The sequence below is a fragment of the Coregonus lavaretus genome, assembly GCF_964263955.1.
Source record: "Coregonus lavaretus genome assembly, chromosome: 11".
Lineage (NCBI taxonomy): Eukaryota > Metazoa > Chordata > Actinopteri > Salmoniformes > Salmonidae > Coregonus > Coregonus lavaretus.
Window position 1 is genome coordinate 42174917 of NC_139998.1, and position 144179 is coordinate 42319095.

At 44.2% G+C, this 144179-nt stretch overlaps 7 protein-coding genes across 11 annotated transcripts; 4 read left to right on the forward strand and 3 right to left on the reverse strand.

Moving 5' to 3' along the window:
• The first annotated feature begins 6388 nt into the window (after positions 1 to 6388).
• Positions 6389 to 25793, forward strand: LOC311137676 (transmembrane protein 161A-like). Its single transcript, XM_084172204.1, has 12 exons — positions 6389 to 6485; positions 7129 to 7232; positions 7449 to 7535; positions 7655 to 7746; positions 7864 to 8020; positions 8710 to 8861; positions 9520 to 9583; positions 9749 to 9892; positions 9998 to 10111; positions 14611 to 14785; positions 16954 to 17050; positions 24241 to 25793. The coding sequence occupies exons 1-12, from the start codon at positions 6483 to 6485 to the stop codon at positions 24537 to 24539; spliced, it is 1488 nt and encodes a 495-aa protein (XP_084028330.1). The 5' UTR covers positions 6389 to 6482; the 3' UTR covers positions 24540 to 25793.
• Positions 25794 to 29786: 3993 nt separating this feature from the next.
• LOC311136940 (myocyte-specific enhancer factor 2B-like) lies at positions 29787 to 52627 on the reverse strand (the record flags this gene model as incomplete). The annotated part of the gene is made up of 9 exons (XM_084171265.1): positions 52449 to 52627; positions 42557 to 42648; positions 42239 to 42442; positions 41783 to 41917; positions 41349 to 41538; positions 39804 to 39949; positions 30665 to 30779; positions 30474 to 30582; positions 29787 to 30114 (listed from the first exon to the last, which is right to left on the reverse strand). The coding sequence occupies exons 2-9, from the start codon at positions 42608 to 42610 to the stop codon at positions 29787 to 29789; spliced, it is 1281 nt and encodes a 426-aa protein (XP_084027391.1). The 5' UTR covers positions 42611 to 42648; positions 52449 to 52627.
• Positions 52628 to 56076: 3449 nt separating this feature from the next.
• LOC311137547 (ribonuclease kappa-B-like) lies at positions 56077 to 58193 on the forward strand (the record flags this gene model as incomplete). The annotated part of the gene is made up of 2 exons (XM_084172068.1): positions 56077 to 56085; positions 57843 to 58193. 2 exons carry the CDS (start codon positions 56077 to 56079, stop codon positions 58164 to 58166), a joined length of 333 nt encoding a protein of 110 aa, XP_084028194.1. The 3' UTR covers positions 58167 to 58193.
• A 2452-nt stretch (positions 58194 to 60645) lies between these two features.
• LOC311136941 (transmembrane protein 221-like) lies at positions 60646 to 65762 on the forward strand (the record flags this gene model as incomplete). The annotated part of the gene is made up of 3 exons (XM_084171266.1): positions 60646 to 60941; positions 61502 to 61587; positions 64535 to 65762. The coding sequence occupies 3 exons, from the start codon at positions 60646 to 60648 to the stop codon at positions 65065 to 65067; spliced, it is 915 nt and encodes a 304-aa protein (XP_084027392.1). The 3' UTR covers positions 65068 to 65762.
• LOC311136942 (BLOC-1-related complex subunit 8) lies at positions 61398 to 79733 on the reverse strand. 3 transcript variants are annotated; one of them, XM_084171268.1, is made up of 6 exons: positions 79567 to 79733; positions 79288 to 79400; positions 79031 to 79095; positions 66260 to 66367; positions 65789 to 65880; positions 61398 to 64326 (listed from the first exon to the last, which is right to left on the reverse strand). In XM_084171268.1, exons 1-5 carry the CDS (start codon positions 79601 to 79603, stop codon positions 65811 to 65813), a joined length of 393 nt encoding a protein of 130 aa, XP_084027394.1. In that variant the 5' UTR covers positions 79604 to 79733; the 3' UTR covers positions 61398 to 64326; positions 65789 to 65810. The 3 variants fall into 3 exon arrangements, with proteins under 3 accessions (XP_084027394.1, XP_084027393.1, XP_084027395.1); XM_084171267.1 differs by having other exon boundaries at positions 61398 to 64323; positions 79567 to 79723; XM_084171269.1 differs by lacking the exon at positions 65789 to 65880 and having other exon boundaries at positions 61398 to 64323; positions 79567 to 79712.
• Positions 79734 to 79968: 235 nt separating this feature from the next.
• On the forward strand, positions 79969 to 83457 carry LOC311136943 (DNA-binding protein RFXANK-like). Of its 3 annotated transcripts, none has more exons than XM_084171272.1 (9): positions 79969 to 80169; positions 80280 to 80383; positions 80586 to 80708; positions 80983 to 81048; positions 81189 to 81289; positions 81401 to 81526; positions 81629 to 81695; positions 81819 to 81899; positions 81990 to 83457. In XM_084171272.1, exons 3-9 carry the CDS (start codon positions 80591 to 80593, stop codon positions 82040 to 82042), a joined length of 612 nt encoding a protein of 203 aa, XP_084027398.1. In that variant the 5' UTR covers positions 79969 to 80169; positions 80280 to 80383; positions 80586 to 80590; the 3' UTR covers positions 82043 to 83457. The 3 variants fall into 3 exon arrangements, with proteins under 3 accessions (XP_084027398.1, XP_084027397.1, XP_084027396.1); XM_084171271.1 differs by having other exon boundaries at positions 79969 to 80076; positions 80278 to 80383; XM_084171270.1 differs by having other exon boundaries at positions 79988 to 80076; positions 80278 to 80415.
• LOC311136944 (nuclear receptor 2C2-associated protein-like) lies at positions 81727 to 86822 on the reverse strand. The gene is made up of 5 exons (XM_084171273.1): positions 86775 to 86822; positions 84524 to 84614; positions 83544 to 83649; positions 83243 to 83312; positions 81727 to 82919 (listed from the first exon to the last, which is right to left on the reverse strand). The coding sequence occupies exons 1-5, from the start codon at positions 86810 to 86812 to the stop codon at positions 82799 to 82801; spliced, it is 426 nt and encodes a 141-aa protein (XP_084027399.1). The 5' UTR covers positions 86813 to 86822; the 3' UTR covers positions 81727 to 82798.
• Positions 86823 to 144179: the final 57357 nt, after the last annotated feature.

Below are 144179 nucleotides of genomic sequence, written 5' to 3' on the forward strand. Positions count from 1 at the left end.
AGCTTTGTATGCGTCTCTGTGTGTGGAGTAAAGGTGGTCTAAAGTTTTTTCCCCTCTGGTTGCACATTTAACATGCTGGTAGAAATGAGGTAGAACGGATTTAAGTTTCCCTGCATTAAAGTCCCCGGCCACTAGGAGTGCTGCCTCTGGATGAGCGTTTTCCTGTTTACTTATGGCCTTATACAGCTCATTGAGTGCAGTCTTAGTGCCAGCATTGGATTGTGGTGGTATATAGACAGCTACGAAAAATATAGAAGAAAACTCTCTTGGTAAATAGTGTGGTCTACAGATTATCATGAGATATTCTACCTCAGGCGAGCAAAACCTTAGAGACTTCCTTAGTATTAGATTTTTTGCACCAGCTGTTGTTTACAAATATACACAGACCGCCAGCCCTTGTCTTACCGGAGTCAGCCGATCTATCCTGACGATGTAGCGTATATACCGTCAGCTGTATGTTATCAATGTCGTCGTTCAGCCACGACTCTGTGAAACATAAGATATTACCGTTTTTAATGTCCCGTTGGTAGGATAACCGTAATCTTAGGTTGTGTACCTTATTTTCAAATGATTGAACATTGGCTAATAGGATTGATGGAAGAGGCAGTTTACTCGCTCGCCGTCGGATCCTTACAAGGCACCCTGACCTACGTCCATGATATCTCTGTCTCTTTCTCATGCGAATGACAGGGATTTGGGCCTTGTCGGGTGTCTGTAGGATATCCTTCACGTCCGACTCGTTGAAGAAAAAATCTTTGTCCAATACGAGGTGAGTAATCGCTGTCCTGATATCCAGAAGCTCTTTTTGGTCATAACAGACGGTGGCAGAAACATTATGCACAGAATAAATTACAAATAACGCCAAAAAACACACATAATAGTAGAATTGATTAGAGGGCTGTAAAACGGCAGCCATCTTCTCCGGCATCATTTACTAAGTACACAACTCAGTCGTCAAGGGCCCAAGGGTGCATATAAAAAAAACGATCTTCCTCTCCTAACCTCCTTTCCTCTGCCATCCATGACCTGAAATAATAGGTCAAGTGAAAGCAATTTCTTGGTAGAATTCTGTCCTGTTGATTTCACCTGTCAAACCAGTGCAGAGGAGTCAAGGAGAGGAAGATACTATTGTGACGGACCCGAAGTGGAATGCTCACTTCTTCCTGAAACTAAAGCTCATTGGTCAGCATTAACATTTATATTGACCATCCACTCACCTGATCACCAAAGTTCTAATCTGTTCTGGATTACCAGGTTTAGGTGGAATCCAGCACAAACACAGCCTTCCTCAAGTGGTAGAGCTGTTCTGTTCCTGACATGAGGAAACTGTAGACTTGGTACACACACAGTTGAGTCAATATGAAGTCCAACAGGGTAAACATGAAGATTACAGACATGAGATTCCTCCCCCACCTCTCAGAATAGCCTAGATTCCGCCCCTCTATCAGTGAATCTCCTGTCATTGATCAGCTGAGAAGGGTCTGACATCTCTCTGGGAAATCAAAGGTCCAGCTTGCTCTCTGCGGGGTTGAAATGGATGCTAGCTAAGCACCAAACAAATAAAACGTTTCTATCCCATGCATTCTGTAACATTTCTCATCAATGGATGAACATACTAGGCCTATACTAATAACCACTACATACTAACCTCTCAGACGGAGGTAAAATGACCTAACGAGGTCGATAGTGTCCATAGCGCATCAATCTTATGAGAAAAGGTAAGCCTGTCTCTTTCTCATGCGAATGACAGGGATTTGGGCCTTGTCGGGTGTCTGTAGGATATCTTTCGCGTCCGATTCGTTGAAGAAAAAATCTTCGTCCAATACGAGGTGAGTAATCGCTGTCCTGATATCCAGAAGCTCTTTTTGGTCATAAGAGACGGTGGCAGAAACATTATGTACAGAGTATATTACGAATAACGCGAAAAAACACACATAATAGTACAATTTGTTAGAGGGCTGTAAAACGGCAGCCATGTTCTCCGGCGCCATTATCCGCCGCCATTATTGATACCATTCCATTGATTCCATTCCAGACATTATGAGCCGTCCTCCCCTCAGCTGCCTCCACTGACAGCAGCACACTGTGCCCACCAACATATCCAGGTCTACAGACCAGATAGTCTACCCACTTTCTCCACCGATTGTAGAACACTAGTCAATCAAACACAATTTTGCACTGAATTTTCCAGAGGAAATAGTTTGCATTTTCAAACAAACTGGACAGCCCTTTCATGATTTACAGGCGAAGAAGTAGGCTTGGTGGTGCATACTTGCAAAAGCGAGATGTTACCATCGTTCAAAATGCTTCATTTAATTTCACTCACCATTCTGATTGAAATCACACGCTCGTGCACAAATTGTGTGGGCACAACATCCAACACAAATCCAGCTAGAAGGGTGCTGCCAATCAGAAAAATTTGGAAATGTAATCAACTTTTTTTTAAAGATCCCCACCAAGTGAACGTACATGCTAAACTCAGATTTGAATGCCATGATTGGCTTTTTGGCAAAAGATCTGTGAGGTTTTGCTCTGTGTGCTTCAGTGGCAGTATAGAGGCAACTTCTTTATAGAGGATTATCTGTCATTTCTATGCATGGCCTGGACCTGTGTCTGGATGTATCATGTGCGATCAAGCACACCACACTGGATGTTTAAGAGACACGTACAAAGGTCCTTGTTGCCAAAATATTCCCCCAGTACTGTCTTAGACAAGCTCAGACAATATCTTTAAAACCCTACAACTAACATCTAATCAAATCACAGATTCTATACCGATCATCTTTGTCTTTTGGACTGCAATTAATATTTACTGTTTATGTTTAAATGCAGTGGCTAACTTTCAGAAGTTTGTCACTTTTTTGGGTCGTTTTTGTGAACTTGGTCTGCAAGCACTGTAGCACTAGAGCCGTCCTGTGAAAATAGTGTAAATGTGTTCTACTGTAGCCCGTTTTAAACAAGCAAACCTAAATTCATTGAATAAATGTTTTTTTTTTTTTTTTTTATATGCCTCCTGTCTGTTCCCTTTGAGGTTGAATTCAAAACACAAAATACATAACTTAACAAAAACAACATTTTAAATATTGTCAAACTTGAACACTGATATAAATAAACTAAATGTCATAAGATGGAAAAATGTGACAGGTTCTTTGGATCTGGGTTGAGCAGGCAGAGTGACATAGAGGCAGATAACAAGAAGAACAGTTAACAAACATTTAATAAATTAAGGCATGGTTTTACAATTTCACCGTGGCCCATCTCCGGCCCTGGAACACACTCACAAACCAAGCAATTTAAAACATACCAAGGAAACAAAAAGCACAGGAGGTGGTGCAGCCCAGGAGGCAGGCATCAATTTTCCTTCACGTACAAGACTCCATTATCATTGTTTCTATTCACCATTTATTTCAATACATTGAGAAATGTTTAACTTAAAAGTATAAATTCTCCTAAAAGTGACACGGCATTGGTGTGACTCACAGACAAGGGCAGAGAGCGAGACATGCATATTTTAAAGTTTTAATCCTCATGATCTGCATAATAGTTATCTTCAGGCAATCAGATGTAGGACCCACCGTGTCCAAAGCATGCAACAGGGAGATTATCATTAGGCAGATCCTATAAGTGAGGCATTCAGCATCTTCAGAAGGCATGGGGCAGAACTAAGATAGGGATGAAACTAAGCACAGACAAAGAACGTGATGATTAGCCAAGGACAGACAGATAGAAAGACAATTAGAAAGAAACAGGCAGAAAGAGACTGACAGAACTCAAGAATCAGCCAGTTGCATTATTATGCAACATGATTTACCATCCACAACCAAATGTAACAATCAAACTACAGGTTCTAGGCCCATTTTTAGGGAAACAGTCAGGAAGCTAAATAATAATAATAGTTAATAAGAACACTATAGTTTAGGTTTCCTTGTAAAGAATCAGTAAACTGTACAAACCATGGACAAGCTGGAGAATACAGGGTGTTCTCAGTTCTACAGTTTGTGGATGGTTCATCACTGCCAATACAACAGTGCCTTCACAGACTTTAGGCCAAGTCTGAACAAGTCCATAAAACTACTTATAGGACCAAAAACAGTGACATAAAAGCAAGAAAGAGGTGGATTCAAAACACTCTCCAAACACATAAAATAAACTGCTAATAAAATACATAATTTCTGTGGCATAACTTAACACTTGAAATGTCACACTTGAATAAACAAACACATACCTTTGAGTACAATTGACCACACCCCAAATATTGGGGGTCCTCAAATGGCTTTCAAACAAATTACTAGCACAGCAACAACACATCCCTAAAACACACAAATAACCCTTAAGTATACTGAACAAAAATAAAAACGCAACATGCAACAATTTCAAAGATTTTACTGAGTTACAGTTCATATAAGGAAATCAGTCTATTGAAATGAATTAATTTTGTCCTAATCTATTGATTTCACATGACAGGGAATATAGATATGCATTTGTAGGTCACAGATACCTTTAAAAAAAGGTAGGTGCGTGGATCAGAAAACCAGTCAGTATCTGGTGTGACCACCATTTGCCTCATGCAGCGTGACACATCTCCTTCGGATAGAGTTGATCAGGCTGCTGATTGTGGCCTGTGCAAAGTTGTCCCACTCCCCTTCAATGGCTGTGTGAAGTTGCTGGATTGTGGCGGGAACTGGAGCATGCTGTCGTACACATCAGTCCAGAGCATCCCAGACATGCTCAACGGGTGACATGTCTATTGTGTATGCAGGCCATGGAAGAACTGGGAAATGTTCAGCTTCCAGGAATTGTGTACAGATCCTTGTGACATGGGGCCATGCATTATCATGCTGAAACATGAGGCGTCACAGTATCTCTGTGCATTCAAATGGCCATCGATAATGCAATTGTGTTCGTTGTCTGTAGCTTATGCCTGCCTATACCATAACCCCAACGCCACCATGGGGCACTCTGTTCACAACGTTGACATCAGCAAACCGCTCGCCCACACGACACCATACACGTGGTCTGCGGTTGTGAGGCCGGTTGGACGTACTGCCAAATTCTCTAAAACTAAGTTGGAGGTGGCTTATGGTAGAGAAATGAACATTCAATTCTCTGGCAACAGCTCTGGTGGACATTCAGCATGCCAACTGCACGCTCCCTCAAAACTTGAGACATCTGTGGCATTGTGTTGTGTGACAAAACTGCACATTTTAGAGTGACCTTTTATTGTCCCCAGCACAAGGTGCACCTGTGTAATGATCATGCTGTTTAATCAGCTTCTTGATATGCCACACCTGTCAGGTGGATGGATTATCTTGGCAAAGGAGAAATGCTCACTAGCAGGGATGTAAACAAATGTGTGCATTCAATTTGAGAGAAATACACTTTTTGTGTGTATGGAAAATTTCTGGGATCGTTAATTTCAGCGCATGAAACATGTGACCAACAATTTACTTGTTGCGTATATATTTTTGTTCAGTGTACATAAGTCTCAGCTGCAGTACTAGCAAATATGGTTTGGTATGGGTACTAGGTGGTCATGTCTAGAAGAGATACAGCTTTTGTCAAATTGATGTCAAAAGTTGATTATTTTCTTGCATTTTAGCTAACCCTAACCCTTGTCCTAACCTTAATCTAATTCACCTGATACGTTAATTTTCCTAACCTGCTGCGTAAATTCTCCTAAACCTGCTACGAAAAGTCAATTTTGACAAAAGCTGTGTGCTTTCTAGACGAAGCCCTACTAGGTGCATTTAAACATTCTTAATGTTCATCACTAATTAGGGTCCCATGAGAAACACTGACAAACACTTTGGTTCCTGTCACATTAAAACCAAAGTTTGTATATTATCTTTGCTAAAATTGCAAAATATAGCGAACAGATTTAGCATATTGTCACTTTGTATGAGAAACTCCCACAATAATAAGCCCATTTACAGTGTGATTGGTTAGCTTAGCTTTATGATACAGTATCTCTAAAACGAGGCTTTTTATTGATAAGCAGGTGCAACTATTTATTTTATCCATTAGAAAATGCATTATTATTGTGAATGAGGTATATTTTTACTGGGCGTCTTCCACCACTTTTAGCTTCTTTTTCTTTTACGGGATCCAATGAAATCGTGAGCAGGCATCTATTCGAGCCAATGAAAACGCTTGTTTTCTGCGGTTCGTGGAACCCAAATCCAGGCCTGCCTACAGTGGCACATGTAATCAGCTCAGAGATGGAAGAGGAAGCGAGACACCCCACTCACTGTTTTTTTTCTAGTTCAATGAAAGTCAATGAACTAAGAAGACCAAACCCATCTGCTATTGCATTGGTGCCAGTTAAGTAGACCGGAACTTACAACTTCTTTTCAATGGTAAACGGCCTGAGTGAACAATCTTAATTTATCTGCCATCTTTGATCAGCTGTCAAGTCAAGACACTTAAGCTACAAGCGTGTGTCGCTAACACTACGAAAAGAGACTTAAGTTCATTGAAGAGAGATGGTGAGTAGCTAGATGTTTTATGTGTCCACTTGCACCCAGCATGTAAAGCTTCGCTAGCTAAATCAAATGCTTGTAGCTATAGCTTTTAGCCTCCGCTGCAGGTACATTTAGGCTACCAACTAGCTACGTAAGGTAGCTAGTTTAGCAATATCAGCTACCGGTAAAATTGTGCTACGGGTAGTTAGTTAGAGACCAATCACAGTTACTGCTTCACTGCCTTCAGGTTCTCTTCAAGTTGATAACTGGCTAGGTGTCAGTTTGAAGTTAGCAGCATAAATTGCCCTTACATTCATTTTACTAGCCATGGAGACGTTGCACACATAAAGTTAGTTAGCTTACTTGGGCTCCTAGCATCGATGGTTACCTTCAACCTTCACAGCTAGCACTTCCCCCCCCATGCCATGGCTATATTGGGTAATTTCTTTCCTTGGCTTAAGAGGATTTGGTTCCTTCCTTTAAAAGTTGAAACTGACACAGTTGTAGGAGGGCGCCCCCCACTATCGACACGTGTAGTAGCGACTCCTTTGAGATGCACAGCAGTTGATGTGTCAGTTGAAAAAGTTCTCTACAAACGTTGACCCCTTTTTGGACTGTAGCTACATTGATTAACCAGTAGTGTGTGTGTGTGTTTCTCTCTGAACAGGCGCTGATTGGAGTGCAGCTGGTGGTCAGCTTGCTGGCTGCTAGCATCATGCACAGAATGACTCCACACTGTTCCTTTGCCCGCTGGCTTCTGTGCAATGGCAGGTAAAGTCATGTACTCAAATGTCATATACAGAAGTGGCTTTGGCGATTGGGTGTAGCAATGTCCTGATAATGGTTAGGGTCTGGAGTTATTCCTGTCAGATCATGAGGGCAGGAGAAACTCATAGTGAATAGATTTGAGTAAAACAACAGTCATACTACTAGCCAACTACTTGCAATGTATATATGTTTAAAACAAATCTAACTTGATCCTTTCAGTCTATTCCGGTTCAAACACCCCTCTGAAGGAGAGCTGTGTGCCCTGGCAGGCAAACAGATGCCCAGCAAGCCCAGCAGGAGAGACAGGTGTGAGCTGGGGAGGGGGCATGATGATACAGTACAACTGGTGTCTGCTGCCTTTTGTATCACTGTTATGATAGTAGACTGGTTGTTACAGGGAAGGTTTGCTGACTTCTTCTTTGTAGGAGACAGAATGGGGACAGCAAGCCTCTCACAGTGCCGAAGGACATCGACCTTAACTTGGAAAAAGCTCCAATCGGCATCCTTGATGCCCTTGGTAAATAAACAAAAGCACAACCACTACTGCTGACTGAAATGCCCTCCAAGCCTTTGCATTTAGGCCTTATCTTTTCCTTACAATATTTTTGCTTTGTCTCTCCTTTCCCATTCTCAGTACTGCGATTCTTCCTGGAGTACCAGTGGTTGATTGACTTTGCAGTGTATGCGATGGGCATCTACCTTTTCACTGAGGGCTACTTCTGTGTAGTGGACCCTACCAAGGAGGTCCACATTGGGGCCATCTGGTGTGTGCTGACCGTTCTCTGCTGCCTGTATCCTTCAGGTCACCCTCTCTGAAAGCCCATAATTGTATTACCATTTTAAATTGAAAATGGAGTATAACTTATTCCTAAGAAAACAGCTCTAAGTACTATGTTACAATGTCAACTTAGACTGAAGTTGTACTCACTGTACTTGCCAATGTTATCACCATGTAAAAACAGTTAGTGTCAATTTCTGCAAAGTGGGCCCCTCGTATACATCAATACATTAAAGTCCCGCCTACTTCCTGTTGCAAGTCCTGTACTGTTTTTGAATGGGCTTCAAGCTTATATAATCAAATTCATGAAAACATGGTCATTTAAGATATACAGTATGTACAATTATATTAATTTACTTCTACCTAATGCCTTTCATTAATGTTTTAGATTATGAAAAATAATAAACGCAATCAAAAACCTTCATGAAAGACATCAGAAGTAAATTAATCCACAAATATAATTTTACATATCTTAAATGACCAAGTTTTCATGAATTTGATTATATAAGCTTGAAGCCCATTCAAAAACAGTACGGAACTTGCAACAGGAAGTAGGCGGGACTTTCATAGTGTATCACCCAAACATGCACTGTTGCCAGAAAAACACTCCGACGCACCCGTTGTGCTCCTCCTTGATTGGAGTTGTTTGTTGTTAAGGGACTGCCTGGTTGTCCCTGTGTTGCCCTTAACCCTCTCTCACAGGAAAACCCTCCACTCCCTGATGGGCCACTATTTCCGGTCTGACGAGGGGGGCGAGCGCTCGGTGTGCTTGGCCTTTGGTTTCCTATCTCTGCTTGTGGCCATGTTGGTGCTAGTGGTCAGAGAAGACTACCTGGAGTTTGGCCTGGAGCCTGGTATGTTCACTACACTAACCCCTACTACAGTAGTTCCATGGGGATATAAACTGAGTGTACAAAACATTAGAAACACTTTCAAAGTATTGAGTTGCACCCCCTTGTGCCCTCAGAACAGCCTCAATTAGTCAGGGCATGGACTCTACAAGGTGTCAAAAGTGTTCCACACGGATGCTGGCCCATGTTGACTCCAATGCTTCACACAGTTTTGTCAAGTTGGCTGGATGTCCTTTGGGTGTTGGACCATTCTTGATACGCATTGGAAACGTTTGAGCGTGAAAAATCCAGCAGCATTGCCATTCTTGACACACTCAATCCGGTGAGCCTGGCACCTACTACAATAACCCGTTCAAAGGCACTTAAATATTTTGTCTTGCCCCTTCACCCTCTGAATGGCACGCATACACAATCCATGTCTCAAGGCTTAAAAATCCTTCTTAAACCTGTCTCCTCCCCTTCATCTACACTGATTTGAAGTGGAATTGACAAGTGACATAAATAAGGGATCAAAGCTTTCAACTGGATTCACCTGGTCAGTCTGTCATGGAAAGAGCAGGTGTTCCTAATGTTTTGTACACTGTGTTTATGTATTTAACAATTATTTGTTTAGTTAATTTTATCATTTTAGTTTGGAGTTTCTATGCTTTTTGTATTGCAGGTTTTAATAGTCTTTTTGACAACCTTGAGGTTTTCGCAAAACAGCAAGGCTTTGCTGAGTGGTCGTAAGTATCTTTTCATTGGACAGTTGAAATTGATTTAAAAAATAAAGTCACACCTTGGGTCCATAGAATAGTAGCCAGTCATTCATGGACTGACAATATGCTTTTAGTGATCTGTATGTTGGCAAATGTTTCCCCTAATGTTTATTAAATGTGGACTCCCATCAGAGTCCCGGTGACCAAGCTGACTGTGAAGTTGGGTCTTGCTGCCATCTGTGCTTTTATTGGTGCTTTGCTGGCCTTCCCTGGCCTCCGCCTAGCCCAGACCCACCTGGACGCAGTTCAGATGAACTCAGACCGCCCATTCATCCAGTAAGAACACCCAAACACATAGATTTAGCTGTGAAACCAAATAACCAACTGGCTCCACTAGTAATGTCTTCTTGTTCGGGTGTTGTTGTTTTCTGCTTCCCGTAGGATTCTGTTGCACATGAGTTTTCTGGCTCCAGTGGTGGTGATCGTGTTGTGGATCAAACCCATCGCTAGGGACTTCCTGGGGAACGCTCCCATGGGGAAGACCTCAGTCACGCTGTAAGTGTGTGTCTTGGTACACTATATATACAGAAGTACGTGGACACCCCTTCAAATTAGTGGATTCGGCTATTTCAGTCACACCCGTTGCTGACAGGTGTATAAAATCGAGCACATAGCCATGCAATCTCCATAGACAAACATTGACAGTAGAATGGCCTTACTGAAGAGCTCAGTGACTTTCAATGTGGCACCGTCATAGGATGCCACTATTCCAGCAAGTCAGTTCGTCAAATTTCTGCCCTGCTAGAGCTGCCCCGGTCAACTGTAAGTGCTTTTATTGTGAAGTGGAAAGGTCTAGGAGCAACAACGGCTGAGCCGCAAAGTGGTAGGCCACACAAGCTCACAGAACGGGACCACCGAGTGCTGAAGCGCTTAAAAATTGTCTGTCATCGGTTGTAACACTCACTACCGAGTTCCAAACTGCCTCTGGAGCAATGTCAGCACAATAACTGTTCGTCTGGAGCTTCATGGAATTGGTTTCCATGGCCGAGCAGCCGCACACAATCCTAAGATCACAATGCCAAGCGTAGGCTGGAGTGGTGTGGAACAAGCTCCCTCACGACGCTAGGACAGCGGAGTCACTCACCACCTTCCGGAGACACTTGAAACCCCACCTCTTTAAGGAATACCTGGGATAGGATGAAGTAATCCTTTTACCCCCCCCCCCCCCCCCCCCCCCCAAAAAAATACATATTGTAAAGTGGTTATCCCACTGGCTATAAGGTGAATGCACCAATTTGTAAGTCGCTCTGGATAAGAGCGTCTGCTAAATGACGTAAATGTGTAAAGCTCGCCGCCATTGGACTCTGGCGCAGTGGAAATGCGTTCTCTCGAGTGATTAATCATGCTTCACCATCTGGCAGTCTAATGGATGAATCTGGGTTTTGGCGGATGCCAGGAGAACTCTACCTGCCCCAATGCATAGTGCCAACTGTAAAGTTTGGTGGAGGAGGAATAATGGTCTGGGGCTGTTTTTCATGGTTCGGGCTAGTCGCCTTAGTTCCAGTGAAGGGAAATCTTAATGCTACAGCACACAATGGCATTCTAGATGAAACTGTGCTTCCAACTTTGTGGCAACAATTCTACCCTTGTACCATCTCTACCCTTGTTTTTTGTGAACAACTTGTAATTTATAACATCACAGTCAAACACACACACAGATCCTGCATCTCTACCCTTGTAAAGTACAATCAAACTTAGTCACAATATGCAAACTAAAAAATATATATATATATATTATATGACTGGAGACATGCAAAATGTAACAGCAGATGTGTATAAAAAAAAAAATTCTAATATTTGAGTGAAACATGGTAAGAGCATCCGTTTCATTTGGAATGGTCTGTTTTTGAAAGCATATTAAGGAACAATTCTCCTCTCCATTGTGAGCCATATTTACAGTTATCCAATCACCTCAGCCCAAATCTGACTGATTAGTTATTACCTGTATCCAAGTGCATTGCTGGATAATTCTTACTGCATAACCATCACCATGAAAAAGCATAATCCTTGCCTACCCCAGTCACAGTTATTCAAGTCTTAATGTGAACAATGGGTCTGGTCACCTCTCTTGGCAAGGGCATCAAAGTCTGGTGTCATCTTTGATGTAGAGATTCTGAGAACAGCTCACAAGTGGTCATTTGTTAAATTTGACCTGTGACGGGATTTGTTGTAATTCATGACTGAGAACGTTTGTTCACACACATACACTACCAGTCAAAAGTTTGGACACACCTACTCATTCAAGTGTTTTTCTTTATTTTTTTAAAACTATTTTTTACATTGTAGAATAATAGTGAAGACCTCAAAACTATGAAATAAAACATATGGAGTCATGTAGTAACCAAAAAGTGTTAAACAAATCAAAAATAATTTTATATTTGAGATTCTTCAAATAGCCACCCTTTGCCTTAATGAAAGCTTTGCACACTCTTAGCATTCCTTCAAGCAGCTTCATGAGGTAGTCCCCTGGAATACATTTAAATTAACAGGTGTGCCGCCTTAAAAGTTAATTTTAAGTGTATACAGGGGGTGTATACAGAAGATAGCCGTATTTGGTAAAAGACCAAGTCCATATTATGGCAAGAACAGCTCAAATAAGCAAAGAGAAACGGCAGTCAATCATTACTTTAAGACATGAAGGTCAGTCAATATGGAACATTTCAATAACTTTTTAAAGTTTCTTCAAGTGCAGTTGCAAAAACCATCAAGCGCTATGATGAAACTGGCTCTCATGAGGACAACAACAGGAATGGAAGACCCAGAGTTACCTCTGCGGCAGAGGATAAGTGCATTAGAGTTACCAGCCTCAGAAATTGCAGCCCAAATAAATGCTTCACAGAGTTCAAGTAACAGACACATCTCAACATCAACTGTTCAGAGGCGACTGTGTGAATCAGGCCTTCATGGTCGAATTTCTGCAAAGAAACCACCACTAAGGGAAACCAATAAGAAGAAGAGACCTGCTTGGGCCAAGAAACACGAGCAATGGACATTAGACCGGTGGAAATTGGTCCTTTGGTCTGGAGTCCAAATTGGAGATTTTTGGTTCCAACCGCCGTGTCTTTGTGAGACGCAGTGTGGGTGAACGGAAGATCTCCGGATTTGTAGTTCCCACCGTAAAGCATGGAGGAGGAGGTGTTATGTGTGGGGGTGCTTTGCTGGTGACACTGTCTGTGATTTATTTAGAATTCAAGGCACACTTAACCAGCAATGCTACCACAGCATTCTGCAGCAATACGCCATCCCATCTGGTTTGGTCTTAGTGAAACTATCATTTATTTTTCAACAGGACCATGACCCAACACACCTCCAGGCTGTGTAAGGGCTATTTTACCAATAAGGAGAGTGATGGAGTGCTGCATCAGATGACCTGGCCTCCACAATCCCCCGACCTCAACCCAATTGAGATGGTTTGGGATGAGTCGGACTGCAGAGTGAAGGAAAAGCAGCCAACAAGTGCTCCGCATATGTGGGAACTCCTTCAAGACTGTTGGAAAAGCATTACAGGTCAAGCTGGTTGCGAGAATGCCAAGAATGTGCAATGCTGTCATCAAGGCGAAGGGTGGCTATTTGAAGAATCTCAAATATAAAATATATATTTTGATTTTTGTTACTCTTTTTGGGTTACTACATGATTCCATATGTGTTATTTCATAGTTTTGATGTCTTCACTGTTATTCTACAATGTAGAAAATAGTAAAAATAAAGAAAAACCCTGGAATGAGTAGGTGTGTCCAAACTTTTGACTGGTACTGTATGTGGACCCGAGTTAAACAAGCATCCTTTGGGCGTGCTTTTTAATATTTGGAAACTTTGTTTCATTCAGTGAGCCATAGAACTGGTCTGTTGTTGCTGTTTTGTACTTCTCCTTCAAAGCACTGTCACATTGGATGTCGATGAGCTCCAATTGTGTGTCTGGTGGTGCTTTCTCACTGTCGAAAAACAGGGCTTGATACAAGCTTCAGCTCAGTCTCAATCTTCGTGAAGTCTGAGAAGCGGCAGGAAAACTCAGCGTGCAGGTCGATCAAAGTGCAACTATATGTCACAGTGCGGCACTGCAATGTGGGCGCATTCAGTGCGGCCAGTGTCGGAAAATGAGCGAGAGACCGGCTGCTCATTTGTCTGGAGAACAACATAAGTTTGGCCTTGAATGCTTTCACGTTGGAATACAGTTCATGCACAAAAACACAATTTCCCTGCAGTTTCACATTTAGATTGTTCAGATGCCCCAATATGTCCACACCGAAAGCCAAGTCGCCCAGCCAGTCTGTGTCTTTCAACTCAGAGAAGTCTTCAGCTTTTTCAACCGTATCAAGGAACATACCCATCTCACCTCTCAGTTCCCACACATGGCAAAATACTTTTCCCAGCGCACATTTGAATGTGCCTCTGTCATTAAGCAGCTGAATGAACAGACGATGGTTAAGCCCCCTTGTCCGTATAAAGTTGACAAGTTTTACAACCACTTTGACAACATTTTCCAGCTTTAACACACTTTTACACAGGGCTTCCTGATGAATAATACAGTGAATACGTATGCATAAGCTCTAATATGTGTATGGGTGTTTTGAATTAATCATCACCTTAGAAAGCGCTGTCCATTTAATTGTTTGGCTTTGAAACAACATCCACAATGACCATGTTTTCCACTAATTTGCAACCTTTTTATTGAACTTCTTAATTCAAATTGAACGGTCAGTGAGGTGAGTTTTAAAAGCATTATACTGTTTTGATGATAAGTGCTTGATGTGATTTGAGATTCCATTTGCATTGATGTCAGTGGTTAGAGGGACAATAGAGCGCTGACTGACGGTCAATAGCGAGTTGGGTACTACCAACGCATGTCCAGAATGCATAAGAGGAGATTACCGTGACTCAATGGTCATGTGGAATTTGACTGCGGTCATGACTGCCGGTGTGGCGGTAATACAGTCACTGCAACAGCCCTACTCCTTCTCCTAGTGTTGACAGATCTCCTCTGTGCGTTATCCCAGTATGTCAAGCGCGATGTTTGACAGTGTTCGTCTGTGGACGGTCGTGGTGCTCTGCTTCCTGAGGCTGGCCCTGATCCGATACCACATGCAGGCCTACCTCAACCTGTCCCAGAAGTGGGTGGACCAGATGAAGAAGGAGGCAGGACGCATCGCTGCCATCGACATCCAGAGGAAGGTAAGACCTAAACATCTAAACCTCAGCCATTTTGTTTTCATGTCAAATTAATTGTTTTGAGTTAGGCTTGGGTGATATACAGTTTATACCGTATACTGGGGTTTTTCGAAATACCGGCAATATGATTTTCAATACCGAAAAAAAAAATTATATATACAGTGAGGGGAAAAAGGTATTTGATCCCCTGCTGATTTTGTACATTTGTCCACTGACAAAGAAATGATCAGTCTATAATTTTAATGGTAGGTTTATTTGAACAGTGAGAGACAGAATAACAACAAAATAATCCAGAATAACGCATGTCAAAAATGTTATAAATTGATTTGCATTTTAATGAGGGAAATAAGTATTTGACCCCTCTCAATCAGAAAGATTTCTGGCTCAAAGATTTCTGGCTCCCAGGTGTCTTTTATACAGGTAACAAACTGAGATTAGGAGCACACTCTTAAAGGGAGTGCTCCTAATCTCAGTTTGTTACCTGTATAAAAGACACCTGTCCACAGAAGCGATCAATCAATCAGATTCCAAACTCTCCACCATGGCCAAGACCAAAGAGCTCTCCAAGGATGTCAGAGACAAGATAGTAGACCTACACAAGGCTGGAATGGGCTACAAGACCATCGCCAAGCAGCTTGGTGAGAAGGTGACAACAGTTGGTGCGATTATTCGCAGATGGAAGAAACACAAAATAACTGTCAATCTCCCTCGGCCTGGGGCTCCATGCAAGATCTCACCTCGTGGAGTTGCAATGATCATGAGAACGGTGAGGAATCAGCCCAGAACTACACGGGAGGATCTTGTCAATGATCTCAAGGCAGCTGGGACCATAGTCACCAAGAAAACAATTGGTAACACACTACGCCGTGAAGGACTGAAATCCTGCAGCGCCCGCAAGGTCCCCCTGCTCAAGAAAGCACATGTACAGGCCCGTCTGAAGTTTGCCAATGAACATCTGAATGATTCAGAGGAGAACTGGTTGAAAGTGTTGTGGTCAGATGAGACCAAAATCGAGCTCTTTGGCATCAACTCAACTCGCCGTGTTTGGAGGAGGAGGAATGCTGCCTATGACCCCAAGAACACCATCCCCACCGTCAAACATGGAGGTGGAAACATTATGCTTTGGGGGTGTTTTTCTGCTAAGGGGACAGGACAACTTCACCGCATCAAAGGGACGATGGACGGCGCCATGTACCGTCAAATCTTGGGTGAGAACCTCCTTCCCTCAGCCAGGGCATTGAAAATGGGTCGTGGATGGGTATTCCAGCATGACAATGACCCAAAACACACGGCCAAGGCAACAAAGGATTGGCTCAAGAAGAAGCACATTAAGGTCCTGGAGTGGCCTAGCCAGTCTCCAGACCTTAATCCCATAGAAAATCTGTGGAGGGAGCTGAAGGTTCGAGTTGCCAAACATCAGGTTTGAAACCTTAATGACTTGGAGAAGATCTGCAAAGAGGAGTGGGACAAAATCCCTCCTGAGATGTGTGCAAACCTGGTGGCCAACTACAAGAAACGTCTGACCTCTGTGATTGCCAACAAGGGTTTTGCCACCAAGTACTAAGTAATGTTTTGCAGAGGGGTCAAATACTTATTTCCCTCATTTAAAATGCAAATCAATTTATAACATTTTTGACATGCGTTTTTCTGGATATTTTGTTGTTATTCTGTCTCTCACTGTTCAAATAAACCTACCATTAAAATTATAGACTGATCATGTCTTTGTCAGTGGGCAAACGTACAAAATCAGCAGGGGATCAAATACTTTTTTTCCCTCACTGTATGCATACATACACTTTTGGGGGGGGGGGGGGGGTTGGGGTGGTGCGTGCTACGCCACTGCTTAAACCATAAGTTAAGTTTAACTATAAGAAATCTAAGATGTGTTAAATAAATTATATCGATCTCAGGGCTACAGCTATGATTTGGTTTGCTAACTTACTAGCTAAGTGGCTAGATGTCAAGATCAAGCTTCTTGGTTACAGCAGAGACATTCAATCCCCTTCTGGAGCAAGATACCTGTTGCCTAAATTGTTTTAGAAATAGCGCCCCTTGTGTGCACTTCCGGTAATACCTTATACCCCGGTAGTGTACAGAAATCTGGTTACCGCCCAACCGTAGAGGTGACAGAAGAAACCTATATCCATGAGTCTTTGTTGTTGTCCTTCCAGGTGACCCGTGTGTTCTGCTACCTGACCATAGTCACCCTGCAGTACGTAGTCCCTGTTCTGCTCCTCCTCTTCTCCACCCTGGCTCTGAAGGCCCTGGGTAAGACATGTACAGCACCTAACAACAGAAGCAATAACTCTGATCTCAGTGAGGCCTTCAGTGACTGCTGAGAACCTGCATTCTACAATTCAACTATAGGGAGTCATGATCATTTACCAACAGCTTCACCATAATGTCTGATGCTACAGATAACTGCCAAAATAAAGGAAACACTTGTGTAAATGAGGGATAGAAAATGTATTGTAGTGACGTGACTTTCATTAATATGAGTGTTATTTATCGAATCAACTAACTATGTTTAATTGTTACTCGATTTAAATTATGTAACAATTAAGTCATTAGGATTTGGGGCACCACAGAATAAGTTGTTTATGGAGTAACCATCTCCCGAATTAAACTCTATAAGGTATTTTACCTATCACTATGTATAAAAGTCAACGTATTAATCATTACCTCTTATCAGTCGTCATTCTGAATGGTCGAATAATTATTGGATCCGCATGAACCCTAGCTTTACTTATGATTCAGCACTAAACAAATTGGCTTCATTATTTATTTACTAGCTAACTAAATAATAACACAGAATGCATACATACTTAATACATGAGAAAAAGTCCCTAGCAGACTAACAACGGCATGACTGCTTGGTCATCAAAAGAGGGAGGGGTAGATGGGGAGAGACAAAGAGAGAGTCACACTTATCGTTGATACATTTGGAAGCTACCCTCAAAGTAATCATAATACTTTGCTTACGAACCACTGCCCGTTTGGGTAAGAAATCATGAATGTATTTACATGTAGATGTCTTTGTTTGTCGTCTCTCCGTTGAAACCAATCAATCCTTCTATGGGAAGGGGTAGGTTTTAGTGTCCCGTTTCGGTGTATGGCTCTGATTGTCCACCAGAGGTCACAATGTCCTCCTTAGTTGTCCTGGCTTGGAGTGGAGTGTTCAAATAGAACAGATACTCAGATGCATTCTAATGATTGTCTGAGATGGGATTCTCCTTCCCACCTCGTGTAGTTAGTCAAAGTTCTAGACCACTTTACATGGACAGCTGCAGACTGGCAATGCTAGTCTAGTGAGTTTATCTTCTTCTCCTTGTGTTGAGATTCAAAGCTCTAACCATTTCAAACGTGTGGACTACCGTCACCACGCTTTCTGGTCTAACCATTTTAAGCCGTGTAGTCACAGCTCCACACTTTCTTGTCTAATGTAAATTTTGTTACCAAGGCTTTTTATGCACTCTGGTAAAAGGGGCGTTCCTACTTGCTGACACGGTCTCTTATAGCTTATATGAAATCCTATGATCTCGTTAGAAAACTAAAATCACATTCCTATCTTAACAAAAATACTCTCGTAATTCTCCATATTATATACACAACATATTGGATGTAAACTTGACAGATAAAGTGTGTATACTTTTCAAATTACAGTATTTTCGTTATAACCTTTTTAATGACATCATAAAATAGTAAACAATATGACGTGATTAGTCTTTAGATCCTCACTGACCATTCCAAACATTCGGATATTAGGAATATTGTTCCGGTGTTTACTTTTTGGACGTTATAGTTTTCGCGGCAAAAGTCTTCTGGGGGACAAAGCACATTCCTTTCAATACTGAAGAGCAAGGGAGAGATTCCCCTCCTGCCTAATTTACCACCGAGTGTTAAGGTGTCAAAACCGGCCCAGCCGTCTTTCCACACTGATAATTAGATGAGGGGACGCGCTGTACCCAAATGAACGAATGACGGGAATCAACACAATTCCGCATTAGATTAACCATTCTCAAGATGGGTGAGCCTAGTATGTTGATACAGTTGAAGTCGGAAGTTTACATACACCTTAGCCAAATACATTTAAACTCAGTTTTTCACAATTCCTGACATTTAATCCTAGTAAAACTTCCCTGTCTTAGGTCAGTTAGGATCACCACTTTATTTTAAGAATGTGAAATGTCAGAATAATAGTAGAGAGAATTATTTATTTTGGCTTGTATTTCTTTCATCACATTCCCAGTGGGTCAGAAGTTTACATACACTCAATTAGTATAGGGTAGCATTGCCTTTAAATTGTTTGACTTGGGTCAAACGTTTCGGGTAGCCTTCCACAAGCTTCCCACAATAAATTGGGTGAATTTTGGCCCATTCCTCCTGACAGAACTGGTGTAACTGAGTCAGGTTTGTAGGCCTCCTTGCTCGCACACACTTTTTCAGTTCTGCCCACAAATGTTCTATAGGATTGAGGTCAGGACTTTGTGATGGCCACTCCAATACCTTGACTTTGTTGTCCTTAAGCCATTTTGGCACAACTTTGGAAGTATGCTTGGGGTCATTGTCCATTTGGAAGACACATTTGCGACCAAGCTTTAACTTCCTGACTGATGTCTTGATGTTGCTTGAATATATCCACATAATTTCCCTTCCTCATGATGCCCTCTATCAGCAAAGCACCCCCACAGCATGATGCTGCCACCCCCGTGCTTCACGGTTGGGATGGTGTTCTTCGGCTTACAAGCCACCCACTTTTTCCTCCGAACATAACGATGGTCATTATGGGCAAACAGTTCTATTTTTGTTTCATCAGACCAGAGGACATTTCTCCAAAAAGTACAATCTTTGTCCCCATGTGCAGTTGCAAACCATAGTCTGGCTTTTTTATGGCGGTTTTGAAGCAGTGGCTTCATCCTTGCTGAGCGGCCTTTCAGGTTATGTCGATATAGGACTCATTTTACTGTGGATATAGATGCTTTTGTACCTGTTTCCTCCAGCATCTTCACAAGGTCCTTTGCTGTTGTTCTGGGATTGATTTGCGCTTTTCGCACCAAAGTACGTTAATCTCTAGGAGACAGAATGCGTCTCCTTCCTGAGCGGTATGACGGCTGCGTGGTCTCATGGTGTTTATACTTGCGTACTATTGTTTGTAAAGATGAACGTGGTACCTTCAGGCATTTGGAAATTGCTCCCAAGGATTAACCAGACTTGTGGAGGTCTACAATTTCTTTTCTTAGGTCTTGGCTGATTTCTTTTGATTTTCCCATGATGTCAAGCAAAGAGGCACTGAGTTTGATTTAGGCCTTGAAATACATCCACATGTACACTTCCAATTGACTCAAATGATGTCAATTAGCTTATCAGAAGCTTCTAAAGCCATGACAAGCTGTTTAAAGGCACCGTCAACTTAGTGTCTGTAAACTTCTGACCCACTGGAATTGTGATACGGTGAATTATAAGTGAAATAATCTGTCTGTAAACAATTGTTGGAAAAATTACATGTGTCATGCACAAAGTAGATGTCGTAACCGACTTGCCAAAGCAATAGTTTGTTAACAAGACATTTGTGGAGTGGTTGAAAAACGAGTTTTAATGACTCCAACCTAAGTGTATGTAAACTTCCGACTTCAACTGTATTTGTTGCTTACTGTGTTCATTTTGACTAAACAGTACGTTCTAAAGAGTATATAGTACAATTAGTACACAGTGTATACTGAATAAAACTATAAATGCAACATGTAAAGTGTTGGTCCCATGTTTCATGAGCTGAAATGAAAGATCCCAGAAATGTTCCATATGCACAAAAAGCTTATTTCTCTCACATTTTGTGCACAGATGTGTTTACATACCTGTTAGTGAGCATTTCTCCTTTGTCAAGATAATCCATCCACCTGACAGGTGTGGCATATCAAGAAGCTGATTAAACAGCATGATCATTACACAGGTGCACCTTGTCCTGGGGACAATAAAAGGCCACTCTAAAATGTGTCGTTTTGTCACACAACACAATGCCACAGATGTCTCAAGTTTTGAGGGAGCGTGAAATTGGCATGCTGACTGCAGTAATGTCCACCAGAGCTGTTGCCGGAGAATTTAATGTTCATTTCTCTACCATAAGCCACCTCCAACGTCGTTTTAGAGAATTTGGCAGTACGTCCAACCAGCCTTACAACCGCAGACCACATGTGAAAACTCCACTCCACAGGACCTCCACATCCGTCTTCTTCACCTGCGGGATCATCTGAGACCAGCCACCTGGGCAGCTGATGAAACTGGGTTTACACAACCAAAGAATTTCTGCACAAACTGTCAGAAACCGTCTCAGGGAAGCTCATCTGCATGCTTGTCGTCCTCCACCAGGGTCTTGACCTGACTGCCATTGGGCGGCGCACAATTGGCCCATCGTCATCCAGGTTAGGGGAGGGTTTGGCCGGCAGGGGTATTCTTGTCCCATTGCGCACTAGCGACTCCTGTGGCGGGCCGGGCGCAGTGCACGCTGACACGGTCTCCAGGTGTACGGTGTTTCCTCCAACACATTGGTGCGGCTGGCTTCCAGGTTAAGCGGGCATTGTGTCAAGAAGCAGTGCGGCTCGGCTGGGTGGTGTTTCGGAGGACGATGGGACAAGACTGTAACTACCAATTGGGGAGAAAAAGGGGGGAAAAATATATATAAGAATTAAAAATTGTTTTCTAAAAACCTGTTTTTGCTTTGTCATTATGGGGTATTGTGTGTAGATTGATGAGAAAAAAAACGATTTCATCCATTTTAGAATAAGGCTGTAACGTAACAAAATGTGGAAAAAGTCAAGCGGTCTGAATACTTTCCGAATGCACCCATAATGACCCCCCCCCCCCCCCCCCCCTTTGTTTTTACACTGCTGCTACTCGCTGTTTGTTATCTATGCATAGTCACTTTATCCCTACCTACATGTACAAATTACCTAGACCAGGGTTCTTCAATTCCGGTCCTAGAGGGCCGAAACACTTCTGTTTTTTATTTCTACCTGGTAGTTAATTGCACTCACCTGGTGTCCCAGGTCTGAATTAGCCCCTGATTAGAAGGAGAGGATGAAAAACAGAGATGTTTCGGCCCTCCAGGACCGGAATTGAAGAACCCTGACCTAGACTAACCTGTACCCCCGCACATTGACTCGGTACCGGTACCCCCTGCATATAGCCTCGTTATTTTATTACTTTAGTTTATTTAGTCAATATTTCCTTAACTCTATTTCTTGAACTGCATTGTTGGTTAAGGGCTTGTAAGTAAGCATTTCACTATAAGGTCTACTACACCTGTTGTATTCGACGCATGTGACAAATAAACTTTGATTTGATATGTCGTGAAATTACCAGTCGTGAAATCCATAGATTAGGGCGAAATGAATTTATTTCAATTGACTGATTTCCTTTATATGAACTGTAACTCAGTAAAATCTTAGAAATTGTTGCATGTGGCATTCATATCTTTGTTCAGTGGGCAAATGCTGTAAGAAGTAGGCAAGACAGATTTCGGACACTGCCTGTGTGTGTGTCTCAGTCACCAGGGACTCTACCCAATTGAACACTCATGGGAGATTCTGGAGCTGTGCCTGAGACATGATTTTCCACCATTATCAACAAAACACCAATTTATGGAATTTCTCGTGGAAGAATGGTGTCTCATCCCTCCAATAGAGTTCCAGACACTTGTACAATCTATGCCAATGTGCATTGAAGCTGTTCTGACTCGTGGTGGCCCTACGCCTTATTAAGACACTTTATGTTGGTGTTTCCATTATTTTGGGAGTTACAGTGCCTTGCCAAAGTATTCATCCCCCTTGGCGTTTTTCCTATTTTGTTGCATTACAACCTGTAATTTTTTATGGATTTTTATTTGGATTTCATGTAATGGACATACACAAAATAGTCCAAATTGGTGAAGTGAAATGAAAAAAATTACTTGTTTAAAAAAATTCTAAAAAATTAATAACAGAAAAGTGGTGCGTGCATATGTATTCACCCCCTTTGCTTTGAAGCCCCAAAATAAGATCTGGGGCAACCAATTACCTTCAGAAGTCACATAATTTGTTAGATTGCACACAGGTGGACTTTATTTAAGTGTCACATGATCTCAGTGTGTATATATACACCTGTTCTGAAAGGCCCCAGAGTCTGCAACACCACTAAGCAAGGGGCACCACCAAGCAAGCGGCACCATGAAGACCAAGGAGCTCTACAAACAGGTCTGGGACAAAGTTGTGGAGAAGTTCAGATCAGGGTTGGGTTATAAAAAAATATCAGAAACTTTGAACATCCCACGGAGCACCATTAAATCCATTATTAAAAAATGGAAAGAATATGGCACCACAACAAACCTGCCAAGAGAGGGCCGCCCACCAAAACTCATGGACCAGGCAAGGAGGGCATTAATCAGAGAGGCAACAAAGAGACCGAAGATAACCCTGAAGGAGCTCCACAGCGGAGATTGGAGTATCTGTCCATAGGACCAGTTTAAGCCATACACTCCACAGAGCTGGGCTTTATGGAAGCGTGGCCAGAAAAAAGCCATTGCTTAACGAAAAGACATAAGCAATGAGACTAAAATTGAGCTTTTTGGCCATCAAGGAAAACGCTATGTCTGGCGCAAACCCAACACCTCTCATCACCTCTCATCACCCCGAGAACACCATCCTCACAGTGAAGCATGGTGGTGGCAGCATCATGCTGTGGGGATGTTTTTCATCGGCAGGGACTGGGAAACTGGTCAGAATTGAAGGAATGATGGAGGGCGCTAAATACAGGGAAAATCTTGATGGAAACCTGTTTCAGTCTTCCTGAGATTTGAGACTGGGACGGAGATTCACCTTCCAGCAGGACAATGACCTTAAGCATACTGCTAAAGCAACACTCAAGTGGTTTAAGGGGAAACATTTAAATGTCTTGGAATGGCCTAGTCAAAGCCCAGACCTCAATCCAATTGAGAATCTGCGGTATGACTTAAAGATTGCTGTACACCAGCGGAACCCATCCAACTTGAAGGAGCTGGAGCAGTTTTGCCTTGAAGAATGGGCAAATTTCCCAGTGGCTAGATGTGCCAAGCTTATAGAGACATACCCCAAGAGACTTGCAGCTGTAATTGCTTCAAAAGGTGGCTCTACAAAGTATTGACTTTGGGGGGGTGAATAGTTATGCACGCTCGTTTTCTGTTTTTTTGTCTTATTTCTTGTTTGTTTCACAATAAAAAATGTTTTACATCTTCAAAGTGGTAGGCATGTTGTTTAAATCAAATGATACAAACCCCCCAAAAATCTATTTTAATTCCAGGTTGTAAGGCAACAAAATAGGAAAAATGCCAAGGGGGGGGGAATAATTTCGCAAGCCACTGTACCTGTATATGTAGCCTATAGGTTGTTCATTTAGAATGTGTCATGTGGTAACGTCCTTTGTTCGTGCTGTGTTTTTGTTCTGTATGTCAGGTGACTTCTCATGGAGTGGTGCGGAGCAGGCTCCGGGGGTGACCCCTGCCCTGGTAATGCCCACGGCCACTCCCGTCCTGCCAACGCTGGAGGATGACGAGGAGGGGGTGGAGTACATGGAGGAGGACATCCAGGCCACGGTGGCCCGTCTGACTGAGGGCTTCTCAGCCCTGCGCTCCGTCCTCACCCCCCTCTTCTTCAGAGGCCTCTTTGCCTTCCTTAGCTGGTGGGTGGCCGCCTGCCAGGTCATCAGCAGCCTGTTTGGCATCTACTTCCACCAGTACCTCATGCAGAACTGAGGAAGGATACGCAGAACTACACTACCCACAATCCCTATCCAACACAAGCCCAGTGTGACTGAAGTGTGATGTAGGCAAAACTCTTGAATACAACACAAGGACCGGATGGGTGCTCTTGTGCCTATTACTGTAACTAAGGTGTCACAGATATAAAAAGGGACATGTGAGGGTTTCTTCTGACATTCTGACACACTACTACTTTTACTACCTTATTGTCATGTGGGACACAGATGATGTTGTTGCCTGTGACTGCCTGGGGACTATGATGGAAATGCAGTATAATGGGGACTGAACTCTGTACCTTGCTACTTATCACATTTCTCTTAAGCCAGTGTTAACCATTTCATTTTTCATCACACAATATTGTTAAATGCTGCAAATGAGCCTTTACTATTAGGAAAAAGGTACCACTACAATACAGCCTAGTTTGCTATTCGACAGATTCAGAAGTGCTTGATGCTTTGTGTTTATTTTCGTCCTATAGTTCTGCTATATACCGTACCGATTGTCATGAACCCATGGAGTTCATTCTATTTAGCAGTCATCACCACTTGTGCATGGATCGATCAAACTTGGGCCTCGCCTGTTCATTTTCCTTAATCATTTATACCCACCTTTAAAACGAAGCACTGAGGATCAGTTACTGTATTTATTTAATGAAGGGATTCAAAGAGGAATTCCAAGTGCCTGGAAACTCAGGGATTTTAAGTCAATGATAAGATCTCTTTTTTTTCTATAAAATGGTAGACTGGTGATAAAAATAGCTATCTGTATCATCGAATAACACTCCAGCCCAGACTGGATTTGGCCAAATGTACCTGTGTTATCAACCATCTTTCAGTCTCAACAAAGTTTGTTAGTTGTTTGAACGAAGTACTTTGTCTTTTATTGCTGCCAAACGATAATTTGCTTAAAACTTAAACCTTGGTCTGAAATGCTTTGCAGATTGTTGTCAAGGTTTTTTTTTTCTTTTTATATATTTATACCCTATTGCCACGGGTCATATTGTGTTGGAAAGGTACAGGTGTCGTGCTGCTGTACGTTTGGGTCGTTTTGTTTATGGCAAGTGTGATTTCTGTGTGATTTGTTTGATTGAATGTTCGCTAATCATTTCACGGTGTGTGGTTTGCATGAAGATGCTGTTTTTTTGTTTTGTTTTTACAATTAAGAGACTTCTGAATGCATGGTGTGAACTTTTAGTTGTGTACAAATGTTTTATTTGGTTGTCGCTTAATAAAACAATAATTTAATGTTTTCATGATTCTTTCGTTTTTCTTTTAGTATACCAAAATCACATGTTTTGATTATCCCAGCAACATTTACATTTAATTTAAATTTCAGCTTTTATTTTCTCCCAATGAATACTTTCTGTTATCATAAAGCGTGGGAGATAAGGGTGATAAAAGATTTGACAAAAGACATCATGCATGACAATGGTGTGTCTAGTCACTGAATTGGGTATTCACCTCTGACCTTAATCATTGATAATTGCCCTGCACTTATTCCTCCTCAACAATCGGATATAGAGAATAGATACATATTTTTAGTAAATATATTTTGACGTTTAGATCTTAATATGTGCCATATATAGCTTTGTAGCAATGTGATGCAGTGCAACATGTGGGTCACAAATGTAATGCTGACTTATGTCAAATCTTTGTTTCTCAAATTGTATATTTTTCTGGGTATCATTTATTGTGAAATAATATTGGTAAAAATCTACTTGATATTGTACAGCGCTAAGGAACATGACCTTCCCTCAGACGTGACACAGCCAGACGGGCCTATGGAGCGTTCGTCTGAGAGCTGACATGATTTATTGGAGATATTATTTGACTTCCAGATCCAGTCAAAACCCACAAAGACGCCCAATTTAGGGAGGGACGGCCCTTTATCTGAGCCTTTATGTGCAAGTGAGGTGGGATATGCTTCATTGGAGGATATCGATGGTGCTCAAGCACTAAGAAAACGTACTAGAGGGGACCAGATAACACCTTGGAACTTTTTATGTTATGGATGGCTGAGATTCTGATCTTGAATGTCTGTTGCACTAACATAATACTTTTTCTGTTTAACAACAGATTTTTATATGATGTTATGATTTTTTAATCGTTGAGTGAAATTTCGAAAAAATATTGTTTGCCCACCTGTTTTATTTTTTTATTTCATTATGCATTTGACTTTGATGCTTTTCAGATCATGGAGCCTTTTACAATGATGTCAAAACAGCTTTCTGAGTACTTTTACTTCCTTCTGAGAATTTTCTACCTAACTCTCCATTGCCCCTCCTGGTATGAGGCCCATATAAAGTGTTGTATGTGGCGGGACTTGCGCTCCTCCAATGGCCAGGCAGACCCAGGCCTTTACTAGCCTCTGACAGGTCTGGGAGAGTGTCCGGCTTAATGAACTGGAAGGTGACAGGGTTGACATATCTATATAATCACATTAATTATGTGCATGTGTTTGGAGGCCCCCAGTCTGCAGCCTGCAGCCACCATGGCTGTTGCTATAGGGACCAGGCAGCGACCAGACAACCGAGGCTTCAGCCATGCCCTGCAGACTGGCCCTATCCTCAGGGGAGCTGCCCAGACACCACCCCTGTGACTCTCTTTTCATTTGGGGAGCAGAGAGGCCATGCTGACGAGTGTGGGAGAGGGATAATTGTAGCCAATTTCATCCTGGTTATTCTAAATTGTAGGGAAATGCTCTAGAGGGACGAACATATTCACTGTATGTGATGTCAAGCTTTGATTGTAAGGCATTTTGTACTGTATGCACACTGTATAAAGCTTTTCTGGTTTTAAAGTGTTCCTCCATTCTTGTTCCCCCCTCAGTTGGAACCTTGTGGTTTGACATGATAATATGATAATGAGTGACTACATGTATAAATACATGGACACATGAAAGATAGATACACATAGCAGATAGCATTTTATCTGTCTTCAGATAAATATACATAAAAGGAAATGCTGTGACTTATGAATCACAATTTTTTGAAATTACAGTCAATTAGATGTACAGCACTCAGAAGGTCAAAATAACTTACAAATCAAATCATGCTTATTGAAAGGCAGCCACATCATTAAAATAAGTATAAAGCCATGGGTTGTTTTGATAAATACTGCCAGCGCTGACACTACCCACTGGGCACATACATCATTTCAACGTGTAGTTTTGATTTACATTTGGTTGAGTTGTCAACTAACGTAAATTCAATGTGAAATCAACAAAAAATGTCACCATGTCATTGGATTTAGGTTAAAAGTTGGGTGAAATAAAGACGAAATTCCCTTATGTTGATGACTTTTTGCAAATCCAATCAGTTTTCCACATTGATTCAACGTCATCACATTGTTTTGTTTTTTTGAAATGATATGGAAACAACGTTGATTCAACCAGTTTTTGCCCAGTGTATATTGATGTGCTGGAATAACCTGTGTGGTATTTACTGACAAGCGCTTATATTCGAAAATATGTCAAAAGAGCTTTCATGTGAATGTCTGCGAGAATACTGTTGGTAACTATGAAGTTACTGTTTTTCACTTTCTACATTTATCCATAGTTGAAATAGTTTGTGTCAATATGCACACATAAATATTTATCCAGGCAATAATTCCATATTGTCAATCAGAACCTGCCCATATACCCTCTATGTGTATGTCTTCAATACACTAATTATGCAGTTTTATATGAATACCATCACAGTGCACTGCTTTAACTTGTCACTTTTGCCATGGAAAATCAGATAATGAATTACCATTAGTAGGGCTAATGGCTGATTCTTTCTGCATTGTCTTGCCTTCAGAGTGATAGTGTGAAATATGTTGACCTCTTGTGGACAAAGGAGTTCACTTCAATCTACACACAAACCCACAAGAAGAACCAAAATGGATACAAGATCATTTTACATTAACTTTTTTCAGACTTTTTAAACACAAAATTGATAATGAAACAATAACACACCACCAATCCTCTGCATAAAACACAAAAATCTTTTTTTTAAAAACAGAATAATAAAAAACACAAACTCACACGAGCAATAAAATGTGTCTTAACAATGTATTTTTTTTCCATTGACAAAAGTGAATTTATGCAGTTTATTTGATAGGTGTCTGATTCTCAACATACCTTATTCCCATTGCCCCACTGACAATTAATCAAATTGTTTCCTTTTCAGGAATTAATAAATCACTTTTGAATTGATTTAAACAAAATACAGTGTTGAAAGTAGTAAAGGTCAACTTTATAAAATGGTTATACTGAATATGGACCTTGAGCGTCACAAGCAGGAATAGATTGAAGATATATGATGATTACTAGTAATGGGTGATTCTTACACGCCATTATATGCTAAACGTTGGCTTGTTTAGGATATTGCTTTACAAATAATTAAATTGAACACAATATCCATTTATAAGAAATAAAGCACATGTTACATTCCCTTTGGTCTTAAATGTGTCATAATTTTGCATTACTAAGGCCAGTGTTCAAAAAGAAAGAATTGAACTATGCAGTATATAGTGTAAAAACAAACAGCTTTGATAAGTAATATTCTAGCCTTAAAAAGCAACACTAAACCTGTATAATGGAACCAATTATCCAAATCCCTGAGAGACTTATTGATGCACAGATTTTAAATACAAAAATCCATAAGTGCAGATTGCATTTTTGTTTTTCTTTAATCAATTCCTATCCAGACCAACTTCCCACTCACTATCACAGAGGCCGTGCCACTATGATAGATGAGTAGAACCTTGGTGCTCCCTAATCGGTCTCCTCTGAGCTGACCACTTCATTGATTTTGGGCTAAAGGCTAAAGCATTAAAGTTATATATGTACAGTAACTGGGGACCTGAATGTAAAGTATTACTCTGAAACACTGTGCTCTAAGAACATGGCTAAATGTCTGATACTCCCTCACCCTCTGCTCTGTAGCTCAAACAGGATGAGAGAACCACACTGATGTGTCATTTGACACCCCTCTGACCCCAACACACAGACAAACCAACAAAACCCAACAACAACACACCCAGACTATATATCCTCACTGTATCAGAATCAGAGAGGCAGTGCCACATGTTCATCACCCACAAGGGAGAGTCCAGCCCAGCTCTAAGGGGGGGTCTTTCTTTCCTTTGGGATGATGTGAACGAATGAACCTCATCTCCCCATCCTCCTCTCTCTGTGTGTGGGAAACCATGTGGCTGGCTTGAAGGAGGGTGGGTGGTGGGTGGTAGTCGCTGCCAGCTATCTCTGCCACCCATCGCTGATTTCTAATTGCCTCAGGGGCAGCCCCCCTTTCTCCTCTGCCCCTTGCTCAGCCGGGTAGGGAAAACCTCCTTTGGGGAACTCCTCTCTCTCATTGGCTGGGTAGGGCTCCTGGAGGGTGTGGCAAGCAGAATCGGGGGTGCTCACTGGAGAGTGCTGCCTCAGATGGTGCAGGGGCGGAGAGGTCGGGGAGCAGATGTGCTCCGGGGAGGCTCGCTCTGATTTGATGCTGAGATTGAGGGAGGAGTGAGGAGGAGGGGTGGGGGTGGAGGCCTGAGAGGGGAAAGAGCACCCTCTGCTGGATATCCTGGTACACAGCAAGCAGACAGAGAAAAAGGAAGAAAATATGCATGACGTAGAGCGGGGGTATTCAACTCTTACCCTACGAGGTCCGGAGCCTGCTGGTTACCTGATAATTAATTGCACCCACCTGGTGTCCCAGGTCTAAATTAGTCCCTGATTAGAGGGGAACAATGAAAAAACGCAGTGGAACTGGCTTTGAGGTCCAGAGTTGAGTTTGAGGGACGTAGAGTATGAAATAACTCCTCACATGCTATTTTTCCTATAAAGGGCACTAGAATACACACCACAGCAGTATCAAGGTCAATCCTTGTGCAATGTTTAACACTTAGTAATTGAATAAGGTTTACATATCAGTGGTCTTACGCTGGGCTGAGGTGGGGTACATGCTGCTCCTGCTGTTGTGCTGTCTGCCAGGGGTTCACTGTCCCACGCTGTAGACTCACAGCATGGGAGAAAGCTGGGTGGCTGTAGTCTGGGACAGAGGAAAATTATTATTTTATATCACTAACTAAGAAGCACATACAGATGTCAGAAGAGCAGAGCTGCAGTCTTACCAGATGGTCCAGCAGAGGAGAGGCCGTAGTCCCCAAGACTGTGGCCCAGCAGACCTGCCTTCCCCATGGCCAGCATGTGGTTCACTGGGTGCATGCCCTGGTACAGTATGCCTCTCTGATCATTACATGGAGAGAGAAGCAGTTACTCGGTTCAATCTCTCCTTGGTTCAATCTCTTCATTATCACTGTTAAAAAGCTATCTACAAAACAATACATGCCATGTGAGTAAGTGTGAGAGTGAGAATTATAGTGTACAAGTGTGAGTGTGGTTGGACCTCTGATTGGCCTTTCGTAATGACATCGTCATAACCCTGCACTCTGATTGGTCTCTTCATAATGACATCATCATAATGACATCGTCATCACCCTGCTCTCTCATTGGTCCATCATAACCCTGTTCTCTGATTGGTCCCTTCATTATGGCATTATCATTATGACGTTATCCTAACTGGGGCTGTGGCAGTAATTACATTTAGTCAGACGGTGATTGTCAAGCAAATAACTGCCGGTCTCATGGTAATTGAACGTTAATTAACATAAACACATTTAGCATCTCCTGGCTTCCACGCATAGCCTACAAGCCACTGATGCAGACCTTTGGAACATCTACATTTAAAAAAGTCTAATAAATCAATTTAATATAGCCTACACCTTCACAATAAATCCATTATTTATTTTAGACAGGTCTAAAGAAACATGATATGAAGAAAATGTAGTATATTTCAGAAGAACAGAATAGCATACTCTGAGTTGTCCTTATGTTAGGTCCTGATCTGGTTATGCCATATGTCTGTGGGCTACACTAGTTCATTTAGCAGACAAGATTTGCTTAGAATTCCGTGTATTATTATTTTATAGTATGAAGAATACAATTGAACATAGCTGAATAAAATAGAAAGGATATTTTCTCAATGATTTGAGGGAGTGCGCACATGCGGCTATTCTGTATTGAGCGGTTAACAAAGAAGGTCCTCCTATATGCTTAATTTAGAGTTATTTATGCAACTGTAATTGTGATACAAACGTTGGGCTATATGTTTAGATTTTTAATACATTCTAAGGCTGCATCATGCGACTCTAATGATGATTTGAAAAAAGTACCATGAAAGGCATGAGCTCTGCTTTGTTTCTTCCACAGGCTGCACACACTTCATCAGTCTCTCATTCACAATTTGACAAGCACTTGATAATGCCTCGAATTTCCCGACGGCATCCCTCTAGTGTGGCCTTAATGCCCACTAAAATAATCCATGCCTTTTGCGGCCAGTGGCCGTTTTGCCTTTGGGTTGACTATAATAATTATAATTCACTTCTCCCGGCTATGTGTTCCGAAGCACCTCTAACTCACATGGCTTTCTCAGATATCGCAATTCTTATTAGCCAATGCCCGTCACGTGATCGGGTTCTTCTCACAGGCATCTATCTCAGCTCCGAAGTAGGCTACAAGTGAAGACAGACACATCGGGGACGCAACTGCGCGTGTCCGTCTTATCGAATTCCGAGGCGCATATTTAAGATGTTAGAAGAACTGTCCACATTTACTTTTCGTCAGCCAACAAGATGAGTAGGCCTAACGATGAGTAGGCCTCTACTATCCCCCATAGTACAAAAGTTGACTTATTCTATTGGTCAACTTGTCCTTCTGCGATAAATAAATATTCCAAACATACTCTGGGACAGTTGTGGGATGCGATAGATCCCAAATTAATACAACCACTCGCATCAAAAAACTTTTTTCTCCACAATTTCGTGATTACGATCTTGTCTCATCGCTGCAACTCCCCAACGGGCTCGGGAGAGGCGAAGGTCGAGTCATGCGTCCTCCGAAACATGACCCGCTGCTTCTTAACACCCGCTCGCTTAACCGGGAAGCCAGCTGTACCAATGTGTCGGAGGAAACACCGTCCAACTGACGACCGAAGTCAGCCTAGAGTGCGATGAGCCAAGTACCCCCGGCCAAACCCTCCCCTAAACCGGACGACGCTGGGCCAATTGTGTGCCACCCTATTGGACTCCCAGTCATAGCCGGAAATGACACAGCCTGGGATCGAACCCCAGAATGCAGTGCCTTATACTGCTGCGCCACTCGGGTGGCCTTTCAAAAAATATTTTAACCTCTACGGGATCGGTGCACCGTATATGGGACGGTTGAGCTAACGTGCGCTAATGTGATTAGCATGACTGTTGTAAGTAACAGCAAACTTTCCAGGACATAGCCATGTTTTATATTGGCAGAAAGCTTAAATTCTTGTTAATCTAATTGCACTGTCCAATTTACAGTAGCTATTACAGTGAAAAAATGCCATGCTATTGTTTGAGGAGAGTGCACAACAAAAAAACACATTTCACGGCAACTGGTTTGATACATTCACCTCTGAAGGTAAATAATGTACTTACATTCAGTTTTCTTGCTCTGATTTGTCATCCTAAGGGTCCCAGAGATAAAATGTAGCATAGTTTTGCTTGATAAAATACATTTTTATATTCAAATGTAGGAACTGGGTTCTACAGTTTGAACCCCTGCTGTCTCTGGCTCCACACCCACCCCGCCCGGCCATCGAGATGTGTGAAAGTTAGTGTATAAGCTAATGATCCATCATGTATGACATTCCTGGGAGTGTGTAAACTTATATTTTGTAGTACCATATCATTTTTGTATGTTCTCTATAGTTATGTACTTGAAAATGGACCAATTCGGCACATTTGGGCAGACTTGATACAAAATAGTCCAGTATTGCAATGCGTCACTGGATCAATCTGAAACTTTGCACACACACTGCTGCCATCTAGTGGCCAAAATCTAAATTGCACCTAAACTGCAATATTATTGTCACGGTATACTTGTGGATGTGGTGGTGAAGTCAGGCGCAGGACACAGCGGATAAGTCAAAACGACTTTACTTGACTCAATGACACAATACAAAAATAAATGGCCTCGAACACACAGGAGGCGATAACCTACGCGCAACGCGTAAAACACTAATACACAAAATATACCAAAAAGACAAACGACAGGCGGACATTAACACACAACTACAAAACATAACACAGTGAAACTTATAGGTGACATAATCAGGACAGAATACGAAACAGGTGCACTAAACTAGACATGACCAAACAAACATCGAAACATCCAACGGTGGCAGCTAGTACTCCGGGGACGACGAACGCCGAAGCCTGCCCGAACAAGGAGGAGGAGCAGCCTCGGCGGTATTCGTGACAGTACCCCCCCCTTGACCGTGCGCCGACCCCGGCCTCGGGGACGGCCAGGAGGACGCGGAGCAGGGCGCGTGGGATGGTTACAGTGGAACTCCGTCAGGAGGGAGGGATCTAAGATATCCCTCCTAGGCACCCAGCACCGTTCCTCCGGACCGTACCCCTCCCACTCCACGAGATATTGTAGACCCCCCCCATCCGACGTCTCGAATCCACGATGGACCGGACTGAGTACGCCGGAGCCCCCTCGATGTCCAGTGGGGGCGGAGGAGTCTCTCTTATCTCATTGTCCTGGAGTGGACCAGCTACCACCGGCCTGAGGAGAGACACATGGAACGAGGGGTTAATGTGATAATCATTAGGCAGTTGTAACTTGTAGCATACCTCGTTCAATCTCCTCAGGACTTTAAATGGCCCCACAAACCGGCGACCCAGCTTCCGGCAGGGCAGGCGAAGGGGCAGGTTTCGAGTCGAGAGCCAGACTCGATCTCCAGGTGCGTATACTGGACCCTCACTGCGGTGGAGATCGGCGCTCGCCTTCTATCTACGGATAGCCCGCTGCAGATGGACGTGTGCAGCGTTCCACGTCTCCTCCGAGCGCCGAAACCACTCATCCACCGCAGGAGCCTCGATCTGGCTCTGATGCCATGGTGCCAGAACCGGCTGATATCCTAACACACACTGGAAAGGGGTCAGGTTAGTAGAGGAGTGGCAAAGAGAGTTCTGGGCAATCTCTGCCCAAGGGATATAACCCGACCACTCCTCCTGCCGGTCCTGGCAATACGATCTCAGAAACCTACCCACATCCTGGTTCACTCTCTCCACCTGCCCATTACTCTCAGGGTGAAAACCCGAGGTAAGGCTAACCGAGACCCCCAAACGTTCCATGAATGCCCTCCAGACTCTAGAGGTGAATTGGGGACCTCGATCAGACACTATATCCTCGGGAACCCCGTAGTGCCGAAAGACGTGGGTAAACAAAGCCTCAGCGGTCTGTAGGGCAGTAGGGAGACCCGGCATTGGGATGAGACGACAGGCCTTAGAGAACCGATCCACAACGACCAGAATGGTGGTATTCCCCTGGGAGGGAGGTAGGTCAGTGACAAAATCTACCGAGAGGTGAGACCACGGCCGTTGTGGAACGGGCAGGGGCTGTAACTTCCCCCTGGGCAGGTGTCTAGGCGCCTTACACTGGGCGCACACTGAGCAGGAGGAGACATAAACCCTCACGTCCCTAGCCAATGTTGGCCACCAGTACTTAACGCTAAGGCAGTGCACTGTCCGGCCAATACCTGGATGTCCAGAGGAGGGTGACGTGTGAGCCCAATATATGAGACGATCACGGATCTCGAGCGGCACGTACGTCCGCCCCACTGGACACTCCGGAGGAGTAGGGTCGGTGCGTAACGCCCGCTCGATTTCCGTATCGATCTCCCACACCACCGGTGCCACCAGACAAGACTCCGGCAGTATGGGAGTGGGCTCAATGGACCTCTCCTCTGTGTCATACCGCTGGGACAGGGCGTCTGCCTTACCGTTCTGGGACCCTGGGATGTACGTAAGCTTAAAGACAAACCGGGTCAGAAACATGTTCCACCTAGCCTGATGAGGGTTCAGTCTCCTAGCTGCCCGGATGTACTCCAGGTTACGATGGTCAGTCAGAATGAGAAAAGGGTGTTGAGCCCCCTCAAGCCAATGCCTCCACACCTTTAGGGCCTGAACTACGGCTAGCAGCTCCCTGTCCCCTACGTCATAATTTCGTTCCGCCGGGCTGAGCTTTTTAGAATAAAAAGCGCAGGGCCGGAGTTTAGGAGGCATGCCTGAGCGTTGAGACAATACTGCCCCAATACCGGCCTCTGACGCGTCCACCTCCACTTGGAACGCTAAAGCGGGGTCCGGATGCGCCAGCACCGGAGCCGAGGTGAACAGGTTCTTCAGTTTATCAAACGCCCTGTCCGCCTCAGCCGACCACTGCAAACGCACCGGGCCCCCCTTCAGCAGGGAAGTGATGGGAGCTGCCACCTGTCCAAAACCCCGGATAAACCTCCGGTAGTAATTGGCAAAATCCCAAAAACGTTGCACCTCTTTAACAGTGGTTGGAGTCTGCCAATTACGCACGGCAGACACACGGTCAATCTCCATCTCCACCCCTGACGCGGACAACCGATGACCCAAGAAGGAGATGGACTCCTGGAAAACAGACATTTCTCTGCCTTGACATACAAGTCATGCTCCAACAGCCTACCCAACACTCGGCGTACCAGGGCTACATGCTCGGCTCGTGTAGACGAGTACACTAGAATGTCGTCAATATACACGACCACCCCCTGCCCATGCAAATCCCGGAAGATCTCGTCCACAAAGGATTGGAAGACTGAAGGAGCATTCATTAACCCGTATGGCATGACGAGATACTCATAATGACCCGAGGTGGTACTAAATGTCTTCCATTCATCCCCCTCCCTAATGCGCACCAAGTTGTAAGCGCTCCTGAGATCCAGTTTTGTGAAGAAACGCGCTCCGCGTAATGATTCCGTCATACTCGCAATCAGAGGAAGAGGATAACTGTATTTAACTGTGATCTGATTGAGATTACGGTAATCAATACACGGGCAAACCTCCTCTCTCCCATCGGCGCAGGGTGTCCATGACCTCCTGCATGGCGGATCCGAGTTGCTGGATCCTGGCGTCCTGGTAGCTGACCCGATCCTCCAGCGACTCGGTTCCCGCCGTTGCTCCTGCTGACTCCATAGTAAAAGGTGTGTTATTCTGTCACGGTATACTTGTGGATGTGGTGGTGAAGTCAGGCGCAGGACACAGCGGATAAGTCAAAACGACTTTACTTGACTCAATGACACAATACAAAAATAAATGGCCTCGAACACACAGGAGGCGATAACCTACGCGCAACGCGTAAAACACTAATACACAAAATATACCAAAAAGACAAACGACAGGCGGACATTAACACACAACTACAAAACATAACACAGTGAAACTTATAGGTGACATAATCAGGACAGAATACGAAACAGGTGCACTAAACTAGACATGACCAAACAAACATCGAAACATCCAACGGTGGCAGCTAGTACTCCGGGGACGACGAACGCCGAAGCCTGCCCGAACAAGGAGGAGGAGCAGCCTCGGCGGTATTCGTGTCAATTATATTGTGGCCTTTCTCTTGCATTTCAAAGATGGAACAAAAAATAAATAGAAACGCATGTTTTTTTGTTTGTATTATGTTTTACCAGATCTAATGTGTTATATTCTCCTACATTAATTTCACATTTCCACAAACTTCAAAGTGTTTCCTTTCAAATGGTATCAAGAATATGCATATCCTTGCTTCAAGTCCTGAGCTACAGTTAGATTTAGGTATGTCATTTTAGGCGAAAATTGAAAAAAAGGGTCCGATCCTTAAGAGGTTAAAAGAAATGAGGCTGAACAGATCAGAACGTTTATCTTAAAATGTTGATAAACTATTAGGCTATTTCTTCACATTATAAGCGCAGCAATGTGCACACGGCAGCAGGCTATAAGCGCGAATGTTCCAAAATGCAATGAATTAGCGGGAAAACACCATTCCCAAATGTGACCACAAATGCAATTATGAATGTAATGCTTTATTATAAAGGTGCATTTTTATGGTGAAAATGATCTTCCTCAAACTTGAAACTGTATGCCAGTTAGGCTCTACACCGGTTGTAAAGCGGATGAATGTGCTTAATTTTAAGAAGTTATTTGGCCACTTTAGTAGTGATACAAACAAGTGATAATATATAATTCACAAGTGATAGGCTAATATTGTGACCCATCAGACTATTCTTGATTTAATCCTGTCTTTACATATACTAAGTAATATATGTGTGAAATTAGTTTTGATTTAGAATGGACCATTATCATGCACCTGTCTCGGAACAGGGGAAATAAAGACATGTCATCTATGCACTTACAGTGCATTCGGAAAGTATTCAGACCCCTTGACTTTTTACACATTTTGTTAAGTTACAGCCTTATTCTAAAATGGATTGAATAGTTTTCCCCCCCTCATCAATCTACACACAATACCCCATAATGACAAGCAAAAACAGTTTTTTAGAATGTTTTGCAAATGTATATTAAAAAAAACCCGGAAATATGACATTTACATAAGTATTCAGACCCTTTGCTCAGTACCTTGTTGAAGCACCTTTGGCAGCGATTACAGCCTCAAGTCTTCTTGGGTATGATGCTACAAGCTTGGCACACCTGTATTTGGGGAGTTTCTCCCATGCTTCTCTGCAAATCCTCTCAAGCTCTGTCAGGTTGGATGGTCAGCGTCACTGCACAGCTATTTTCAGGTCTCTCCAGAGATGTTTGATCGGGTTCAAGTCCGGGCTCTGGCTGGGCCACTCAAGGACATTCAGAGACTTGTCCCGAAGCCACTACTGCGTTGTCTTGGCTGTGTGCTTAGGGTCGTTGTCCTGTTGGAAGGGGAACCTTCGCCCCCAGTCTGAGGCAGGTTTTCATCAAGGATCTCTCTGTACTTTGCTCTGGTCTGAAAGTCTGGCTTCCGTCTGGCCACTCTACCATAAAGGCCTGATTGGTGGAGTGCTGCAGAGATGGTTGTCCTTCTGGAAGGTTCTCCCATCTCCACAGAGGAACTCTGGAGCTCTGTCAGAGTGACCATCGGGTTCTTGGTCACCTCCCTAACCAAGGCCCTTCTACCCCGATTGCTCAGTTTGGCCAGGCGGCCAGCTCTAGGAAGAGTCTTGGTGTTTCCAAACTTCTTCCATTTAAGAATGATGGAGGCCACTGTGTTCTTGGGGACCTTCAATGCTGCAAAAAAGTTTTGGTACCCTTCCCATTTATTTATTTATTTGTCATTTAGCAGACGCTCTTATCCAGAGCGATTTACAATTAGTGAGTGCATACATTTTCATACTGGCCCCCCTGGCCCCAGATCTGTGCCTTGACACAATCCTGTGTCAGAGCTCTATGGACAATTCCTTCGACCTCATGGCTTGGTTTTTGCTCTGACATGCACTGTCAACTGTTGGACCTTATATAGACAGGTGTGTGCCTTTCCAAATCATGTCCAATCAATTGAATTTACCACAGGTGGTCTCCAATCAAGTTGTAGAAACATCTCAAGGATGATCAATGGAAACAGGATACACCTGAGCTCAATTTCGAGTCTCACAGCAAAGGGTCTGACTACTTATGTAAATAAAGACCTGTGCCAGGGGCCCACTGTGTTCTTGGGGACCTGTGCCAGGTCTGGAGGAAACCTGGCACAATCCCCATGGTGAAGCATGGTGGTGGCAGCATCATGCTGTGCAGATGTTTTTCAGCGGCAGGGACTGGGAGACTAGTCAGGATCGAGGGAAAGATGAACAGAGCAAAGTACAGAGAGATCCTTGATGAAAACCTGCTCCAGAGCGCTCAGGACCTCAGACTAGGGTGAAGGTTAACTTTCCAACAGGACAACGACCCTAAGCACACAGCCAAGGACAAGTCTCTGAATGTCCTTGTGTGGCCCAGCAAGAGCCCGGACTTGAAACCGATCTAACATCTCTGGAGAGACCTGAAAATAGCTGTGCAGTGACGCTCCCCATCCAACCTGACAGAGCTTGAGAGGATCTGCAAATGTGCTTCAACAAAGTACTGAGGAAAGGGTCTGAATACTTATGTAAAAATGTTATTTCAGTTTTTCTTTATTGTTAATACATTTGCAAACATTTCCACAAAACAGTTTTTGCTTGTCATTATGGGGTATTGTGTGTAGATTGATGGATTTTTTTTTTTAATGTAACGTAACAAAATGTGGAAAAAGTGAAGGGGTCTGAATACTTTCCGAATGCACTGTAGCCTGCAGTACTGCAGAACCTCATGCTAACCTCTTGTTATGACTGACAAGTAGGATTTAAGAGATCCTTACAGCACTGTTGAGGTTGGCGCGAATGCCACCCATGCTAGGGTTGCTCTCTGCCCGCCGGTTGTCATTGCCCAGGTTCAAAGGGGGAGGAGTCTTCATCTCCAAGGCCCGGCTCCGGTTGCTATGGGAGAACATGGAGTAGCCAATACCTTTTACAGAGAGAAAACAAATAGGAAGTGAGAAACAAGATGTGGGTAGAATAATGTTTCACTCACAGACAGAACACTCATTCACTCTCTCTCAATCTCTCTCACTCGCTCCACCTGTAAAACAGAAGTTCTTTTTTAGGCTTGAACTTTATCTCTTAAAGACATCTGGCACTTCAGATTACCAAAACGTACATTATTAATGTTAACCTCATAACGAAACATTTATTCACACCTTGATAGTGGATTAACTCAGTAAGCATAATATTTTTTACATACGTTTTGCTCTGATCTGTATTGATAAAAAGGGAAAATGACAAGCATCATAATGTACAGTGTATAGCATTTCAAAATGCAGCGTTACTTGACTACATAGCTCAGTTGCGATGGCAAACCATTGAGTGGCATCCCTACTAATAACTATAGAGTATGAAGAGTGGAGTTGAGCTGAACTGAGATGACCAGCAGGTACAACTGTTGTTGGCTGGTCCTCACTACATATTCGTCGCCAAACCCACTGGCTCCAGGCCATCTATAAATCACTTCTAGGCAAATCCCCGCCTTATCTTAGCTCATTGGTCACCATAGCAACACCCACCCGTAGTATGCGCTCCAGCAGGTATATCTCACTGGTCATCCCCAAAGCCAACACCTCCTTTAGCCGCCATTCCTTCCAGTTCTCTGCTGCCAATGACTGGAACAAATTGCAAAAATCTCTGAAGCTGGAGACACTTATCTCCCTCACTAACTTTAAGCATCAGTTGTCAGAGCACCTTACCGATCACTGCACCTGTACACAGCACATCTGAAATTAGCCCGCCCAACTACCTCATCCCTATATTGTTATTTATTTTGCTCATTTGCACCCCAGTATCTCTATTTGCACATCATCTCTTGCACATCTATCATTCCAGTGTTAATTCTAATTGTAATTATTTTGCACTATGGCCTATTTGTTGCCTTACCTCCATAACTTACTACATTCGCACACACTGTATATATATTTTCTGTTGTATTTTTCACTTTATGTTTTGTTTTACCCCATATGTAACTCTGTGTTGTTGTTTTTATCGCACTGCTTTGCTTTATCTTGGCCAGGTCACAGTTGTAAATGAGAACTTGTTCTCAACTGGCTTAACTGGTTAAATAAAGGTGAAAAAAAATAAAAAAAATAATAATAATATAAAAACAAAACAAACAAAAAAACACACTCACTGCTCAGAAACTAAAGATCAGCCTCCAAACGCTGTTTCACACAGCACACACACACACACACACTTCCTGTTTTCACAGTCAGCTGCACAGCACTGAGGTGGCCTCACATTCTGTAGGCAATCCATGGCAAGAATGGTACCTCTAACCCTCTAGGAATGTTTGAAAATAACTAGGGGCCAGGTCTCACCTGAGTGTGGAGACACGAAGGCAGCGTGGCTGTGGGGCCCTGCAGGGCTGGCTGAGCCTGGTCTGGGGCCCAGGGGCTTGAAGGCCGGGGGTCTGTTGGAGCTCAGGCTGGGATTGGACGAGTTGGGGTATCCATTCTCACAGCCACCAGACACCAGGAACTGGGCCTCTGGTGAGAGCAGAGAGGGGGCCTGAAGGGAAATATGGGAGAGTGTCTGTTTCAGTTAAGATCAGAAAGTTAGGTCTATTACAGCTGCATTGTACTGTTAAAGTGTCTCTTTAAGTACAAAATGTGCTCACTGAGTCAAATTAATGCTTTGACCGTTCAATAGAATAATTTTCTCAAACTGTGCCATTCTTCACCAAATAAAATAAATCAATGAAACAGCTTTAGTCCATTTACAGCCTTTGGCTCAGACAGCAGTGAGTACTTACATAGTAGCGCTGGCGGGTCAAAGTGAGGTCCATGCCCTCGCTGAGTGAACTGTACTTCTCTGCTGCCACCTGCATGGGCTCCTCAGTGTCCAGCAGCTCTGTCCCGTCCAGACCCAGGCCTTTCTTCCGCAGAGTCTACAGCAACAGGACAGAGAAAAGAGCAGCACACAGACATTACCTCAAGGATACCTCATACTACAGCCTGTTTATACTATTGCCTCTTGGGGATGTCCTAACGATACAGAAGTTGGCCGTACCAACATTGTTTTTTCAATGCTTTATAGCGGTGCCCAAGTAAGCATTTCATAAGCTTATGCATTTAAAAGTAAAAGCTCTCTCAACTGTGTGTCTTCATTGGGAATGAATGTAATTGGAACTTTGGATATAACAAATTACTATACATACTCTATAGGAGAACATGTTGAGTAATGTGTGGACCTAGTAATGTATTTATACCTCCATTATGTCTGTGTTGGTCCTGCTCTCATGAGGCTCGCTGTACTCAGTGTACTTGAGCAGGACCTTGTCCATGTCAGTGCTGGCGTACTGGAACAGACGGTTGGTGCTGTTGAAGATGATGAGGGCGATCTCACAGTCACACAGCACACTCAGCTCATATGCCTTCTTCATCAGGCCAAACTTACGCTTGGTGAACGTCACCTGGGGACAGAAACATATTGGTTCAATGTATTATTTATTATGAGTGACTGTTTAACTAAACCATGGCAAATACAATAATGATAGAAAGTGATAGAAACAATCAAAGAGTTGTACCTGTCGATTCCGCTGGTCCAGGATACGAGAGATTTGTATTTTTTTCCTTCCCATTGTGTTCGCAGTCTGACTGTCTGAGAGGTGGCTTTACACTGTGAAAAAATATCACATATCACAAAACGCAATCATTTCTACTCATCACAAAATAGAGAGATTTTTTTTTCTTAAACTTTATTTCACCAGGATATCCCATTGCCATAAATCATCTCTTCTAGATCTCATGGCAACATCAACAACCCATTACACAATCAAACCTGACAAACTTTCAAAAAGCAAACCATATGGTTGAGACCACTGTACTTTGGTATTTTATTAGGATCCCCATTAGCTGTTGCAAAAGCATCAGCTACTCTTCCTGGGGTCCACATAAAACATGAAACATGACATAATACAGAACATAAATAGACAAGAACAGCTCAAGGACAGAACTACATAATTTTTTTTTAAAGGCACACATAGCCTACATATCAATACATACACACAAACTATCTAGGTCAAATAGGGGAGAGGCGTTGGGCCGTGAGGTGTTGCTTTATCTGTTTTTTGAAACCAGGTTTGCTGTTTATTTGAGCAATATGAGATGGAATGGAGTTCCATGCAATAATGTCTCTATATAATACTGTATGCTTTCTTGAATTTGTTCTGGATTTGGGGACTGTGAAAATACCCCTGGTGGCATGTCTGGTGGGGTAAGTGTGTGTCAGAGCTGTGTGTGAGTTGACTATGCAAAGAATTTGGGATTTTCAACACATTAATGTTTCTTATAAAAAGAAGAAGTGATGCAGTCAGTCTCTCAACTCTTAGCCACTATTTATATCAGCCCTCTGATTATAATGAAGGGCAAGATGTGCCGCTCTGTTCTGGGCCAGCTGCAGCTTAACTAGGTCTTTCCTTGCAGCACTCGACCACACGACTGGAGAATAATCAAGATAAAACTAGAGCCTGCAGGACTTGCTTTTTGGAGTGTAGTGTCAAAAAACCAGAGCATCTCTTTATTACAGACAGACCTCTCCCCATCTTTACAACCATTGAATCTATATGTTTTGACCATGACCGTTTGCAATCTAAAGTAACGGCAAGTAATTTAGTCTCCTCAACTTGTTCAACATCCACACCATTCATTACCAGATTCAGCTGAGGTCTAGAACTTATGTCACGCTCTGGCTCCGGGACTCTGTAATTTGAGCCAGGGTGTGTTCATTCGTTGGGTGTATTTCTATGTTTGTATTTCTGTTGGGTTTATTTCTATGTTTGGTCAATGACTCCCAATCGGAGGTAACGAGTGTCAGCTGTCGGCTCGTTATCTCTGATTGGGAGCCATATTTAATCTGTATGTTTTCCTGTGGGTGTTGTGGGTTTTTGTTCCGTTTCGGTATGTTTAACCGTTGGACTTCACGAGTCGTGTTTTGGTTTGTTCGTTAATTAAAATAAAGTCATGTTTGTATCACACGCTGCGCCTTGGTCCGCTTCCTGTAACGACGATCGTGACAGAAAAACCCACCAAGATGGGACCAAGCAGCGTGTCCAGGAGCCATCGCCGGGGAGATCCCTCACAGATCTCCTTCGCCTCCTGGACTGGGTCAAGCCGAGTGAGGAAGAGAGGGGCTTGACATTATGGCAGAAGGGCGAGAAGCTGGCGAGGGACATGGAGACCTGGGCCACGGGTAGGAGAGACGCCCCGAAAATTTTTAGGGGGGGGCTCACGACGGCGGACCAGCAGGAGGCCGCGATAGAGCGGTCCAGTGGGTTGCCGGAGAAGGCCGCCGGGTTACGGGGGCCACTGGTCAAAGAGGGGATGGAGGAAGTAGAGGCACGGCGAGAGGTACTGGCGTGTGTTGCCAGTCCGGTCCGGCCCGTTCCAGATCCCGGTGTAGGGCCAGTGGTGTGTGTCCCCAGTACAGTCCGGCCCATCCAAGCTTCCCGCACCAAGCCAGTGGTGTGCGTCGTCAGTCCAGTCCGGCCCATTCCTGCTCCCCGCATCAAGTCTGTGGTGCGTCTCGTCAGCCCGGCTCTGCCCGTTCCTGCTCTCCGCACCAGGACTGTGGTGCGCGTCGCCAGTTCAGCCCGGCCTGTCCCTGCTCCCCTCATCAAGTCTGTGGTGCGTCTCGTCAGCCCGGCTCTGCCCGTTCCTGCTCCCCGCACCAGGTCTGTGGTGCGCTTCGTCAGCCCTGTCCGGCCCAGTCCTGCTCCCCGCACCAAGTCTGTGGTGCGTTTCGTCAGCCCTGTCCGGCCCGGTTCCGCTCTCCGCACCAAGTCAGGGGTGCGCTTCGTCAGCCCGGTCCGGCCCATTCCTGCTCCCCGCGCCAAGGCAGTGGTGCGCGTCGTCAGCCTGGTAAGGCCCGTTCGTCCTCCACGCACCAAGCCAGGGGCGCGTGTCGTCAGTCCGGCTCCGGCCAGCGGGGCTAGACAGGACCAGGGGTACTTTGGGGGGTGGGAGAGGAGGTGGGGATCAAGGCCAGAGCCAGAGCCACCGCCGAGGAGGTATGCCCACCCAGCCCTCCCTTGTTTAGCCCGTATTGAGGCGCGGTCGCAGTCCGCGCCTTTAGGGGGGGGTACTGTCACGCTCTGGCTCCGGGACTCTGTAATTTGAGCCAGGGTGTGTTCATTCGTTGGGTGTATTTCTATGTTTGTATTTCTGTTGGGTTTATTTCTATGTTTGGTCAATGACTCCCAATCGGAGGTAACGAGTGTCAGCTGTCGGCTCGTTATCTCTGATTGGGAGCCATATTTAATCTGTATGTTTTCCTGTGGGTGTTGTGGGTTTTTGTTCCGTTTCGGTATGTTTAACCGTTGGACTTCACGAGTCGTGTTTTGGTTTGTTCGTTAATTAAAATAAAGTCATGTTTGTATCACACGCTGCGCCTTGGTCCGCTTCCTGTAACGACGATCGTGACAACTTAGCGAATTATTTGTACTAAATACAATGCTCTTAGTTTTAGAGATGTACAGGACCAGTTTATTACTGGCCACCCATTCCAAAACAGACTGCAACTCTTTGTTAAGGGTTTCAGTTACTTCATTAGCTGTGGTTGCTGATGCGTATATGGTTGAATCATCAGCATACATGGACACACATGCTTTGTTTAATGCCAGTGGAAGGTCATTGGTAAAAATAGAAAATAGTAGAGGGCCTAGAGAGCTGCCCTGCAGTACACCACACTTTACATGTTTGACATTAGAGAAGCTTCCATTAAAGAAAACCCTTTGAATTCTATTAGATAGATAGCTCTGAATCCACAATATGGCAGAGGTTGAAAAGCCATAACGCATACACTACCGTTCAAAAGTTTGGGGTCACTTAGAAATGTCCTTGTTTTCCATGAAAACATACATGAAATGAGTTTGAATAGGAAATATAGCCAAATGCATAGGAAATGTAGTCAATGACAAGGTTAGAAATAATGTTTTTTAATTGAAATAATAATTGTGTCCTTCAAACTTTGCTTCGTCAAAGAATCCTCCATTTGCAGCAATTACAGCCTTGCAGACCTTTGACATTCTAGTTGTCCATTTGTTGAGGTAATCTGAAGAGATTTCACCCCATGCTTCCCAAAGCACCTCCCACACGTTGGATTGGCATGATGGGCACTTCTTATGTACCATACGGTCAAGCTGCTCCCACAACAGTTCAATATGGTTGAGATCCGGATCCGGTGACTGTGCTGGTCACTCCATTATAGACAGAATACCAGCTGACTGCTTCTTCCCTAAATAGTTATTGCATAGTTTGGAGCTGTGCTTTGGGTCATTGTCCTGTTGTAGGAGGAAATTGGCTCCAATCAAGCGCTGTCCACAGGGTATGGCATGGCGTTGTAAAATTGAGTGATACCCTTCCTTCTTCAATATCCCTTTTACCCTGTACAAATCTCCCACATTACCACCAACAATGCACCCCCAGACCATCACATTGCCTCCACCATGCTTGACAGATGGCATCAAGCACTCCTCCAGCATCATTCCATTTGGTCTGAGTCTCACAAATGTTCTTCTTTGTGATCCGAACACCTCAAACTTCGATTAGTCTGTCCATAACACTTTTTTCCAATCTTCCTCTGTCCAGTGTCTGTGTTCTTTTGCCCATCTTAATCTTTTCTTTTTATTGGCCAGTCTGAGATATCGCTTTTTCTTTGCAACTCTGCCCAGAAGGTCAGCATCCCAGAGTCGCCTCTTCACTGTTGACGTTGAGACTGGTGTTTTGCCGGTACTATTTAATGAAGCTGCCAGTTGAGGACCTGTGAGGCATCTGTTTCTCAAACTAGACACTCTAATGTATTTGTCCTCTTTCTCAGTTGTGCACTGGGGCCTCCCACTACTCTTTCTATTCTGGTTAGAGCCAGTTTGCGCTGTTCTGTGAAGGGAGTAGTACACAGCGTTGTACGAGATCTTCAGTTTCTTGGCAATTTCTCACATGGAATAGCCTTCATTTCTCAGAACAAGAACAGACTGACGAGTTTCAGAAGAAAGTTATTTGTTTCTGGCCATTTTGAGCCTGTAATCGAACCCACAATTGCTGATGCTCAAGATACTCAACTAGTCTCAAGAAGGCCAGTTTTATTGCTTCTTTAATCAGCACAACAGTTTTCAGCTGTGCTAACATAATTGCAAAAGGGTTTTCTAATGATCAATTAGCCTTTTAAAATGATAAACTTGGATTAGCAAACACAACGTGCCATTGGAACACAGGACTGATGGTTGCTGATAATGTGCCTCTGTACGCCTATGTAGATATTCCATTAAAAATCGGCCGTTTCCAGCTACAATAGCCATTTTCAACATTAACAATGTCTACACTGTATTTCTGATCAATTTGATGTTATTTTAATGGACCAAAAAATTGCTTTTCTTTCGAAAACAAGGACATTTCTAAGTGACCACAAACTTTTGAATGGTAGTGTATGTTTTTTCAACAACAGGTTATGGTCAATAATGTCAAAGGCTGCACTGAAATCTAACAGTACAACTCCCACAATCTTCTTATTATCAATTTCTTTCAACCAGTCATCAGTCATTTGTGTCAGTGCAGTACATGTTGAGTGCCCTTCTCTATAAGCATGCTGAAAGTCTGTTGTTAATTTGTTTACAGAGAAATAGCATCGTATTTGGTCAGACACAATTCTTTCCAACAGTTTGCTAAGAGCTGGCAGCAAGCTTATAGGTCTGCTGTTAGAACCAGTAAAGGCTGCTTTACCACTCTTGGGTAGCAGAATTAATTTGACTTCCCTCCAGGCCTGAGGACAAAGACTTTCCTCTAGGCTCAGATTAAAGATATGACAAATAGGAGTGGCTATAGACTCAGCTACCATCCTCAGTAGCTTTCCATCTGTTGTCAATACCAGGAGGTTTGTCATAATTGATCGATAACAATAATTATTCCACCTCTCCCACACCAACTTTACAAAATTCAAACTTGCAATGCTTTTCTTTCATTATTTGTTTTTTTATGCATTATACGATGGCTCACTGTTCGTTGTTGGCATTTCCTGCATAAATTTGCCCACTTTGCCAATGAAGTAATCATTTAAATAATTGGCAACATCAAATGGTTTTGTGATAAATAAGCCATCTGATTCGATGAAAGATGGAGTTGAATTGGTCTTTCTGCCCATAATTTCATTTAAAGTACTCCAAAGCTTTATGTCATTGATCTTGGCTTCATAATACAGTTTCTTCTTATTTTTGTTGAGTTTAGTCACATAATTTCTCAATTTGCATTAAGTCAGCCAGTCATATGTGCAGCCAGACTTATTAGCCACTCCTTTTGCCTCATCTCTTTCAACCATACAGTTTTTCAATTCCTCATCAATCCATGGAGCCTTAACAGTTCTAACAGTCAGTTTCTTAACAGGTGCATGTTTATCAATAATTGGTAGAAGCAATTTCATAAATAGCTCAATAACCCAGCACCAATAACCCAGCAGTTGTTAAAGAAAATAACTCAATTAAGTGACCCAACGCCTGCAACCCAGCAGTTGGGTCAACCAAACGACCCAGCATTTTTTGGAGGGTAGCAGACCTACATTTTCTTCTGCAGTAGATAGCATCTCACCTCAGATGTAAATTAAGAGAATAGAGGGAAGTGGGAGATCTGAGCTAAAGAGAAGCCAGAGATCTTTATCACATGGGGGTTTACAGAAAGTTCCTTTCTCTCAGATAGAACTACTCACCACAGACAGCCCCCACCTCTCACACAGCCAGGCAAATATAGCATTTACCTTGCCTAAACGGTGAGGACATGGCCTTCTCAGAGTGGTTTTGAATGTTTCTCAAACCACTACAGCCAGTAAACCCGCACACGCATAATGTCACCTAATTCTGGATAATGCAGTCCGTATGACAACTGCCGCTCAAAAAGGCTAAAAACAGCCAAGTAAGACAGCAATGTAGCTGTCAGCAAGAGTTTCACTGTCTGTAAAATCATTGGAGCGTTGATGAGAATGTACATTTGGCTGCCTTGGAAGGTAGCAACCACATTTTATGGTCTTAATTTCCGATGACCCTGTACATACACTTTGGAACAGAATCCAATCACTTTTTGATACTCCAGAGATCATGGTATCTACGACCAGGACCAGGCCTGTATCTGTGGTAGTCTACATATGATATGATATGATATATATATATATATATATATATATATATATATATATATATATATATATATATATATGAGTGTACAAAACATTAAGGACACTGACTCTTTCCATGACATAGACTGACAAGGGGAATCCAGGTGAAAGCTATGACCCCTTGTTGATGTCACTTCTTAAATCCACTTCAATCAGTGTAGATGAAGGGGAGGAGACAGGTTAAAGAAGGATTTTTAAGCCTTGAGACAATTGAGACATGGATTGTGTATGTGTGCCATTCAGAGGGTGAATGGGCAAGACAAAATATGCAAGTGCTTTTGAATGGGGTATGGTAGTGGGTGCCAGGCGCACCGGGTTGTGTCCAGAACTACAACGCTGCTGGGTTTTTCACGCTCAACAGTTTCCTGTGTGTATCAAGAATGGTCCACCACCGAAAGGACATCCAGCCAACTTGACACAACTGTGGGAAGCATTGGAGTCAACATGGGCCAGCATCCCTGTGGAACGCTTTCGACACCTTGTAGAGTCCATGCCCCAATGAATTGAGGCTGTTCTGAGGGAATAGTGCAATAATTGCACTCATACACAGTTGCCCCAGGGTCTACAGCTCCTAGGGACAGAGAGCAGCTTCCTCTGACCCCTTCTCGGAGGCCAGACAGCGGAAGCGAGACCATACACGCTAACAGAGCAGGCCTCTAACACAGTCAGGCCCTCTCTCCCAAAGACACCCTGCAGTCCCCGGAGACAGGGACAGACTAATTGCTGAGTGTCTCACTGGGACAACACGGGGTGAACACCAACAACAAACTGTTTTGTCATTACCAGTCAACGCTGTAGCACTACTTAATGAGTGGGGGACTTGATACAGAGGCGTGTTACTTCTCACTAACACACTGAATGTTAATTCCAGTGAATGTTAAATGGGAACTTACTCATGAACACCGATACTTACTGTATATTTACATGACGATAACAACTGTGTCATGCACATTCCATGAAAAATAAATACATGTGTTTTGCGCTAATGTTTACTCTTTGCAATAACCATACATTTCCCCTTTTAGGCTTATAACTTTGAATAGAGAAGCATAGATTTAGGCTACAGTATGATCCAACTACCATAGAATATTAGCTGGAAATAAGCATACAAGCAGAGTATGTGGCACCTGACCAGGCCAAAGCCCAACACATTTTTTCGGTATTAGTTGTTGATGCTTCTGCCAGTCATTTCAGCTCAATGGCAAGATGAGAAACCAGGTCTCAAAATAGAAGGCAGGAATCCTATTTGCATAACCCAATACATAAGCCCCTAAGCCAAGGCAAACATACCGACGCAAACATTTATTGACTCTACACAATTATCATCAACAAACCTCAAAATAAAATGTTGATTATTGTAAAAAAAATTATCATCAAACACACTCGTGATGCATGAAGTTAACACTTAATTTATCGCTTAATATATCACACATTAAGGTTTGCGTGAAATCTGGGCCAAAGATAGAGATGTTTATTTTTTTATACAGTATACATTTGTGCGACTGATTTATGGTTGAAAAATCGACATTTCACCCCATATGTATTTAAAATCTAGTGATATAGCAGGGTCAGACAGTTCATAAGCTTTGTTACATTCAATAACTCCCTGGCTGGACCTTTGCAAAGCAGAGGTGTGGAAATATTTGGCTAATTTTAACAGGAGATAATTCAATTTCCTGGATATTTTGGATTGAGACAGAATAGAAACACCTGATTTTTCTGGACGGGCTTTGGGATTTTTGATGACCACAGAGACCATAGTGTCATGTCAAGGCTATACTGTCATGTCTCAGCTTAGAAACTGAGTCAGAGAGAGACAGGGAGGTACTCATGATGACTGCACAAGGGGCAACAGGTTCAATATTGAGTGACCAAGTTTTGTGGTTTTATTATGAAACCAAGAGGTCAAAGATGCTCTCTTTCAGAACAAACATATTGCTGTCCATGGAAAAGCAACTTGAGCACAAGAATAACAAACACAGAGGTTGTCAAGTCATGCAAAGAATTTGAACTGTTCAGTATGCAATAAACAAATATTTGTTTGCAATTGAGCATTGGAAATATTTCAGTATTTTATGGAAAACTGTTGATTCTTAAATATTCCACTTCGAATACATGTTTTTCTTTATGGATCCTAACCACACAATGTGTGCCTTTCTATTGCTGTTTGCACATTCTCTGTTGGCAATGCTTTGATGCAAGTTAAGATTTTTGCAAGGCTGAATGAGATTAAAGTGTAAGCATAAAGAAAATGCATTTAAACAGCCGCTGGACCAGATTCCACTTAACATATTTGCTGCACAGAGAATCTTTCCATCATGATAGAAAAGCCTGCCTCCCTATTGTGACAGTATCATTTACACCCACTAAGCCACTGGCATCATCTAAAATAAATGTAGTGCTTACAAAAAAAAGTATATAAATGTTCTCTAGCATTTAAGAAATGCACCATAACAAAATGTTGTACATGCAATGGGAATGAAATAACGACACACACAATACATCCCTCACCCCAAATATCCATTATTTATGCACGCTATAAAGGTTATATTTGTCAGTCATTATTATGATGTGTAGATAAATTGTTGGGTACACTTGGGGCATTATAAGTTCCACTACTGTAAATATGCATACATCTTGCTATCCATTTCCTTTCATCTTCAATTCTGACACAAATACGATCTGACTGAGGTATGTCTCAGTGGGATACAGCCATAGAATGCAAATGTATTACTATTTCTCATGCAAGCATTAGCCTAGGGCTACTTTTTCCATTACTTGTTTTATTGGATGAAATCTCACTTTTCAACTGCTTGAACACTACAATTAGCTTTTGCTAACATTTAGAAAAATCCTATCTTTGATTGATCCTATCTATCTCTTTTCACCTAGAGGAAACCATCAATAAAAACAGACCTACTGTGGAATACTGTGTCAAGCACAGCATAAACAGTCTTACGTAATTATACAACTGGGCAACAGCACTATAAATACAGCTGTGAGGCCTGCGTGTGTTGTTGCTAATAATAAATAAGACTGCCAAATAATGACTGAATTGCTGACGTCATTCAAAAATACTCGGTTAATAATAGCCCTGTCCCAGAGTTAAGCATTCCTAAGTATCTATCTAAGTTACTTACATAGTAATAGCATGAAACTATGCAATAACTTACAGTATCCTCAGAATATAAAAGGTATTTTAGGCAACTCGGAAAGTAAATGTTGTTTAGATAGAGGAAAACAACAAATGTCTGCTCTCAGCTCACCTATTCTTTGATGTTTCTCCAGTGTGACGTTTTTCCCTTTCTCTTTACTGTAGGCTCTGCGTTTGACCCGGTATTTACTGAGAAATACGACAGCAGAGTCTATGACAAGTTTTTTCCCTGTCTCAAAATTATTCAAGAGCTCTTCGTCCTCGTTGAAGTGAATAGAATACGCAGTGCCGTGGCTAGAGGTGTCCACTTGATGCTCGAGGATGACGATTATTCAAGTAGCTCTCCTTCTGACGGCGCGCACATTTCCAGCAGCAACAGCTGGCTGCAGCCCATTTGTAAATTACCATATATACCGCCCCCTCGGCTGTGCCCATTGGTTTAGCGCTGATACACTCATCCGCCTCCGCTAGTGATCATTTCAGTTGTCGAGAGACTACAGAAGTAGGCTACCATTCATTGAAGGCTGTCACAACTGATGCCACAAATAGCTTGTGTCAATATGACATGCTTGCGTCTTAGTTTTTATGTTATTGTTAGATGTGATATTTTCATCATACACATAACTGCACATGACAAGACATGTTATATTATAACACATGGGGATAAATTAGGAAGTATTATGAGATTGAAGTGCGACTGCCCCTAAAACCCAACTAATCATTTTGAAAACAGCCTATGTGGCATCAATATGAGTCAGAAACATTTATTCTAGTGTCTAAATGTACTACAAAGTAAATAGGATAATTTTGGTCATAAAGTCAGTCTTGTCTAAAACGGAGTTTGGAACCTCAGTGCGTCTTTTATTATTATTATTGAATGAAATAGTATCAGTCAAGATGAGGGGAAAACCCTGTGTATTCTGCAGCAGGATCAGGGAACTCCTGTTGTATACAGGACACCACACAGGAAGATGTTTGCCAACTGACATGTTTGCCAAGGTAGCCTGATTACCCCCAGACAAAATGCCGATAGGCACAGTATCTGTATTGGCTGGGAAACAGCTGCGGGCAAGGTTCTGACAGATGGGTGTGTCTTGGTGGTGGCAAGGACACACCCAAGAAGCACCCACATCAAACCACACACCCAAGCCAACTCACGTTTGGCTTCTGTCATGGCCGCCAGCATTTCTTGAGGAGCAAGCCAAAAACAAGGCCAAATCAGCGGGTGCAGTTCCCCTTTAAAATTGTCAGACACTTATTCCATTTTACTTGAAGCAATTTCTCTAACAAAAGTTTGGTGATGGAAGTTTGAGAGAGATCTGCTAGACTTGGACACTGTAATTGATTAAGAAACTATTGTGCACGATATACCTAACTTTGCAAACACATCATACAGGATTTATGTTTCAACTTCACACCATTTTTGTATTGTAAATAATAATATTAATGAGTTCACACCTTATTAAAGTTGCATATTAACAGCTTAGGCTGGTGTTGCACAAAGTAACATGCCCATTTCACATGCTCCATATTTTCAAGCATAGTGGTGGTGGCTGCATCATGTTATGGGTATGCTTGTAATCGTTAAGGACTGGGGAGTTTTTCCCAGAAAGACACAGCTGTAATCACTGTCAAAGGTGATTCTAACATGTATCGACACAGGGGGTTGAATACTTATCTAATCAAGAAATATTACTGTTTTATTTTCCAGATTTTTTATAAATAGAAATGTTCCCAAAAAATTCCACTTTGACGTTTTGAGTATTTTGTGTAGATCGTTGACAAATAATGACAATTAAATACATTTTAATACCTCTTTGTAACACAACAAAATGCGGAAAAAGTCAAGGGGTGTGAATACTTTCTGAAAGCACTGTATGTACTGTACATATAGGTAGGGGTAAAGTGACTAGCAGCAGCGTATGTGGTGAGTGTGGCATCAGTATGAATGTGTGGGTGTGTGTGTGTTGGGGTGTCAGTGTAAGTACAGTGCCTTGCAAAAGTATTCATTCCCCTTGGCGTTTTTCCTATTTTGTTTAATTACAACCTATAATTTAAATTGATTTTTATTTGGATTTCATGTAATGGACATACACAAAATAGTCCAAATTGGTGAAGTGAAATTAAAAATTCTAAAATATAAATAACGGAAAAGTGGTGATTGCATATGTATTCACCCCCTTTGCTATGAAGCCCCTAAATAAGATCTGGTGCAACCAATTACCTTCAGAAGTCACATAATTAGTTAAATAAAGTCCACCTGTGTGCAATCTAAGTGTTCTGAAAGGCCCCAGAGTCTGCAACACCACTAAGCAAGGGGCCCCATGAAGACCAAGGACAAAGTTGTGGAGAAGTACAGATCAGGGTTTGGTTATAAAAAAATATCTGAAACTTTGAATATCCCACGGAGCACCATTAAATCCATTATAAAAGAATTGAAAGAATATGGCACCACAACAAAACTGCCAAGAGAGGGCCGCCCACCAAAACTCACAGACCAGGCAAGAAGGGCATTAATCAGAGAGGCAACAAAGAGACCAAAGTTAACCCTGACGGAGATGCAAAGCTCCACAGCGGAGATTGGAGTATCTGTCCATAGGACCAATTTAAGCCGTACACTCCACAGAGCTGGGCTTTACGGAAGAGTGGCCAGAAAAAAGCCATTGCTTAAAGAAAAAAATAAGTAAACACAAAAGGGAGCTTGGCCCCAGTGATGTACTGTCTGGGCCATACTCACTACCCTCTGTAGTACCTTGCAGTCGGGTGCCAAGCAGTTGTCATACCAAGCGGTGATGCAGCCAGTCAAGATGCTCTTGATGGTGCAGCTGTAGAACTTTTTAAAGATCTGAGGACCCATGCCAAACATAAACAACACTGTAGGCCCGGTCTAGGTCTGGGTCATTCATAGATATGCTATTTTTGATATATTTTAGTATACCTTTTGTGCCTTGTTCTGAAGAAAACATAGGTAAACCACAGACAAGACATCTATTTCTGGTCACTGTATTGGGTTTTCAAAACAAAATTTTATTGGTCTGAGATTTTCTAATGAAGGCCTACCATTGGTATGACAAGAGTTCAACTCAAGTTGGATTGTGCATAAATATGACCTATTTTCTTTACATGAAGAAAAGTGAAATAATCCTTTCATTTTGGCTCACGGCACATTCTAGGAGCTCCCTATTTGCTGACTTGCTTGCTAACTCACTTACATTGGCTATGTGTCAGTAAAAAGGTAATTCAAGATGAATGATGTCAATAATACAGCCTAAGAATAGAAGGGGATAGTGGTAGATTATTATTTTATTTTTTAATAAACGCTCCAAAGAGAGGTACACTACTGTACTTAAAATTATGTGATAATGCAGGGGATTTTCTAAAAGTGTTCTATTGTTAGGTAACTTTGATTCACCCTTTGCCTCCTGCTGTTTCTATTTAGGTCAAGTTCAATGGGTGAGTGTATAGACTGGCAATAAGAGCATCCAATATCCAATACCTCTGTCCTTAATGTCTCACTGTCTCACAATCTGCATTGAATCTCACTGCATACTTTTCCAGCTAGTATTACTTCTATTGGTTGTGCTTGCTTTTGTTAGAGCTACAATAATCTTTTCACCGTTTTACTGATCTCACACAGCTAATCAAGGCTTTTTACTCTTCAATAATCTAGCCACATCCCTTAGGCCAAACATAGTACTGTCATGGTTTATTATATATAGCATGCATTTGTCACTTCAAAGATGTCAAAGGTTAGTCCACATACTATCTTAATAGATACTGTATATTTAGAGGTAATTTCTCAATCATTTATGTGAGCTACACTATTCTTGACTATTTTGGGAGGTGGCACATTGCTTTGGACACTCCTAAAAAGTATTTAAGGACAAGTGTTATTAACATTGAACAATCACAGAGACACTCCTTACACACACACGTCACTCACACACAGACACACGCACACCAATGTGCAGACGCGCACACACACACACACACACACACACAGCCACAATGATCTCTAAGGAGGCCTTTCATGATGCAAGAGTTAGCAACATCCCAGAAGGCCGCTTCCACCCCGGCTATAGGCTACATCCCTGTGTGCAGCTGGATTCACCCAATTAGTGGACAAAACACACAACCTTTAAATAAAAGAGTAAAACCACCTGCTAAGAATCATAGAAGCTGTGTTGACCTTTTGTCTAAAAGTTCTTCATTATGGAGGTTTAGGTTCAAAGACAGGGCAGAGGAGATCTGTTAGTGATTTCGATTCTGTATCAATGTTTACATATCAGTGCAATGTGGTCTCAGGGCAATTCGTATTATTCTGTATGTAAATCGGTGACACTACATTTAGTAAGATATATTACGTTACGTTCACTTACATTATAAATTGAATAGTGGTCGACATTATCATATGAATTAATGGATGTATAGTATGATACGTCATACCCGGTTGTGCAAAAGCATACGAATTGGATGACGTATAGTGTTGCACGTCTTTATCTGAGACCAGGTTGCTTCTTGCGCTGTAACAATAAAAGAGAATTAGGGGGAGAATTTACATTGGCGGTTAGGAAAACTAACTACAAAGGTTAGGAGAACTAAAACAACAATGGTTAGATTAATTTACGTAGCAGGTCAGGGGAATTGGGTTAAGTTTAGAATAAGGGTTAGGGGAAGGGTTAGCTAAAATGCTACAGTTGTTCCCGACGCCACTCAAACATGCAACCTTTGGATTGCTAGACTGTTGCGGATTACACCCACCCATCCTCCCTGACCAACCTCCCTATAAATAGACCATTAGTAGGTATCATTCATCTTGGAGGTTTTCAGAAATAGGTAAAGTATATTTCGTATGGCTCTGAGGCCAGGCTGCAGTGTTGTGACCAAAGTATGTTTCCCCAAAAGCATTATGAATCACATGAAGAGAGTGCATTTTAAGTCAAATGAAGGAGCCTTTGGAAAGAGTTCACATTTAGACTTATTTTTTGTTTTCCTGAAACTGCTCACTTCTGCTTTCGACAACATCAGCGGCTGCCATTTTAGTATGTGTGGTGAGGCTGTCGAATTCAGAAATAGACTCCATGGTCAGTGTGCATGTGTGAGAGCAATTCTTCATTGTGTGTACTTTTATAGCTGCAAGCTTATCTCCATCAGAACAGCTTTAGCTGCACTACATGTGTCCTGCTGTCTTCAAGACAGTTACATGCAGATAACATTTCCCTTATCCCTTATTACTAGAGAGACCTGCATCAGTACATATGCATATATGAAAGTATACCTGAATAAGCTTTGGTTTTCTTGGAACTTTTGTTGTTGTAGGATTTTAACGTGCTATAAACTTCAAAATGGATAAAATACAACAACCAAGTTTTGTTTGCATGACATCAAATTAATGTTCCACCGAATGAATCGAGTGTCGGCTGATGGAGGTTAGGGTGACGCTCGTCCTTTGAGAAAAGAAAACGACTGTTTTAGATTAGTGTATCAAAATTCTATATTTTGGTAGGAAAGATCAACTAGAAGAATACCATCTCTTTTATTCTGCGGTCCGAAAATGGCCGCTTGTGGAATAGTGATCAGCATATGGGGAGTCATCATGTTGGTGATGTTGGGGATCTTCTTCAGTGCAAAGTCTGCTGTGCTGATTGAGGATGTGCCCTTCACTGAGGAGGACATCCGCAATGATAAGAACCCACCGGTAACCATCTATGGACTCTACAACCAGGTGGGCATCAACTGCTTCATTGCAGCAGCCATCTATGTTGCAGTGGGGGCGGTGTCACTCTGCCAGGTCAGACTCAACAAGCGGCAGGAGTACATGGTGACATAAATTCCCCTGCAGCATCAGAAGATTATACACACACTCTATTTCAAGTTCTTAAGGGAAGCAACCTTATAAAAAGCTATTTATAGAGTAAAACATTCAACATAAGTCCTCTCTGTTATGCTATTGATTGAAATGTTATCATTCTTTGTATTTGCATACAACTATTTATTGAATTGACCAAAACTGTAACCCAGCAATGCTAACAGACAATATTGATAATGATAAATAAAAATGTAAATCTTGTTCCCCTCAAGGACCAAACATTACATTCATGCTAGATAACGCACCACAAATTCCTAGATGCAACTCAACAGACCACTACAGTTACAGAAATCTGTAACTATCTCCTCTTTCAGTCTGAATTCACAGCAAATTGATAGATGGTCAGTGTCTGTCAGGCAAATCAAGAGATATGTAAAAAAATTGTTAAATACATTTTGTGTTTGTGAGGCGATGGCGGCGGATGAATGGCATGACAATGGGCCTCAGGATATGGTCACGGTATCTCTGTGCATTCAAATTGCCATCTATAAAATGCAATTGTGTTCGTTGTCTGTAGCTTATGCCTGCCCATACCATAACCCCACTGCTACCATGGGGCACACTGTTCACAATATTGACATCAGTAAACCGCTCGCTAACATGATTCCATACACACTGTCTGCCATCTTCCCGGTACAGTTGAAACCGGGATTAATCCTTGAAGAGCACACTTCTGCAGGGTGCCAGTGGCCATCGAAGGTGAGCATTTGCCCACTGAAGTCAGTTAAGACGCCGAACTGCAGTCAGGTCAGGACCCTGGTGAGGACGACGAGCAAGCAGATGAGCTTCCCTGAGATGGTATCTGACAGTTTGTGCAGAAATTATTTGATTGTGAAAACCCACAGTTTCATCAGCTGTCCGGGTGGCTGGATCAGATGATCCTGCAGATGAAAAAGCCGGATGTGGAGGTCCTGGGCTGGTGTGGTTACATGTGGTCTGCGGTTGTGAGGCCGGTTGGACGTACAAATTCTCTTAAACGACATTGGTAGAGAAATTAACATTACATTCTCTGGCAACAGCTGTGGTGGACATTCCTGCAGTCAGCATGCCAATTGCACGCTCCCTCAAAACTTAAGACATCTGTGGTATTGTGTTGTGTGACAAAACTGCAAAAGGTGCACCTGTGTAATGATCATGCTGTTTAATCAGCTTCTTGATATGCTACACCTGTCAGGTGGATGAATTATCTTGGCAAAGGAGTAATGCTCACTAACAGGGATGTAAAAAATGTGTGCACAACATTTGAGAGAAATAAGCTTTTTGTGCAGTATGGAACATTTCTAGGATCTTTTATTTCAGCTCATGAAACATGGGACCAACACTTTACATGTTGCATTTATATTTTTGTTCAGTGTACAATAATGGTTTCAAAGGTGAAATGGATTACGTTTCCTAAAGATGCCAAAAAGGAAAGGTGGGTGAGTGAGTGCACACTGCAATAGCCTCAAATCAACAGAGCAACAACAGTGCGCTCTCTGGGTAAGCAGTGTTTGTTTCCAAGGCAACCACTGAAAAGTTAATTGGATACAAAGAGGGAGATTTCGGGGAAAAGGAATGAGAGGGCAGGACACTCCATTTCATATTCCCAGGAACTCTTGGCGTATTGCACACTCGCGAGCTGATGGCATTGCGTCATCTTTTGGCAATTTAAGAAGCTCTTGCATGCCGCGCGAAACAATAACTAATGTAGACACATTTAGTAGGATTATTTTCAGGAGGCTACTATTGATTAAATAAATAGACAATGCCTAATTAAAGAGCTATTGAGAACTAAAGAATGTATCTTGATGGCTCCTTATTCATTTTAATAGCATGATCTGCACCAAAAATATAACTGGGGCCTAGGCAACTCAACATAAATAAAAACCAAGTCATAATTGTAAAAAATATGATATTTTCTGGAGCATGGTTTCTTCATATTTAAAATGTATTTGAGGTTTAAATTCAATGCGCACCACTGCAATTGTTTTAACATTCTCAAAATGCATTCAAGCTGGGGTAATTCATGTTTTGGAAAGGAAAGTGAATAGTTTTCTAACTTGTATAAATTTGTAAACAGTTTTTCCCCCGGCTGTGGACTGCTTCGGACGAGCACGTCAACGCATTGTTTAGGAGAATCCAAGTGAAAAGTCCATTGTTGTTGCGAAGTTTTTAATCTGGGGATTTAAAGAACATCACATGCTCGGCTGGGGGAGTGGGTGCTCGCGCACAACACGCAAATAAAGCTGAAATTCCATGACCGGACTCTCAATCACAGGTTTCTTACCTTTTCCTATTCAAAACATTTTTCTACACTTAAAACTATATTTTATGTTAGATTGAAGCCTTTGGAAAATAGGATCGCAAGAAGGATCCGGAGGATAAAGTGGATTCCCACCGGGATAACTTTTTCCAAGGAAGACAAGTGCGTCGACGTCAGTCCGTGATTTATTATCCAAATATGACGGTTTACAGCCAGCGGTCTTTGATGGTCCTTGCTTTATTAGGGATCCTATCTGGGATTATGTCTCAGCTATCGGTCAATCTGATTTTCCATCTACAAACACAGCAGATTGCTGTGAAGGAATCTCCCCCCACCATCTCCATCGTGCCAACTAATGTTTGGGCAGTGCTGATGCCAGTGTCTACAGTGCTTTCTGCTATGTCTCTCACGCTCAATTTGAGCTCTGTAGTGGTCTGCCTTATGCACGGCTACTTTACAACCGAGATATGCAGAGGAGAAGATGATACGGAAAGGTACATCCATCAACATACCTATACTTAGGATGTTATTTGTTGTAGGCTAACATTTATCACTGATGCACCTGTAGTTTATTTCGTTGAATAAATGTGCTTCAATTAGCCTATATTGAAGTTTGATATTGATATAAATTAAAATAAGAATACTACATTCTTATAAATTCATAACTTTCAGTGTGTGCAGAGGCTGCTTGACCGAGCCTTAACTCTAAACTCAGTATGAATCCTGGACAAACAAAAGCATTCCCTCATTATGCACCCAGTGCACGGCCCCTGGTGCACGGCCCCCTACGTTGGCGTAGAAACGTGCCTGTGCGTTTCAGGACTTTTATTTAGCTTCTGTGCCCTCCAGTGCAAGTAATGACAAAGCATTCTGTTTAAAACCATCAATTTTGAGCAGAAAAGTATCCCACATGATAAAACAAATTATGGACACAAGGCCTAATTGCAACCTTGAATGTATTTATTTTGGTCTAAATACATAATACGTAATTTAGCACTTTCCAAAAACAGTATGATCATGTCACTGATTGCGTTTTCTTCATTTCCTCCCATAGAGCAGACTGGTTCCTATTGGATAGCCGAGCTGTCCGACATGTGGCCTTCGGACTATTTTGCCTTGGGGTTTCAGTATACTTAGCAGGTAAGACCTACAACAAATAACAGTAAGGCCTATTTAATGACCAGAACATATTGTAGACTAAAGGAATCTGCATGCAGCTGGTCTTAACGTGTCACCCCAAGCTCCTTGGCAATATCAAAAGTAACAAACTGCTACATACAGCTCTGGAAAAAATTAAGAGACAACTGCAAATTTTTCTTAAATCAGCATCTCTACATGTATGACTTCCATTTCAGTGTCTGTTGAATTCCAACACAGGCACACCTCATTCTACTGAATTAGGTACTGATTAGGTGATCACATGAACCAAATCTTATTTAACGAGGAAAAGTATAAAATCCACTGCTGTGGTCATCACTATCCTCTTGCAATAGCACCAGCTGGATGGCAAAAACAGTGCTAATAGTACCTCAAAAGTAATTTTAATCAAAAAATAACTATTGACCATGCCAAAAGAGTTGAAAAGGAATGTTGAGTGAGGAAAAGAAGGGTTCAATTCTGGCTTTGCTGGCAGAGGGATACTGTGAGCGTCAGGTTGCTTCCATCCTTAACATTTTAAAGACAGCGGTTCATAAGAACAAGGTCAAGCAGCAGACATTGGGGACAACAAAGCTACAGACCGGCAGAGGGCGAAAACTACTCTCTACTGACCGGGATGACCGCCAACTCATTCGAATGTCACTCAACAACCTTAGGATGACATCAAGTGACCTACAAAAAGAATGGCAAATGGCAGCTGGGGTGAAGTGCACGGCGAGGACGGTTCGAAACAGGCTCCTAGGGGCAGGGCTGAAGTCGTGCAAAGCTAGAAAAAAGCCCTTCATCAATGAGAAGCAAAGAAGAGCCAGGCTGAGGTTTGCAAAAGACCATTAGGATTGGGCCGTAGAGGACTGGAGTAAGGTCATCTTCTCTGATGAGTCCAATTTTCAGCTTTGCCCAACACCTGGTCGTCTAATGGTTAGACGGAGACCTGGAGAGGCCTACAAGCCACAGTGTCTCGATTTTACATTTTAGTCATTTAGCAGACGCTCTTATCCAGAGCGACTTACAGTTAGTGAGTGCATACATTTTTTTTCATACTGCCCCCCCCCCCCCCGTGGGAATCGAACCCACAACCCTGGCGTTGCAAGCGCCATGCTCTACCAACTGAGCTACCAGTCTCGCACCCACTGTGAAATTTGGTGGAGGATCGGTGATGATCTGGGGGTGCTTCAGCAATGCTGGAATCGGGCAGATTGTCCTGGAAGAAAACTTGCTTCCTTTTGCTCTGACATTGTTCCCTAACTCTAAGAATTGGTTTTTCCAGCAGGACAATGCGCCATGCCACACAGCCAGGTCAATCAAGGTGTGGATGGAGGACTACCAGATCAAGACACTGTCATGGCCAGCCCAATCTCCAGACCTGAACCCCATTGAAAACTTCTGGAATGTGATCAAGAGGAAGATGGATGGTCACAAGCCATCAAACAAAGCCGAGCTGCTTGAATTTTTGTGCCAGGAATGGCATAAAGTCACCCAACATCAATGTGAAAGACTGGTGGAGAGCATGCCAAGATGCATGAAAGCTGTGATTGAAAATCAGGGTTATTCCACCAAATATTGATTTCTGAACTCTTCCTTAGTTTAAACATTAGTATTGTGTTGTTTAAAAATGAACATGAACTTATTTTCTTTGCATTATTCGAGGTCTGACAACACTGCATATTTTTTGTTATTTTGACCAGTTGTCATTTTCTGCAAATAAATGCTCTAAATGACAATATTTTTTTTGGGAAATTGGGAGAAATGTTGTCAGTAGTTTATAGAATAAAACAAACATGTTAATTTCACCCAAACACATACCTATAAATAGTAAAACCAGAGAAACGTATATTTTTGCAGTGGTCTCTTAATTTTTTCCAGAGCTGTATTTGGTAGCGTTATGAACACAGTAGTCACCCCACATAACTCTATTCCACATCAAGTAACTCAAACAAGCAGAAAAATCAGATTTTAAAAAATTGACAAAAATACACCTTATGGAACAGTGAGGACTGTGAAGGGTCACACACAGGTACACCTGGATTGTGTGTTGTAGTAGAGTAGTGGACAGAGGGCACACAATTAATATATTGTGAAATGTGTTGTAAGATTTATTTTAATGTTTAAAAATTATATTATAATGTATATTACTGCATTGATTTTTGCTGGACCCCAGGAAGAGTAGCTGTTGCCTTTGCAACAGCTAATGGGGATCCATAATAAATACAAATTAACCTCACGTGCAAGCACTTAATTTAGCTAAAGCAGATACATTTATCAGACATTATATAAGTTTAGACCAACGGCTAAACAATTAACAGCTTGTACCAAATAGTTGTGTGACCCTAGAAAGGACAACTTCATTTAGATTCCTACAGATATATTCCAGTTAATTTGCAGCAGAGGCAAAAGTCACTACTTTCAGAGTCCCTCCAATTGATTGATACACAAGGCCCAGAACAATGGCGTCTTTGACTGACGTGCATTACTGAAATGTCTTAATGCAGGTCCTGGCAAAGCAAAGCTGCTGGCTTTCCATTCCATTGAGTCCCTTGTTGGGGCTGTGGGGGCAGTGCACCATTGTGATGGTAGGGTGAATGACCTCCTGACCCTACAGCTCCCTTTCAGAGGGAACTGAGCCAGAGCCTCACTGCAATGCCACAATGTCATCATCATATCCCAGAGCTGTGTTTCTCTCCTCCCTCCTTCAGCACTCTTGGGTCTGTGGTTCTTCTCCTGCTGAGAGATGTCCAATATAGTAAAAGACACAAAAACACAACCATGGCAATGCACTACATTAGAGTTATTCACCCCAGGGAGAAAAAGGGATCTGAAAAGTGATCTTTCTTACAGTGTATAGACTAATCTTTCTGTACCTGTCACTGTGTCCATCTCCCTCTCTTCTTCTGTTTGTCTGTCACTCTCTGTCCCTCTCTCTCTGCTGCAGCTATGTCCATCTACATGCTGCTGGTGTTTGAGGTAGAGACAGGCATCGCCAGCGCATGCGTCCTGGCCTCAGGAATCCTGATTCTGCTAGTGATCGTGATTCACTCCCTGGTCAAAGCCGCCCGTACCGCCCAACACTACCGCGGTGGGGAACACACCGACACCCTGTACCAGAACCAGCACAGTGGGAGCACCACTGCCGCCCGCCAACACGAGCTCCAAGATGGGGATAAACCCAGGAGGCACCACAACAACTCCCAACTCCACCGGCATTTGTCCTACCCTCCTCCCTGCACTGACCCTAAGCAGCATCACCAGCATCAGTACTCCCCATCCCACAGCCCTCAGAGCCACGGCAGTGACAAGGAGGGCTACAGTAGTGGTGGGAGTGGTTCTAGAATGCACAGAACCCTGTCGACAGAGTCTGGGCTGCTGCAGTCTCCATCTAAGCCGTGGAATGGCATTAACAATGAGATGCGGAGCGTGCTGGCCCGCAAGTCAGGAGCCTCCAGTAAAGACTCTACTCTGGTGTGACCTGACCTGCACAAGTCTTAGCAGTTAGTACATTCCTACCCAACCATCTAACGTTCCGAAGTATACAGTACGGATAGAAAATAGCTGAAGCTATTTTAAAGCTCTGAGCTATCCCTTCATGATCAAAGCACCACTAATACTATTACTGTACATTTCAATACAGACATACAGTGAAACTGTCATTTTAATACACCTTTCCTAACATCTCGTTCCTTTATTGCCTTTGTATTGACTTTTTACACAGAAACCATGTTCTATTCCATCACTATTAAACCCTCTCTAGAACGTTTACTTACTGGTATTCCAATGGAAAATGTTAGTAACTTATAGCTACAGCTAATGCTATAGTTGCTACGTGATTATACAATTTAAAGAGTGGCAGAAATGCTTTACATTTTCAAAAGTGTTTGGTAAAGACCAAGCGTGGTCTTTGAAATATATTGCCAAAACTGTATATTACACAATGTGTAGAGAAATGTGGTAGTGTCTAGTCTGCATACTGTAAAACAAACATATTTGATAACTTTGAATAAAGACATGAGTATGTTGTTACAAACACCCTGTGGTAAAAATAAGGTGGAGCAGTTTAAGTAAACCACTATTAGCACATTCAGGTTCATTCTAGTGCACTTTCTTGATTTTCAAGTGAGTGCCTAGAAGTCCTTGAGGTCTAGTTAAAGCCAAGTATAGCTTTGAGTGTGATGCCTGAGGAACGACTAACCTTGGACAGTGTCTTCCAGAGGTCAGGAGGAAGTGGATGGGGGATGTGGTGGAGTGGCAGGGGGAATGGGAGAGGGGGTCGCTTCATGTGCGCTGCATGCATGTGCCAATGGTGGGAAATAATGAAGAAAACAGAACAGAGACAAAAATGGCAAATAAAATAATGCAAAGAAATGGCGATGAAAGGAGGATGATGATGATTGCAAAGAAAAATAACTACAAACAAGAAATGGTGGCCCATGTCTATGAAAAAGTGATCTTGGCTTTCACTCAAAAGGAGTTTATAAGCCTCATCAACTCCACCCTTGAGCAGGGACATTTAGTTTTTTTTCTCCTCAGCAGTGATGAGTGGGTTTGTTTGCAATCAGACAAATGAAGGATACACAGTGTTGTTACAGTGTCAAGGACACACAGTGTTATTATGGTTTCCCAGAGCCAAAGTGAGTGGAATTGGTTCTTTACTGCCTCTTACCTGCGCCCCTGGGAGGTGCTGATCTGTTCCTTCATGCTGATGGCTTGACGAAGGAGGCCATCGATGCTTTTGAAGTACAGGCTGCTGTTTGTCATGCTTTTCACCGCACTGGAAATGAAAAGATGAATGTGTGTTAACAAATACAACATTGAATTGCCGATCAATGTTTTCAATAGAATGAAAATCCTAAACAGTAGACTTTCGACCATGACTCCAATTCCATTGCATTACATTTGGTCATTGGATGCCCCCTTTAGCCTTGTGAGGGAAATGCCCTGACGCTGCCCGATGCACCTGGCTGTGTTTTGAGTAACACTTGCCTAATAAATCAGACTTTTATACAAATTCTTGGTATACAGTCTGAAACAAAGCACTGCAAAATTGTCGACAGTTTCCTTACAAGCCAGAATGTTGAAAAAAAATTACATTTGAACTTACTCTACCGGTTATCTGTGCGGTTGGTCCTTCAGCTGCTCGAAATTTGAAACAAAATATCCACAGAAAAGTATTGTTTACCCAACTTTTTAAAGCACCAGTACTGAAGCTGAAGTTGATATCACCTGGCACATGCGCAAAACCATGTAAACACCTGTTAGTATGCATGCATCACGTGCATGTACTTCCATCTTTTGCACGTGCCTTCGGTCATGAGCAAACATCCTGATTGCCACACATCGACCTGCGTCTAGGCCCTCTACTCTTTTCTATTTTTACCAATGACCTGCCACTGGCATTAAACAAAGCATGTGTAGTCCATGTATGCTGATGATTCAACCATATACACATCAGCAACCACAGGTAATGAAGTCAATGAAACCCTTAATAAAGAGTTAGTCTGTTTTGGAATGGGTGGCCAGTAATACACTGGTCCTGAAACTGGTCCTGAACATCAAAACTAAAAGCATTGTATTTGGTACAAATCATTCCCTAAGTTCTAGACCTCAGCTGAATCTGGTAATGAATGGTGTGGCTGTTGAACAAGTTGAGACTAAATTACATGGTGTTACCTTAGATTGTAAACTGTCAAGGTCAAAACATAGATTCAATGGCTGTAAAGATGGGGAGAGGTCTGTCCGTAATAAAGAGATGCTCTGCTTTTTTGACACCACACTCCACAAAGCAAGTCCTGCAGGCTCTAGTTTGATCTTATCTTGATTATTGTCCAGTCATATGGTCAAGTGCTGCAAAGAAAAACCTAGTTAAGCTGCAGCAGGCTGAGAACAGAGCTGCACGTCTTGCTCCTCTTTGTAATCAGAGGGCTAATATTAATACTATGCATGCCAGTCTCTCTTGGCTAAGTTGTTTTTATAAGAAACATGAATGTGTTGGAAATTCCAAATTGTTTGCATAGTCAACTTACACACAGCGCTGTTAAATACACTTAACCCACCAGACATGCCTCCAGGGGTCTTTTCACAGCCCCCAGGTCCAGAATAAATTCAAGAAAACGTACAGTATTATACAAAGCCATGAGAGCATGGAACTCCCTTCCATCTGATATAGCGCAAGTGAACAGCAAACCTGGATCCAAAAAACTAATAAAGCAACACTTCACGGCACAACGCCTCTCCCCCATGTGACCTACTTGTGTGTACAGTGGCTTGCGAAAGTATTCACCCCCCTTGGCATTTTTCCTATTTTGTTGCCTTACAACCTGGAATTAAAATGGATTTTGGGGGGGATTTGTATCATTTGATTTACACAACATGCCTACCACTTTGAAGATGCAAAATATTTTTTCTTGTGAAACAAACAAGAAATAAGACAATAAAACAGAAAACCTTAGTGTGCATAACTATTCACCCCCCCCAAAGTCAATACTTTGTAGAGCCACCTTTTGCAGCAATAACAGCTGCAAGTCTCTTGGGGTATGTCTCTATAACCTTGGCACATCTAGCCACTGGGATTTTTGCCCATTCTTCAAGGCAAAACTGCTCCAGCTCCTTCAAGTTGGATGGGTTCCGCTGGTGTAGAGCAATCTTTAAGTCATACCACAGATTTTCAATTGGATTGAGGTCTGGGCTTTGACTAGGCCATTCCAAGACATTTAAATGTTTCCCATTAAACCACTCGAGTGTTGCTTTAGCAGTATGTTTAGGGTCATTGTCCTGCTGGAAGGTGAATCTCCGTCCCAGTCTCAAATCTCTGGAAGACTGAAACAGGTTTCCCTCAAGAATTTCCCTTTATTTAGCGCCATCAATCATTCCTTCAATTCTGACCAGTTTCCCAGTCCCTGTGGGGATGGTGTTCTCGGGGTGATGAGAGGTGTTGGGTTTGCGCCAGACATAGCGTTTTCCTTGATGGCCAAAAAGTTCAATTTTAGTCTTATCTGACCAGAGTACCTTCTTCCATATGTTTGGGGAGTCTCCCACATGGCTTTTGGCGAACACCAAACGTGTTTGCTTATTTTTTTCTTTAAGCAATGTCTTTTTTCTGGCCACTCTTCCGTAAAGCCCAGCTCTGTGGAGTGTACGGCTTAAAGTCGTCCTATGGACAGATACTCCAATATCCGCTTTGGAGCTTTGCAGCTCCTTCAGGGTTATCTTTGGTCTCTTTGTTGCCTCTCTGATTAATGCCCTCCTTGCCTGGTCCGTGAGTTTTGGTGGGCAGCCCTCTCTTGGCAGGTTTGTTGTGGTGCTATATTCTTTCCATTTTTTAATTATGGATTTAAATGGTGCTCCGTGGGATGTTCAAAGTTTATGATCTTTTTTTATAACCCAACCCTGATCTGTACTTCTCCACAACTTTGTCCCTGACCTGTTTGGAGAGCTTATTGGTCTTCATGGTGCCACTTGCTTGGTGGTGCCCCTTGCTTAGTGGTGTTGCAGACTCTGGGGCCTTTCAGAACAGGTGTATATATACTGAGATCATGTGACAGATCATGTGACACTTAGATTGCACACAGGTGGACTTTATTTAACTAATTACAGTGGGGAGAACAAGTATTTGATACACTGCCGATTTTGCAGGTTTTCCTACTTACAAAGCATGTAGAGGTCTGTAATATTTATCATAGGTACACTTCAACTGTGAGAGACGGAATCTAAAACAAAAATCCAGAAAATCACATTGTATGATTTTTAAGTAATTAATTTGCATTTTATTGCATGACATAAGTATTTGATCACCTACCAACCAGTAAGAATTCCGGCTCTCACAGACCTGTTAGTTTTTCTTTAAGAAGCTCTCCTGTTCTCCACGCATTACCTGTATTAACTGCACCTGTTTGAACTCGTTACCTGTATAAAAGACACCTGTCCACACACTCAATCAAACAGACTCCAACCTCTCCACAATGGCCAAGTCCAGAGAGCTGTGTAAGGACATCAGGGATAAAATTGTAGACCTGCACAAGGCTGGGATGGGCTACAGGACAATAGGCAAGCAGCTTGGTGAGAAGGCAACAACTGTTGGCGCAATTATTAGAAAATGGAGGAAGTTCAAGTTGACGGTCAATCACCCTCGGTCTGGGGCTCCATGCAAGATCTCACCTAGTGGGGCATCAATGATCATGAGGAAGGTGAGGGATCAGCCCAGAACTACACGGCAGGACCTGGTCAATGACCTGAAGAGAGCTGGGACCACAGTCTCAAAGAAAACCATTAGTAACACACTACGCCGTAATGGATTAAAATCCTGCAGCATACGCAAGGTCCCCCTGCTCAAGCCAGCCCATGTCCAGGCCCGTCTGAAGTTTGCCAATGACCATCTGGATGATCCAGAGGAGGAATGGGAGAAGGTCATGTGGTCTGATGAGACAAAAATAGAGCTTTTTGGTCTAAACTCCACTCGCCGTGTTTGGAGGAAGAAGAAGGATGAGTACAACCCCAAGAACACCATCCCAACCGTGAAGCATGGAGGTGGAAACATCATTCTTTGGGGATGCTTTTCTGCAAAAGGGACAGGACGACTGCACCGTATTGAGGGGAGGATGGATTGGGCCATGTATCGCGAGATCTTGGCCAACAACCTCCTTCCCTCAGTAAGAGCATTGAAGATGGGTCGTGGGTGGGTCTTCCAGCATGACAACGACCCGAAACACACAGCCAGGGCAACTAAGGAGTGGCTCCGTAAGAAGCATCTCAAGGTCCTGGAGTGGCCTAGCCAGTCTACAGACCTGAACCCAATAGAAAATCTTTGGAGGGAGCTGAAAGTCCGTATTGCCCAGCGACAGCCCCGAAACCTGAAGGATCTGGAGAAGGTCTGTATGGAGGAGTGGGTCAAAATCCCTGCTGCAGTGTGTGCAAACCTGGTTAAGACATACAGGAAACGTATGATCTCTGTAATTGCAAACAAAGGTTTCTGTACCAAATATTAAGTTCTGCTTTTCTGATGTATCAAATACTTATGTCATGCAATAAAATGCAAATGAATTACTTAAAAATCATACAATGTGATTTTCTGGATTTTTGTTTTAGATTCTGTCTCTCACATTTGAAGTGTACCTATGATAAAAATTACAGACCTCTACATGCTTTGTAAGTAGGAAAACCTGCAAAATCGGCAGTGTATCAAATACTTGTTCTCCCCACTGTATATGACTTCTGAAGGTAATTGGTTGCACCAGATCTTATTTAGGGGCTTCATAGCAAAGGGGGTGAATACATATGCACGCACCACTTTTTCTTTCTTTATTTTTTTGAATTCTTTGAAACAAGTTATTTTTTTCATTTCACTTTACCAATTTGGACTATTTTGTGTATGTCCATTACATGAAATCCAAATAAAAATCTATTTAAATAAATAATAAAAACAGACAGTAAAACAACTCCTCCTCCATGCTTTACGGTGGGAACTACACATGCGGAGATCATCTGTTCACCCACACCGCAACTCACAAAGACACTGCGGCTGGAACCAAAAATCTCCAATTTGGACTCCACACCAAAGGACAAATGTCCACCGGTCTAATGTCCATTGCTCGTGTTTCTTGGCATAAGCAGGTCTCTTCTTCTTATTGGTGTTCTTTAGTAGTGGTTTCTTTGCAGCAATTCGACCATGAAGGCCTGATTCACACAGTCCCCTCTGAACAGTTGATGTTGAGATGTGTCTGTGACTTGAACTCTGTGAAGCATTTATTTGGGTGCAATTTCTGAGGCTGGTAACTCTAATGAAGTTATCCTCTGTAGCAGAGGTAACTCTGGGTCTTCCATTCCTGTGGCGGTCCTCATGAGAGCCAGTTTCATCATAGAGGTTGATGGTTTTTGCAACTGTACTTGAAGAAACTTTAAAAGTTCTTGACATTTTCCGTAATGACTGACCTTCATGTCTTAAAGTAATGATGGACTGTCATTTCTCTTTGCTTATTTGAGCTGTTCTTGCCATAATATGGACTTGTTCTTTTACCAAATAGGGCTATCTTCTGTATACCACCACTACCTTGTCACAACACAACTGATTGGCTCAAACGCATTAAGAAGGAAAGAAATTCCACAAATTAACTTTTAAGAAGGCACACCTGTTAATTGAAATGCATTCCTGGTGACTACCTCATGAAGCTGGTTGAGAGAATGCCTAAAGTGTGCAAAGCTGTCATCAAGCAAAGGGTGGCTATTTGAAGAATCTCAAATACACTGCTCAAAAAAATAAAGGGAACACTTAAACAACACATCCTAGATCTGAATGAATGAAATAATCTTATTAAATACTTTTTTCTTTACATAGTTGAATGTGCTGACAACAAAATCACACAAAAATTATCAATGGAAATCAAATTTATCAACCCATGGAGGTCTGGATTTGGAGTCACCCTCAAAATTAAAGTGGAAAACCACACTACAGGCTGATCCAACTTTGATGTAATGTCCGTAAAAACAAGTCAAAATGAGGCTCAGTAGTGTGTGTGGCCTCCACGTGCCTGTATGACCTCCCTACAACGCCTGGGCATGCTCCTGATGAGGTGGCGGATGGTCTCCTGAGGGATCTCCTCCCAGACCTGGACTAAAGCATCCGCCAACTCCTGGACAGTCTGTGGTGCAACGTGGCGTTGGTGGATGGAGCGAGACATGATGTCCCAGATGTGCTCAATTGGATTCAGGTCTGGGGAACGGGCGGGCCAGTCCATAGCATCAATGCCTTCCTCTTGCAGGAACTGCTGACACACTCCAGCCACATGAGGTCTAGCATTGTCTTGCATTAGGAGGAACCCAGGGCCAACCGCACCAGCATATGGTCTCACAAGGGGTCTGAGGATCTCATCTCGGTACCTAATGGCAGTCAGGCTACCTCTGGCGAGCACATGGAGGGCTGTGCGGCCCCCCAAAGAAATGCCACCCCACACCATGACTGACCCACCGCCAAACCGGTCATGCTGGAGGATGTTGCAGGCAGCAGAACGTTCTCCACGGCGTCTCCAGACTCTGTCACGTCTGTCACATGTGCTCAGTGTGAACCTGCTTTCATCTGTGAAGAGCACAGGGCGCCAGTGGCGAATTTGCCAATCTTGGTGTTCTCTGGCAAATGCCAAACGTCCTGCACGGTGTTGGGCTGTAAGCACAACCCCCACCAGTGGACGTCGGGCCCTCATACCACCCTCATGGAGTCTGTTTCTGACCGTTTGAGCAGACACATGCACATTTGTGGCCTGCTGGAGGTCATTTTGCAGGGCTCTGGCAGTGCTCCTCCTGCTCCTCCTTGCACAAAGGCGGAGGTAGCAGTCCTGCTGCTGGGTTGTTGCCCTCCTACGGCCTCCTCCACGTCTCCTGATGTACTGGCCTGTCTCCTGGTAGCGCCTCCATGCTCTGGACACTACGCTGACAGACACAGCAAACCTTCTTGCCACAGCTCGCATTGATGTGCCATCCTGGATGAGCTGCACTACCTGAGCCACTTGTGTGGGTTGTAGACTCCGTCTCATGCCACCACTAGAGTGAAAGCACCGCCAGTATTCAAAAGTGACCAAAACATCACCAGGAAGCATAGGAACTGAGAAGTGGTCTGTGGTCACCACCTGCAGAACCACTTCTTTATTGGGTGTGTCTTGCTAATTGCCTATAATTTCCACCTGTTGTCTATTCCATTTGCACAACAGCATGTGAAATGTATTGTCAATCAGTGTGGACAGTTTGATTTCACAGAAGTGTGATTGACTTGGAGTTACATTGTGTTGTTTAAGTGTTCCCTTTATTTTTTTGAGCAGTGTATAAAATATATTTTGATTTGTTTAACAAGGAAGGAGGAGGTCGTCGGGTAAGCTTGGCGTCGGGTAAGCTTGGCTTTATACATAGCTTGGGCTTTGTCGAGTAAGGCTTAAACTATGTATTTAGATTGTAGTTAGGTATTGTAGGTAGTTAACGTGGGTTGTTGTATGTAATTATTGTAGGTTAGTATTGTATTCGGCTGTGCCGGGTGTAGCACGAAGCTAGCTAGCTAACCCACCACCTGGACTAGCTGGCGAGTAGCTATTAGCAACGGTATAGTTGTTTCACGCCTGAGAGTGCCTGTAATTACACCAGCTGGCTGCCTACAATAATTACATACAATAATTGCCTACCATTCAGCTGTTTTCTAACCTCATTGTCTGAACCGTTAACGTTAGGTAGCAAGTGGCTACTGTGCTTGAAATTTAGCTAGCTTGTTGCTACCTGGATAGCTACTAGTAAACAATAGCTGGAACGACCGAGCGAACTGGCTGAGTCAATTCAGTGGCTAGCTTTGCACTTGGCTAGCTAACAGTAGCTGCTAGGGGTAAGTCATTACCTACATTTGTGTTTTGTTTTTTTACATATTGATAGCCCGAGTCGTTCAAGGAATTCAGGACATGGGTGACTAGTTAACGTTAGTTTGGCGCTCTCTGTGTGTTCGTGCCGTGAAAGGAGGGGTTCTTCTTTGTCTGAAAGCAATGGCTAGCTAGTTTGCTAACTATTCTAGCTAACTAACTGGCTGAATAAGTTGACGACGGACTCGCTCAAGCTGTCGGGACTAACCCACAACGTTAGACACGGACACGAACGATCTGCTTGCGTGTTGATACACTGGTGGTTTGTTGTGGCCGAGTATTGGCGCTAAACCGTGTTATTGGAGTCCGGCATGCTAGCTGGCTGTGGCGTCTTATGACGAGGTGCCCGGACGATTTTCACGGAATAATACTGCACCTAGTTAGCTAGCTGAATAAACTAATCCTAGAAAACATTGAACCGCTGTAGTTTACAACAATTATAGTTTCTGAGGTGGAAGTTGGGAGAGTTATATTTGGGAGTTGTGGTGAGGGAGGCCCCGCTCTCTCCCCGCTCTCATCCCAGATGTTTAGTTCATTTCATTCCGATCTCCTCTGCATTATTGTAGCCATCTGCTGCAGCCTGTCAACTATGCCTCTGCCTATCCCTGTTCACTCCTCTCCGCACAGGCTACACAAACGCCTCACACCGCGTGGCTGCTGCCTCTCTAACCTGGTGGTCCCTGCACGCACCTCCCACGTGGAGTTCCAGGTCTCAGCCAGCCTCTGGAACTGCCGTTCTGCTGCCAACAAGGCAGAGTTCATCTCAGCCTATGCTACCCTCCAGTCCCTCGACTTCTTGGCGCTGACGGAAACATGGATTACCACTGAAAACACTGCTACTCCTGCTGCTCTCTCCTCGTCTGACCATGTGTTCTCGCATACTCCGAGAGCATCTGGTCAGCGGGGTGGTGGCACAGGAATCCTCATCTCTCCCAAGTGGACATTCTCAATTTTTCCCCTGACCCATCTGTCTATCTCCTCATTTGAATTCCATGCTGTCACAGTCACTAGCCCATTTAAGCTTAATATCCTTGTCATCTATCGCCCTCCAGGTTCCCTTGGAGAGTTCATCAATGAGCTTGACGCCTTGATAAGTTCATTTCCTGAGGATGGCTCACCCCTCACAGTTCTGGGGAATTTCAACCTCCCTACGTCTACATTTGACTCATTTCTCTCTGCCTCCTTCTTTCCACTCCTCTCCTCTTTTGACCTCACCCTCTCACCGCCCCCCCCCTACTCACAAGGCAGGCAATACGCTTGACCTCATCTTTACTAGATGCTGTTGTTCTACTAATCTCACTGCAACTCCCCTCCAAGTCTCCGACCACTACTTTGTATCCTTTTCTCTCTCCCTCTCCTCCAACTACTCACTCTGCCCCTACACAGATGGTAATGCGCCGTCGCAACCTTCGCTCTCTCTCTCCCGCTACTCTCTCCTCTTCCATCCTATCATCTCTTCCCTCTGCTCAATCCTTCTCCCTCCAATCTCCTGATTCTGCCTCCTCAACCCTCCTCCCTTTCTGCATCCTTTGACTCTCTATGTCCCCTATCCTCCCGGCCGGCTCGGTCCTCCCTTCCAGCTCCGTGGCTTGATGACTCATTGCGAGCTCACAGAACAGAGCTCCGGGCAGCTGAGCGGAAATGGAAGAAAACTAGACTCCCTGCGGACCTGGCATCTTTTCACTCCCTCCTCTCTGCATTTTCTTCATCTGTTTCTGCTGCTAAGGCCACTTTCTACCACTCTAAATTCCAAGCATCTGCCTCTAACCCTAGGAAGCTCTTTGCCACATTCTCCTCCCTGCTGAATCCCCCCCCCCCCCCCCTCCCCCCTCCCTCTGTGGATGACTTCGTCAACCATTTTGAAAAGAAGGTTGACGACATCCGATCCTCGTTTGTTAAGTCAAATGACACTGCTGGTCCTGCTCACACTGCCCTACCCTATGCTTTGACTTCTTTCTCCCCTCTCTCTCCAGATAAAATCTTGCGACTTGTGACGGCAGGCCGCCCAACAACCTGCCCGCTTGACCCTATCCCCTCCTCTCTTCTCCAGACCATCTCCGGTGACCTTCTCCCTTACCTCACCTCGCTGATCAACTCATCCTTGACCGCTGGCTATGTCCCTTCCGTCTTCAAGAGAGCGAGAGTTGCACCCCTTCTCAAAAAACCAACACTTGATCCCTCTGATGTCAACAACTACAGATCAGTATCCCTTCTTTCTTTTCTCTCCAAAACTATTGAGCGTGCCGTCTTTAGCCAACTCTCTTGCTATCTCTCTCAGAATTACCATCTTGATCCAAACCAGTCAGGTTTCAAGACTGGTCATTCAACTGAGACTGCTCTTCTCTGTGTCACGGAGGCTCTCCGCACTGCTAAAGCTAACTCTCTCTCCTCTGCTCTTGTCCTTCTAGACCTGTCTGCTGCCTTTGATACTGTGAACCATCAGATCCTCTTCTCCACCCTCTCCGAGCTGGGCATCTCCGGCGCGGCTCACTCTTGGATTGCGTCCTACCTGACCGGTCGCTCCTACCAAGTGGCGTGGTGAGAAGCTGTCTCCGCACCACGTGCTCTCACCACTGGTGTCCCCCAGGGCTCAGTTCTAGGCCCTCTCCTATTCTCGCTATACACCAAGTCACTTGGCTCTGTCATATCCTCACATGGCCTCTCCTATCATTGCTACGCTGACGACACACAACTAATCTTCTCCTTTCCCCCTTCTGATAACCAGGTGGCGAATCGCATCTCTGCATGTCTGGCAGACATATCAGTATGGATGACGGATCACCACCTCAAGCTGAACCTTGGCAAGACGGAGCTGCTCTTCCTCCCGGGGAAGGACTGCCTGTTCCATGATCTCGCCATCACGGTTGACAACTCCGTCGTGTCCTCCTCCCAGAGTGCAAAGAGCCTTGGCGTGACCCTGGACAACACCCTGTCGTTCTCCGCTAACATCAAGGCGGTGACCCGATCCTGTAGGTTCATGCTCTACAACATTCGGAGAGTACGACCCTGCCTTACACAGGAAGCGGCACAGGTCCTAATCCAGGCACTTGTCATCTCCCATCTGGATTACTGCAACTCGCTGTTGGCTGGGCTCCCTGCCTGTGCCATTAAACCCCTACAACTCATCCAGAATGCCGCAGCCCGTCTGGTGTTCAACCTTCCCAAGTTCTCTCACGTCACCCCGCTCCTCCGCACACTCCACTGGCTTCCAGTTGAAGCTCGCATCTGCTACAAGACCATGGTGCTTGCCTACGGAGCTGTGAGGGGAACGGCACCTCCGTACCTTCAGGCTCTGATCAGTCCCTACACCCAAACGAGGGCATTGCGTTCATCCACCTCTGGCCTGCTGGCTCCCCTACCACTGCGGAAGCATAGTTCCCGCTCAGCCCAGTCAAAACGGTTCGCTGCTCTGGCACTCCAATGGTGGAACAAGCTCCCTCACGACGCCAGGACAGCGGAGTCACTCACCACCTTCCGGAGACATTTGAAACCCCACCTCTTTAAGGAATACCTGGGATAGGATAAAGTAATCCTTCTACCCCCCCCTTACCCCAACCCACCCTCCCCCCAAAAAAACAAAAACATTGTAAAGTGGTTATCCCACTGGCTATAAGGTGAATGTACCTATTTGTAAGTCGCTCTGGATAAGAGCATCTGCTAAATGACGTAAATGTAAATGTAACACTTTTTTGGTTACTACATGATTCCATATGTGTTATTTCATAGTTTTGATGTCTTCACTATTATTCTACAATGTAGAACATAGTAAAAATAAAGAAAAACCCTTGAATGAGTAGGTGTTCTAAAACCTTTGACCGGTAGTGTACATGTTAATGTTTTTAAATGTATGTAAATTGTAAAGTATTTTGTCTGTAATGTCTTTGTCATTATATGTCGGACCCCAGTAAGACCAGCTGTCGCCATTGGCGTCAGCTAATGGGGATCCTAATAAATCAAATCAGTTTTAAAGTCAGTTTAATAATACTTTCCAGTGGATATTTTATCTCAAATTTCAACCAGCTGAAGGACTACGCCACGGACAATCGGTAGAGAATTTTATTCAACATTTGTGACAGACAAGGGACATTTAGATTTGTGTATGTAAATGTGTGTGGTGTTGCCTACACAATTGAAGGCATCGCCACGTTTCTTGAATAGAGTAACATCTGCTTCCGACCGGAAATGTGGAATGGAATGGTCCAATGGAACTGCGAGCCCAAGGTGAGAGGACGTGTCGTACCTCGGCTGGAGGCTGTGTTACAGCCAGGTGCAACTTTGCTAAACTGCGTACAGTAAGTGTATCTTTTTTATTTGAAATATTATTTCTCACTGGTATGAAAGTTCCAAAGGTTTCTAAAACCGTATCGCAAGTGAGGATTATTAACGTTTCTAAACGTTAAAACTGAGAGTCAGAATTGTAGTTCACATGGAGCCAGCTGTGGTCCATACCTTCAGCTGAGAACTCAAAAGGGTGGCTGGCTGTAAGCCCCCTTGGGTTCTCGAGAGCTAGGTTACCTGCTAGCCCTTGATTAGGACTTGCAGTTCCATTAAATTACACATAAGTGTCATTGGACAAAGGCGTTTTCTGTACGGGGGAGTTTTGTTAAGAGAGCCGACGCTTGGTCTGAAAATTAACACGCATCGCTTGCGGTACAGGTTTGGAAGCATAAGGACCTTATCTTTCATATCATAGAGAAATACTTAACTTGATACACACCTTTAAGGGTTCCCACAGACCGTATCTCCATGTTACAGCGCATGTTTACGGAAGACAGAGCGTCCACCTGTGCTAATTAGCTATCTAGCATCCTCCAAACACCAGTGTGTGATAAAGCCAGTTAAAACAGTGTAGAGTAAGTGTATTTTTGATGTGATATGAAAGTAAAGGGCTTTATGTTTCTAGAACCATATGGCAATTGAGAATCGATTCACGTTTAGATAGAGTATTTGGCTATTTTGGCTGCCAGAGCCAGTCTACCTCTGAAAATAACATAAGGTCCTTGGTCCTTAAGGAGTAACGGTAGGCTCCTTAAGAGTACATCTTGCTAGGTTACCTGCATGCATATTCCACAGTGTAGATTGCTCCTTGGCTTTGCTCCTCCCAGCTCTGCATATCTGTCTGGGAAAGATGATCAGAGAATAATATTATGAATAACGTTAATCCAAAAGTAACTACCGGTATACATTTCTTTTTTAGACGTGTTTTTGGACAGCCCAATATAGCTACTGTAAAGTAACAAAACTACATTTATTCTCCTTAGCAAGTTAATATGTAGCTACGCTGCTACTTTGGATTCACGACACCACTTACTTTGTGTTGTACTAGCTCTGGAAGGGACCTTCTAACGTGCTCTTGCAGTCGATAAAGAGCCACCGATGGCTCGTTAGCCAACACGTACATGTTCTCCGTGAATTTGTCAGTCACTGCAGAGATAAACATACAATAATATAGCTAGGTTTACCAAATGTATGGTTATGACAAGTAGCTAACGTTAGCTGTTTAGCTAATGCAGCTACTAGCTAAGGTTAGCTAGCTGGTGATGGGTTTACTTTTATCAAACAATTGTACTGTAAAGTATTCGCTAATTACCTCTTTTAACTTTCAGTTGCATCTCCTGGTCCTCCATCTTATACACACTAAACGATATACAATTATATATTTGCAAGGGTTTAATTCGTGTAAAAGCGTTAGCAAAAATAAACAGGCAGCTTCCGTGTTATTGTCATGCGCACCACAAATCATGTTCGAAATGCAACACGAAACCGAAAAATAGTTCCTATATATTTCTTCTCTCGACATAGTTCGCGTTTACTGGTGGATTGAAAAATTATCGTAGATAAAATCAGTCAAACATAATTTAATACATTACAAATGTAAACATTCAAAAACACTTAATTGGATAAAGTTATTTATAAGCAATGTGATGAATGGATCGACAGTTCGGGCGGCTTACCTTTATCAATTGCATCATGGGATTTTGTAAATAAACTCACTTTCAGTTTTGATATCAGGAAGTTGGAGTGAAGAATAAAACATTGATGTTGCTATTTTATCCTATATTGTGAACTGGACATATAAACCATTGCTTGCGACATAAAGGTAACAATGAATATGTTTATAATGTGCCATTGAGACTTTACTATTTTGCAGGAACTGATGTGGAATGGTTTACCATCATTTCAGCTTTGAAAAGTAAGAGACAGTGAGATAATCATAGACATTTGTTCCATATTTGTTCTCTTGACTTCTGTTGGCTAAAGCTAACCTATATAGTAATATATATCTGTACTTTGATTCAAGAGACCATGGATGGTACAGATGGTGATGAAATATCAGATCTTGCAGCCAGTCTACACATGTTCTCAGATGGCCTAGCAGTGGAATCCACTACATGTCTACCAGGGGAGTCCAGAGGAGATTCTGTGCTGGTTTTGCATGGTCTATAGGCTTTCTCATACATTAATCACACTTGGCCATTTGTCTGCAGTGAATGTGTCACACCATTTTCAGTTTGCATAACGTCTCAAATGATTATAGGCATTGGGCTATGCAAATATTGAAAATCATATTTCATGTGATGAAATCTCTGTATTGCTCCTTGCTACCAGGTGTGATGGTGACTACAGAGAACATGGGTGTGGATGAGGAGGAGAGCATGTTGAAATACTCCACCACCCTCACGAATAGGCAGCGTGGGAATGAGGTCACAGTCAGACCAGCTACTTTAGACAGTAAGTATGGCTGTCTGAACTCAGAAAACACAATCCTCTTTGTTCATGGCAAAATACCTTAAACACTGCTGTGTATACACACGCATTCATAATCTATTAGGTAATGCACTGTTACAGGAATGACCCTAAAAGACCTCTGTAGTTTTATGTACACTGTTTATGTATATGCCTGTGTATTTGTATATAACTGAGGGAGATTAAGGTATATTATGCATTTAATTTGGTATATGGACAATTAAATGTACAAAACACTGACCCTTTGGTGTCTCATCAGTTCTGTCCATCCACCAGCTAGCTGCCCAGGGGGAGGTCTTACAGGTGGCCACACACCTGAGCAAAGGTGAGACATTTCCATATCCACTGACCAATGGTGCAAAGAGGAGAACTTGCCTGATTTGTGTAGCCTGGTGACACCAGCATGATTGCTATGACTTGTGGGCTGTGTCCTGTGTAATATTAAAACGTTGGTTGACCTTGCAGACAGTTCATTACTAAACTGCCAGGATGAACGGGGCTTCACTCCTCTCATGTGGGCAGCAGCGTTTGGAGAGAAAGCCATGGTGGATTTCCTCCTGGAAAATGTTAGTGACATTTCTAGACCCTTGTTCATTGAATTCAATGGTTAGTCATAAACAGGGTGGTGGTTGATTGTAACCTGTGTGGCTGCTATGACCTTGTGTGGTGTGTCTTAGGGGGCAGATCCTAGTACTATAGCATGGGAACGGGAGAGTGCCTTGACCCTGGCAAGCTCGGGAGGCTATGCAGTCATAGTGAAACGTCTTCTTGAACATGGAGTAGATATCAACGCTTATGACTGGGTAAGGGTGTAAATTAGGATTCTTGATTTCTTCAGAAATAACACACATCAGTCTTCAGTATGTTTTTGGGTGATTTTATTAATTGGATGTTTTATGTTTAAGAATGGTGGTACTCCTCTCCTTTACGCTGTTAGAGGGAACCATGTAAGGTGTGCCGAGGCCCTCTTAGGTACGTTGCCTCATACCCCTGCACACAGTTAACCTTCATTGTAATTAATTATCTCAAACTAAAGTACTGTAGTCATCTCAAAGTGGCACAAATCAATATGATGGTCTTGTGATTGTAATTCAGATAAAGGGGCAGACATGAACATTGAGGCAGATTCTGGGTATAGTCCAATGGCCTTAGCTGTCGCCCTCGGACACAAACAAGGTAAGCACCCTCTCTAATCTGTCACCTTAAAGTAAAAAAACTTCCCTGGCAAAAGTAAAGCATGGTTTTGTAAATCATGTTTTGTTTCAGTCCAAAAGGTGTTAGAGGACCATATTCTGAAACTCCTGAAGAAAAAAGCATGACACCAGCTAAGAGCTCCAGGATGTGGTTAGAGAGGACGTTGTCATGCACAGTGCTGACCAGAGGATCACCTGCTGGCATCCGTGGTGAGGTGGTTGACCAAAAGACTACATTTACATTTGAGTCATTTAGCAGACGCTCTTATCCAGAGCAACTTACAGTTAGTGAGTGCATACATTTTCATACTGGCACCCCGTAAAGCCACAAAAGGAGATTGGTAGCGATGACACTTGGAACGGAAGCTCCAACATTAAGGGACACTGTGGTTCCCATCTTGTACATTTATTCAACATGTTTTGTATATTAAGGAAATGTTTATATTTCATTTTATTAATTTTTTTCAACAAACTGTTTAAATATCTAATAATTTTTTGGGGGGGGAGGTATAGCACCAATGGATAGTAAACAAAAATATTCAAAAACAAAATTCATACACATTTTACGATGTTCATTTGGAATGGGAAATCAAATGCAAGGCACAAGCATTTGAATATGCAGGTGGTTGCGTGACCTTAAAGCCTGGAAAGCTGCAATAAAATCCGGATTCTGTGTCTGAGGCAAGTCCTCCCTTTTCCCTTGTACCTGCGCAAGCAGGTAACCAACTAAAAATGTCCTCACCAAAAATTGTCAGATATCGTTCCCATTCCAAACAATTAATGTGGGGTGGTACAGTCTTCCAGCAGTCATATTCTTCAATGGCACTATACCCTCTCTTTCCCTATAAGTCTCTCCCTCTCTCTAACGCAGAAACAGAAACATCACAAAGCTCTTTCCCCCAGGATGTCCAAGGAGTAAACAATTATTCGCCCAAAGAAGTCGGCACTGTTCTCAAACACAATTTTTAGCCTGTGCACCGTGGGGGCCTCCTGAATGGGAAAGCTGTGGGTGTGGAGTTAAGAACCAGATAAGCAGAGGATTAATGAAACAGAACTGCACAGAACAATATTAATTGAAAGCTGCTATGTAGCTACTATGCATTAAAATCAAAATTTCTGTATTACAGTATTCAGTTCCAGGCATAACTTTTCTGTAATACTACAACTAATTTAAGCAACTAAGACTAGTGTCCTGTCCAGGCGGTGTAGTTCTACATCAAGCTGCCTCACGTTTGATGTACAAAGCCATTCTGGCTCTAACAAGGATTACTACAACTAATTTGAACTGGTATGATTTTAGAGACATTTAATAATACATTGAAGGATATTTGTAGTGAGCTGCTGTCTTCTGGGTAAAAATCTATGATTTTAGCCAAATCTCCATCCTTTGGGCATCCTGAGGGGAACACAAGTGGAAGCCTTTTCAGGATCGTTGACATTGACAGTCTGTCTCTTTTTAAACATATCACGTGTTATAGCATAGGATGACAATGAATCATTGAAAACCACAACTTAATAATAAATAATTTGGTGAGTTCTTACATTTGTCCTATTTCACATGTGTGTATTATACTTCATGGTGGTACACTGACCAAAGGAGTTGTGTTTGTGTGTGTGTATATATTACCTTCCAATTTGCACGTTTTCCCTGAAAAGCCACCTTGGAACTGCACCTTTAATTCTGACACTCTGACAGGCTGTGGGAATTCCAGAGTAACCCACTGAGAATCGCCCTGTAAAACGTTAACATAGGTGCTTATGCAAATAAGGAATTCCATTGATCATCCTTGAGATGTTTCTACAACTTGATTGGAATCCACCTGTGGTAAATTCAATTGATTGGACATGATTTGGAAAGGCACCTGTTAAATCCACTTCAAATCAGTGTAGATGAAGGGGAGGAGACAGGTTAAATAATGTCTTCACACAATTGAGACATGGATTGTGTATGTGTGCCATTCAGAGACAAAAGATTTAAGTGCCTTTGAGCGGGGTATGGTAGTAGGTGCCAGGCGCACCGGTTTGTGTCCAGAACTACAACGCTGCTGGGTTTTTCACGCTCAACAGTTTCCTGTGTGTATCAAGAATGGTCCACCACCCAAAGGATATCCAGCCAACCTGACAACTGTGGGAAGCATTGGAGTAAATATGGGCCAGCATCCGTGTAATGCTTTCGACACCTTGTCCATTCCCCGACGAATTGAGGCTGTTCTGAGGGCAAAAGTGCAACTCAATATTAGGAAGGTGTTCTTAATGTTTTATACACTCAGTATAGTTAGTGCATTCATCTTAAGATAGCTAGGTGGGACAACCACATATCACAGTCATAGTAAGTACATTTTCCCTCAAAGTTCTATCAACAAAGTCAAATATAGTGAGAGGGAAAAATGTCAAGTGTGAGTGTTAGTTGTTATTTTGCCTACTCCATTGTTATTGTGAAGCAAAACATTGTCATTAAAAATTCCATAAGCAGTTGGCAAGAGAGCAGAAACAGACTGGCACTCAGTCTAATAATTGGGACCCACGGGGTCATCATTGTTGTTGCCGCACATGCACCAATACTGTCCCTCTTGAGGGCATGCGCGCTTATCATGTAATTGTAGTTACCTGGTCAGAGTTCCAGCACGCTTCTTCATTCGAGTCAAACATGTACTTCTTCCCGAATTGCTTAACATCTCTGTTCAGAACAGAGCTTACTCTGTAAAATACAAAAAACAGACACATTGTGGCAATTTTACAGTCATTACCTCATCCTGCTGCAGAAGGACTAGCTATGTATCTATTCCAATTATTTATATATACACTAGCTGACTGATAGAGAGCGCTGTTTTGAAGCCACCGTGCCTCCATCTTGGCACTCCCCCACCATTGTAAAAAATATTTTGGAAGCTATAGAAATGCATTTATTCATGTCGACATCCGTTTTTGCCACATTTATTATATTATATACACCTTATTGCATACTTTTGAATTATATTATGTGAGCTAAACATGTTTTTTAATAAAAATATTTTTAAAAAACTTTTCCTTAAAGCACAATTTTCAAATCAACGTTTTTTGGTCGTGTACATAGTTTAGCAGATGTTATTGCGGATGCAGCGAAATTCTTAAACTAGAAACAGGGGCTGCAGTCCAAACACATTAATTTTACCCCCTCAGCCCTCGCGCTAGCCACTTTTCCCTCGTCGAAACCGGATGCAGTTTGATTGCAATCTTAAATGGATGTCCAATTCACAAACATTTACATTTTAGCCATTTAGCAGACGCTCTTATCCAGAGCGACATACAGTTAGTGAGTGCATACATTATTTGTTTACTTAAAAAAATATATATATATACACTAGGCAAGTCAGTTAAGAACAAATTCTTATTTACAATGACGGCCTACACCGGCCAAACCCGGACGACGCTGGGCCAATTGTGCGCCAACCTATGGGACTCCCAATCACGGCCGGTTGTGATACAGCCTGGAATCGAACCAGGGGGTCTGTAGTGCCTTAGACCGCTGCGCCACTCGGGAGCCCACAAACGTTACCCCCTCGGCCCTCGATTTAGCTTGAGGGAGCGAGTGAAGAGCTGTGTTCGAATACACATACTGTATACTACATACTTAATGAATATATACTACATACAATATATACTATTAGTTCATTTTAGTATACTGTAAACGAATGGTATCATTTCAGTTGAGCGTATTAGCGCTTTCCTTGTCTACCGGAAGTTGATGCTGTTGCTATGCAATCTCTTGCTAGCTTGTTAGCATAACAAATGACTAGCTTGACATTTTACGATTTCGGGTGTGTTCGTAAATTTAATCTGGAGTGCCAGAGTGCGCGTTGGGCGTTCGTAAAGAACGTTGTCAGATTGTCCGTTTGTAAATTCAGAGCGTTTCGCTCTCGGAGTGTTCAGAGAGCTCTCGGAGTGTTCACACTGGACGCTCTGGCCGAGGAGTAGGGATGATCTGAGCGTTCTGACCTTACAACAGCAGTCAAGCACCCAAGCTAACCTTTGCTAGCTACTTCCAGACACAAATGAGAGAACACCTCACTCTGACCATTTTACTCGCCCTAGCTGAGCTGGTTAGACTGTTATATATAGCGTTGGTGACTGTAACTGTGCTGCTGGCAACAATTTAATTCCGCCTTTGTTGCCAACGTTTACTGGCACCAGCCATATTCAACGGGTGTTGAGCGTTCGTAAATTCCTCAGTTATTCTGCGCTCTGGCACACTCAGATGAGAGTGCTCTGAAATCGTAGTAGATAGCCAGAATGAACAATGTCCATTGAGAATGCACAACGACTATACCACTTAGCTAAGAATGATGTGAATAATCAACTCAATAAACATTTGGTAGTTAGATAGCACATAGTTAATATTCTGCCTGGCAAGTTCGATGTATTAGTAGCCAACTAACGTTAGGTAACTAGCTAACATACCGTTACATACTACTGTAATGCAGTAGTTACGCCTCTAGCACTGAGATGCAGTGCCTTAGACCGCTGCGCCACTCGGGAGCCCGAGTAAGTAAATTTGTCCTTGAAACATTTAATCTAAATACTGTATAATTCCTATGGACGACTGCTCCTACTGGGGAGTGCCAATACGGCCGATCGGTGGATTCAAAGCCACTCAATGGCCAATACATAGCATCAACAATCCAGGGTTTGTATACATCATTGGTCTGTTCTGGGATGTTCAAGGGAGATTTCAGCGTTGCATGCCAGACGCCTTTTTTTGTTGATGCTACAATAGACGTTTATTTTTCACTGTTAATCAAATGTGGTGACATCTATAAGTCAAAACATCTCACTCGCACCTACATCTGTTAAAATGTCTAACTATAACACGTTTTCTTACCTGCTCTGTGTTTCGCTGCAAATCAATGAGGAAGCCATGTCTGATTTCCTAAAATGAGGGCAAGTTGCCGTATTACAACAGAGAAGAAGCACTTCGATGTACGACAGTACTGGCAAAGGACTTCAACACTAGATGGCAATCGTGTTCCTTGGCTCTTTTCTTATTCCATCCATGAAATGTATGTTGCAGTTTTGCCAAAGATTAGGTTTATCTGGGGTTTTGCTCTTGCATGCAGTGCAGAAGATGGACGAGGTCAGCGCTAAAGTACATCCTCCTTATTAGAGAAAGCTGAAGAAAAAAATGATTCAAAATCCTAGGTTGTTACACTAGTATTTCAGTTTGCCACTACATCTATTGATCCCTTTCAGGCCAAGGTTAAAACTCAGAATGTGACCATGCTTTATAGGCTATATGCAATTGAAGAGGTAACTGTTTAAAATAGCATTTTAAAAAAAATAGTGTGTTCTTCAGACCATTTCATCAATACATTGGTGCCAATCAGAGAGAAATTGAGGTAATGGATGAAGGTCATCTAAATTAAAATTGATCAAAGGGGGGTTGGAGCTGAAGCAACCAACCACAAATAAGGTGCATTGATCAACAAAATTGCAGTCTTCAAGCATCCATTTTAATAGATAACACAGTTCCATCATATTATGAAAGCTTTAGATGTGGGACAAGCTGTGCTATGGCAGACCTAAGATTTAGATATGCAACATTTCACGTTTTCTATTCAGTGGAGATGTCTTTAAAGCCATTTCTAATAATTAAATACACCCTTGGAAGGCCAGCTTTGTAACTTATAAAGCTAAATGAAGTAGATTGAGGGCTTGCTATATCCTTTACATAGTCTAGGTCTCTTGGTTAATATCACCTGGAAGGAGAAGAGGTGATAGAGGAGGTTGTGTTTTCATAGGAGCTCATTATCACCCCAGATTAAGCTCCTGCTGAGATTTTGGCATGGTGCTCTGCAGATAATCAATAAGTCTGAATTACAAAACCTGATGGAGTCAAGCCTGTGTGACAATTGCCATCGGTGGGGGGTGAGGTTATAGGGGTTGGACTAGCAAAACTGCAGGGACTTTCCTCCTCACACCTTCACCTATACTGCACCACAGTGATTCAACAACACAGTGAGTGGTCAGAGTTATGATTTGGCCAGATTGGGGTTGGGTGATTGATAATATGCCAGTCTGGCTCAAGCCATCTTCCTGGGGCTGTGTAAAAGAGGGAGAGAGAACAAGATAGAGAATGAGAGATCTAAGTCTATGATATTAAATGCTATTCCCTGCAACCTGTGTATTGGACCAAACAAACAGTTGTTGGGGGATAGAGAGAGAGGTTGAGAGTGATGGAGAATAGAGAGAGTGGGTGAGAGAGATGGTCTTGTAGATAGAGAGAGAGAGAGTATGGGTCTGTTTAGCTGTCACTGGGGAGGTAAATAAGCCTGGCCTTACAGGGCGGTTTGATGTTTGATCTATCCCTGCCAGGGTTTACGAGCTGAGGGCACTTGTGCAGATTGTCCTGATGAGGAGGGTCATTAATCCTAGCTGCTTGCTGAGGGACAGAGCACCCTGCCTGGCAGCAGGAAGCAGATTTAGGTCTGCAGTGCCTGGGTAAATGACAAACTAACTCACTAGCTGACAGGTTGAATGAACTAACCCTGTTTGCAGTTCTGCTAGTTAAAAGTCGGCCAGGAGGGGAGACCTGAATAGGTAACGCACCTTCTCCCATTTATTTGGGAGAACGTTTACCTATTAATTTTAAGTTTGGCAGTTGTGATAGCTTTTAGTTAATGATATAAACTAAAACACCATTTCTGAGAGGCTCAGAGGCCCAGACACAGGCCTTTATTGAATCGGGGAAGGAAATGAGAAAATTTGGTTTAGACAACATTTGGTGTGCTCTGAGGCTCCCCTCATTTTAATAAAGCAGAAAATGGGCAGAAATGTACATCACATCTGCTTGTGGCGGAGTCTGTGCTGCTGTTTCTGGCAGAGCCGCTCGCTCATCTCAATGCCGGAATTTTCTGCTCCAATTTGAGTGAGGTTCTTAATTAAACCATTAAGAAGCAAAGCATTTGCACAATATGCTCTGCTGCCTTCATTACAAAGCGCAATCACTTGTAATTTATTCGCTTACAACTGCAAGCAATGGATCTTCATGCGTTGTCTGCAATATTGTGTGGATGTGCACTGCTGCTTTTCAGAGGAGTAGCAGGCTTTCATTATTGGCCAAGGGTAAAGGTGGACATGTATGCCTACACTGCTCTAAATTACAAAGAAGTCATAGACAGCAGAAAAACCTCCTGGTCTTCCATAATTGCCTTTTGTTGTTTCCAAAGAGGGTTTTTGAGGACTACAATTCAAATCAAATCAAATCAAATTTTATTGGTCACATGCGCCGAATACAACAGGTGCAGACATTCAAGAGAGTACAATGCCAAATGGAGTCAAAACATGGCTAAATCAAGAATGATACATGAAACTGGAAGTGTATTCATGGATGATATGTTTCTGAATGTTTAGAGGACCTTGAACAACTGAATACTGTGGTGCTGCTGCACACACTCTTACAGGTTGAGAGCTTCAAGTTCCTTGGTGTCCACATCACCAACGAACTATCATGGTCCAAACACACCAAGACAGTCGTGAAGAGGGCACAACAAAGCCTATTCCCCCTCAGGAGACTGAAAAGATTTGGCATGGGTCCTCAAATCCTCAAATAATTCTACAGCTGCACCATCGAGAGCATCCTGACTGGTTGCATCACCGCCTGGTATGGCAACAGCTTGGCCTCCGACCGCAAGGCACTACAGAGGGTAGTGCGTACGGCCCAGTACATCACTGGGGCCAAGCTTCCTGCCATCCAGGACCTCTATACCAGGCGGTGTCAGAGGAAGGCCCTCAAAATTGTCAAAGACTCCACCCACCCTAGTCATAGACTGTTCTCTCTGCTACCGCACGGCAAGCGGTACCGGAGTGCCAAGTCTAGGTCCAAAAGACTTCTCAACAGCTTCTACCCCCAAGCCATAAGACTCCTGAACAGCTAATCATGGCTACCTGGACTATTTGCACTGCCCCCCCACCCCCACCCCCCACCCCATCTTTTTACGCTGCTGCTACTCTGTTAATTATTTATGCATAGTCACTTTAACTCTACCCACATGTACATATTACTTCAACTACCTCAACTAGCCGGTGCCCCCGCACATTGACTCTGCACTGGTACCCCCCCTGTATATATAGCCTCCCTACTGTTATTTTATTTTACTTCAGCTCTTTTTTTCTCAACACTTTTTTGTTGTTGTTTTATTATACTTTTTTTAGAAAAAATAAATGCACTGTTGGTTAAGGGCTGTAAGTAAGCATTTCACTGTAATGTCTGCCCCTGTTGTATTCGGCGCATGTGGCCAATAAAATGTTATTTGATTTAATCCATATCTCATAGTGTATGATACAGAGTGAAAAAAAGTTGACAGTGGAGCTTGTGCCTCAGTTCACCTGATGAAAAGCAAAATGTTCATTCCAGGCCATTATGGTTACTGGAGTGCGAGTGGAGTGTGCAATTTTGAGTTACCTCATGTTCTCTCTGAACCATGCAATAGATCAGGGTTCCCCAACTGGCAGCTCACCAGTGATTTTATTTGGCCCCCCAAGTTTTCTTAAAAAAAATATATATATATTTTTTTTCTGGACATAAAAGACTGTATCAGCTACAAATCAGCTTCAAGTGATTTTAATTTTGGAAATCTGTTCCAACGTATTCCCACGCATAATATAGAGATATACAGTGAGGAAAAAAAGTATTTAGTCAGCCACCAATTGTGCAAGTTCTCCCACTTAAAAAGATGAGAGAGGCCTGTAATTTTCATCATAGGTACACGTCAACTATGACAGGATTTTGTAGGATTGTAGGATTTTGAATGAATTTATTTGCAAATTATGGTGGAAAATAAGTATTTGGTCAATAACAAAAGTTTCTCAATACTTAGTTATATACCCTTTGTTGGCAATGACACAGGTCAAACGTTTTCTGTAAGTCTTCACAAGGTTTTCACACACTGTTGCTGGTATTTCGGCCCATTCCTCCATGCAGATCTCCTCTAGAGCAGTGATGTTTTGGGGCTGTCGCTGGGCAACACAGACTTTCAACTCCCTCCAAAGATGTTCTATGGGGTTGAGATCTGGAGACTGGCTAGGCCACTCCAGGACCTTGAAATGCTTCTTACGAAGCCACTCCTTCGTTGCCCGGGCGGGGTGTTTGGGATCATTGTCATGCTGAAAGACCCAGCCACGTTTCATCTTCAATGCCCTTGCTGATGGAAGGAGGTTTTCACTCAAAATCTCACGATACATGGCCCCATTCATTCTTTCCTTTACACGGATCAGTCGTCCTGGTCCCTTTGCAGAAAAACAGCCCCAAAGCATGATGTTTCCACCCCCATGCTTCACAGTAGGTATGGTGTTCTTTGGATGCAACTCAGCATTCTTTGTCCTCCAAACACGACGAGTTGAGTTTTTACCAAAAAGTTCTATTTTGGTTTCATCTGACCATATGACATTCTCCCAATCCTCTTCTGGATCATCCAAATGCACTCTAGCAAACTTCAGACGGGGCTGGACATGTACTGGCTTAAGCAGGGGGACACGTCTGGCACTGCAGGATTTGAGTCCCTGGCGACGTAGTGTGTTACTGATGGTAGGCTTTGTTACTTTGGTCCCAGCTCTCTGCAGGTCATTCACTAGGTCCCCCCGTGTGGTTCTGGGATTTTTGCTCACCGTTCTTGTGATCATTTTGACCCCACGGGGTGAGATCTTGCGTGGAGCCCCAGATCGAGGGAGATTATCAGTGGTCTTGTATGTCTTCCATTTCCTAATAATTGCCCCCACAGTTGATTTCTTCAAACCAAGCTGCTTACCTATTGCAGATTCAGTCTTCCCAGCCTGGTGCAGGTCTACAATTTAGTTTCTGGTGTCCTTTGACAGCTCTTTGGTCTTGGCCATAGTGGAGTTTGGAGTGTGACTGTTTGAGGTTGTGGACAGGTGTCTTTTATACTGATAACAAGTTCAAACAGGTGCCATTAATACAGGTAACGAGTGGAGGACAGAGGAGCCTCTTAAAGAATAAGTTACAGGTCTGTGAGAGCCAGAAATCTTGCTTGTTTGTAGGTGACCAAATACTTATTTTCCACCATAATTTGCAAATAAATTCATTAAAAATACTACAATGTGATTTTCTTGATTTTTTTTCCTCTATTTGTCTGTCATAGTTGACGTGTACCTATGATGAAAATTACAGGCCTCTCTCATCTTTTTAAGTGGGAGAACTTGCACAATTGGTGGCTGACTAAATACTTTTCCCCCACTGTATGTGATCATATACAAATGTAAGCAAGGTTTGAAATGATTATGTTTTAGTCAAATATTACAGTGGCTTGCGAAAGTATTCACCCCCCTTGGCATTTTTCCTATTTTGTTGCCTTACAACCTGGAATTAAAATGGATTTTTTGGGGGTTTGTATCATTTGATTTACACAACATGCCTACCACTTTGAAGATGCACAATATTTTTTATTGTGAAACAAACAAGAAATAAGACAAAAAAACATAAAACTTGAGCGTGCATAACTATTCACCCCCAAAATCAATACTTTGTAGAGCCACCTTTTGCAGCAATTACAGCTGCAAGTCTCTTAGGGGATGTCTCTATAAGCTTTGCACGTCTAGCCACTGGGATTTTTGCACATTCTTCAAGGCAAAACTGCTCCGGCTCCTTCAAGTTGGATGGGTTCCGCTGGTGTACAGCAATCTTTAAGTCATGCCACAGATTCTCAATTGGATTGACTAGGCCATTCCAAGACATTGTCACGCTCGTCGGGAACAGAGGAGGACCAAGGCGCAGCGTGGAATGCGAACATTTTATTAATTGATGATCACACGAACAAAACAACAAAACGAAAACGTGACGTCCCTGGTTACATACACAAACCAACACGGAACAAGAAACCACACCAAATGAATGCCTAACGGTTACTTAAGTATGGCTCCCAATCAGAGACAACGAGCTACAGCCATCTCTGATTGGGAGCCACCCAACATAGAAATACAACAACTAGAACAAACACAAATGAAAACTCACACCCTGGCTCAACATACTAGAGTCCCCAGAGCCAGGGCGTGACAGACATTTAAATGTTTCCCCTTAAACCACTAGAATGTTGCTTTAGCAGTATGCTTAGGGTCATTGTCCTGCTGGAAGGTGAACCTCCGCCCCAGTCTCAAATCTCTGGAAGACTGAAACAGGTTTCCCTCAAGAATTCCCTTTATTTAGCGCCATCCATCATTCCTTCAATTCTGACAAGTTTCCCAGTCCCTGCCGATGAAAAAAATCCTCGGGGTGATGAGAGGTGTTGGGTTTGCGACAGACATAGAGTTTTCCTTGATGGCCAAAAAGCTCAATTTTAGTCTCATCTGACCAGAGTACCTTCTTCCTTATGTTTGGGGAGTCTCCCACATGGCTTTTGGCGAACACCAAACGTGTTTGCTTATTTTCTTCTTTAAGCAATGGCTTTCTTTCTGGCCAGTCTTCCATAAAGCCCAGCTCTGTGGAGTGTACGGCTTAAAGTGCTCCTATGGACAGATACTCCAATCTCCGCTGTGGAGCTTTGCAGCTCCTTCAGGGTTATGTTTGGTCTCTTTGTTGCCTCGCTGATTAATGCCCTCCTTGCCTGGTCCGTGAGTTTTGGTGGGCGGCCCTCTCTTGGCAGGTTTGTTGTGGTGCCATATTCTTTCAATTTTTTAATAATGGATTTAATGGTGCTCCGTGGGATGTTCAAAGTTTATGATCTTTTTTTATAACCCAACCCTGATCTGTACTTCTCCACAACTTTGTCCCTGACCTGTTTGGAGAGCTCCTTGGTCTTCATGGTGCCGCTTGCTTGGTGGTGCCCCTTGTTTAGTGGTGTTGTTGACTCTGGGGCCTTTCAGAACAGGTGTATATATACTGAGATCATGTGACAGATCATGTGACACTTAGATTGCACACAGGTGGACTTTATTTAACTAATTATGCGACTTCTGAAGGTAATTGGTTGCACCAGATCTTATTTAGGGGCTTCATAGCAAAAGGGGTCAATGCATATGCATCACCACTTTTCCGTTATTTATTTTATATAATTTTTTGAAACAAGTTATTTTTTTCATTTCACTTCACCAATTTGGACTATTTTGTGTATGTCCATTACATGAAATCCAAATAGAAATCCATTTAAATTACAGGTTGTAATGCAACAAAATAGGAAAAACACCAAGGGGGATGAATACTTTTGCAAGGCACTGTATATCTATCTGGGCTTCTTGCGGTCAGTTTGCAGTCTACAAATTATTTGTAATCACGTTCCGGCCTCCTGACCATCCGCTCAAGAAAAAATAATCCCGCGGCTGAATCTAGTTGATGATCCCTGCAATAGATTATAGGAGTAGAGATTGAACTGAGATTCTTTGTGTTTTTGTATGTACACATTCATAAACTCAGTAAGGTCAATCCCAAGTCACTGCCTGGTGCCTACCTCACGTAAACACTAGAATATATAAGTATTAAGTGGAAGTATTGAGCGCTGACCTTGTACCAAGCTGTGCTTTATACTGGAAAGCCTAGGGAACCTCGGCTTAATAATATACACTACCGTTCAAAAGTTTGGGATCACTTAGAAATGTCCTTGTTTTCCATGAAAACATACATGAAATGAGTTTGAATAGGAAATATAGCAAAATGCATAGGAAATGTAGTCATTGACAAGGTTAGAAATAATGATTTTTAATTGAAATAATAATTGTGTCCTTCAAACTTTTCTTTCGTCAAAGAATCCTCCATTTGCAGCAATTACAGCCTTGCAGACCTTTGGCATTCTAGTTGTGAATTTGTTGAGGTAATCTGAAGAGATTTCACCCCATGCTTCCTGAAGAACCTCCCACAAGTTGGATTGGCTTGATGGGCACTTCTTAAGTACCATACGGTCAAGATGCTCCCACAACAGCTCAATAGGGTTGAGATTCAGTGACTGTGCTGGCCACTCCATTATAGACAGAATACCTGCTGACTGATCCTTCCCTAAATAGTTATTGCATAGTTTGGAGCTGTGCTTTGGGTCATTGTCCTGTTGTAGAAGGAAATTGGCTCCTCAAATGGAGTGATAGCCTTCCTTCTTCAAGATCCCTTTTACCCTGTACAAATCTCCCACTTTACCACCACCAAAACACCCCCAGACCATCACATTGCCTCCACCATGCTTGACAGATGGCTTCAAGCACTCCTCCAGCATCTTTTCATTTGGTCTGCATCTCACAAATGTTCTTCTCTGTGATCCGAACACCTCAAACTTCGATTAGTCTGTCCATAACACTTTTTTCCAATCTTGCTCTGTGCAGTGTCTGTGTTCTTTTACCCATCTTAATATTTTCTTTTTATTGGCCAGTCTGAGATATCGCTTTTTCTTTGCAACTCTGCCTAGAAGGTCAGCATCCCAGAGTCACCTCTTCGCTGTTGACGTTGAGACTGGTGTTTTGTGGGTACTATTTCATGAAGCTGCCAGTTGAGGACCTGTGAGGCGTCTGTTTCTCAAACTAGACACTCTAATGTATTTGTCCTCTTGCTCAGTTGTGCACTGGGGCCTCCCACTCCTCTTTCTATTCTGGTTAGAGCCAGTTTGCGCTGTTCTGTGAAGAGAGTAGTACACAGGGTTGTACGAGATCTTCAGTTTCTTGGCAATTTATCGCATGGAATAGCCTTCATTTCTCAGAACAAGAATAGACTGGCGAGTTTCAGAAGAAAGTTATTTGTTTCTGGCCATTTTGAGCCTGTAATCGAACCCACAATTGCTGAAGCTCCAGATACTCAACTAGTCTCAAGAAGGCCAGTTTTATTGCTTCTTTAATCAGCACAACAGTTTTCAGCTGTGCTAACATAATTGCAAACTGGTTTTCTAATGATCAATTAGCCTTTTAAAATGATAAACTTGGATTAGCAAACACAACGTGCCATTGGAACACAGGGCTGATAATGGGCCTCTGTATGCCTATGTAGATATTCCATTAAAAATCAGCTGTTTCCAGCTACAATAGCCATTTACAACATTAACAACGTCTACACTGTATTTCTGATCAATTTTATGTTATTTTAGTGGACAAAAAAAATGCTTTTCTTTCGAAAACAATGACATTTCTAAGTGACCCCAAACTTTTGAACGGTAATGTATATTTTTTAACTCTGTAGTATGACAAATGTTCATCTTGTGTGAAAAATTAACTTTTATTCCTTGTGCTATTCCTGAATAAAAGCAGTGCATGTGCAGAATTTATGAAGTGTGGCTGCTCTAAATCTAACTTCACGCTCCAGTAGCCTAGAATCCCCACTTGTTCATGATGTGGTTGGAGGCCCACAGGACATGCCTTAGCCTCAGCTGATGTCTGTGGGAGGTATGGATCAGTCGTAATGACAGGTGCTCTACAGGAGCTCTCACTGGGGGATCTAGCTGAAATACACCTTGTACACCTACATCTACTGCATGGCACATGATGGTTAGGGCATGAATGTGGTCATGGGGATGTAGCATTGATCTCATGCTTGGTGGATTGCATCTGGGTTTATTGGCGATATCAATCCATTCAAAACTAACTGGAGGAGTTATTATGGTATAAGCCTAATTTAACATGATGATCGCTGCTTGTTCCTGCAGGTTTTAGCATTGGCAATCGGTTCTTCGAAGTCAATTGAAAGGCGACCTCTGTGATAGCCTCTGTGTCATTCTAGAGTGCTGAAGAACTAACCCTTTCCTCTGTGTTATTATTCCAGACAGGGACAACCTCTGTAGCATGGTTTATTCCCTCCTTATTCCCCATGATCTCTTTATAGCGCTCTCTTTTCACAGGCACACCGTCTTTATATGACCAGCCATGGATACCACCATACACCCAAAGCCCCTCTCTCAGTTCCAATGACCTCTCTTAAGGTAAGACAACACAACAGGTGGAGATCACATGAAACAACACTGGGCTTGTTTCTTTGCTGTGCCGGGGTAGTTAGAGCATCTAACCTTGATAATGGAGGGAGGTGCTGAGCCCCTTCCTGAGATACAAGACATTAGACCCTTAGAGACAGTAGCTCTCATTGACTTTGACCTTCACATGCCTTCTGCAGGTGTTAGTTACATCCTCTCCTCCTCTAATTTCTTCATTCTCTTCTCCTCTCTTCTTTTCTCCTCTCTCCTCCTCCTCTCTTCTGTGCAACTCCCAGCACCTTTGATGTCTGGATGTCTTGATAGCATTTGCTCAACATATCCTTGAGAAGTGTAACCCTGCTTGGAAAGAAGGTGAATCACACCCACACACACCAGGGCCAGCTAGGTGCAAGATAAACACCTGAGGCATGAAACTCTCTAACACCTATGGATTTATATGGGTGAATCTGTATAATCCAGGGGGTAATGACTTGGGTCAGGTTTGGAAAAATACATGGAAGATTTTGTCAGCCTGCCCAAATAGGAGGGGGGAGGTGTACTATAAGAGGGCTAAAGGTAGAGTCATGGATACATGGAGGTTATGCACTCTGTGTTATTGTGTTATCATGCAAGGCAACACTGTATCACTCTAGTATTGTACTCTGTGTGTCTTTGTTAGCATTGAAGGATGTATGATTGTGATTAAATGCTGACTGTAGAGTAGAATTTCAGTTATACAACCATAAACCCATTGATATTACAAAGGCTATTTATGCAATAGCTGTATATTTCACTTTATATTCTGTAGTCCAGGGTCGGTCAAAAGCGGTTCATAATATTCTGTAGTACACAAGGGTATTGAAAAGTGATGTGTAAATAGGAACATTAATGTCTGTTTTTGGAACCATCGCCATATTCTGAAAACAATTATTTTCTCCTCTAGTGGTCTTTACATTTAGTGTTTAGCTCCCCCGGGGGTCAGAGCTGCAAGTTGGAGACGACACATTCAACTCTGCCTGCGTCTAGACACCTGAACAGGGCCGCTTAGTTTAACCCCGCCAAATAGTATTTACCACAATTATCACCAAATTGCAAATTCATTCTCATTAGCGCTGACTCTTGCAGACGGTGTGACAGACAGGAGCACCAGACACCTGCCTCTCTCTCTCTCTCTCTCTCTCTCTCTCTCTCTCTCTCTCTCTCTCTCTCTCTCTCTCTCTCTGTCTGTCTGTCTGTCTGTCTGTCTGTCTGTCTGTCTGTCTGTCTGTCTCTGTCTCTCTCTCTCTATCTATCTACACTGTGTGCAGGCAGAGAGGAGGAGGTGGAGGTTATGGGGTTGCGGTGAGGAGGGCTGGGTAGGACGGCGAGGGGGGGGGGGGTGTTGAGCTGATGTCAGCGTGGTTCTTTAATCAGCAGAGGCAGGCAGCGCTGTAATTGGGAGACTGTGTGGAGAGGAGAGCCAGGCCAGCAGCTGATAATACAACCAGGGTGGGGAGGAGGGGATTTGGGGGCTGAGGACGGGAGTCCTGGGTGAGGGGGGGTTCCTGGAGCTGCCGCCATCACCCACTACATCATTGTCTGGGTCGATTCCTCCTCGGGTCCCCCCACCTTTATTCAGCTGCTCAATCTGGTCAAATCCAATTGAGATCCGTCTCAATGGATTCCAAGCCTGGGCCATAAGTGCTGTTCCCTCCCTATTTCCATTCAAATGCAATTCAAACAGTTTCACTTTCAATCTAATCCCGGTGCCTTAGCCTCCCATAATGTGGACCTCTCCTCCTCTCCCCCTGCAGCCCCTCGCCAATGGAAAGATGAACCCTCCAGACAGGTGCCACGGCTCTGAATGTAAATTTGGGTTTTAGAAATCAAGACACTGCCCATTGTCCTCTGAAATTGAGTTAGCCCAGCAGCAGAGACCCTCAGAGCTGTTTCTTAGAGGTCTTACTGTAGGCTAAGCTTCTGTACTGGAGCCATTTTCACAACCAAACAAGAAGGAAGGTTGTGTTGAGTGGTTGAATATGATGACTATGAGAGAGTTTGTGGTGTAATGGTACTCTGGTGAAATAGGTTGTGCTGTATGCATCCATATGTATGTTGTGACTGTCACTTTATACACATTTCTGTCACAAATCAAGAAGGAATAGCATATCATATCCCCACGGCCTAAATTTGATGGAATGGTTATCTGTAACTACCGGAGAGGCTGTGATATAAACGGTCTACTGTGGGGATATAGTCATGCGTGCATCCATCCAAAGAAGTGTGTGTTATGATATAACTGTCACCTTATACACAAAATACAATTTCTCAAGCACCCTTGTGAAGGCTTTTAGAAATAAGCATTTTCTATTCAACTTCCATTGTCCTCAATGAGTGGCTTGCACATCCTGTTGCTTATAGACATTACTGCTCTCAATGCTCAGGGTTATCTGAATTCCTCATGTCCACACTCTTGCAGTGGAGGCTGCTGAGGGGAGAACAGCTCATAATAATGGCCGGAACGGAGCAAATGGAATGACATAAAATACCTGGAAACCATGTGTTTGATGTATTTAATACCATTCCACTGATTCCGCTCCAGTCATTACCACAAGCCCGTTCTCCCCAATTAAGGTGCCACCAACCTCCAGTGCACTCTTGGTATAGTAGAATGGAAATGACCTCACATATATCACAAACCTTCCCTGCAGCATTAAAATAACAAAATGAGAATCATTCAACTCATACCTAAAATAATACTCTAACCCAATCCCCTATGTTCTTCAATCATCTTCCTATTCTTCACACAGGAAGCTGATGAGCTGAAAATGTGAGCGATTATTCCTGAATGGGTTACAGGATGGAGGGTTCCCCTTGACAGAGGACCCTTCGGCCGTCCCAATTAACTCCTGCATCAAAAAGCAAATGAGCAATCCATCAGGACAAGTGGTTCCAAGTGATCCATCTATCTCAGGTCCTCTCCTCCCATGCAGCCCAGTCAGCGCTTATCACCACATACAAGTACCTGACCGCAGAGCTTGTTACTGTAACATGTGGTGAAGGAATGAAGGCAGCAACTGGGTAGTGCTGTTCAGTACAGTTAGTTGCATGGCACATTTGAGCCACTGGGCTGTGAGGTACTGGCAGCCAGTCACATTACAAAACAATGAATCTTGTGACAATGTGGTGAAGGCACTTACTGGATACTGCTGTACAGTACAGTTACTTGTGTAAAACATTGAAGCTATTGTACTGTAAGATATTGGCAGTCAGTCACATAACACTTTTCAATGATTGAACTGTGCATTGACTGAATTGAAATGAAATTGCCCCCAACCCTGACTGACATCAATGACTTGGGGCAGATGATGATGTTGTCTTGAAGTGGTCTGTAATAGGTTGCCTGCAGAGGCGGTGTGCTCAGCCCAGGCCATTTAGTTTGACCTGCTCGTGTTGGGCTTGGATGAGGATTCCTAAACAGTATACAGACCAGTGGTCTTGAATGGTCACCGAGTGGAAAACTGGGATGTAGAAGAAGGAGTGAAATGATTGGAAAGTCCTCCCCTTAATCTCAGCCGATAAAGCATGGATGAGTGTGCACCCCTCCCCTTCCCCCTGGGGGGTGTGTGTATGTGTGTAATCTGGTGAAGCACCTCTCTGCTGACTGTGTATAAACCCTGGGTTCTGCTTGTGTTTCTGATCTAGAGAATCCTTTGATCTCTGTAGCTTACATCATGTTCCCAATTATTAGATTCTGCGTTACAGTCATGTGGACACACATCGGTCTGGATTTACATATTGCTTGGAGATTGGATTTCTCCTTGACAGACATTGCGTTTCCTTCCAGGATAAGTGTAAAAATGCTTGCAAGATAATGAATTGAGATGTTATCTTGGCATGTGTGTGATGCTGTTGTGTTGGGATTAGTTTAGTGTGTTGGGTAAATACAGTATCTCCATCTGTGTTTTGACTATTTTAATGAAGGTTATTGAATTGTCAATATAATTTTCAAATACATTTAGTATATTTACACATGCGGCAATTCAAGTATCAAATGATTAACACACAGTTTTCACACAAAGAAAAAAGCCCTTTCAAACCATTAAGGTATTCTATAAAAAAAAAAAATGTTTCTCTTATGCCAGTTATCTGTAGGATTTAGTCCAACATAGGCTACTGGCACTATCTAAATAACAATGAACTAATGGTTAGGCTATACAGTGGGGAAAAAAAGTATTTAGTCAGCCACCAATTGTGCAAGTTCTCCCACTTAAAAAGATGAGAGAGGCCTGTAATTTTCATCATAGGTACACGTCAACTTGTCACGATCGTCGTAGGATTGAGTAGACCAAGGCGCAGCGTTGCAAGCAAACATATTCTTTAATAAGTGAAACACGATCAAAACAAACAAAGACGATAACGTGACAGTACACGGTGAAACTAAACTAACTCGAAACAAGAACCCACAAAACCAAAGGAAAAACCGACAGATTAAATATGGCTCCCAATCAGAGACAACCAGCCGACAGCTGACACTCGTTGCCTCTGATTGGGAGTCACACCGGCAAACATAGAAAATCGACAACCTAGAACACCCACCGAAGAAACAGAAAACATAGAATGAACACACCCTGGCTCAACATATTGAGTCCCCGAGCCAGGGTGTGACAGTACCCCCCCCTAAAGGCGCGGACTGCGACCGCGCCTAAATACGAGCAAAACAGGGGAGGGCTGGGTGGGCATTCCTCCTCGGCGGCGGCTCCGGCTCCGGGCTTGATCCCCACTTCCTCTCCAACCCCCCAAAGTACTCCTGGTCCTGTCTAGCCCCGCTGGCCGGAGCCGGACTGACGACACGCGCCCCTGGCTTGGTGCGTGGAACAGGAACGGACCGGACCGGGCTGACGATACACACCCCTGGCTTGGTGCGTGGAGCAGGAATGGACCGGAATGGGCTGGCGACGCGCACCACCGACTTGGTGCGGAGAGCAGGAACGAGCCGGACAGGGCTGACGAGACGCACCACAGACTTGGTGCGGGGAGCAGGAACAGGCCGGACCGGGCTGGCGACGCGCACCACAGGTTTGGTGCGGGGAGAAGGAACAGGCCGGGCCGGGCTGACGACACGCACCACAGGCTCGATGCGGGAAGCAGGAACAGGCCGGGCCGGGCTGACGACACGCACCACAGGCTCGATGCGGGAAGCAGGAACAGGCCGGGCCGGGCTGACGACACGCACCACAGGCTCGATGCGAGGAACAGGAACAGGCCAGACCGTACTGGGGACACACACCACTGGCCCTACGCAGGGATCAGGAACGGGCCGGACCGGACTGGTAACACACCCCAGTACCTCTCGCCGTGCCTCCACACTTTCCCTCTCCTCTGTGACCAGTGGCCCCCTTAACCTGGCGGCCTCCTCTTCACACCCGCTGGACCGCTCCATCGCGGCCTCCTGCTGCCCCGTCGTCCACGTCGTGAGCCCCCCCCTAAAAATGTTCTGGGGTTCTCTCCTCCCCGTGGACCAGGCCTCCCTAGCTCTCGCCAGACTCTCGATCCATTGCTTCATAGACCAGCCTCTCTCCTCTTCACTTAGCGTGGCCCAGCCGAAACTCCTACTCCCCTGATCCCAGGTCCTTCCTCTCTCCTCTTCACGCTGCTTGGTCCAGTTTTGGTGGGTTCTTCTGTCACGATCGTCGTAGGATTGAGTAGACCAAGGCGCAGCGTTGCAAGCAAACATATTCTTTAATAAGTGAAACACGATCAAAACAAACAAAGACGATAACGTGACAGTACACGGTGAAACTAAACTAACTCGAAACAAGAACCCACAAAACCAAAGGAAAAACCGACAGATTAAATATGGCTCCCAATCAGAGACAACCAGCCGACAGCTGACACTCGTTGCCTCTGATTGGGAGTCACACCGGCAAACATAGAAAATCGACAACCTAGAACACCCACCGAAGAAACAGAAAAAATAGAATGAACACACCCTGGCTCAACATAATGAGTCCCCGAGCCAGGGTGTGACACAACTATGACAGACAAATTTAGATTTTTTTTCTCCAGAAAATCACATTGTAGGATTTTTTATGAATTTATTTGCAAATTATGGTGGAAAATAAGTATTTGGTCACCTACAAACAAGCAAGATTTCTGGCTCTCACAGACCTGTAACTTCTTATTTAAGAGGCTCCTCTGTCCTCCACTTGTTACCTGTATTAATGGCACCTGTTTGAACTTGTTATCAGTATAAAAGACACCTGTCCACAACCTCAAACAGTCACACTCCAAACTCCACTATGGCCAAGACCAAAGAGCTGTCAAAGGACACCAGAAACAAAATTGTAGACCTGCACCAGGCTAGGAAGACTGAATCTGCAATAGGTAAGCAGCTTGGTTTGAAGAAATCAACTGTGGGAGCAATTATTAGGAAATGGAAGACATACAAGACCACTGATAATCTCCCTCGATCTGGGGCTCCACGCAAGATCTCACCCCGTGGGGTCAAAATGATCACAAGAACGGTGAGCAAAAATCCCAGAACCACACGGGGGGACCTAGTGAATGACCTGCAGAGAGCTGGGACCAAAGTAACAAAGCCTACCATCAGTAACACACTACGCCGCCAGGGACTCAAATCCTGCAGTGCCAGACGTGTCCCCCTGCTTAAGCCAGTACATGTCCAGGCCCGTCTGAAGTTTGCTAGAGTGCATTTGGATGATCCAGAAGAGGATTGGGAGAATGTCATATGGTCAGATGAAACCAAAATAGAACTTTTTGGTAAAAACTCAACTCGTCGTGTTTGGAGGACAAAGAATGCTGAGTTGCATCCAAAGAACACCATACCTACTGTGAAGCATGGGGGTGGAAACATCATGCTTTGGGGCTGTTTTTCTGCAAAGGGACCAGGACGACTGATCCATGTAAAGGAAAGAATGAATGGGGCCATGTATCGTGAGATTTTGAGTGAAAACCTCCTTCCATCAGCAAGGGCATTGAAGATGAAACGTGGCTGGGTCTTTCAGCATGACAATGAACCCAAACACCCCGCCCGGGCAACGAAGGAGTGGCTTCGTAAGAAGCATTTCAAGGTCCTGGAGTGGCCTAGCCAGTCTCCAGATCTCAACCCCATAGAAAATCTTTGGAGGGAGTTGAAAGTCCGTGTTGCCCAGCGACAGCCCCAAAACATCACTGCTCTAGAGGAGATCTGCATGGAGGAATGGGCCAAAATACCAGCAACAGTGTGTGAAAACCTTGTGAAGACTTACAGAAAACGTTTGACCTGTGTCATTGCCAACAAAGGGTATATAACAAAGTATTGAGAAACTTTTGTTATTGACCAAATACTTATTTTCCACCATAATTTGCAAATAAATTCATTAAAAATCCTACAATGTGATTTTCTGGAAAAAAAAATCTCATTTTGTCTGTCATAGTTGACGTGTACCTATGATGGAAATTACGGGCCTCTCTCATCTTTTTAAGTGGGAGAACATGCACAATTGGTGGCTGACTAAATACTTTTTTCCCCACTGTACAATGTGAATGTCAAACAATACTGTAAGTCTTGTGAATATACAGTGGGGAGAACAAGTATTTCATACACTGCCGATTTTGCAGGTTTTCCTACTTACAAAGCATGTAGAGGTCTGTAATTTTTTATCATAGGTACACTTCAACTGTGAGAGACGGAATCTAAAACAAAAATCCAGAAAATCACATTGTATGATTTTTAAGTAATTAATTTGCATTTTATTGCATGACATAAGTATTTGATACATCAGAAAAGCAGAACTTAATATTTGGTACAGAAACCTTTGTTTGCAATTACAGAGATCATACGTTTCCTGTAGGTCTTGACCAGGTTTGCACACACTGCAGCAGGGATTTTGGCCCACTCCTCCATACAGACCTTCTCCAGATCCTTCAGGTTTCGGGGCTGTCGCTGGGCAATACGGACTTTCAGCTCCCTCCAAAGATTTTCTATTGGGTTCAGGTCTGGAGACTGGCTAGGCCACTCCAGGACCTTGAGATGCTTCTTACGGAGCCACTCCTTAGTTGCCCTGGCTGTGTGTTTCGGGTCGTTGTCATGCTGGAAGACCCAGCCACGACCCATCTTCAATGCTCTTACTGAGGGAAGGAGGTTGTTGGCCAAGATCTCGCGATACATGGCCCCATCCATCCTCCCCTCAATACGGTGCAGTCGTCCTGTTCCCTTTGCAGAAAAGCATCCCCAAAGAATGATGTTTCCACCTCCATGCTTCACGGTTGGGATGGTGTTCTTGGGGTTGTACTCTTCCTTCTTCTTCCTCCAAACACGGCGAGTGGAGTTTAGACCAAAAAGCTCTATTTTTGTCTCATCAGACCACATGACCTTCTCCCATTCCTCCTCTGGATCATCCAGATGGTCATTGGCAAGTTTCAGATGGGCCTGGACATGCGCTGGCTTGAGCAGGGGGACCTTACGTGCGCTGCATGATTTTAATCCATGACGGCGTAGTGTGTTACTAATGGTTTTCTTTGAGAATGTGGTCCCAGCTCTCTTCAGGTCATTGACCAGGTCCTGCCGTGTAGTTCTGGGCTGATCCCTCACCTTCCTCATGATCATTGATGCCCCACGAGGTGAGATCTTGCATGGAGCCCCAGACCGAGGATGATTGACCGTCATCTTGAACTTCTTCCATTTTCTAATAATTGCGCCAACAGTTGTTGCCTTCTCACCAAGCTGCTTGCCTATTGTCCTGTAGCCCATCCCAGCCTTGTGCAGGTCTAAAATTGTATCCCTGATGTCCTTACACAGCTCTCTGGTCTTGGCCATTCTGGAGAGGTTGGAGTCTGTTTGATTAAGTGTGGACAGGTGTCTTTTATACAGGTAATGAGTTCAAACAGGTGCAGTTAATACAGGTAATGAGTGGAGAACAGGAGGGCATCTTAAAGAAAAACTAACAGGTCTGTGAGAGCCGGAATTCTTACTGGTTGGTAGGTGATCAAATACTTATGTCATGCAATAAAATGCAAATTAATTACTTAAAAATCATACAATGTGAGTTTCTGGATTTTTGTTTTAGATTCCGTCTCTCACAGTTGAAGTGTACCTATGATAAAAATTACAGACCTCTACATGCTTTGTAAGTAGGAAAACCTGCAAAATCGGCAGTGTATCAAATACTTGTTCTCCCCACTGTATATACTGTCATTTTGTTCTTAGAGTCAAAGGCAGTGTAGAGATTAGCTATAACGGGAACATCATCAGATGGATTCATGTGGCCTGTGTGAGAAGTGAAATCTAAGATTGATTTTTCACAAAACCAAGAAATCGGATTGAGGAGGATTTCACTTCGGCATCATCATGTGTTGTAACCCAGGTCATGCCAGCTCTTCTGCAGACCACCTTTGTAGGTGACTTTGTTCACTCTGCCCACATTGACCATAACTCTGATAACAACCTTCTGGTGGTGTTTGCTGAGCCCCAGTGGGTATCTACTGGCCTTCTTCAGGTCTCGGCTCAGATACACCCCACGTCCCAACATGCCACGTCTGGACCGGCGAAAACCCTTGACTAAGATTTGCTTTGCGGCGAACCTAGAGGTGCCGTGGTACATGACGTAGGCTCTGCCATTCCGTGGCCATGCTGAGTGTTCGTACCCCAGCAGTTAGAATTAAGTCATCTTCTTCCCACATGGTCACTGCTATCTGTAAAAAAACATAATTTGCTTTACTAAAGGAACTCACTTCTCTAGCCACAAATATCCCAGTAAACACGGACCCAACGTCTTTTGGATGTCTTTTTTTGGTCCTGTCTGGACCGGGTGTCTCTTTTTGGTGCGGTCTGGATCGGCCTTGATTCTAATCAAAGACATCTATGTTTAACAAGTTTGTAGAGCACAGTACGGTCTGGACAGGCCTTGATTTGGCCAATGCGGACCAGCCTTGATTTCAATCATACACATCTATGTTTCACAAGTTTAGACAGCATAGTACAGTACAGTAGAGCACAGCAGAGTACAGTACATTAAAGAAGGTAAAGGGGTAAGTTGAGCCACCCTTGTTTCTAGGAAACCATACACAAAATTAATAATTTGACCAAATATTTAGGAAGAGGTCATCATTTTATGGAGTCTGTGAAGGAAGAAACCACATGGAAAAAGTGGTAAGCAAGTTAGGTACAAAAAAATGATTTTCACCAAGTCAAATGAATTTACTGTGTTATAGGTTTCATGATGCTTGTATTTAAACCAAGGTAGATAATTTAAAGATTGTTCTATACATCAGTTGGGGTCTCTATAAGCTTCAATATGAGGACCTAAACCTAGCATGAAAGTGCATCCTTGTAGCTGTGTGAGCTAATATAGTCAAAATGTTGGCCTTGGAGTAAATTGAGCCAATGGCAAGTTGAGCAAATTGAAGTGTTTTCTTCCCAGGCGTAATGCTACTTTACTCTAATGTACTCTACTCTACTGAATTAAACTTAACTGTACTCTACTGTACTCTACTGTACTGAATTAAACTGTACTGTTCTGTTCTGTACCGTACTGTACTCTACTGAATAAAACTCTACTGTCCTGTACTGTAACCTACTGTACTCTACTTTGCTCTACTGTACTGAACTGTGCCGTACTGTACTGTGCTGTTAAAACGTGTGAAACATAGCCTAAACGTCTATGATTTGTTCAGATATGGTCTGGTCCGGACCGACCAAATTTGTACTTGTTTGGGGGCGGACCTAATTTGAATAATACCCAGCATGCTTTGCAAGTGTTTGTTTTTACATTTACATTTTGGTCATTCAGCAGACGCTCTTACCCAGAGTGACTTACAGTCAGTGTATTCAACTAAGGTAGATAAACAACAAGATATCACAGTCATAGCAATAAAAAAATGTTTCTGTAACCGTTACTGAGAATGTTGGTTGAAGTTTAAAAATGAACCTAATTGCGAGTAAAGTACATGTAGGTTAAAACATGTCAGGACAGGCCTGATGGAAACAGCAAATTTCGACAAAAAAAAAAACAAGGTGTAATCTTTTTGTGTCGGTTAAATTAATTATGCGAGAAATGGTGGTGTAAACGCTTTTATGCACAAATATTGATATAATAACCATCCTATCGAAGTCAACTTGGAGTCACTCGACATGTTGTGTGGTGCTCCCACTACAAATCGGGAAAGCATGCAGTTTATTAGTGTAAGGGATCGGGGGTTGGCTGGTTCTAGACAGAGTCTGACACTTCCCCGATCTACTGAGAGGGGGAGTCATCAGACTCGATCTGGTTCACCTGAGTTCTGAGCACACCTGTCCGTAATTAGGGTAGGATATAAGGTGTGCTCAGAAGTTCAGTCGGTGCGAGGTATTGTTCCTTTGTGACTTGCTAAGCGTTTTGTTGAGAGAGAGAGAGAGAGAGAGAGAGAGAGAGAGAGAGAGAGAGAGAGAGAGAGAGAGAGAGAGAGAGAGAGAGAGAGAGAGAGAGAGAGAGAGAGAGAGAGAGAGAGAGAGAGAGAGAGAGAGAGAGAGAGAGAGAGAGAGAGAGAGAGAGAGAGAGAGAGAGAGAGAGAGAGAGAGAGAGAGAGAGAGAGAGAGAGAGAGAGAGAGAGAGAGAGAGAGAGAGAGAGAGAGAGTTTGTTGTTTTGATTACCCGTCTGTCCGACCTGACTTCCCGAATTGCTTAATCTCTGCTTGTCTACCCCAGTGATTACCGTCCTCTGATCCTGTGCCTGTGCCCTCGACTACGACTAGCCCGCTCCTTTGGTACCTCTGCCTGTCTATGCCTTGCCCGGTTTTGACCACAGCCCGCCCGACCACGATTAAGCTATACCCTTGTCTGTACTCTAATAAAGCATCGCTATTCTGCGATTGGATCTTACCACTCTGTCCGAGTATTCATTACAGAATACCTCGCCATTACCATGGATCCAGCGGAATTACAGAGGCGATGGGAGATACAGGAGAAACGGATGGATGAACTCCTACAGCTACTCCACGCTGGTGCGGCTGAAGGCACCACACCGAGCACGGTCAGTCCTCGTCATGCACCTCCGATTTCTCTACCTACAAGGTACGACGGGGAACCTGGCAAATGTCAGGGGTTTCTACTCCAGATGTCCCTGTATCTGTCATATAATCGTACTATGTTTCCGATGACCGTAGCAGGGTGGATTTCATGATTTCTCTGCTAACGGGAAGAGCACTGGATTGGGCTACTGCGCTTTGGGCAGCTGAGGTTCCCGAGCTGAATGCGGAAGTTCAGTTCAAGAGACTGTTTCAAGAGGTGTTCGACCACCCAGTATCTGGGCGTAGTGTGGGAGACCAACTGTGCGAACTTCAGCAGGGCCGTCGCACAGTAGCCGACTACGCTTTAGAGTTCCGTACTATAGCAGCCGGTAGCGGATGGAGCGAGACTGCTTTGCTCACCGTTTTCCGAAGAGGGCTGCGCAAAGACGTACAGACTGAGTTGGCTTGTCGAGGAGATATCACTGCGCTACATGAGTTTATCAAAATAGCCATCTCTATTGATAATCTTATAGTGCAACACAAGGCATCCACTGTTCGGGAGCTCTCGATCACTGGTCCTATGCAATCGACAGAGCGGAGGAGAGAATCTGAGGAGGAACCTATGCAACTGGGACGGTCACCTCTACAAGGGTCGGTGAGACAACAACGTCGGCAAGACGGACTATGCCTGTATTGTGGTCAGTCGGGTCATTTCGTTCGTCAATGTCCGGTACGACCTAACCGTATCCCAGGGTATCGCCTCGGAACTGCCAAACCGGTGAGTGAGACTCCCGTTCTGAACATTACATCTAAACAAATGTATGTACCTGTTCCATTATCTGTCGGAGAGAAAGTGCGCAGGTTGGAAGGAGTTATTGATTCCGGAGCGGCGGCCAGCTTTCTGGATATGGGTCTTGCTGAGGAGTTGGGAGTTCAACTTATCCCAATTCAACCTCCCCTGCGAGTCAACGCGCTAGACGGTGAGCCCATGGGCACTGGGTTCATTACGCACCGTACCGGGGAAATCAAGTTACAAGTGGGCTCCCTGCACCATGAGAACATCATTCTGTTCGTCATCTCCGCTCCACGGGAGCCGCTAGTCCTCGGCCACCCCTGGCTCGTTACCCATGATCCGGTCATCTCCTGGAAGTCTGGCGATATCACGGCTTGGAGTGAGGTATGTAGGGCTGAGTGCCTCATTTTACCTTGCAAAACGTCTACTGTGGAGGATGCGAAGGGTGCGGTGTCTACTGTTGTTCCTACAGAGTACCAGGATTACGCGCAGGTGTTCTCCAAGGAGAGGGCTACCGTGTTACCACCGCATCGGGCCTGGGATTGTGCAATTGATCTGCTATCCGGGGCTACACCTCCTCGCGGACGAATCTACCCTTTGTCACAGCCGGAACGGGAATCAATGAGCAAGTATATTGATGAGGCACTTCAGCAAGGGGCCATTCGCCCATCTACGTCTCCCGCGGCATCCAGTTTTTTCTTTGTTAAGAAAAAGGATGGCGGACTGCGTCCTTGTATAGACTATCGAGGTTTGAACGATATCACCATTAAAAATCGTTACCCCCTTCCTTTGATTCCAGCAGCCCTCGAGCAGGTGGGGCAGGCCTCCATCTACAGTAAACTGGACCTCAGGAGTGCGTACAATCTGGTGCGCATTAGAGAGGGGGATGAATGGAAGACCGCCTTCATCACCCATTGAGGACATTATGAATATTGTGTCATGCCCTATGGACTTACTAACGCGCCCTCTGTGTTCCAGGCGTTCATGAATGACATTTTTAGGGACTTGATTGATCGCTTCGTCATAGTGTACATTGATGACATCCTAATCTACTCTAACTCTCTGAGAGAACATGTGTCCCATGTACGACAGGTTCTGGACCGACTCCTCCAACACACTCTGTTCGTGAAGGCCGAGAAGAGTGAATTCCATGTCACGACGATTTCCTTCCTTGGGGCCATACTCACTCCCGACGGGGTAAGACTGGATGAATCCAAGGTACAGGCTGTACGAGACTGGCCTCAACCCCAGACGGTGAAAGAGCTTCAGAGATTCTTGGGGTTTGCCAATTACTATAGACGGTTTGTGCGTAATTTCAGCACAACCGCAGCTCCCCTGTCGGCGATGACCAGCCACAAGGGTCGTGGTCTGAAATGGACGGAGGAGGCAGTGCGGGCTTTTGAGACATTGAAACAACGATTTACCACCGCTCCCATTTTATGTCAGCCGGATCCTACCTTGCCGTTCATCGTGGAGGTGGACGCCTCGGAGGTTGGAGTGGGAGCCGTGCTAACCCAGCGCCAAGGTGAGCCGCCCAAATCACGACCCTGTGCTTTTTTTTCTAAGAAGCTGAATCCGGCCGAGCAGAACTACGACGTGGGAAATCGTGAATTACTGGCGGTGAAGTTAGCCCTGGAGGAGTGGAGACATTGGCTGGAGGGAGCAGCTCATCCGTTCCAAGTGCTCACGGACCACCGCAATCTGGAGTATCTTCACAGTGCTAAACGACTGAACTCCCGACAGGCAAGGTGGTCTTTGTTCTTCAACCGTTTCCAATTCACTGTTTCTTATATTCCCGGGTCCAAGAATTGTAAGGCGGCCGCGCTTTCCCGACGGTTCGAGCGCGCTGACAGACCAGTTGAACCAGAACCTATCCTCCCCACGAGTTGCCGTGCTGGTCCTGTGAGGTGGGCTATCGATGACACAATTCAGGAGAGCCTACAAGCGGAACCAGCCCCTCCAGAAACCCCGGTGTCGAAGGTGTTTGTACCAGCTCCGCTTCGACCTCAACTGATGGAATGGTGCCACACGTCGCTAGGATCTGGTCATCCCGGAATCACTCGAACTACACGACTCATCAGTCGAAAATACTGGTGGGATTCCCTCTCAGATGACGTCAGAGACTACGTATTATCCTGCCCGGTATGTGCTCAGTCCAAGGCGCCTCGAGCACTACCGGAGGGTAAGCTGATGCCATTGCCAACTCCTCAACGACCCTGGTCGCACATTGCGATGGACTTTGTTACCGACCTACCAGAATCAGAGGGCCATACTGTAATTCTCGTGGTCATCGATCGATTCTCAAAGATGTGTCGGTTAGTACCCATGACCCGTTTACCTAACACCACTCAGATGGCGGAGACTATGTTTAACCAGGTGTTCCGGCAGTTTGGTGTTCCAGAGGATATTGTTTCCGACCGGGGACCCCAGTTCGTATCCCGGGTTTGGAAGGCCTTCTGCGAACGCTTGGGCATCTCGGTGAGCCTCACCTCCGGGTATCATCCCCAGGCCAATGGGCAGACAGAACGGCTCAACCAGGAAATTGGGAAGTATCTACGGCAACAATGTTCGCGGCAGCCGATTCCTTCCTTGGGTAGAGTATGCTCAGAACTCACTCGTTCACACCTCCCTACGTCTAACGCCCTTTCAGTGTGTTCTAGGGTATCAACCACCCCTGTTTCCGTGGGATACCGCACCCGGGATGGTACCGGCGGTGGACGATTGGTTCCGTCGGAGTGCGCAGGTCTGGGAGACGGCCCATCAACATCTCAGTCAAGCCTCACAGCAGCAAAAGACCTATGCCGACCGACGCCGGAGACCTACTCCCACTTATCAACCCGGGCAACGAGTGTGGCTGTATACCCGAGACCTGCGGTTCCGACGGAGCTGCAAGAAGCTCCAACCCAGGTACATTGGTCCCTTCAAAGTACAGAGACGTATTAACCCTGTCACCTACCGTCTGTTACTCCCTCGACACTACAGGATAAACCCTACGTTCCACGTCTCCCTGCTGAAACCTGTTCATTATAGCCCGATGTATCCACCAATCGCTCAACAACCTACTACACCACCTTTGGAGGATGAACAGGACACCACCTATACAGTCCACGAGATACTGGAGTCAAGACGGAGACGAGGGGGCATCGAATATCTCGTGGACTGGGAGGGATATGGACCTGAGGAACGGTCCTGGGTCCCTGCTAAGGACATACTGGACCCCGCTCTCAAGGCCACCTTCCACGCTGAACACCCAGATCATCCAGGACCCCGACCCAGAGGAAGACCACCCGGTAGAGGTAGAAGGCCGTCAGGAGCCGGCCCTGGGGAGGGGGATACTGTAAGGGATCGGGGGTTGGCTGGTTCTAGACAGAGTCTGACACTTCCCCGATCTACTGAGAGGGGGAGTCATCAGACTCAATCTGGTTCACCTGAGTTCTGAGCACACCTGTCCGTAATTAGGGTAGGATATAAGGTGTGCTCAGAAGTTCAGTCGGTGCGAGGTATTGTTCCTTTGTGACTTGCTAAGCGTTTTGTTCCGAGAGAGAGAGAGAGTTTGTTGTTTTGATTACCCGTGTATCCGACCTGTGCCTTGTTGTTTGACTTCCCGAATTGCTTAATCCTCTGCTTGTCTACCCCAGTGATTACCGTCCTCTGATCCTGTGCCTGTGCCCTCGACTACGACTAGCCCGCTCCTTTGGTACCTCTGCCTGTCTATGCCTTGCCCGGTTTTGACCACAGCCCGCCCGACCACGATTAAGCTATACCCTTGTCTGTACTCTAATAAAGCATCGCTATTCTGCGATTGGATCTTACCACTCTGTCCGAGTATTCATTACAATTAGGCTACAAATTAAAGTTATAATGAACTTCACTGGGTGGTGAAAGTGCAAGGTGATGAGCTTGATGCTCCTTTAAAAAAAATATCGAGGGTCAAATTCTGGTGACATGATGATCGATGCTTGGCTGCCGTTTGACAAATTAAACTATTTTGTCCATAACAATGTCATCATGTACCCAGTGGGCATACGACATGATAAAGATGTATTTTTGACGTCATGAAAAATACATCTTATTTTAGTTGATATCGGGCTTTTGGTTTAAATCTGATTGAACAACTGACCAGTTATCTAAAGGCTACTCAATTAATAGACACCAATCTATATAAACATGTGCATAGTGGTTGTTGGCCATGCACTCATTGCATATACGACAATAGAACCATTACAGTTATTACAATTGGAGTAATGTTATTTTTCAGCAGGGTTTGAAGGATTCAGCTTAGCACACTGTCACGCTCTGGCTCCGGGACTTTGTATTTTGAGCCAGGGTGTGTTCGTTTTGTTGTGTTTTGGTTGGTTGTCTTTGGTTGTGTTTTCTTGGTTGATCGAGTGACTCCCAATCAGAGGTAACGAGTGTCAGCTGTCGGCTCGTTATCTCTGATTGGGAGCCATATTTAAACTGTCTGTGTTCACCTTGTGTTTGTGGGTTTTTGTTCCTTTACGGTCATTGTAACTGTGGACTTTACGATCGTGTTTTGTTTTGTTTCGTGTACTTTACCAATTAAAGTCATGTTCGTATCGCACGCTGCGCCTTGGTCCACTCATTTCGTAGACGATCGTGACAGGAAAACCCACCTTAACCAGATCAAGCAGCGTGACGAGGAGAGAGGATGGACGTGGGAGGAGATGATTGCGAGTCTGGCAAGAGGGAGAGAGGCCTGGGCCACGGGGAGGAGAGACCCCCAGGAAATTTTTAGGGGGGGGCTCACGACGTCGGGGCAGCAGGTGTACGGGTTAGAGCGGTGCAAAGCGTTGGCAGAGAAGGCCGCCAGGTTAGGGGGGCCACTGGGCACAGAGGAGAGGGAAAGTGTGGAGGCACGGCGAGAGGTACTGGGGTGTGTTACCAGTCCGGTCCGGCCCGTTCCTGATCCCTGCGTGGGGCCAGTGGTGTGTGTCCCCAGTACGGTCCGGCCTGTTCCTGCCATTCCCACCAAGGCAGTGGTGCGCGTCGTCAGCCCAGCCCGGCCTGTTCCTGCCATTCCCACCAAGTCTGTGGTGTGCGTCGACAGCCCGGCCCGGCCTGTTCCTGCCATTCCCACCAAGTCAGTGGTGCGCGTCGTCAGCCCAGCCCGGCCTGTTCCTGCCATTCCCACCAAGTCAGTGGTGCACGTCGTCAGCCCAGCCCGGCCGGTTCCTGCCATTCCCACCAAGTCAGTGGTGTGCGTCGACAGCCCAGCCCGGCCTGTCCCTGCTCCACGCACCAAGCCTACGAGGTGCGTCGCCAGTCCAGCCCGGCCTGTCCCTGCTCCACGCACAAAGCCTACGGTGTGCGTTGCCAGTCCAGCCCGGCCTGTTCCTGCTCCACGCACAAAGCCTACGGTGTGCGTCGCCAGCCCAGCCCGGCCTGTTCCTGCTCCACGCACAAAGCCTACGGTGTGCGTCGCCAGCCCAGCCCGGCCTGTCCCTGCTCCACGCACAAAGCCTACGGTGTGCGTCGCCAGCCCGACCCGGCCTGTTCCTGCCACTCGCACCAAACCAGGGGTGCGAGTCGCCAGCCTGGTCCAACCCGTTCCTGCTACTCGCACCAAGCCAGGGGTGCGAGGCGTCAGCCTGGTCCAGCCCGTTCCTGCTACTCGCACCAAACCAGGGATGCGAGTCGTCAGCCTGGTCCAGCTCGTTCCTGCTACTCGCACCAAACCAGGGAATGGAGTCGTCAGTCCGGTGAGGCCCGTTCCTGTTCCACGCACCAAGCCAAGGGTGCGAGCCGTCAGCCTGATCCAGCCCATTCCTGCTACTCGCACCAAGCCAGGGATGCGAGTCGTCAGCCTGGTGAGGCCCGTTCCGAATCCACGCATCAAGCCTAGGGTGCGTATCGTCGGCCAGGTCCGGTCCGTTCCTGCCTCACGCGCCAAGCCAGGGGTGCGCGTCGTCAGTCCAGATCCTACCAGCTGGGTCAGATCGGACCGGGGGCGCTACGGGGGGATTGAAGAAGGGTGGTGGTCAAGCCCGGAGCCGGAGCCGCCTCCGAGGAGTAATGCCCACCCAGCCCTCCCCTGTTTGGGGTTTTTGAGGCGCGGTCGCAGTCCGCGCCTTTAGGGGGGGGTACTGTCACGCTCTGGCTCCGGGACTTTGTATTTTGAGCCAGGGTGTGTTCGTTTTGTTGTGTTTTGGTTGGTTGTCTTTGGTTGTGTTTTCTTGGTTGATCGAGTGACTCCCAATCAGAGGTAACGAGTGTCAGCTGTCGGCTCGTTATCTCTGATTGGGAGCCATATTTAAACTGTCTGTGTTCACCTTGTGTTTGTGGGTTTTTGTTCCTTTACGGTCATTGTAACTGTGGACTTTACGATCGTGTTTTGTTTTGTTTCGTGTACTTTACCAATTAAAGTCATGTTCGTATCGCACGCTGCGCCTTGGTCCACTCATTTCGTAGACGATCGTGACACACACTTGACAAACAACAGCTGGCAGAGCGCACCAAAGTGGGTTTCGTGGCATACTATACCCAGTCAATAGGCTCTGGCCTATTCCATTTGAGACTTGGGGGACTCTGACTCGGGGGGGCTTCATATTGGCCGAGCTTTTCCAGAGTCCGGCAGAATCATATTACTCTGGGCTCCGGCTAATGGTACTCAGGCCGAGTCCACTTCAGTTCATCCGGCCCGATTTAACGTTTTCAGGAGAATATGACAATTATATTTTCCCAAATAAGGAGGTAGGCATATCAATTCCAGCTAAACCTTCGATTGGAATATGTGCCTTGTGCAAGCAATAGATCTCTGCCCGCAGGCAGCCTGTTTGCTCAAGCGCATTGCTCAAGCATCAACATTCCATACGGCCTGTTGGGACAGAGCGCCTGGTAGGCTACACAACAACACAACCATTTTTGAAAAAAGTGGTAATCCCTGTTCTCCTGTGTTATTTTTGCAAGTAAAGCGGCAGTTTATTGGGGAGAAGAAAGTCAAGGAAAGTTTTGCTAGCTACCGTCCGGTTTTGTGTCCCCTCGGGCTCTTGCAGTGGAGGAGATCTCCGTGGGCTATACTCAGCCTTGTCTCAGGGTTGTAAATTGGTGGTCTGTTGATATCCCTCTAGTGGTGTGGGGGCTGTGCTTTGGCAAAGTGGGTGTGGTTATATCCTTCCTGGTTGGCCCTGTCCGGGGGTATCGTCGGACGGGGCCACAGTGTCCCCCGACCCAACCCTGTCTCAGTCTCCAGTATCTATGCTGCAATAATCTATATGCCGGGGGGCTAGGGTCAGTCTGTTATATCTAGTGTAATTCTCCTGTTTTATCTGGTGTCCTGTGTGAATTTAAGTATGCTCCCTCTAATTATCTCTCTCTCCCTCTCTCCCTCCCCTCCCGGAGGACCTGAACCCTAGGATCAGGACTACCTGGCCTGATGACTCCTGTCCTCAGTTCACCTGGTCGTGCTGCTGCTCCAGTTTCAACTGTTCTGCCTGCGGCTAGGGAACCCTGACCTGTTCACCGGACGTGCTACCTTGTCCCGGACCTGCTGTTTTCGACTCTCTCTCTCTCTATCTCTACCGCACCTGCTGTCTCGACCTCTGAATGCTCGGCTATGAAAAGCCAACTGACATGTACTCCTGAGGTACTGACCTGTTGCACCCTCTACAACCACTGTGATTATTATTTGACCCTGCTGGTCATCTATGAAAGTTTGATCGTCTTGAAGAACAATCTGGCCTTAAATGGCTATGTACTCTTATAATCTCCACCCGGCACAGCCAGAAGAGGACTGGCCACCCCTCAGAGCCTGGTTCCTCTCTAGGTTTCTTCCTAGGTTCCTGCCTTCTAGGGAGTTTTTCCTAGTCGCCGTGCTTCTACATCAGCATTGCTTGCTGTTTGGGGTTTTAGGCTGGGTTTCTGTATAGCACTTTGTGACATCTGCTGATGTAAAAAGGGCTTTATAAATTCATTTGATTGATAACGTTAGGTCTCTGGATAATCATCCATGGAAATGGTAAGTTTGAATTTTTACCTGTTGTAGCTATCTAGCTAACATTTTGACATTTTGATATCTGTTTAGTTAATGACAGTAAATGTGTGTATGTGTGTGTGTGTTCTCTTGCTCTCTCTCTGTGTGTGTGTGAGAGAGGGAGAAACAGGGAGAGATGATGATCACAAAAACTTTAGAAAACATTGTCATGCCAACGTTGTCATGCAAGCTGTGTGTGTGTGTTTGTGTGTGTGCGTGCGGTTGCAGAGAAGAGGAAGAGATTTGCCAATTACACCCATTTCTAACAATGTTTGTTGCAGGAATGATATTACAGACACTTTTGAATAATACAATATTTTATTGTCTCTTTAATGCCTCTTTACACATACTTACATTTTTGCATTTACCTTTCTTGGGGGATTCTCGGTCCGGGATAATGTCCTCAGGATTATGGAGCAATGTGTTTGTAAAAAGTTGTTTGAATATTACAACATGTATTAGGATTAGGCAAAACTTTACCATTTAGAGATTAGTTAAAAAATGTTTATTATCCAACTACTACTGTCTAATTTTGATATCCTTTTTCTTAAATGTTTCAGATTGATGACCAATGAACTAATGTTCTACTTCAATATGAAGGGACAGAGGAGCAAACATGCCTTTTCTACTACTTGTGTGTGCTCCATTGTAATTGGTAAGTAAATGTGAGCAGTTGAGACATTTGACATAGACAATGAGACATTTTTAGTAGATTCTGACTGTTAAAGATATTTTACTGTCGTGTCCTGCATATCCACATTATGCCAATGGTTATATTATTTTATTCTCTTTTGCGGGCCCTCTTGAAAGTCCAAAATATGCCCCTGACCGCCGTGATGGAGGAGGAGTTGCTCTTTTTTGAAGACATCTCTAAGTTATAACTGCCACAAACTTCTTCAACTAGTACCATGGAAATAGTTTGGAAATCCACAAAGATTCTTCAGGAATGTTCTTTTCTAGTTTTCTTTTAAAATCTCAAATTGGTAAAGTTGTAATGCACTGATTCTCTTCACTGCAGATCTGACCCATCGCACCACTCTTATTAATCAACAACCTGCCTTTATATACTCTGTGTCCCAGTCTTTCTATGCATGTAATGTCTGTGGGTGAACTATGAAACAATTACTGTATGCAGATGTGCAACAAATTGTGATGTATAATTGTTTTTGCCATTGCTTGATCTATACTGAACAAAAATATAAATGCAACATGTAAAGTGTTGGTCCCATGTTTCATGAGCTGAAATAAAAGATACCAGAAATTTTGGCCACAAATGTCTTTACATCGCTGTTAGTGAGCATTTCTCATTTGCGAAGATAATCCATCCACCTGACAGGTGTGGCATATCAAGAAGCTGATTAAACAGCATGATCATTACACAGGTGCACGTTGTGCTGTGGACAATAAACAGCCACTCTAAAATGTGCAGTTTTGTCACACAACACAATGCCACATGTCTCATGTTTTGAAGGAGCGTGCAATTGTCATGCTGACTGCAGGAATGTCCACCAGAGCTGTTGCAGAGTTAATTTCTCTACCATATAATTTCTCTACCAACGTCGTTTTAGAGAATTTGCCAGTACGTCCAATCAGCCTCACAACCACAGATCACGTGTAACCACGCCAGCCCAGGACCTCCCCATCCGGCTTCTTCACCTGCGGGATCGTCTGAGACCAGACACCCGGACAGCTGATGAAACTGAGGAGTAGGCTACACAACAACTCAGTAAAATCATTGAAATTGTTGCTTGTTGTGTGTATATTTTTGTTCAGTATATTTTAAATGTAAGAATATGTTGCAGATTTCAACTTTATTGGTGACTATGGAAACAAATAGAAATGTAATGAACAATGTTTTCAATACCCAACTTTATCCTCTGCAATACTTTTTACAGTAGGTAATAAGCTGTAGTCAGGTGGTCATTACCCGGTTATGATGAGGTCTTAACTATGACCAGTAGGCTACATGACATAGCACATAATATAGTGGTCAGAATTATATGACCAGCTGGTCAGATAGAGGTCACAATTATGACCAACTGGTTGTATGGTGGTCGGAAAAATACTTCATACTGATGTCTTTTCAACCAGGTTTTGCCTACAGGGTAGGCTATACTCCCACAGTGTCTGCAAGCTGTTGGCTAGAGTGCATGTGCCAATACCAGAGTGGGCACATACACTATATAACGCAACATTTTTTGTGACAAAATCATCAGTATTTTTTATTCGGTACATGGGAATTTAACCGCAAAGTTATTTTTATGTGGACTATGTCATCACTCACAGACCTTTATCAGCAACAAGTCAATTTGATGGAAACACATCTCTGGTGGGAAAATGTGCATATTATATTTATGCAGATTTTATAATATTCACATGAAAATCTGTCACCAATTGGATGGAATCCTAGCTACAATGCACAAAACTATCACTACGATAGTCTGACTATATATAAAGATGGAAAGAAACACGTTTTCTTATAAAGTAGCAAATGTATCACATTTTCCAGGATAAAATACCCACCTGTTATGTGGGCAGCTTGTCTCTCCCTTTTCTGTTTCCCTTCCTCCTTGTTTTGTCCCCTCTTTGTCTGTTGTATGTGTGTTTGTCCCCATTATGTTGGTGCGTCTGCCGGTGTGTGTCTGGAGTGGATCGGGGGGCGTGCTCAGGATCTGCCTCTCCTGTGCAGCTGCGGGTTGTTTCCAGTGATTCCTGCCTACGCAGCTGCATCCTATTCTCTCATCAACCTGCACTACTAATTCCTGGGCATGGCTCTCCACCGGCGCCAGATCGTTGTTCTTACTAGAGCGGTAACTTGGCTCACCAGTAGAGTTAAATTGTCTTTGTCTTCAGCCTGGCTCTTTACTCTCCTTAACCTGTCGTTTGTTTTGTCTTCAGTTCAGACATACCTCCCAACCTGCCTTCCTGCCTGCCTGCCTGCCTGCCTCAGCCTCTCCTTCCTCCGGAGCCGACTAGCCCACTCTGTTCCTTTTCTTCAGTTGATTTTGGACTAAGACAAATTGAACTTTTATTAAAATAATTTTTGTTTCTTCCACTCCCTTAGTCGTGTTTTGTTTCTCTGAGTGCTGGGTTTAACCATAGCTTAACAGAACGATCTGGCCATGGACCCAACAGAGAAACAGCACGGGGAAAACCAAGACAGCTTCCAACAAGCTATCCAGGCTCAAGGAACGTTGCTAGGACAGCATGACCAATTGATTCGGACTCTTTTGGAAAATAATCATCAACTGCTGAACCAGGTGACTCAGTTAACAACACAAGTCTCTAAATTGTCTGTTATCAGTTCTCCATCTCTCTCTGACCCCCAGTTTGATGCACCCCAAGTTGTTTCCTCTGACATTATGCAGGCTTCGTTCCATCGGGAACCCCCTGTCACGTCGCCTGAACCGTTCAATGGAGAATTGGACAAGTGCCGGGGATTTTTGCTTCAGTGTGACTTGATTTATCGGCAGAGACCACTGTCGTTTTCTACTGATTCCTCTAAGGTACATTATGTTCTGGGGCTGTTAAGAGGGATAGCTCTGGTTTGGGCTGAGGCTGTGTGCTCAAATCAAACTTTGACTGAATTGTCTTTTGCTGATTTTTCTGCTAAATTGAAGACTGTTTTTGACCATCCTGACCATGTGGGTAATTCCTCCAAGAGACTTTTTAATTTGAGGCAGGGTTCTAACAGTGTGGCTGAGTACTCTATTGAGTTCTGGACTTGGGCAGCGGACTCCAAGTGGAACAATGTGGCACTTCAAGGAGCATTTCTAAATGGTTTGAATGAAGCCATTAAGGATGAACTGGCTGCTCGTGACGAGCCACATGATTTACATTCTCTCGTTTCCCTGTCCATTAAGCTAGACAACCGGTTGCGGGAGAGGCGTCGGGAGAGAGGCGGTCGCCCACATCTAGGAGGACGAGTTCCCCAGCCTTCAACCACTCGAGTCTCGCCTCCCCGGAGCCGGCAGCTTCTTGTTCCTGATCCCATCCCGAGCACAGAGGAGGAACCAATGCAAGTGGGTCGAGCTCGACTACCTCCAGCAGAGCGGCAACGGCGCCTCCAGGCGGGTGAGTGCCTGTACTGTGGAGACGCCACACACATTCTGGCTACATGCCCTAAGCGACCAAAAGACAAGGCTCGCTCGTAACGGTGGGTCTACTTGCGAGCCCAGAGTTAGATCCTGAACCCATCATTCCCCGATTACAAGTACCTGTAACCTTACGTTTCCAGAGTCATTCCCTGCCACTCTCAGCTCTCATAGACTCAGGTGCAGAAGACAACTTTATTAGCCACCAGTTCGTTACACAAGCTCGTATCCCCGTGGAGCCACTACCTACCCCCATTCGAGTCACAGCCCTTGATGGGCGCCTCCTCGCGGAGATAACTCATCAAACCACCCCCGTTTCCCTAGTGATTTCTGGCAATCATTGTGAAAGCATTCAGTTAAGAGTTATGTCTGGCTCAGCTACCCCCCTAATCCTTGGCTTCCCCTGGTTGGCTCTTCACAACCCACAAATTGATTGGACACATCACACCATTCTCAGTTGGAGCACTAACTGCCATTCAGAGTGCCTTAGGTCAGCGGTTCCCCCCACTAAGTGTAACCCAACTCATCCCTCAGCTCCTCCCGATCTGTCATCTGTCCCCAAAGAATACCATGACTTAGCTGAGGTTTTCAGTAAGGACAAGGCTCTGTCTCTACCACCACATAGGCCTTATGATTGCCCTATTGAACTGCTTCCTGGTGCTCCCTTGCCCTCTAGTCGCTTATACAATCTGTCCCGACCGGAAAGAGAGGCAATGGAGCAGTATATTGGTGATTCTCTGGCCTCGGGCATAATCCGTCCCTCGTCGTCTCCTTTGGGTGCAGGTTTCTTTTTCGTTGAAAAGAAAGACAAGTCGTTACGCCCCTGTATCGATTTCAGGGGTTTAAACAACATAACTGTTAAAAACAAGTATCCCCTTCCACTCATCAACTTAGCTTTTGAACCTCTGCATGGCGCCACAGTTTTCTCCAAGCTCGACCTCAGGAACGCTTATCACCTTGTCAGAATCCGAAAGGGAGATGAGTGGAAAACCGCTTTCAACACTCCACTGGGGCATTTTGAGTATTTGGTCATGACCTTTGGGCTCTCAAACGCCCCTGCTGTATTCCAAGCCATGGTGAACGATGTTCTTAGGGATTTTTTGAACCGTTTTGTCTTTGTATACCTGGATGATATTCTTGTTTTTTCCAAGTCACCCGAGGAGCATGAGTCACACGTCCGTCAAGTCCTTCAACGGCTCTTGGAGAATAAGCTGTATGTCAAAGCAGAAAAGTGTGAGTTCCACAAACAGTCTACATCGTTCCTTGGTTTCATCATTGAGAGCGGGCAGGTGAAGGCGGACCCCGAGAAGATCCGGGCAGTGACGGAATGGCCCACACCCACCACCCGTAAGCAACTTCAACGATTTTTGGGCTTTGCTAACTTCTACCGTAGATTCATTAAGGGTTTTAGTAAAGTGGTGGCACCCCTTACTAGACTCACGTCCCCAAAAGTCCCTTTTCTGTGGTCCCCTGAGGCGGAGCAGGCGGTAGGGGTTTTGAAGGAACTGTTTTCCACCTCCCCCGTGTTGATACACCCCAATACCTCTCTGCAGTTTATTGTGGAGGTTGACGCGTCTGACTCAGGTGTGGGAGCAGTCCTCTCCCAGCGCTCCCCCACTGACCAAAAGCTTCACCCCTGTGCTTTTTTCTCCAAGAAATTGTCACCCACAGAACGGAATTACGACGTTGGAAACCGGGAACTGCTGGCGGTCAAGCTAGCACTGGAAGAATGGCGGCACTGGCTGGATGGAGCTGAACTGCCGTTTGTGGTCTGGACAGACCACAAAAACATGGCTTACATCCAAGCCACTAAGAGACTCAACTCACGCCAAGCCAGATGGGCCCTGTTTTTTAGTAGGTTTAACTTTATTCTAACATACAGACCGGGGTCAAGAAATGTTAAACCAGATGCTTTGTCCCGCCAGTTTGCTGACCCTTCGGAGACCAGCGAGCCTGAGGCAGTCCTACCTTCCTCATGCGTCGTGGCGGCAGTACAGTGGGAGATCGAGTCTCTTGTGAAGACTGCACTTGCCACGGACCCGGGACCGGGTGATGGACCTCCCAACCTACTCTTTGTTCCCGAGATGGTCCGGTCTCAGGTGTTGCAGTGGATTCACACCTCCCGTTTTGCTGGTCACCCTGGGATGAGACGCACGTTGACGCTGCTTAAGAGACATTTTTGGTGGCCTTCAATGGAAACTGACGTTCGGGCTTTTGTGGCAGCCTGTTCAACCTGTGCTCGGGGCAAAGCCTCCCATCAGTCCCCTTCGGGGCTGCTGCTACCCCTCCCAGTTCCCAGCCGTCCCTGGTCCCACATAGCCATGGATTTTGTCACCGGCCTACCCAAGTCTGAAGGTAATGATACTATACTTACCATTGTGGACAGATTCTCTAAATCTGTTCACTATATAGCATTACCAAAATTACCGTCTGCCAGTGAGACAGCGGACCTCCTAGTCCAACATGTATTCCGTCCCCATGGAATACCTGTGGACATCGTATCTGATAGAGGCCCACAGTTTACTTCCCGTGTTTGGAAGGTTTTCTGTTCTGCTTTGGGTGCTTCCGTTAGTCTGTCCTCAGGGTTTCATCCCCAGACCAACGGTCAAACAGAAAGAGCCAATCAAGACCTCGAAGCAACCCTTCGTTGTGTGGCTGCTCAACATCCATCATCCTGGGCCAAACATCTGCCTTGGATAGAGTACGCCCACAACTCCCTCACCACCTCTGCCACCGGCCTTTCACCCTTCGAAGTAACCATGGGTTATCAACCCCCTCTGTTTCCTGCTCAGGAGAAGGAATTGGCTGTTCCTTCGGTTCAGGAGAACCTCCGCCGCTGCCAGAGAGTGTGGAGCGACGCTCGGGAAGCATTGCTTCGGACCACCGACAGGAACAAGACGACAGCGGATAGGAGCAGGACTCCCGCACCTGTGTTTCATCCTGGTCAAGAAGTTTGGCTGTCATCAAAGAACGTACCTCTTCGTACCAAATCACGCAAGCTGTCTCCTCGGTACCTGGGTCCGTTTGTGGTGGAGTCCATCGTTAACCCCGCTGCGGTTCGTTTGAAGTTGCCTTCAGCCATGAAGATACACCCTACTTTCCACGTCTCCCAACTGAAACCTGTGTCCTCCAGCCTTTTGTGTCCGCCGGCAGATCCACCTCCACCTGTTCGCCTCATTGACGACCATCCGGCCTACACCGTCAGTATGCTCCTGGACTCTCGGAGGCGGGGTAGGGGTCTCCAATACCTAGTCGATTGGGAAGGTTATGGACCAGAGGAGAGGTCTTGGGTCCCTAAGCGTTTTGTGTTGGATCCTCAGCTGAACACGGACTTCCATCACGACAACCCTGACAGGCCTGGTGGGTCGCCAGGTGGTGACCATTGAGGGGGGGGTACTGTTATGTGGGCAGCTTGTCTCTCCCTTTTCTGTTTCCCTTCCTCCTTGTTTTGTCCCCTCTTTGTCTGTTGTATGTGTGTTTGTCCCCATTATGTTGGTGCGTCTGCCGGTGTGTGTCTGGAGTGGATCGGGGGGCGTGCTCAGGATCTGCCTCTCCTGTGCAGCTGCGGGTTGTTTCCAGTGATTCCTGCCTACGCAGCTGCATCCTATTCTCTCATCAACCTGCACTACTAATTCCTGGGCATGGCTCTCCACCGGCGCCAGATCGTTGTTCTTACTAGAGCAGTAACTTGGCTCACCAGTAGAGTTAAATTGTCTTTGTCTTCAGCCTGGCTCTTTACTCTCCTTAACCTGTCGTTTGTTTTGTCTTCAGTTCAGACATACCTCCCAACCTGCCTGCCTGCCTGCCTGCCTGCCTCAGCCTCTCCTTCCTCCGAGACCGACTAGCCCACTCTGTTCCTTTTCTTCAGTTGTTTTTGGACTAAGACAAATTGAACTTTTATTAAAATAATTTTTGTTTCTTCCACTCCCTTAGTCGTGTTTTGTTTCTCTGAGTGCTGGGTTTAACCATAGCTTAACAACACCAACAAAATAGAATTCTAGGATACTCGTGATGATGTACCTGTGCTATCGAATTGTCAGACATTTCCTTTAATCCTCCCCACATGAATTCATTGTTTGCAAAGTTAGCTACAAATTGATTGCTAGGTCTTGCTAACTGCTATTGCTAGTCATGTTTAAACACTGTGCATAGTAACTTCGAAGAACACAGACCAGAGTAATGTTAAGATATTCATTTAGAAAATGTATTTCTTAAGAAAAGTTTAACTTTGTATTCTTAGAAACACAAAGTTTACTCACCATCACGTGTATTGACGGGGCATCTGTTGCACACGCTGGTATCTTTTGACACCCTCAAGCTACCAATGCATATAGAGTTCTAATCCTAATACTATGTATAGAACAGTTACTGTATAATCTTATGTGAGTAGGTCTACATGGGAGGCTCTCTCTGCAGGTGATATTTGGTCAAAATCACTGCTACAGGTTGCTGATACACGTCCTCCTCCTTCATCCTCTGATTTGGTATGTCTCCAGAGAAACCTGGATTCGAATAAATATACTATATTTGTCCAAATACTGTAGGCAGAATTTTATGTTATGGTTTTGGAAAATGTCCATATTGAAACACTAAACCATGGTAGGCCTATACATTTAATTGGAACACGTTCATAAAAATGGGACGGATCAAATAAATAAACCACATTTGAGAAATGTTCAAAAATATACATCTGGGGCTAAAATAATGAGTTTTGAAATAAATGAGTAATCCAAAATGGGTTAGGAAGAGATTAATGCAATTAGGTCTAGTCTAATAGTTGTTTGCTATTGGGATCCTGCTGTGAGAGGCAGCTCCAGGCTGATGCTCATCTGCACATCAGATGGTAGTGCATGAGATTTGCAGGAGAAAGTGGATGTCCACCTCTTATTTCATTGCTTCTGTGACTGAGCTTCACAATCTGATTTCTCTGAAACAGGTTTAAATCAAATCAAATGTTATTGGTCACATGCGCCCAATACAACAGGTGTAGACTTTACAGTGAAATGCTTACTTACAAGCACTTAACCAACAATACAGAGTAAAAAAAAAAGAAGACAAATATTTGCTAAATTTTAAGGAAATATTAACACAATAAAAACAATAACGAGGCTAAATATAAGGACTACAGTACCAAGTCAATGTGCAGGGGTACGAGGTAGTTGAGGTAATTGTTGTAATACAGTATGTACATGTGGGTAGAGGTAAAAGTGACTAGGCAATCAGGATATATAATTAATAGAGGAGCAGCAGCATATATGAAGAGTGTGAAAGTGTGTCTATGTGTGAGTGTGTGTGTGGTGTCAATATGCTAGTTTGTGTGTGTGTGTGTGTGTGTGTTGGAGTGACAATGTATAGTATGTGTGAGTGTGTGGGTAGAGTCTAGTGAGTGTGCATAGAGCCAGTGCAAAACAAGGGAGTCAGTGCAAAACAATTAAGATAAAGAAATAAGTAATAAAGGGGGTCAATGGAAATCAACTAGCTCTCACAGTCTCACGTCAGGATTAGACGTTCATCCATGTTTCTCAAATGTCACATTTCAAAGTGTTTAAGGTTAAGTTCAGGCTTTAACTACAAATGTTTAAGGTTAGGGTTACGTTTAGGCATTAACTCTGAAATCTTAAGGTTAGGCATTATCTCTGAATGGTTAAGGTAAGGGTTAAGGGTTTGGGATAGGCTTAAAAGAAAATCTCAAAAACAACTTTCTATCGATGGAATCGAATTTGCAACCTTTGGAATCAGAGGCAGATGCTTCGAACTTGCAACCTTTGGAATCAGAGGTAGATGCTTATGCCCATTTGCCATCCACGTCCACAAAGCCGTAGCAAAACCAAAACCTTGTCACAACTTCCGCCGAGGCTGCCTGCCCTCCTTGTTTCGGCGTTCGGCATCACCGGCTTACTAGCTACTGCCAATCCATTTATCATCACTCCATTTGTCTTGTCTTCAATCACACACACCTGGTCCTTATTCCCTCATTAGTCATTGTATAAGTGTTCCCTCTGCTTCCTTGTCTGTGTGGTTGATTGTTTATTGTGGAGGTTAGTGAAGCTCGGTGGAGCTCGTGTATTTTGTATCGACAGGAGTATTTCCTGTGTGCCTTGTATTTTCCAGTGCGCCTGTTTTGTGCCCTGGAGTGCGTTTGACGCATTTCTGCGTAAACCTGTATTTTGCAGATTAAAGCCTGTTATTCTGTGATTTACCCTCCTGCGCCTGACTCCTTCAACACCACCTCATCACAGAATCACCCACCCGCTATGGAGTCAGCGGGAGAGACGCGCATGCCTGGAGTCGTGGAACAGGTCCAGGAGCATTCAACTATGCTAGCCAGCTTGGGTGAAGCGATGGATCGGGTTCTTCAGGTCGTCCAACGCCTGGAGAGGAGAGAGCCCGATCCGTCGAGACCAGCTGGCCAACCGGATCCCGCCACCTACACCCCAGCACCCGGAGGGATCCAGATATCCTGACCACGGGAGTTTGACAGGACAGCGGCGCTGTGCCAAGGATTCCTTCTCCAACTGGAGCTCTACTTCTCCAGCATCCGGCCGGTCCCATCGGAGCGGGAGAGGGTGTCCGCCCTCGTCTCCTGCTCTCTCGGGGAAAGCCCTGGAGTGGGCCAACGCGGTGTGGAACGAAGGAGGAGCCGCATTGGAGAACTACGGGGAGTTCGCTCGCCTCTTCCGGGCGGTCTTCGATCACCCGCCCGAGGGTCGAGAGGCCACCTGAGGCAAGGGACGAGGACTGCGCAGGACTTCGTATTGGAGTTTCAAACTCTGGCAGCTGGGTCCAGGTGGAATGAGCGGGCCCTGATCGACCATTTCCGGTACCATCTGCGAGAGGACGTCCGACGGGAGCTAGCCTGCCACGGGACAACCTGCCATTCGTTTGGACAACCTGCTGGCAACCAGAGGACGTCCTGGAGGAGGTCTTCCCGTTTCCATCCCGGCTGACTCGGATCCAGAACCGATGGAGATGGGTGGAACCGCTAGCCGAGAGAGCAGAGTACGACAGCGCCAGTGCCACACTGGTGGCGCGAAGGGACATTTCACCACACGTTTTCGTCAACGCTCTTCTGGGTTTGGAGGCGGCAGGCAGGGCACTCTTGCATCACCCCAGGTATCGAACACCCACAATCGTTCAGAGCCCTCTGCTGCGCACTGTAAAATACACATCTCCTTTCCTGAGCACATGCCCAGTGTAAGGCACTAGTCGATTCAGGCTCAGCTGGGAACTTTATGGACAGGGCATTCGCACACCGTATAGGCATTCCATTGATTCCCCTATCCATTCCACGCCCCATCAGAGCACTTGATAGTCGACCATTAGGGTCCGGGTTGGTTAAGGAACTTACTGCACCTGTCAACATGATTACCCAGGAGCCTCATTGTGAGCAGGTTACTTTTTCCATTATTGAGTCTCCTGCTTTCCCTGTGGTATTAGGTATCCCTTGGCTAGCACTCCACAACCCTACCTTCTCATGGCCGCAGAGGGTTCTCACGGGGTGGTCGCGAGAGTGTCAGGGTAGGTGTCTAGGTGTTACCGTTGGTGCAACCACGGTGGAAAGTCCAGACAGTACCTCCACCGTGCGCATTCCCCCTGAATACCTCAATCTGGCGCAAGCGTTCTCTAAAACGCAGGCGACTAAGTTACCACCTCATCGGGCGGGGGATTGCGCAATAATCCTCCGGGTAGACGCTGTACCTCCCAGGAGTCATATATACCCCCTGTCAATGGCTGAAACGGTGGCTATGGAGACATATGTCACCGAGTCCCTGCGCCAGGGGTATACACTGTACGTCCCTCCAATTCACCCGCCTCCTCGAGTTTCTTCTTTGTGAAGAAGAAGGACGGAGGTCTGCGCCCGTGCATTGATTATCGACCACTGAACAGGGAGACGATAAGATTTAGTAATCCTCTCCCCCTCATTCCTTCAGTGATTGAATCAATGCATGGGGCGCGCTTCTTCACCAAATTAGATCTCAGGAGTGCGTACAACCTGATACGTACAGTGAGGGAAAAAGTATTTGATCCCCTGCTGATTTTGCACATTTGCCCACTGACAAAGAAATGATCAGTCTATAATTTTAATGGTAGGTTTATTTGAACAGTGAGAGACAGAATAACAACAAAACAATCCAGAAAAACGCATGTCAGAAATGTTTTAAATTGATTTGCATTTTAATGAGGGAAATAAATATTTGACCCCCTCTCAATCAGAAAGATTTCTGGCTCCCAGGTGTCTTTTATACAGGTAACGAGCTGAGATTAGGAGCACACTCTTAAAGGGAGTGCTCCTAATCTCAGCTTGTTACCTGTATAAAAGACACCTGTCCACAGAAGCAATCAATCAATCAGATTCCAAACTCTCCACCATGGCCAATAATATAATAATAATATACCATTTAGCAGACGCTTTTATCCAAAGTGACTTACAGTCATGCGTGCATAATTTTTTTTTTTGTGTATAGGTGGTCCCGGGGATCGAACCCACTACCCTAGCATTACAAGCGCTGTGCTCTACCAGCTGAGCTACAGAAGACCAAAGAGCTCTCCAAGGATGTCAGGGACAAGATTGTAGACCTACACAAGGCTGGAATGGGCTACAAGACCATCGCCAAGCAGCTTGGTGAGAAGGTGACAACAGTTGGTGCGATTATTCGCAAATGGAAGAAACACAAAAGAACTGTCAATCTCCCTCGGCCTGGGGCTCCATGCAAGATCTCACCTTGTGGAGTTGCAATGATCATGAGAACGGTGAGGAATCAGCCCAGAACTAAACGGGAGGATCTTGTCAATGATCTCCAGGCAGCTGGGACCATAGTCACCAAGAAAACAATTGGTAACACACTATGTCATGAAGGACTGAAATCCTGCAGTGCCCGCAAGGTCCCCCTGCTCAAGAAAGCACATATACAGGCCCGTCTGAAGTTTGCCAATGAACATCTGAATGATTCAGAGGAGAACTGGGTGAAAGTGTTGTGGTCAGATCAGACCAAAATCGAGCTCATTGGCATCAACTCAACTCGCTGTGTTTGGAGGAGGAATGCTGCCTATGACCCCAAGAACACCATCCCCACCGTCAAACATGGAGGTGGAAACATTATGCTTTGGGGGTGTTTTTCTGCTAAGGGGACAGGACAACTTCACCGCATCAAAGGGACGATGGACGGGGCCATGTACTGTCAAATTTTGGGTAAGAACCTCCTTCCCTCAGCCAGGGCATTGAAGATGGGTCGTGGATGGGTATTCCAGCATGACAATGACCCAAAACACATGGCCAAGGCAACAAAGGAGTGGCTCAAGAAGAAGCACATTAAGGTCCTGGAGTGGCCTAGCCAGTCTCCAGACCTTAATCCCAGAGAAAATATGTGGAGGGAGCTAAAGGTTCGAGTTGCCAAACATCAGGCTCGAAACCTTAATGACTTGGAGAAGATCTGCAAAGAGGACTGGGACAAAATCCCTCCTGAGATGTGTGCAAACCTGGTGGCCAACTACAAGAAACGTCTGACCTCTGTGATTGCCAACAAGGGTTTTGCCACCAAGTACTAAGTTATTTTTTGCAGAGGGGTCAAATACTTATTTCCCTAATTTAAAATGCAAATCAATTTATAACATTTTTGACATGCGTTTTTCTGGATTTTTTTGTTGTTATTCTGTCTCACACTGTTCAAATAAACCTACCATTAAAATTATAGACTGATCATGTCTTTGTCAGTGGGCAAACGTACAAAATCAGCAGGGGATCAAATACTTTTTTCCCTCACTGTATCCGAGAAGGAGATGAGTGGAAGACAGCATTCAGCACAACCACGGGGCATTATGAATACCTGGTGATGCCCTATGGTTTGATGAATGCTCCCTCAGTTTTCCAGTCCTTTGTGAATGAGGTGTTTCGGGACATGCTTGGTCGCGGTGTAGTGGTCTACATCGATGACATCCTGGTGTATTCTGCTACGCGCGCCGAGCATGTGTCCCTGGTTCGCAAGGTGCTGGCCCGACTGTTGGAAAATGACCTTTATGCTAAGGCAGAGAAGTGTATGTTTTTCCAGCAGTCTGTCTCCTTCCTTGGATACCGCATTTCCACCTCAGGTGTGGAGATGGAGGGAGATCGCATTTCAGCCGTGCGTAATTGGCCGACTCCAACCACGGTTAAGGAGGTGCAGCGCTTCCTTGGCTTTGCCAACTACTATTGGAGGTTTATCCGGGGCTTTGGCAAGGTCGCAGCTCCCATTACCTCCCTGTTGAAGGGTGGGCCGTCCCGGCTCCGCTGGTCTGCTGAGGCTGACCTGGCCTTCAGCAAACTGCGGGGTCTGTTCACCTCAGCCCCAGTACTGGCCCACCCCGATTCATCACTACCGTTCTTAGTGGAGGTGGATGCTTCCGAGGTTGGGATAGGAGCTGTCCTGTCTCAACGCTCGGGTACGCCACCCAATCTCCGCCCCTGTGCGTTCCTCTCGAAGAAGCTCAGTCCGGCGGAGCAGAACTACGGCGTTGGTGATCGGGAGCTGTTGGCTGTTGTCCGAGCCTTGAACGTGTGGAGGCATTGGCTCAAGGGGGCGAAACACCCATTCCTCGTCTGGACGGACCACCGTAACCTGGAGTACATCCGGGCAGCGAGGAGGCTGAATCCTCGCCAGGCCAGGTGGGCCCTATTCTTCACCCGGTTTGATTTCACTCTATCATACATCCCGGGTACAAAGAACGTGAAGGCAAACGCACTGTCCCGACTGTATAACACAGAGGAGAGGCCCAGTGGAAAGCCTGCCGCCTCCTTCCTCTGCCCGGTCTCCCCACGGCTCTGCAAACTGCGGAGGCCCTGTTTACACACGTCTTCCGGCACTACGGGGCACGAGAGGATATAGTGTCTGACCGAGGTCCCCAGTTCACGTCCAAGGTCTGGAAGGCGTTCATGGAACGTCTGGGGGTCTCGGTCAGCCTGACCTCTGGGTTCCACCCCCGAGAGTAATGGGCAGGTGGAACGGGTAAATCAGGACGTGGGTAGGTTCCTGCGGTCCTACTGCCAGGACCGGCCGGGGGAGTGGTCGGTGTTCTTGCCATGGGCAGAATATGCCCAGAACTCTCTCCGCCACTCCTCCACTAACCTAACACCTTTCCAGTGTGTTCTAGGTTACCAACCGGTTCTGGCACCGTGGCACCAGAGCCAGACCGAGGCTCCTGCCATGCATGACTGGTTTCGGCGCGCGGAGGAGACGTGGGATGCTGCCCACATTCACCTCCAATGTGTCATGCTTCGTCAGAAGGCCAACGCTGACCGCCACCGCAGTGATGCCCCCGTCTTTGTACCGGGGGATCGGGTCTGGCTCTCGACCCGGAATCTGCCCCTCCGCCTGCCCTGCCGGAAGCTGAGCCCGCGGTTTGTGGGGTACTGTCACGACTTTCGCCGAGGCTGCCTCCCCTCCTTGTTCGGGCAGGTTTCGGTGTTCGGCGTCACCGGCTTACTAGCTACTGCCGATCCATTTATCATCACTCCATTTGTCTTGTCTTCAATCACACACACCTGGTCCTTATACCCTCATTAGTCATTGTATAAGTGTTCCCTCTGCTTCCTTGTCTGTGTGGTTGATTGTTTATTGTGGAGGTTAGTGAAGCTTGGTGGAGCTCGTATATTTTGTATCGACGGGAGTATTTCCTGTGTGCCTTGTATTTTCCAGTGTGCCTGTTTTGTGCCCTGGAGTGTGTTTGACGCATTTCTGCGTAAACCTGTATTTTGCGGATTAAAGCCTGTTATTCTGTGATTTAACCTCCTGCGCCTGACTCCTTCAACACCACCTCATCACAAACCTATTTGAAGGTAACAGCGCTCACTGTTGCCCCTAGTGGCCGGTTTCCACGTTATCTCCCGACGTCCTCATACATGGATGGACGTCGAATACTGACTTGTATCACGGGTGACCTGGCTGTGTAAATAGTCCTGGTAGCCATTTGATTAACTGTTCAGCAGTATTATGGCTTGGGGGTAGAAGCTGTTCAGGTGCCTTTTGGTCCCAGACTTGGCGCTCCGGTACCTGTTACCGTGCATTAGCAGAGAGAACAGTCTATGACTTGGGTGGCTGGAATCTTTTCAATCCCAGGCTGTGTCACAGCCGACTGTTGCCGGGAGCCCCATAGGGTGGCACAGAATTGGCCCAGCGCTGTCCGGGTTAGGGGAGTGCTTGGCCATGGGGCTTTCCATGGCTCATCGCGCTATAGCGACTCCTTGTGGCGGGCTGGGCGCCTGTAAGCTGAGTTCGGTCGTCAGACGAACAGTGTTTCCTCCAACACATTAGTGCGGCTGTGAAAGTTGACATTGTGTTTTCGAATGACATCACCAAGATGTAGCATATATGGTGAAAACAATAGTGGTCCTAGAATGGAACCTTGAGGAACACCGAAACGTACCATTTGATTTGTCAGAGGACAAACCATCCACAGAGACAGACTGATATCTCATTATAACGAGTTATTGAATTATTTCGTAATAACGTGATCTTATCTCGTAATAATGATATAACAAATATATTTCTCTGAGTGGAAGCAATATGCCACCATACTAAAGGAACTCACTTCTGCCACAAATATATGCATCAATGCACAAAACTGCAAAACTGAATGTGAGAGAAAGGGGGAAATGATAGTTTGACTATTTATAAAGATGGAAAGAAACAAGTTTTTATCTTGAATGTAGGGGTTATAAAGGTGCAAATTGATCAAATTTAGCTGGATAAAATACCCACCAACAAAATAGCATTCTGGGGGGGGTGTTTAAATTAATTATTGTATCTTTCGATACCCTCAAGCTACCAATGCATATAGAGTTCTAATTCCTAATTCTATAGTATGTATAGAACCGTTACTGTGTAATCTTATGCAAGTAGGCCGACATGGGAGGCTCCCTCTGCAGGTGATATCGGGTCAAAATCACTGATACAGGTCCCCCTCCTCCACCCTCTGATGTGGTATGTCTCCAGAGAAACCTGGATTTGAATAAATATACTATATTTGTCCAATTACTGTGGGCAGAATTTGATGTTATGGTCAAAATCTCCATATTGAAGCACTAAACAATGGTAGGCCTATTGATTGATTAGGAACGCGTTCATAAAGTCATGAAAAATGAGACAGATCAAATAAATAAACCACATTTGAGAAATTATCAAAAATATACATCTGGGGCCAAAATAATGAGTTTTGAAATAAATGAGTAACCCAAAATGTATTAGGAGGAGATTAATGCTCCTGCTGTGAAAGGCAGATCCAGACTGCTGCTGTTAACGTCTAATGGGCTCTAGCTGGGTAAATGGGACAACACTCCTCAATTAACAATGCTTCATTTACATCTGCCCCTCACTGACTCACCCTTCTTTTTGAGTGGCGCCCACCTGTGCTCTACAATATAAAGCACTATTGGCACATCGATCAGTAGGCCATCAGCAGATTTAGTTTTTATTGATACCTCTTTATCACGCTATGCCTGTGCACAGCCAGGCTGTGTTTCCAGATTATAGATCGTACAGAGGTTTCAATCACTAGAAGGAGATCCTCTGTTATTCCTATAGCAACCATGCAAGGCCAGAGAGGGCTCGTCTGACTGACATACAGTGGCTTGCGAAAGTATTCACCCCCTTGGCATTTTTCCTATTTTGTTGCCTTACAACCTGGAATTAAAATAGATTTTTGGGGGGTTTGTATCATTTGATTTACACAACATGCCTACCACTTTGAAGATGCAAAATATTTTTTCTTGTGAAACAAATAAGAAATAAGACAAGAAAACATAAAACTTGAGCGTACATAACTGTTCACCACCCCAAAGTCAATACTTTGTAGAGCCACCTTTTGTCTCTATAAGCTTGGCACATCTAGCCACTGGGATTTTTGCCCATTCTTCAAGGCAAAACTGCTCCAGCTCCTTCAAGTTGGATGGGTTCCGCTGGTGTACAGCAATCTTTAAGTCATACCACAGATTCTCAATTGGATTGAGGTCTGGGCTTTGACTAGGCCATTCCAAGACATTTAAATGTTTCCCCTTAAACCACTTGAGTGTTGCTTTAGCAGTATGCTTAGGGTCATTGTCCTGCTGGAAGGTGAACCTCCGTCCCAGTCTCAAATCTCTGGAAGACTGAAACAGGTTTCCCTCAAGAATTTCCCTTTATTTAGCGCCATCCATCATTTCTTCAATTCTGACCAGTTTCCCAGGCCCTGCCGATGGAAAAACATCCCCACAGCATGATGCTGCCACCACCATGCTTCACTGTGGGGATGGTGTTCTCGGGGTGATGAGAGGTGTTTGGTTTGTGCCAGACATAGCATTTTCCTTGATGGCCAAAAAGCTCAATTTTAGTCTCATCTGACCAGAGTACCTTCTTCCATATGTTTGGGGAGTCTCCCACATGCCTTTTGGCGAACACCAAACATGTTTGCTTATTGCTTTCTTTAAGCAATGGTTTTATTCTGGCCACTCTTCCATAAAGCCTAGCTCTGTGGAGTGTGCGGCTTAAAGTGGTCCTATGGACAGATACTCCAATCTCCGCTGTGGAGCTTTGCAGCTCCTTCAGGGTTATGTTTGGTCTCTTTGTTGCCTCTCTGATTAATGCCCACCTTGGCTGGTCCGTGAGTTTTGGTGGACTGCCCTCTCTTGGCAGGTTTGCTGTGGTGCCATATTCTTTCTATTTTTTATTAATGGATTTAAAGGCGCTCCGTGGGATGGTCAAAGTTTATTATCTTTTTTTATAACCCAACCCTGATCTGTACTTCTCCACAACTTTGTCCCTGGAGAGCTCCTTGGTCTTCATGGTGCCGCTTGCTTGGTGGTGCCCCTTGCTTAGTGGTGTTGCCGACTCTGGGGCCTTTCAGAACAGGTGTATATATACTGATATCATGTGACAGATCATGTGACACTTAGATTGCACACAGGTGTACTTTATTTAACTAAATATGTGACTTCTGAAAGTAATTGGTTGCACCAGATCTTATTTAGGGGCTTCATAGCAAAAGGGGTGAATACATATGCACGCACCACTTTTCCGTTATTTATTTTCTAGTTATTTTTTTCATTTCACTTCACCAATTTGGACTATTTTGTGTATGTCCATTACATGAAATCCAAATAAAAATCCATTTAAATTACAGGTTGTAATGCAACAAAATAGGAAAAACGCCAAGGGGGATGAATACTTTTGCAAGGCACTGTATCTTGCTTGCGTCTTGTAGGATTTGACAGCCTTTCATGATGGTGAAGCACACACACACACATACTGTACATACATGAGCACACAAAAAATATGTTTTATTGTCACGTACACCAGATAGGTGTAGTGAAATGTGTTGTTTTACAGGGTCAGCCATAGTGGTAAGGCAACCCTGGAGCAAATTAGGGTTAAGTGCCTTGCTCAAGAGCACATCGACAGATTTTTCACTTTGTCGGCTCGGGTATTCAAACCAGCAACCTTTCGGGTACTGGCCCAACACTCTTACCGCTAGGCTACCTGCCGCCCAGTCTCTGTCAGACTGTCTGCTCTCTCTCTCTCTCTCTCTCTCTCTCTCTCTCTCTCTCTCTCTCTCTCTCTCTCTCTCTCTCTCTCTCTCTCTCTCTCTCTCTCTCTCTCTCTCTCTCTCTCTCTCTCTCTCTCTCTCTCTCTCTCTCTCTCTCTCTCTCTCTCTCTCTCTCTCTCTCTCTCTCTCTCTCTCTCTCTCTCTCTCTCTCTCTCTCTCTCTCTCTCTCTCTCTCTCTCTCTCTCTCTCTCTCTCTCTCTCCATTGTGATCTTCAGAAGTGCATAGTGGCAAGAAAACATACTGTAATGTTTATGTATGTGTGAAAATGAGTTTGTTTGTGTGGATGAATGTTTGAGCACGTAGCTATGCAGGTTAGATCGTGATCACAAGGTTATGTGTATGTATGACTGTGTGGGTGTGTGTATATGTGTATGTTTGTATATAATATTTATATGTTTGAGAATGAAGACTTTTGAGCATGTACAGTAGCTCTGAGTGGGTGTTTGTGTGCGGGCTTGTCACGTCAGGTCAGCGTAGTGCCTCATACATAAATGCATTTTGTCATGAAAGGAACATATAATTCTGGATGGGTAATGGGCAGGGGTGAAACAGGGCTATGACACTAGCGCTTTTCTCCAATTAAGCAACTAGGTTTGAGTCTGTGTGTTTTGTAATGCAGGGAATTGGGCCATCCTTCAAAAACACGACTAAGACCTGCAAAATTCTGAGCTGTACTTACAGCCTTTCTCTATCTGCTTCTCATGCTATTAGGGATAAATCCCCTTCGGACCGCGTACCTTTTCCTCAGGGATTCTTTTGATTAGCGTAAAACCAGACTGTTGAGTCGGCTTCATGGCAAAGGAAAAAAACTAGCAAAAAAAAAAAAGAAACAAGTCTTATACATCCTTAATCATCTTCCTCTGTGATGCTTCAAACATATCGGCACACACGGCCATCGCGATGGCGTCTTGAAAGAGAATTCATCCATAACTTCAAATGCTCCATCAATAAGCTGTGTGTACAAATGGATAAAGAAAGAAAGAAATCAGTGATAAGAGATGAAAAACAGGCCTGTCTGCTTTAAGAGAGCGCCAGCCAGCTCAGCCAAGCAAGTCTGCCACACCAACACGTAAACAAATGAAGGACAAAGGCAATCAATTCGGTTCCGAATTCTTCTTCGCTCACTCATGTTGATATAGAACATATTGCGACTCGAGGAACCTCACAATGATATATCCTATCTTTAGAACAGATACCATAAACTCTACAGCCCTGTTTTACTCCAAAAACCCTTTGTTCTTTAAGAGTAATTTATTTAATTGCCACCAGCAGAGGCACCAATTAGGAATTTAAACTCAATTAAATCATTAGTGTGGAGTTTGTATTGAAGTCTTATTATGGTACAGTTCAGACAGGAGCCCCTGCAGTTAGTAAAGTCATTATCTTGTAGGCATCATTGCATATTTGTCTAATTATCCACTCCCTGGCGGTGTGGTGGGAGTTCCATAGCCTACAGATGTAGGATCTTAATTTGACCACCCTGTTGCAGGATAACTTCAATTCAGACTTGTAGTGTATTTGAGGTTTAAAAAGGCTTCTAAAGTTTGTAATTTCCATTTCAGACTTGATATTCCCCTACAAAAATGTCCATTCATTATAATCCACATTCACATTTCCTGTTGCTGCAGGATTATTTTCCTGCTGTAGCAAACTGGCTCAAATTAAAATCCTATAACTTTACGCCTCAGCACAGTAAAGAGCAAACATTCACATGGCTAGCGGCTATGTGTCTACATCTACAATTGGATAATAAGGTCAAGCACTTTCTACTGTGCATCATTTGCTGCCTAGAGGTTTGATGTAAAATTAGTAGGAATGAGCAATATTTTCCTCCGCTTTATCAGGCAAGCGTTCACGGTTAGCTTAATCATTCATTGACATTGAGTTTGCTCATTTACTCCTCTGCTTTACACAGAAATTGAGATTAATGAGTGAGTTTGTAATGGCAAACCAAAAGTAAGTTGATTCTCCAGTTCCTTTGGGGTATATTGAGTTTAAAGCTTGGTGTGAAGACCTGGGGGAATTGCTCTGCTTTTCATTTTCTGACATTTGAGGCATTAGCCTCAGAACCGCTTGGCCCTGTTGGGTTGAACAACAAAGAGCACAGTCTAGTCCCAGTGGAACGGTGTTCTACAGTCACCTTCCTTCAGCCATCTCCTCTCCTCTTCCCTATCTCATCCTCTCCTTTCTTTCCCTCTCTCTTCTCCTCTCCTCTCCCCTCTTCTCTTCTCCCTCTCGCCTCTCCTCATTTGACATTCAAGGAACGTCCCACTGGTCTTCTGAAAACATTTCTAGACTGTCCATGGAATGTTATGAAAGAAAGGAATTTTCTCAGAATACTCAAAAGTAGACAGAGTGACGTTAGAGACACCTAGGTTACCGTTATAACCTACCAGAAATGTAATGGGATCGAATAAGAAAGCTACATGAAGGGAATGGAGAACGTTTATACAATGGGCCAGAAATATAGTCTCACCTTCCCTCCCCTCTTCCTCTAGACTCACCCTCATATCATCACCACCAGCCTAACATTTCTCTTCTCAACAACATGAGTCATGACAGGGTGAGATGGGCTCTACTTTACATGCGTTAGGAGGCGTACAGCACCAGGAGACAGATGCCATTTACTTCCCATTATGTGTGATTCATATATCGTCAGACTCACAGGGGGGAGGGGGGAGGGGGAGGGGGGAGGGGGAGGGGGAGTGAAGGGAGCAGTCAGGTGAACAAAGGCCTGGAGACAAGCAGCATGAGACAGAAGAGACAATGCCACTGTCATGTCTGGCACAGAGGAATTGTCATTGTTGTCACTGAGATGTGGGGTGGGGTGGGGGGGGGGGGACTAGGGGGGGCTAAGGGGCATTTTGGTTCAGAGCAGCATGTGCAACAGTCTTCAACATCTGCCTACGGTAAATTACATGAGTGTCAGGGCTGTGTGCTGAAATGGATACTAAATGTACCATATCATCATTGGTGTCCAAAGTCCATTCTCTACTGAGGGAGAATGGATTACTTTTTGGATTGGAAAAGATGTGGAGGAACTAATGAATAGGACCCTGGATGGTACCAAACATTTCTGACAAGCTCTCCTGCCTTCCATATGCTGCTTATATCAGTACAGTCCATTGTTTAGACAGGGATCTGCTTCTCTACCAATAGGGATGCAGCTGTCATGACCAGGCAGGAACTCACATGAGCTGAATGTCAATGCTGGGGATGACACTTCAACAGGATATCACCTTTCATTTGACACTCCATGAACGTGTTGATATGTGACTGGAGGAAATATAGAGTGTTTGTGATGTATTTCAGAACTCAGTAAGATGACGTCTTTATTGACTCTGTGCTGTTCTCTCTATTCAGTGTCTTTTTGTTTGACGTGTTTTCTCTTTGAATCAATATCACGTTAATAACGTGTTGTGAGCGAAAGATCACGTATTTACTTGATTTGTTTCAAATTAATAGTTAACTATTAATATGCTTAAAAATAGTAGAGACATTTCTTAACTACCAATGCTGTGCTTTTCATAAGGATGGTTCTCTCTTGCTCCCTGCAGCTGGTCTGGGCGTGAAGTCAAGGACATGGGACAGAGAAACTTGAGGAACAGATAGACCTGTATTGTTTCAATTTCTCGTTGCTTCTGAGTAACCTGGTCACACGGTCAAGACAAAGAGCCTCAGAGTGACCACAGTTTTTCAGTTCATCCTGTCTTTTACAATCTTCCAAGGGCACAGCTGTGTGGAGATATGGGCAGTAACGGAGCTAACGTTATCACATGTTTGTGCGTTATGACCCGATACACATAGCCACAAGAAAAAAACAAGGTAGCTCCTGATCTGCCGAAGAGGGGTGGAACCAGCCATGACTAAGCATTTTTAGGTCCACTGTATAAGACGTCAGCATTTCCTGTTCGTTGGGCTCTCACTCTATCCACTTGGTTGTGTGGGTATTGCGACCAGCTCCCTTATCGATAAGTTATTTTAATAAAGTTAATATCCTGATTGGTGGTTGACCTTGTCTCTCCTCATTATTGATTAAAATATCCACCACAGTCTTTATAGACCAGAGGCTTTGTCTTTAATGTGAGAATGGAGAAACATTTATAGGATGAAAGCACGTCTTGGATATTTTTCACTTTTAACAGATGTGTTTATATGTGTGATGTTGAGTCACATTCATCACATTGAAGAAACATAGTGCTTTACGAACAATATTACCAAACAAACAGAAGGATTGTACAAGCAAATGAGCTCAAAGCTGTCATGAGAAAATGAGCAGGAGTCAAGGTGAGAACTGAAACGATCTAACTGGTGGTTCTTTAGCAACAGCAACGTGATAATTGTGTCTAATTGGTGCTTTCCCTACCGTACATTTCTCACTTGAACTTCAGCTCATGATCTGTAGCATATACCTATATCTTACCATTCATCAATGGCAGAATAACCAAACAGCTGCATGACCCTCATTTTATATTCCTCTATATAAAAATACATAAACATTGCAAAGTGACACATCTATCATAGTGACTTTCACATTGCCAAGGGGTATGCCTCGGGGCGTTTAAATCTGCATCAGAGCCTGATAATATGTCTATTTCTCTGCCCCCCTGAGTAAATTTGTTAGACAGGGATCAAGCTGTAGCCATGGACATGTGATGGGAGGAGAGTGAGAGGACTGAATTGATCTGTTGATATTTACTGACAACCTTTGTTATCAATATGAACATTTGCACAACAAATGCGAGTCAATATTTTTCATGTCGTTTTATTTAGACATTTTGTGTTGGATTGTCCCGCCACATGTTTGAGAAAAGACAGCGTACTGTGGGAACTGAATAGGCTATTGTTGATGTCAAATGATAATGTGAAAGCAAATGTTGGGTATACATACTTCCTCACAACTTACAGACGTGCAAGTATAGCTCTGTGTGCATCAATGGACTCAAAACATCTTGTCACCCTAGTCAGGGAGGATGAAGCAGCCATGCCTATAAAGCTCTTTGCCTGGTCACTTTGCCTGGTCAGCCATGGTGACAGTGTTGGGGCTATGGTCCTCTTCACTCTTCGCTCTGCGCATTCTCTTTCTTTCCTTAGTGCTGATATATTCTGGCCAGTCTGGCAGAGCAGCTGCAGAATCAAGTCAATTCAACAGTGACTTATTGGCATGAAATGCAAAGTAGCTCAGTTTGTAGAGCATGGCGCTTGCAACGCTAGGATTGTCGGTTCGATTCCCACTGGGTGCCAGTATGAAAAATGTATGCGCTCACTAACTGTAAGTCACTCTGGGTAAGAGCGTCTGCTAAATGACTTAAATGTATTTCATAATTTTTAAGTAAATTATAACAACAAACGTCGTAAAACATCAAGGGGTATTTCGTTAGTTGAAATGACTGGAAATCGTACAGACAGTGGCTGTAAGCCAATAAACATAAGGTAAAGCTGTGAAAAGCAAGGGAAAAGCTGTATATTATGTTGTTACAGAAAAGCAAAGTTGCATGAGCGCCGACAGTAGAGAGTGATAGGGAGAGAAAAAAAGTCTGAAAAGGAGCTAAATTATATGCATGAGATAATTACAGCTTCCTAGCTGAATAGAGAAAATAGGCTCCCTTCTGAATAAGGGCTCACAGAGGGAGAGGGCAGTCCTCTGCGTGTGAAAAGCGGCCCCCTTTCTGCCCCCCAATTGTACAAATTGTTCACACTAGTCTATTTAAAATGCTGGCTTTTCAGATAAATCCGGGGCCCCCGCCCTCGGCCCCGCGTTCTCTTATTCTGTTCTGATGCTTGATTATACAGCGCAGAAGATTGAGTGTGGCGCCTGCATGCCTCTTGGAGGACAGATCACTTCTGGTGCTACACTGCTGTTTGTTTACTGTCTGAGCTGGCCAGTGGGGAGCCACTTACAGTGGAGTAGAGAGGGGAGTAAGAGGGAGGGCGTGGACCGAAAGAGAGAGGAGAGGAGCGAGATGGGAGAATGGGAGTGGAGACAGAGAGTGGGGAGAGAGAAAGGAGATGAGAGGAGAGGAGAAAGGAGAGGGGGAGGGGAAAAGGGACAGAAAGAGGAGAGCTATTGGGCCTTCGTGGTCTTTTTTATCACTGAAAGGGTTAGGATTGTTCTTCTGTCACATTAGATGACCACTGCTATACCAGAGTGGAGCATTGAAATGATGAGAGCATCGCCTTTCAGAAGCTTTCTGTGTTAAAAGCTCTTTATTGGTCCTGTAAAAGGACTCCTTCACTGTCCAAGGCTGCAGCCTCCATTCCGGCTGTCCTCTGGATCGGTGCCAGCCTCTGCATTGCCTTGAGCAATGCCTCATAATGCCTTGTGTTGATTTCCTTAAAGTGACAATCAGCAGTTGAAACAATAACAAAGTGTTTCAGTAAAAAGCTGAGGGATGGGGCTGGAGAAATTTAACCACTCTCAAATTCATAGACAGCTATGTATGCAAGGACTGACCATCCAAGACCTCAAAATTATATTTTTAATCATGTTCTGAGGCTATACAGTGTTTGTTTACATTTACTTTATTTACAAACACTGGAGTAAAACAAGCTTATATTCTGGGTTATGATGGGGTGTGACAGTTGAACTAAGCTCATTAGGCATTTATTTCTAAGTTATATTTTTCAGTAATCCATGGGTACATATCATACATTTATAAGCAACTGCCCTTTAACAAGGTAATTTATCAGATTGTATTTGTCATCACTTTCTCCCTCCCGCTCCTCCAGTAGATGATGTGTGTGGGGATTGACAGTGACAGGCATGATTCATCAGTCTGAGGGCTGAGCTCCTGGAATTCATAAAAGTTACAGCGCTAAGGGCCAGTAATGTCTAAGGGAGGGAGGGAGGGGGAGAGAGAGAGAGAGAAAGAGAGAGAGAGAGAGAGAGAGAGAGAGAGAGAGAGAGAGTTTTGAGTTTGAAATAATCTTTATTGGGTCTGGGAGCCCACCACACAAATACTCATACAAAACCGTATTTACACATCAATTAAAAACACAACTCCAATTCCTCC

Coding starts and splice junctions, on each gene's coding strand:
- LOC311137676 (XM_084172204.1), top strand. Junction 7,747..7,863: donor CGGCATCCTTGATGCCCTTG/GTAAATAAACAA, acceptor TCCCATTCTCAG/TACTGCGATTCTTCCTGGAG. Junction 10,112..14,610: donor GGGAAGACCTCAGTCACGCT/GTAAGTGTGTGT, acceptor GCGTTATCCCAG/TATGTCAAGCGCGATGTTTG.
- LOC311136942 (XM_084171268.1), bottom strand. CDS start 79,603: ATGGAGGACCAGGAGATGCAACTGAAAGTTAAAAGAG. Junction 79,096..79,287: donor CAGAGCTAGTACAACACAAA/GTAAGTGGTGTC, acceptor CATCTTTCCCAG/ACAGATATGCAGAGCTGGGA. Junction 66,368..79,030: donor ACTGTGGAATATGCATGCAG/GTAACCTAGCAA, acceptor TTTCATTTCCAG/TGCGGTGAAAAGCATGACAA.
- LOC311136943 (XM_084171270.1), top strand. CDS start 80,283: ATGGATGGTACAGATGGTGATGAAATATCAGATCTTGCAGCCAGTCTA. Junction 81,049..81,188: donor GGCCACACACCTGAGCAAAG/GTGAGACATTTC, acceptor TTGACCTTGCAG/ACAGTTCATTACTAAACTGC. Junction 81,527..81,628: donor ATATCAACGCTTATGACTGG/GTAAGGGTGTAA, acceptor TTTATGTTTAAG/AATGGTGGTACTCCTCTCCT.
- LOC311136944 (XM_084171273.1), bottom strand. CDS start 86,812: ATGGCTTCCTCATTGATTTGCAGCGAAACACAGAGCAG. Junction 83,650..84,523: donor CGTGCTGGAACTCTGACCAG/GTAACTACAATT, acceptor AACGTTTTACAG/GGCGATTCTCAGTGGGTTAC. Junction 83,313..83,543: donor GAAAACGTGCAAATTGGAAG/GTAATATATACA, acceptor TGTTCCCCTCAG/GATGCCCAAAGGATGGAGAT.